The sequence below is a fragment of the Ambystoma mexicanum genome, chromosome 2p (assembly GCF_040938575.1).
Source record: "Ambystoma mexicanum isolate Mex_15411 chromosome 2p, UKY_AmexF1_1, whole genome shotgun sequence".
Lineage (NCBI taxonomy): Eukaryota > Metazoa > Chordata > Amphibia > Caudata > Ambystomatidae > Ambystoma > Ambystoma mexicanum.
In genome coordinates this window covers 506267318-506411496 of record NC_090923.1, presented here as the reverse complement: position 1 = coordinate 506411496, position 144179 = coordinate 506267318, and positions in this window count along the sequence as shown.

The following is a 144179-nucleotide window of genomic DNA, read 5'->3' as shown; positions in this document are numbered from 1 at the left end:
TCAACATTTTCGAATTTTTCTTGACCCTCATATTTAGTAGATGACAAACCAGAGTACTGTGCAATTTGCTCAGTTTCTGTGTTTGTTAGTAAAATCATTAGGTCTGAGGGAGAAAGAAAATCCTTGTTGGATTAAAAACAAAACCTTTTTCTGTTATGCTACAGTTTATTTGTTTGTTTGTTTTGAGTGTTTACTAGTTGTTTCTGGCTAATGCTTTATACATTGGATTGTTCCAGTTTTTGGGAGCAGTAAGATATTAGGTATTTGTTTGGATTTTGTAAAATTTTGGAGCAGTTAGATACCAGTAGCGTATTCTAACTGTTTATTTTTTTATATAATTTCGTGATATTGATTTATCTGTTTGGATATTTCGAAATATTGGGACAGTTGGATACCAATTGGCGTATTCTAACTGTCTGTTTTTTCCTCTATTGGAGTGGTATTAATTTATCTGATTAGTTGTTGTAGCATCTTTGGGCAGTTAGATAGCTTTTGGAATATTGTGAAAGTTTATATTTCTTTACTACAAGTGTACTTAAGGTTTAAGTACAGTTTAGTTATCAAATTTTGGTTTTAAGAACATTAAATACGCATTTGTAAGATTTGCTGGTAATCTCTGCTTTACAGTAATGGTACTATCATTACATTCAAACCATCCATATTTCTTTTTTATATATGCAGTGTAGTGCCCGGAATTGGTTGTGGCTCCTGCGTGGTAGATTATACCTATTTTTGTGAAGGTTTTCCTACCAAGTGATATTTGACCATGTGTGAATCCAGTCAGCTTGCAGTTGTTCTTGGTACCATCTGCATTGTAACGTAGAAGCATTAGTATTACGTATTTACTATGTGTTTGCATTACTAACGTGGAGCTATTATCTGAATTGTAGGTCGAACATAATCTACCATGGTTTGCATTTTGTACAAGTTGCTGAAATGGAACAGATTCACAATTAGGTATTGATATATACACAAAGCGTTCATTGGGGATTTGTTCTTGTGTCACATTGTTGCATAGAGTGCATGTATGTTTCCACATGTACGAAATATGGAAGATTTCATTTATAGGTATGTTTTTGTTTTCCAGTACTAATAGTAAGTACATTAGAAATTCTTGTGGATCTTCCTGTGAGTTTATAGTGAATTTCACCATTCCAGCACAGTAGTCCAATTGTTGTCTTATTCCATGAACACTATACGGGTTGTCAGGATTGTTTGTTGCGTTTCTGTGAAGTACTAACATTTGCAAACACAATGGGACTGTACTGTGTAAGTAAATGTTGTCAACAATTGGTGGTAATTGAAATAGAATATTAATTGCTACATTTGCGTAGCAACTTACACCAACTATATTTGAGAGTTTAAATAGACCAGGTAGTTCTGTATCTGACTGCTTTTTTTGGAGTTTGTCTTCCTTCTTTGAAGAAGTACCTGGTTTACTTTCCCTAATTGATTCTTTTTTGCTTGTGGTACTTGATGAAGTATTACTTTCTTTTACTCTCTTTGGAGGATTTGCAGTGACATCCTGTTGCATTTCTGTTTGATTTATTTTTCTTTTATAACGTTTTACTTTTTGTGGAACAGAATATGTGTTTAGATGGGGGGTGTAGAGTGAGCAAAGTCTATTGTATTCTAAAATGCAAGGAATATCAGCGTTTATTTTACTTGCATCAAAGTTGATTAGAAATAGACCGTCAAATGTACGTAAGCGTGATAGTGCTACATAGCTCATGCCTTCTTTAAAGACTGTGTTACCAATGTCTATCATTGCTTTGTCTAGGGTAAGACCTTGTGATTTATGAATGGTGACTGCGTATGCAAGAGTTAGAGAAAATTGTTCTCTGCGTACATACATGTCTTTGAAGAGAAGGAATCGAGCTGTTGAGCGTCCTATTCTTTTTACTTCTGAAAGTTTATCAAAGAGAATATTGACAAAATGAATTTTGTTGTCACTTGGGTATGTTTGAAAGCCAACAACTGTACCCAGTGCTCCATTAACTAGTCCTTGGTCTACGTCAAGGTTACGTTTCAGCATTACTCTGCAATTTAAGGATAATTTTAATATCTTTTCAAAGCCTGCTGTGTTTGAGATTGATTTTTCTAAACTATTTAGTCTTGTTGTGGCTTGGTCACATATGGGTAGTGTCAATCCACGTACATCTAGTTTGTCTGTGGCGCTAATTTCCATTATTGGTTGCATTTCTTTACTTAACATTATTTCATTGAATTTGAAACAGCTTGCAAGAGTTGGCATTAAGGCCATACAATTGACATTTTTGTGGGATAATTGTTCCATAACATCTGTAGCACATGCATTATCACCATAAAGTGCATGAATATGCCGGGTTTTCAATATTGCTTCTGCTTCTTTAGAAAGTATACCAACTCTGATACTTTTTAAGATATTGGCATAAGTGAGATCTGCAGATTGGTGCATGTTTTCTGTTAATTCTCTGTATTGGAAATGTTGCAAAAGGTTGACATTTCCAATGCTGCCAACAGTTTTACGGCAGAGTTTGTGTCCTAATGTTTTAAAAATAGGCTCACCTTTTACTGGTGTCAATTGAAGAAGATCTCCGAAAACAATAATGTGTTTTCCTGCAAAGAGCTCTTCATAGTTTGTTTTGAGTACTTCTTGTAATCTGAGGTGAATCAAAGCCAACATTAGGTTGGACACCATGTTCACTTCATCTATTAGTAGCATTTTTATTTGTTTCAATACTCTGCGTAGTTCCATTGCAGCTTCTGCAGAAAGTTTGTAATAATCTAATTTGTTTTGGTGTTCTACTGGCAGGAGTAGTAATCGGTGTAAAGTGACACCACCTATGTTGTAGGTAGCTAAACCTGTCGGGGCAGTGATAACAGCTGACAGTTTGTTGTTTGTCAATTTTGAAGGAACTTACTGATGACTTTGATTAGGAATGTTTTGCCAGAACCAGCTTCACCACTGACATACAATAGTATAGGTTTGTAATTTTGACAGGTGCATTCTTTGTTTTCATGTTGTACACCATGTGCAATTTCTTTTGTTACTTCTTGAAACATGCTACGTTGCTCATTGTTTAGCTTTGATTGTAGTATAGTTAAGTCTTCTTTATGTTCATACTGACACATGGTGTTTTCTACTTCTATCATAGCTAATTCTGCCTCATTTGTTATTAGTGGGTCTCCCATGGTTCTTGGCTTCCTGTGACAGAAGGTTGCCTACTGTCAGGAGTGTCCTTATCTAGTTGGGCCTGGAGTTCTTCTTTGTGTTGCTGTTCATTGTGCAACATTGTTTTGTACTGTGCAAAGTTTACATCAGTTATACTGCTTTCATTTGCTTTGAAAGCGTCTTCATATGAGTCATAGTTATCTAGTATTTCTTCTTCTTTTCTCCATGGTTTAAAGAGTTGCAGCAGGGACATGTAATATACTTCTTTATGTTGAGGAGTCTTTAGTGACAATTTGATATGATTAATTAAATTTGTTTCGGTGAGTTTTACTAAGCTGCCTTCACAGTTTGTCACTTTGTATTTACGGTTTTGTTCATCAGGTTTTATATTATTTTTGTATGTGTAGTTTTGGGCTATGTGGTATAGACACATGGTTTCCGAAGTGGTACTCCTGTTTGGGTAGTATGTGTCCAATAAATTGTTTTTTAAAATGTCTTGGCTGTTGGTATCATGTTTGGCTATTGTTTGTATATCTTCGTATGATTTTAGAACTCTTTTTCTAGATTTAGCTGGACCAAGACTTAGCCATACTATATTTGCAGATTCACCAAACAATGCAGTACCAGTTAATCGATCAGCTGCTTCATAGGATCCACATTCTCTATGGGACAGCATTTTTATGCCAAACTGTATAATTTCTGAGACACTGTTTTATCTGGTGACAGGTCATTCCAGAGGTCTTGGAGCTCTGTCTTTTCTGATTTGGTTAAGTATGCTGTGACATATCGTGCAACTGCAGTAGAATTGTCTGCAATGTACGGCACATCTATGTTTGCATTCCATAAGTGGACAATGATTGCATTGTAATCATTTATATATTTTTCTTCTTCTTTTCTTTTATGGAATATTTATTTTTAGGTGACTTACCTTTAACACTATGTCTAACTGAAGACATGAGGTTGTTCACTTGACCTGTATTTGTAACTGGTCTAGGGAAACCAAATCGGCATTTGGTGTAGTATTTCCCTTTGTTTTTGTATTTGCGACAACAATATTTGCCACTTTTGTGTCTTTGGAATTGTAAAATGTTTGCATGAAGATCACTATTTGTGGATTCTGATGGAATTTCACAAGTGACATGTTTTTTCAATAAACTGTAAAACAGTGGCATCACTGTCTTGACCAAATTTAGGAGCATCTTTAATCCATAAAAGCATGTGGACATGTGGTGCTCCTCTGGCTTGGTATTCTTTTCTCCAAAAGAAGTGTTGCACTTCTCCAAGGGGAGGAACAGTTTTATTACAAATAAAATGTAGCATAGAAATGAAGCGATGGTGAAAATATCTTGAAACATTAACAGGATCCTGAGAACAAAGTTCTCCAGGTGTTAGTATATCTATGTTTGTTTTGTTTTCGTTTGATATGCGTAGGAAAGCATGTAAATCTTCCCATGCATATTCTGCACAACTTAATGTAACAAATCAAGTGGGTGGGCCAAGGTTTCTGATCATACAATGTACATCTCCATGACGTCGAAACCAGTACTCTTTAGTACCACGCATATTTGCTAATAGATTTGTAAGATTTGCTTGTAAAACCTCATCTTTTTGTTGAACCTTTTGTAATAATTGTGTAGCTGTCATATTTTGAAAGTGTGATCCTGATTTTAATATGTGTGCAACTCCGTAACATAAAGTTGCTAGTTCACTTTCAAAGAGTAGGTGGAATGTGTATTCCACATTTTGTCGAAATCTGGGATCTTCAGAATACATTCGTAATGAGCGATATTCTGATGCTGATTTTTGAATAGGTCTATCATCGTATCTTCCTCCTTTGCCAGTCAGAAAGAGTAGAGGAAAAGCATGTGCTTCTATACTTTTTTCCCATATGCTGATTGGTGATCCTTTTGTTTGACTCATTTGGTACATTTCCAGTGCATCTTCTATGGTGTCATTAGAGTGCAATGGATGAATTGTATAATGGTCTAAAGTGTTTGATATTGTAGCAGGATCTAAGAGCTCAAATTGACCAGCTTCTTGTGTCTCTTGAATTATTTCAGTTGTATCTTTCAAGTTTTCTTCAATATTAATTTCTTGTAATATTCATTATTCTCTTTAAGATATTGCAGGGCTTCTATACCTTTATGTAAATCTACCAGTGGTTACCAAATTTGTTTGTCTTTTGTAGGTACTCCATTTACCAAGATAATTAAAGATTGTTACATTGGACGTTGCACTCCTAGAGTGTGCACATTTTCTTTTAGATCTAATGGTAAATACACTACTTTTCCATGAATACCTTTCACTAATTCAGAGGGAGGTAATTTTGCAGTTTTTGGTTGAAAGCGTATTATTGCTTGAAATGGGTGCACTGTTTGAATTATGATGCTCTCATATAAATTAAGTTGTTGAAGGGGTTTTGGTAGTGGATATAATTCCAAGTTATTTGTGATAGCACGTGAAGGAGTTTGGTTGTTGTCAGGTTTTGTAGTGCAGTAACTGCAAAGTATTATGGGGTCAGTTATTTCGTGTTTGTTTTCTGCTATAAGGTAGAGAGCTAATTCAAACCATTTAGAATCTTCATTGTCTTCAATTTTGGATTATAGGTCTACAGTTTTTGTGTTACTTTTATAAAAAGTTCTGCGGCAACATACACACACGTGGTTTGGTGTGAAGTACTTTCAAATTTTAGTATTTCTTTTTTGTATGTGTGTAGTGAAAGGTTTCTATGTGCAGAATTGTTACAAAGTTGGTTTACAGCTAATTCAACTTGTAAGTGGGTTTCACTTCCAAAATATTTTGTCTGGATATAGTTGATTTCTTTTAGTAGGTCTTTTGCTGTACCATGTAGAAGAATGTTATTTAAATTGGCTAGTGCTAAAGCAGGACTTTTAGCATAGTACAGTTTATAAACTAGTTTTCTTATACTTGCATGATGTGTTGATATCCTTTTGATATCCTGGAAGGTTGTTTTGCAAGTAGGTCCTGTAATGCAGGCCAATGAATGTCCTTGTAGTCCTTGTAGTCCTGTGTACGTGCGCACTGGACAAGCATCCATATTTTGCAGTAGTTTAATTTTGATTTTGTCTTTGCTTTTCACATATTGATTGAGGATTTGGCGTAAAGACTTGAACATTTTTTTGGGAATGTTAAACATTGACGTGCATGGCCATTTGTACACTAGATGTTCTGATTCAGTTGAATGGAGGGGTAAATCTACGTTTTCAGGGCATATTTTTGTAAGGAGTACTTCTTGTTCCATTATGGTATTATTAACTTTTTCATAACCTCGACCACTGCTATGTATGGCAATTGTATTTGTTTGCTTTTGTTTGTACGCTATTTCATTAAAGTATGGTTCTGTGCTTGTAGTGTGACTCCATTCACCTCCATAGATATTTAAGTTATTTCTGTTGACATTTCGTTTATTGAGAAGTCTTTTTTGTAATTTAGTTATTAGTTTTGTTAGTGGTTTCATTCTGTTTAACACTATAATAAATAACTTTCTTTTGAGAAGAATTGCACAGTCTATCAACGCTTCTAAGATTACTTTTCTATGATAGGTTTGAAGTGTTGAACCTGGTTTCTCTCCTGTTTTCATGAGATTTTGAAGGACTTTGTGACGGAACATTTTGACTAAAATACTTTTCTTGGTATGCTTACTTTGTACTACATCACGATTTATAGAAGCAGTTTTATTTGTAGTGATAGTTGATTTTCTGTTAATTGTTTTTTGGTTTGTTTTACCTTTTGATAGAGGAGGCAAAGTTTTTGTACTAGAAACATCTTCTGTTTCACTACATTACTGTATTAGCTGTTGTGTTTCAACTTTTTTTACAAATTCTGCTATAGATGAATGTTTATGTTGGAGAGTTTTCTTTTCATTTGCTCTACTTCTGCGTTCCTTTCTACGGAGTTGGTTTTTGGTAGGCATTATTTAGGGTCTGTTGAAAAAAATACAGAAGGTATGGGTTGGGGTGTTCTGCAATGCATGTGTGTTGTGTGCATGAGTGTTTGAGTAAGATGATAAAGATGTATGTAATGGTGTGTGATTGTGCATTGGGAAGTACATCTACTAGAGATGGGTATTCTTGAATTAATGTGTTACTAAACTGGGGTTCAGATGACATAAAAAAGTAAGCCAGTGGTTTGGAAGACGTATAAATAGTATATCTAAAGCTATACAATTAAAACAGTTGTTTGTTCTACAACATCTAAATTCTAGCGGCTGAGTTGGGTAATTTGTGTGTCGAGAAATAGGAAGTTGTGGGCCATTCTGCCAGTAAATCACTGTTTAAGACGGGGGGATATTTGGTCAGAATGGTGCAGAATCTCTATTTTTAGGTACAGAAATAGCATGAATTAACCTTACAGTGTGTTCGAGTAATAATTCAAATATTATGGTAACATTCTACTTACTTTTTTTCTAAAATTAGCAGTTTACTTCTTAGTTGTTCTTTGTACTTCAAATTCGGCTGCTTCTTTTCTAGACATTATTATAGACAAAACACAAAGAGACAACACCACATACAAATATGAGTATATACAAGGAAATTGAAGAAAAAAAACAGCATTAGTAGCAAAAAGTGTTCATAACCTAACTGATTACCTTTATGCAGAGAAATGATTGCTCTGTTTCAAAGCTGCTACTTACCCTATGTATATATATCGCATGATATGACTGGACCCTAAGGAAAGTAGATTGAATACCAGATATAAAAATAGGTGCATATACAGGGAAAGTACAGTAATAAAAAAACAACAGAACTATCAGAAAGTGCTGATAACTCTACTGCTAATTTTAATGCACAGAAAGGATTGCTGTCTTTCATGCTTGTGTCTTCCCCTATGTATATGTTTCATATAGTATGACTAGACCCTAAGGGAATTATTGTAAGAACATACTTGAAGGATAAGTCTACAAATATACTACCTTTTCCACTTTTAATTCCTGACTGTTACTGAAGAAAACCATGTGGCATAGATATGTCAGTAAAGGAAAAAAGGTGGAGCCAGACATGTGATGTCATCAGTGATGTCATCAATGACATTTGTGATGTCATCTTTGATGTCCTGGGTGTTAGTCTTAGCAGTGCACAGTGGTGGCGCGAGTTATGGTTGCTTAGCTTACCATAACTGGCGAATTTCAGTGGTTTTTCGGTTTTACTTGGAACCATAATGTCCCTTAAACAAAGTTTTTTTACTGAATCTGATAGGTTTTTAGTAGCGCAACTTAACCATAATGTCCCTTTAACAAAGTTTTTGTTAAAGGGACGTTATGGTTAAGTTGCCCTACTAAAAACCTGTAAAATTCACTAAAAACGTGATCAAGCGCTCGGTATAGCACGAAACACGTTGTTTGCAGGTTGTGCACCATGGTGTCCTGCTTCAATTACATTTGTGATGTCATCTTTGATGTCCTGGGTATTAGTCTTAGCAATGCACATAGGTGGCGTGAGTTATGGTTGCTTAGCTTACCATAACTAGCGAATGGCAGGGGTTTTTCATTTTTACTTTGAACCACAACGTCCCTTTAACAAAGTTTTTTTTACTGAATATACATATATATATATGGCAGTGAACAAAAACAGAGGGGCTACCCATGTGATATCATCAGTGATATCATCAGTGATGTCATCAGTGACATTTGTGATGCCATCTTTCATGTCCTGGGTGTTAGTGTTAGCAGTGCACAGTGGTGCGGGCAGTTATGGTTGCTTAGCCTACCATAACTGGCGAATTTGAAGAGTTTTTCATTTTTACTTTGAACCATAATGTCACGTTTGTAAAGTTGTTTAGTGAATTTCACAGGTTTTTAGTAGCGCAACTTAACCATAACGTCCCCTTAACAAAGTTTTTTTTAGTGAATTTTACGGGTTTTTAGTAGGGCAACCTAACCATAACATCCCTTTAACAAAGTTTTTCTTTTACTGAATTTCACAGGTTTTTAGAAGAGGAACTTAGTCATAACATCCCGTTAACAAAGTTATTTGTAACTGAATATACACTTTCATCATGTGATTTTGGGACATATGTACTATAATTTCCTTACTTTATATACATGTAACATAAAACATACTAAACACCCTCGCTAATAATATTTGAAAGGCACGGACTGAGCGCCTGTCTGCGGACGCGCGGGGACGAGATCACCACTACCCAAACAGTCAGGGGGTATCTGAAATTGTACTATTGTGTTACATGAAAAATGCACAACTTTCAATTAGAACACATAAAGACATAAAGGGCTCAATGGAAATGGGGAAGGCGCTAAGTACGGTGCCGCAAATTGCGGCACCGTACTTAGCACCAAGGTCCCTTTGCGGGTTGGATTTTAACACCTGTAAAAAGCAGGCGTTAAAATCGCCAACCCGCAAAGGGACCTCGTAAACAGGCGTTAAGGGGTTAACAGCGCCGCCACCTTTTACGGGGCCGTTAACCCCTTAACGCCAGGGTTGTAATGAGGGCCATTATACGTACTAATAAATAACCAATTGAACCTAAACGTCTGAAACAATATCCATGCATTTAATGACCATGTAGAATGAAATGGATTATACCATAACAGAAAAAGGTATGCCTCCAACGTAATTACCTCACAGAAACTGTGCAGCCAGGAGCGACAGTAGACGCACAAAGTACAACGAAGACAAATTACAACAAAATAGTAAGTGAACTTCATTTGTCTGATATATGTGTGTACTTTTTTGTATGAGCGGCAGAAAAAATAATGTATTTCTGTTGTTTTGACACAGAAATGTGCAGTACTTTGGAGTGGCTGGAGGAGAACTTTCCGATTGGGGAAATGTCAGACGATAGCGATAATAATGGTACACACTACTCTGCATAAGCAAATTAATGGTCAGTATTTTATGGGCATTTAACATATATATATTTATTTTTAACAGACCAGGTAAAAAAAGAAGAAAGGACAAGAAAGGACACAGAGGAAGACAGTCTGAAAAGGATAGAAGTGAAAATGGACATACTAAATGACAATTTTAACAGTTTAAGGCAATTTGTGGAGGAATATGTGAGAGGAAAAATACGATATCACTGTCCCACCTGTACCTGCCCCCTTCTCCATTTCCCAGTGAACCATCCCCAAACCTTCAAGAAGAAAATAAACGTTTTGATGAAACATCCATCCCTTCATCCCCTCACAATTCATCCCCTCACAACCAGCCCGTGTTAAACCCTAATTCCCCTATATTCGTTTCAGTATCTGCTTCCCCCTGTATTTCTCTTGATTGGTGTGTCTGTGTTTTTTATGTTAGTTGTAGTGGAATGGTTTGAGGTAAAACATTTTTTTTAAAAGAGTTAAAATGTCTGCGGACAGCGTGCCTGTTCGGGCCGGCCATAATCAATATAGTATGGATGTTCTAGGAGCAATACACCTACGCGTAGCAATCGCAACTAATTTGCACCTAATGTTATAACACACCAGGTGTCCAATTTGTCCGCAATTGGACACAATGGGGGCATCCTAGGGACATTAGACCTCTACATACTGGTCACAACCAACATAAAACATGTTCTTAGATCACACTAGGTGTCTGGAATCTCTGTAAATGAACAAAATGGGAGTGTCCTAAGGACAGTATACCTATCCGTACCGTCTGCAGCCAAGATGGAAATGTCCGTAGAACAGGTGCGGTGTCCTACATGTCCGTAGTCAAACAAAATGGAGGTGTTCTAAGGAGACTGCACCTGGTCGTGCAGTCAGCAGAACATCTACGCACATGCGCAGCACACCCATAAGTACTGCGAACATCGCGCCTGTCCCTAACTGTCCATCTCACTTGTGTCACACTTTTAATTCGTTTCAGGACCCGAACACTGTCCATAGAACTCCTGCATGCATGCGCATGTCCGTTACTCTGCATTTGGTGTCCAGAGGGCAGCCATTTCCTTCGTGGATGTGTTCACAACGTCATCATGTGACCGCACCCACGCTGAGCGTGTGGACTAATTTACGCAGTTTGTCTGCTTCCGCAACATTTCAAAAGAATTTATACAAACATGGGAAATTATTTTACAGTATAAAATCACCATTTCACATGTCCCATACAATGGCCCAACCTTTCAAATTATTGTTTAGAATTTTCGCAACACTTTTGAGTGATTGATGTGGTCATGAGCCGCATGTCACGGCTCGGGGAGCCTGGAAGCTCTGGAATAGGTGGAAGCGGCGTACGGATATCCCGATCACGCTTCCTCTACCCAGTGCAGCGGTCTAGTCTTTTCAGCAACGTCTCCCGACACAGGCTATAGCCCGCCCCTTCCTGTGTTCGGGTGCGTTGCAACGCTCCTGTTTTCGGCTGCTGCTTGTCTTTCGTGCTCGTGTCCCCTGCTACCGTTTTTGTTTTCCGTACTCTAACCCCCCCTTCCTTGTTAGTTTTCTTGTACCCTCTCCGGTCACCCCGCTCCGGCTCTAGGTACTCTCCTTCCCAGGTTTCTCTTTCCGGAGCTCGCTCCGATTCTTGATTCCTCCCTCTCCCCCTTTCCTCGCTCCCGTTCTCCATTCCCTTCCCGTCCTACCGCCTAACTAACTTCCCTCTATTACTTCGTTCCCGTTTCCTTACCTCCCCTTCCGCCCGCCTTTGTTTACTATTCTTGCCTTTCCGTCTCTTCAATCCTTCCGCCTTTCTTACTTACCTTCCTCCACTCGCCTTTTCTTGTTTATTGGCTCCTTCTGTTGTACCGTACCCAGGAATACACTTCGGATTTGCCTTGCCTAGCCCTCTTACCTTGTTGCTGATACTTTGGACTTCCGATTTCTTACCTGCCTCTGCTATTCCTCCTTGGAGGCCTGCTGCCCAGTTCTGGAAGGGTGTGTGCCTCTTCTCCAGCAGATACTCAGCTCCTGCAAGTGTCAAGTGCTTCCTACTACAGACAATTCGTCTACAGATCTCTGGGGTTTTTTCAGCCTCTGGCTTTTTTCCCCCCAACTCCGCGGCCGCGGAGGGTCACCACCGCTCACCCTTGGGGTGTCGCGGTGGCGGCCTCCTTCGGCCGCTCTCATCTACAAAAAAAAGGGAAAGCCAAGCCTAAGGAGAACCAGACCCTGAACCTACGCCGGGGAATACGAGGTGAGGAGGAAAGGGAAGTAAGGGAGGCCGAGATCCTACAGGATCAAGAGGAGATTCTCGATACCCTTGACACCGCACCCCTCCACCCTTATAAATGGCCACACCCCCGAGCTTATCTTCATTGTGCTTCTGGCTATAGCAGATTGAGTTGTGCTGCCTTTACTGCTGTAGCGAACATTAGCCGACTAATCTTTATGGCTGCTGTTGCTTCATTAGCCTCAGCACCACCCCCAAACCCTCCACCGCCACCACCTCCCCAAGGGCCTGCAGAGGGAAATACGGGTGAGGATGTATAGAGCGAGGAAGAAGAGGAAGAAGAGGATGAGGTGGAGGAACTCCGCACTACAAGCACTCGCCGGGAGTCGTGGGTATGGCGGTTGCTTACCGTTTTTGGGAACGTACCCAAAGCACGTGCAAGCCAGGTCAGGTGTAACCAGTGCAAGTTGGTGCTGAGTCACGGGAGACCTGGTGCGTACAGCTTTGGTACGACAACCATGAAGCAATACCTAACGTTGTTCCACATTTTGGACATTCGCAAGGTGGTGCCATGTAAAGAACGTAGTAGATTGAGTTCCTCCATAGCATCGTCCGTATACGATCCTCTCACCACAAGAGACACTCCTGTGGGGGAGCGTATCCCTCCAGCTGCCTCACAAGCCATTCGCGATGCTGTTGACCCTTACCTTTCGAGGGCCACAATATTGTGTATGTACTGCGACGCAGTACTCTCTAGGGGGGAGAGTCTTCGAAGTGCTTTTGAGGCTACGGTCACGGAACACCAGAAGAACTGCCCCCTACCTATGTAAAGGCCACCCTACATCTTTCTCTCTCCACCTGCCCTTTCTTATCCCCCTGGTTGGTGTCCCTTCCTTACCCTCCTTTGCCATCCTCTCCTAGTGTGTCGTGTGCTGAAAATCAATAAACTCTAAACAACAAAAATTACAAAAAAGGCTCTTTTCAGAGCAACCTTTCTCAGTTTAACAATAGAACTATGAAGTGACTGGTGTCGGCCACCGTGCATTGTTCAAAAAGTCAGCGGACAGTCATAGGACGCACAAAAATGGAGGGTGCAAGCAGAGCAAAACCAATGCACTTTTCGCTGGGAGTAAGTGGTAGCTCTGAAAAGAGCCTTTCGGTGGTGTTTTGTGTGTTTCAAAAACTGTGGATTTGAAAAAACGGATTGCCAAATAGATGACTATGAATCCAAAAAAGGTTGCAATGCATTTTGTACATTGCGAAGAAAAATCTGATTGCCAGCATATGTGAGATGAACTCCATCTCTGCGAAAAATGAAAGTGCTGCGAAACAAAATGTTTTCATTGTGGAATGAGGACATTCCAACATCTCTTAGAAAGGCACAAAAAGCCTTATTGACATTGTGCCTCTCTTTCTCCATTTGTGGACAATACAGAAGAATGCAGCCATATTTTTCTTTGTGCAATACGGGAAAAAATTATTTGGCAATTTGGAAACATGTCCATGACCTTCGCAAGTCCTTCCTTCATAGCAAATTGCAAAGAAATTCCAGAGACATGGCGTAAACTGTTTCCTCCGCAATGAATGATAATTATATCAGGATGAAGCTCTGTCTGTAAAGTAGCACAGAGAGGTACCAAGTTCAGCCACCTCATTCCATGCACGCCATGCCAGTGCACTTCCTCATGAAGCAATCCAAGATCTGCAGATAGACCGCAACTTTCCGCATGCACCTTCAACCAATGTATCCATGAGTCTATAAAAATCCAGATAATCTGTTTTTGAGCACACAGAGCCATCGCTGTCTGGTCTCCTGTCAGGGAAAAGACGTTGTGACTACATTTCTCCGTTCAGAACACACCAACCTTACTTGTAACATGAAAGCACGCATGCCGCGATTGATGTTACACCTCCCAATACTTTGATCAGGACAGAAAACAGAACTGTTGTCCCATTTTCCTCTAGGGAGTAAGCCATAAAAAAATACTTTTGCACTTGGAAAGCTGTTAATGACTGCTTGCACCAACTGTACCAAGTCTTCCAACAAAGTACGTGAACTCACGTAGCCCAAATGGCAAGCACCGTAGTGCAAAAGTACCACATGGGGACTGGTCATCCTACGCATGTCTCTGCAAACTTGGAGAATTGCTGCAACATTGCGATCAGTCTCAGCGCTCCACACCACCTCCACTCCTCTCACATCGAAATTGTGTGCCACATGCCGACTTTCGGAATAGTGCTGTAAACCATGGACAAAAATATCTCCAAGCACCAAAACCCTGACTCTCTCCACCTCTGCCATTTTCAGTACACGCACCGTCTTTCGACACAAAATAACAATGTGAACATCTGATTGGCTGATGCCATCAGTCCCCTTTCCATGCCAGATTTGCTGTAGAACCCCGTATGTGGCACACCCTGCCCACGGACAAGCGCTGTCTACGTGCGGCACGTAACTCTTACCCAGTCCTTCTACCCTTTCCACATCACTCTTGAGTCCATTCCCTCATTGGACACAGCTAAGCAGTCACACAAGCATCCACCAATCACATTCAACATCTCTACATCTAACTCCGTCATCAAAACTTCGCACTTCAAATGTACTATTGATCACTCTGAATGCAAGTTGCATATCATTGCAAAGCACCTACTTCAAAAACTACTGTGCAAGTGTCGCAGATTTCTATGTACAGCTCCATGCATCCACACATGCATGAGTATAAACTACAGGTATGCATATTTTAATCAGAGAACATGTGCAACCCTTATGATTTCATTTAAACAAATTAATGGCATTAAATCTGAATATCCAATACATACCAATGCTGCCCCTTTAAGTACAAGACTTCCAATTTTTCATTGACAAACCGCACTACTTCTTACTGTCTCCCGCATAACCTATACATACGTAACAACCTTCGCTATTTAGCGCGAAACTCGATTTTCCATTAGAAAGTGTCACCATTTTTTACTGTGTACCGCCTACATTAATTCTACTTCCAATGTGATCGTATGAGAAAAATAAATGCTCCCGATTGCTGTGGTGACATCTCCCTTTGAGCGTCTCCCGATTTTTCGGATTCGTACTTATAATATGAAAGTAGTGAAATGTTTCCCATCTACTATAATGACCTATCACTTACAAACCTCTCTGCTATGGACAACACAGCTTAAAAATACAAGGTATTTTCATAAACTAAAAATTGTACTCATTTGCGAATCACGATCAACTAACATACTACAAATAACATACAAAGGCAGCACATAGTGAAGTGAAATGCACACATGCACTGTGTTGAGATATCAAAAGAGAATACTCCAACGAAAGATGCAAAATTTACGTCTACAGTAACATCACTGCTTTAAACACACACAGTTACTAACTTCTTCTTTTTACAATTGCAGTGAAGACTACTCTCCTGAAAATCAACAGCATCTACACTGCAAATGACATATCCGAAGAAACCTGGTAATTCCGCAAAAAAAGTAAGTACAGTACTACCTTTATATTCTTACTGTTCTTCAAACAGACTGTGTGGGTTATTTATTTAATTTGCACACCAAAACAAACATTGATTTCTGAACATTCTACCCACAAATCCCCATTTACTAAAGAAAGAATCACAGGCAGAATAGCTCACAAATCCCTGTGTTTTTGGAACTCAAATAACATACAGAAGCCTTAGAATGTTAGTACTAGAAAGCAAATAGCTGTTTCAATTTTATACCATTACGTTTACTATTAATGCTTCTGCTCACCACTAGCTCACTTTCTACTCTCATCTGAAGCACAGTGTAGTAGTATACAAACAGAACAATTGCCTTCCCAACTCATTGTAACTGCCCAAAGCACATTCACACACCACCACAAAGAGCTTCCCCATCAAACTCATGCACGCATGCACACAGCACACCTACATTGTACAACAGACCAAACCATGCCTTCTTTTTTTCAAAAGACCCCAAAGAATGCCTACCAAAAAGCAAGTCCGTAGAAAGGAACGCAGAAATAGAGCAAATGAAAATAAAACTGTCCAAAATAAGCATCCACCTGTAGCAGAGTTTGTAGAGAACGTTGTAACAAAATTGCCAATACAGTCGTTTAGCGAAACAAAGGAAGCTTCAACTACCGAAACTGTGGCTCCTCTATCAAAATGTGGCACAAAACAGAAAACGCTTTACAAAAAATCAGCTACCAGTACTGCTAACAATGCTCCTATTAATCCTGATTTTGTGACAAGAACCCATAGTAAAGAAAGTATTTTAGCAAAAATGTTTCGCCACAGAGTTCTTCAGAATCTAATAAGAGGACCGAAATCATCCTCAACCCTTAAAACCTACTGTAGAAAATTAAACCTACAAGCTCTCGTAGACAGTGCAATCCTTCTCAAAAGGAAGTTATTTATTTTAGTGTTAAATAGGATGAAACCACTAACAAAACTAAGTACTAAACTACAAAAGAAACTTGTCAATAATCGGAATGTCAACAAAAATAACTTCTTAAATATTTGTGGATGTGAATGGAGTCACACAACAACCACAGAACCGTATTTTAATGAAGAAGCATACAAATAAAATCAAACAAACACAATTGCCATCCACAGCAGTGGATGAGGGTATGAAAAAAACAATAATACCATCATGGAACAAGAAACAATGCTTACAAAAGTATCCCCTGAAAAGTCAGAATTACCTCTCGATTCGACTGAACCAAACCGTCCAGTATACAAATGGCCAAATCATTAGGTCAGTTCCTCAATCAGTATGTGAAAGATAAAGAAAAAATTAAAATGAAAGTGCTCCAAAATATGGATATCTGTCCAGTGCGCAAATACACAGGACTACAAGGACATTCATTAGCCTGTATTTCAGGACCTATTTGCAAAAGCAACTTCCATGATATCAAAAGGATATCAATACATCATTCAAATGTAAGAAATCTAGTGTATAAAATGTACTATGCTAAAAGTCCAGCTTTAGAATTAGCTAATATAAATAACACTCTTCTGCATGGTACACCCAAATACCTGCAATCAGAAATCTACCGTATCCAGAGAAAAAGTCACTTACAAAATGCAATAGTTTTAGAACAGACTAGCAACAATTCTGCACATAGTAACCTTCTATTACACACATACAAAAAAGAAATACAAAAATGTAAAAGTGCATCGGCTGAAGTACCAAACCTTGTGTGTGTTGCCGCAGAACGTTTTACAAAAGGAACACTAGAAATATAGACATAACATACAAAACAGAAGACAATGAAGATTCAAAATGGTTTGAATTAGCTCTCTACAATTTAGCAGAAAACAAATACCAAATAAGTGAACCCCTAATATGTTGCACTTACTGCACTACAAAACTGGACAACAACCAAACTCCTTCACGTGCTATCACAAATAATTTGGAATTGTTGCCACTACCAAAACCCCTGCAACAACTCAATTTGTATGAGAGCATCATAATTCAAACAGTTCACCCATTTCAGGCAATAATACGCCTTCAACCAAGAACAACAAAATTACCTCCCTCTGAATTGGTGAAAGGCATTCGTGACAAAGTAGTTTATTTGCCATTAGATAGGACAGAAAATGTACACACTCTAGGAGTGCAACGTTCAATAGAGCATTCTTTAATTGTCTTGGTAAATGGTGTACCAACAAAAGACAAACAAATTTGGCAAAAACTGGTGGATTTACATAAAGTTAGACCAGCCTTGCAATATCTGAAAGACAATAACGAATACTACAAAGAAATAAATATTGAAGAAAGCTTAAGGGAAACAACTGAAATAATTCAAGAGTCATCAGAAACTGGTCAATTTGCACTTCTGGATCCTGCTGCAGTATCCACTCTTTTGGACCATTACACAATTCATCCATTGCATTCCAATGAAAGAATAGATGATGCACTAGAAACTTACCAAATGCGACAAACCAAATGGTCACCAATGAGCATATGGGAAAAAAGGATAGAAGCACGTGCTTTTCCACTGCTATTTCCTACTGGCAAAGGCAGAAGATACGATGATAGACCCACTCAGATTACGGCATCAGAATACTGCTCATTACGAATGTATTTGCAAGATCCCAGAATTAGACAAAATGTGGAATACATATTCCACCTACTCTTTGAAAGTGAACTAGCAACCCTATGTTATGGATTTGCACACATTTTGAAATCTGGAACCCACTTTTAAAATATGTCAGATAAGCAATTAATACAAAAAGTACAAGAAAAAGATGAGGTTTTACAATCAAGTATAACAAATCTGTTTGCAAACATGCGTGGTACAAAAGAATACTGGTTCCGACGGCACGGAGACGTTCGTTGTATGATCAGAAACCTTGGACCACTGACTTGGTTTGTTACACTAAGTTGTGCAGAATATTCATGGGAAGATTTACATCAGTTCCTACGCATATCAAACAACAACAAAACCAACATAGATATATTAACACCTGGAAAACCTTGCTCTCTATATCCAGTTAATGTGTCAAGATATTTCCATCATCGTTTCATTGCTATGCTACACTTTATTTGTAATAAAACTGTTCCTCCCCTTGGAGAACTGCAACACTTCTTTTGGAGAAACGAATACCAAGCGAGAGGAGCACCACATATTCACATGCTTTTATGGACAAAGGTGCACCGAAATTTGGTCACGACAGTGATGCCACTGTTTTGCATTTCATCCAAAAATATGTCACTTGTGAAATCCCTTCACAACGGACACATAGTGACCTGCATGGACAGATTTTACAATTTCAAAGACACAAATGTGGCAAATATTGTCATCGCAAATACAAAAGCAAAGGGAAATACTACACCAAATGCTGCTTTGGTTTCCCTAGACCAGTTACAGAAACAGGTGAAGTTAACAACTTCATGTCTTCAGTTCGACATAGTGTTAAAGGTAAATCACCTAAGAAAACGTATTACATAAAAGGAACAGAAGAATCAAAATATATCAATGATTACAATGCAATCATTGCCCTCTTATGGAATGCAAACATAGATGTGCAGTACATTGCAGACAATTCCACTGCAGTTGCACGATCTGTTACAGCCTTCTTAACAAAAGCAGAAAAAACAGAGCTTCAAGACCTCTGGAATGACCTATCATCAGAAAAAACACTATCTCAGAAATTGTACAGCTTAGGCATAAAAATGCTCTCTCGTAGAGAATGGGGCGCCTATGAAGCAGCAGATTGTTTAACCGGTACTGCTTTTTATGGAAAATCAGACAACATAGTATGGCTAAGTCTTGGTCCTGCTAAATCTAGAAAAAGAGTTCTGAAATCATATGAGGACATTGAAACAATTGCCAGAAATTACCCCAACAGCCAAGACATTTTAAAAAACAATTTACTGAACACATACTATCCGAACATGAGTAGCACTTTGGAAAGCATGTGTCTATACCACATAGCTCAAAACTTTGCATACAAAATAATATAAAACCCGATGAAAGCAAAGGTAGATATCGAGTGACAGATTGTGAAGGCAGCCTAGTGAAACTTACCAAATGAAGTTTAATCATGTCAAATTGTCATTAAAAACCCCTCAACTGAAAGAACTATATTACATGTCTCTGCTACAACCTTTTAAACCATGGAGAAAAGAGGAAGAGATACTAGATAACTATGACTGCTATGAAGATGCTTTCAAAGCAAATGAAAGCGCTATCACCGATGTGAACTTTACGCAGTACAAAACAATGAACAGCAACACGAAGAAGAACTTCAGGCCCAACTAGATAAGGACACGTCCAACAGAAGTCAACCTTCTGTAACAGGAAGCCAAGAACCACTAGGAGAGCCACTAATAGCAAATGAGGCAGAATTAGCTATGACAGAAGTGGAAAACACCATGGGGGTAATTCATAGAATTCAGCGCACAAGTGGGTGCGCTAAAATACATTTCCGCGCACAGCGTATTCATGGATTCCAGCCACCAAAACCAGCCGTGGCGCACAGTGGCGCAGCGACCCTGCAGCAGAGCCAGTTACGTCCCCAAGAACGCCTCTCACGCAGGGAAAAGCCATCAATATACCCAATCCAGCCCAAAGGGCTGCGCTAACCCTGTACCAGCACGGCAAGCGGCCTACGTGTATCACTGGGGTGCGCGGGAAGTACCTCACGCGATTGGCCCCGTGCGAGCATGGTACGCGTATTTCAGGGGTGCGCGGGAAGTTCCACACGCGATTTCCGCAGGGTACGTGTATTTCGGTGTGCGGGGGAAGTTTCACACGCGATTTCAGCAGGGTACGTGCATTTCAGGGTTGCGCGGGAATTTCCACACGCGATTGGGCCCATGCGCGCAGGGTACATGTATCTCAGGGGTGCGCGGGAAGTGCCACACGCGATTTCAGCAGGGTATGTGTATTTCAGGGTGCGGGGCAAGTTTCACACGTGTGTAACTTCCCGCGCACCCCCGAAATACACGTACCCCGCTCAATCGCATAAGTAACATCCCATGCACCCCCGAAATACATGTGCCCCGCTCAATCGCGTGTGTATCTTCCCGCGCACCCCCGAAATACACGTGCCCCGCTCGCACAGGCCCAATTGCTGTATGTTGCCACTTTTGTAATGCGCAGGGACTCTACCGCCTGCCTTCGTGTGGCGGGCGTGTTTCGGCTTGTGCGTGTCTTTGGCTGTGCGTGGCTTTGCCCTATTCGATTCCATGAATACGTGTGGTTCGAGTGCGTGTGGGCGTTCCGTCTGCTTCCCTGCAGTACATCCCCATTTACGCCCTTATTTTCACGTGTTGTTCCCCATTCCGCGCGTTACGCCCCGTGTCCCGCCCACTTTCTGGTGTATGCGCCGAGGTTGTGCGCTTTCACTGTGCGCGTCGCACGCATCTTTCGGGATGTTGCAGTGACTTGTGCGCCATGCACGGGTTTGGCGCACATCCCGAGATAAACACGCGCAGGGACTTCCATGAATTGCACGCGTGCGCCTGTTTTTTTGCGCTTGCGCCAAGATTTTCGGCACACGTTTGTTCCATGAATCGGCCCCCATGTGTCACTATGAAGAAGATATAGAAGACGTAACTGTACTACAAGCAAAAATTAACAAAGATCAGCGCACCATTTTTGAAGAAGTAACAAAACAAATTGCACATGGTGTACAACACGAAAATAAATAATGTACCTGCCAAACTTACAAACCTATACTGCTGTACGTCAGTGGTGAAGCTGGGTCAGGAAAAAACATTCTTAATCAAAATCATCAGCAAGTTCCTTCAACAATTGACAAACAACAAACTGTCAGCTGTTGTAACTGCCCCCACAGGTTTTGCTGCCTATAACATAGGCGGTGTCACTTTACACCGATTACTACTCCTTCCAGTAGAACACCAAAACAAATTAAACTATTACAAACTTTCTGCAGAAGCTGCAATGGAACTATGCAGAGTATTAAAACAAATGAAAATGCTACTAATAGATGAAGTGAGCATGGTCTCAAACCTAATGCTGGCTTTGATTCACCTCAGATTGCAAGAAGTACTTAAAACAAACTACGAAGTACTCTTTGCAGGGAAACACATTATCGTTTTAGTAGATCTTCTACAATTGACACCAGTGAAAGGTGAACCTATTTTTAAAACCTTAGGACACAAACTCTGCCGTAAAACTGTTTGCAGCATAGGAAATGTCAACCTTTGGCAACATTTCCAATACAGAGAATTAACAGAAAACATGTGGCAATCTGTAGATCTCACTTACGCCAACATTTTTAGAGTTATTAGAGTTGGTGTACTATCTCAAAAAGCTCAAGCAATATTGAAATACCGGCACATATATGCACTTTATGGTGATAACGCATGTGCTACTGATGTTATGGAACAATTAGCGCACAAAAATGTCAATTGTATGGCCTTAATGCCAACTCTTGCAAGCTGTTTCAAATGCAATGAAACAATGTAAAAAAAAGGAAATGCAACCAGTAACGGAAATTTGCGCCACAGACAAACTAGACGTACATGGTATGACACTACCCATGTGTGAGCAAGCCACAACAAGACTAATACCTTAGAAAATTCAATCTCCAACACAGCTGGGTTGGAAAAAATATTAAAATTATCCTTAAATTGTAGAGTAATGCTTAAACGTAACCTTGACGAGGAGCAAGGGTTAGGTAATGGGGCACTGGGTACAGTTGTTGGCTTTCAAACATACCCACGTGACAACAACATTCAGTTTGTCAATATTCGCCTTGACAAACTTTCAGAAGTGAAAAGGATAGAGCGGTCAATTGCTCGATTCCTTCTCTTCAAAGACATGTATCTACGTAGAGAACAATTTTCTCTAACTCTTGCATATGCAGTCACCATTCATAAATCCCAAGGCCTTATCATTCATAAATCCCAAGGTCTTATCCTAGACAAAGCACCACTATCACGCTTACGTACACTTGACGGTCTATTTCTATTCAACTTTGATGCAAGTAAACTGAACGCTGATATTCCTTGCATTTTAGAATACAATAGACTGCGTTCACTGTACACCCCCCATCTGAAACCATATCCTGTTCCAGAAAAAGTAAAACGTGGTAAAAGAAAAATAATTCAAACAGAAATGCAACAGAATCTGACAGCAAATCCTTCAAAGAAAACAAAAGAAGCTAAAACTTCATCAATTACCACAAGCAAAGAAGAACCTATTAGGGAAAGTAAATCAGGTACTTCTTCAAAGAAGAAACAGAAACTCCTAGAAAACCACTTAGATACAGAACTAGCTGGTCCATTCAAATTGTCAAATGAAACTGGTGTAAGTTGCTATGCAAATGTAGCAATGAATATTCTATTTCAATTGCCACCAATTTTTAACAATATTTACTTACACAGTACAGACCAATTGTGTTTGCAAATGTTAGTCCTTCATAGAAATGCAACAAACAATCCTGACAACACGTACAGTGTTCACGGAATAAGACAAGAATTGGACTACTGTGCTGGAATGGTGAGATTCACTATAAACTCACAAGAAGATCCACAAGAATTTCTAATGTACTTACTGCAAGTACTGGAAAACAAAAACATACCTATAAATGAAATCTTCCAGATTTCATAAATGTGAAAACATACATGCACTCTCTGTAACAATGTGATACAGGAACAAATCCCAAATGAGCGATTTGTGTATGTATCCATACCTAATACCTAATTATGAATCCATTCCATTTCAGCAACTTGTACAGAATGCAAACCATGGCAGATTATATGCTATGTGCAATTCAGATAATCGCTCCACCTTACTGATACAAACACATAGTAACTACATAATACTTAAGCTTCTAGGTTACAATGCAGATGGTACCAAAAACAACTGCAAGCTGACTGGATTCACACACGGTCAAGTGTCACTTGGAAAGAAAACCTTTACAACAGTAGGTATAATCAACCACGCAGGAGTTACAACCAATGCAGATCACTACACTGCATACATTAAAAAGAAATGTGGATGGTTCGAATGTAATGATAGCACCATTACTCTAAAGCAGATTGCCAGCTAATCTTACAAATGCGTATTTAATCTTCTTAAAGCCAAAATGTAATAACTATCGTGTACTTCAACATTAACAAAAATTCAAGTAAAAGACTATAGCGAAGAGTTCCTCGTGGCATCCGGTAATGTTCAGGTGAGGATTTGTATTATCCAACACAGTTCGATAAAATAATGTCAATATGTAACCTGTTGCTTTTTCCTTTATTCAGGCGCTGAGAGAAAGTATGAAGTCTCGGGGAATAATGCCTACAGCGGTAAAATCAGGTAAGTCTATTGTGGTGAGGAGGTTTCCCCTTGTTTGTCCCTTTGTTTCACCTTGCTGTCCTTTTGTTTCCCCTTGGGGGCCAGGGTTCGGCGAGGATGCAGTGGAAGCTGCGCCGACCCGTGAAGAGGAATAGTACCTCTGGTGGTAAAATCAGGTAAGTCTATGGGGGGTAACTAATATTGCCTCTGTGTATTCCCTTGGCTCCCTTTGCTGTTCTTGTCTTCCCTTAGGTGCCGGAGTGCGGCGGGAACATGCAGAAGGATGCGGTGGAATGTGAATATGCTGCGAAGGCCGGTGAGTTCAGCGCGGCGCTGAAATTTTGGTGGAATTTTTTCACCAATCGGGGTGCATGAACATGGTCACCAGGTTCCCATGACCTTTCCTGTGGTCCGTAACCTTTCCAGTCGATTAAATAAAAAAGTTTTGACTTTATCAGCTTGGATTCCAGGATGTTCTTAACTTCAAATTCGGGTTCCCTGTCTACAAGGATGGGGTCTGGTGGCTTGGTTAGTCTTGTCCCTGGTTGCACTGGCTTCAAAAATGACACATGGGGTGAATTTGCATATTAGCAGGTAAGTCCAACTTGACAGCCACCGGGTTGATAATGGCCTTAATAGAGTAAGGTCCCAAATATCTGGGGTTAAAGGTCCGTGTTCCCTTTAGAGGTATATGTTTTGTGGCTAACCATACTTGGTCTCCTATCTGGTTATGTGGAGTATCACCTCTATGCCGATCAGCATCTTTCTTGTATTTTTCTTTCGCCTGTTTTAAATGTGCAGTTGCTTCCTTAAAGGCTTGTGTAATCGTAGTGTGCAGATGGTCCACTGCGGGCATTTCTAAGTGTTGGGTGAGTCAAGGTCTGAGGTTCGAGGATGGTGCCCATATAAGGTATAAAAGGGGCTTTGTCCAGTTACAGAATGTACTGAATTATTGTATACATATTCGGCGATCCAAAGAATGTCTTTCCAATTACTTTAAGGGCCTCATTACCCGGTAGGCGGTGAGCCATGGCGCTATTAGAGCCATGGCTCATGCCGGTAAAATACCGGCACCGCCTTGGCAGAAAGGGGATTTACCGCCCCATTCCAAGGTTGGAGGGGCGGTAAATCCCCCTTCCGCCATTGCCCTTCCCCATTCCCATTTCTGCCCCATAGGGCTCTATGGGAATGGGGAAGGCGCTAATTACGGCACCGCAATTTTGCGGTGTCGTAATTAGCTCCGAGGTCCCTTAGCGGGTTGGATTTTAACGCCTGCAAAAAGCAGGCGTTAAATCCCCCAACCCGCAAAGGGACCTCGTAGTAAGGCGTTAGGGATTTACCGGTACCAGTATTTTACCGGTACCGGTAAATCCCTACCGCCATCCGTGTAATGAGGCTATCAGTCTGATGTAACATACAATATAGGTATTGTTCGAGAGTCTGGTTGGTCCTCTCCGTTTGACCATCGGTTTCGGGGTGGTGACTGGTCGATAACCTCACATCGATTTGCGTCAATTGACAAATTTTTTTCCAAAAATGTGAAATGAATTGACTGCCCCGGTCAGAGACCAATATGGATGGAAATCCGTGTATGCGAACAATGTTTTCGAGGAACTCCTTGGCCAGGATTGAAGCTGAAGGTAATCCCTTTAAAGGAATAATGTGGGCCATCTTGGAAAAAAGATCCACAATAACTAGAATGGTGTTAAATCCATTGCATGGGGGTAGATCAGTAATAAAGTCTAACGATACGATAAGGTGTGCCATGGTGTAGGCGGAATGCCTAAAGGTTGTAAGAGTCCAGCTGGTTTTTTCTTTTGACTTTTGTTTTGGGCGCAAATGCCACAAGACATCACAAATGATTTAATATCCTTTCGCCAGGTGGGCCACCAGAATTGTCTCTTAATTTTAGCTTCAGTTTTTGCAATAACTGGGTGCCCCTCCATTAGAGTATCATGATAATGGGAAATGACTAGCTCTTGTAGTTCCTTGTGTGGCAGAAATAGCCGCCCTTGGTAATAAGGTAGGTTATTGGTGACAGAGTAGTCCGGGCCTTTCTTTACCCAGTCCTGAAGGGCTGTAGGATCAAAGAGTTGCTTGATCTTTACCTGAATATCCTCTAGTGTCTGTAGAGTAGTCATGCCAAGAATCCTTTGTTCGGAAATTATAGGTACTGGTTCTGGGTTCACTTCTGCCTCTCCCATCCCTATTCGGGATAAGACATCTGCTTTACCATTCTTACAACCTGGTCGATAGGTTATCACGAAATCGAACTCGGCAAAGAACAATGCCCATCGGAGTTGGTGTGACGATTGGGCCTTGGCTGTCTTTAAATACTGTAAGTTCCGGTGATCGGTGATCACAGTAATGGTATGCCTGGCACCAAGAAGATAGTGCAGCCAAGCCTTGAAGGCGGATTTAATGGCAAATAACTCCTTGTCGGTAACCGCATAGTTTAACTCGGGTGCCGAGAACTTTCTGGACCAAAATGCTACTGGGTGAAGCTGGCCAGTTTCAGGGTCCTTTTGAGACAGGACAGTTCCCATGGCTAGACTGGATGCATCAGTTTCCACTATGTATGGAAGTTCAGGGCGTGGGTGCTTTAATACAGGTGCAGACGTGAATTTCACTTTCAGCTCTTGGAAGGCATTTTCAGCTTCTTCAGTCCACATAAAGAATTTATTTTTTCGCAAGAGTGCTGTGATGGGATGTACAACATGTGAAAAATCCGGGATGAATCTGCGGTAGAAATTGGCAAAGCCGAGCATGCTTTTTACTCCTTTCACTGAACTTGGTGATGGCCACTTAAGGATTGCGTTCACCTTTCGCGAGTTCATTCGGACTCCTCTTGGGGTCAGGATAAACCCAAGGAATTCAACTTCTGTGGCATGAAAAACACATTTTTCCAGTTTTGCATATAGTTTGTGCTGGCGCAATTTCTCAAGGACTGCTCGAACTTGCTTCACATGGTCAGATTCTGAAGAGGAGTATACTAGAATATCATCGATATATACGACAACACAAACGTCAATGAGTTCACAAAGGACATCGTTCATGAAGTATTGGAAGGCTGCTGGTGCATTGCGCAACCCGAAAGGCATCACCTGGTATTCAAACAACCCATACTTAGTGCGAAAAGCAGTCTTCCATTCGTCGCCCTCTTTTACACGTACCAGATGGTATGCCCCCCGAAGATCTAACTTAGTGCATATGCAAGCGTCCTTCACTTGGTCTAGTAGTTCAGGGATCAGAGACAATGGGTATCGGTTATTAACAGTTATCTGGTTCAATGCGTGGTAGTCTATGTACGTTCTGAGGTCACCTTCCTTTTTGGGAACGAAGAACATAGCTGAAGATGCAGTGGACTTGGATGGGCGAATGAAGCCATTAGCAAGGTACTGGTCTAAGTATTGTCATAGGTGAAGGTTCTCAGGTTCCGTAAGGGCGTAGATCCTGCTACAAGGGGGTTGTGCATGGGGTATGAGATTGATTTGACAATCGTGCGACCTGTGAGGTGGTAAGGTGTTTGCCTGTTCTTTTTGGAAGACATCCTGGAATTCTTCGTATTCTGGAGGTAGTTGCACGACTGCTGTGGTTACTGTGGCCAGGCCTGCGTTCTGATTTTTCTTTGGGTAACAGGCTTGTGCACAATCCGGGAAGGTTATTCTCTTCTCTCGCCAATCAATACAAGGATTATGTGTTTCCAACCAAGGTATCTCCAATATTATTTGGAACTGTGGGGCTTTGATTAGATCAAACACAATAGTCTCTCGATGCTCATCCTGACCCAATAGTGTCATCTCTGCGGTGGAATGAGTTACAGGCCCAGAGGCAATTTCAGTTCCATCGACTTTGGTGATGACATCTGAGGTGGTTTTTCGGCAGAGAGGTAGATTCATCCTGGAAGCCAATTCGTAGTCCACATAGTTTCCTATGGCCCCGCTATCAATGTATGCCCTTACTGTGTGCATACGCGATGGTTGCCGTGGATCTACGAGGACCATTGTATGATGAAATGCGAGGTCTGAGTATCCTTCTTCAAGCTCGGCAAGCGGACCTCTACGCTTGTCGGGCTTGGTCGTTTCCCGAGTCTGACTCCATATGGCTTTTATCAGCAGCTCCTACCACCTTCTTGGGTGGTTTTATAGGGCAATCCCGTAGAAAATGCCCAGAAGTTCCACAATATAGACACAATTGCATTTGCCGTCTCCTTTCTCTTTCCTTCTGGGTTAAGGGTCCTTTATCCCCTCTGATTTGCATGGGTTCTGAAGCATCTGCTCCTTTGGGGTTAGCGTGGGTTTTGACCAACACCCGATTCTCAAACTTGGCTCGATCAGCCTTTCTGTTCTGAAGTCTGTGATCTAACTGGACCACTAAGTCTATATATTCAGCGCAGTCTTGAGGTGGGTTCACGACTTGAGCCAAGACATCCTTGAGTTCTCCTCGAAGCCCTCGATGAAATAACGTGATTTGTTTTACCTCAGGCCATCCAGTTTCCACTATCAACCTATTAAAGGTCGCAAAGTAAGATAGAAGGTCCTGGTTACCCTGTCGTCGGGACAAAAGTTCGTTATGCAGGGCCTGTCTTGGGAGTGCCGGGCAAATAGTCTTTCCATGCTCAATTGAAAGCCCTGAAAATCCCAAAGAATTGGGTCATCCTGAGTAACTAGTGGAATCGACCAATCAGCTCCACTGCCGCTGAGATATGACAATACAAAGGCTACCTTGGCTTGATAGTTTGGGAAGGCTCCAGGTCTGCATAAAAAGTGCAAGTGGCATTGGTTCATAAACACGGCAAACATTTTGGGATCTCCGGCAAAGCGTTTGGGCGGAGCTAATGGAATATTTCCTGGTAGGTTTATTTGCACAGGGTTACTCGATGACACAGTAGCTGGATTTCCCCCGGGACCTGGTAGGGGTGCTTGTCCAGCATGGCTTTGCAGTAGTTGCCTAGCAAGGTCATCAGTTCGCTCCTTTGACAAAATCAGTTCTCTCCTAAGAGCATTGATTTCTTGACGGGTGGAATGCACTTCAGCCCTCAGTTCCCTTAGTAATTGGGCTAATTGGTCAGTTTCTGAGGTATCCATAACGCCCGGGTGGGAATTTGTGGTTAGGCTTGGCGTTCTGTTACGCTCACCTGGCTCCCACAGGGGCGTCGATCTGAACTGGACAGCTGCGGTCTCCACCAATGTGACACGTAGTGCCGAGATGACGGATTGGCCTGGCCCATCTAGCTTTGTTTGCTTGGCCCGTAGGAATATTCTTCTGCAAATGGAGAAAGGGAATTAACCACCGGTGGAGTTGAGCGTTAACCCCCCCTCCCCCCACTCCCGCTGTTCTCCTCACTGATCACCTTTGATATTCCATCTTATAGTCTCACCTGATGGTTTGGAAAGATGAGCTCTCCATCCTGCATTGAGCGCAGGGGCGCGTAGATAACCAGTTACTTCACTGGCTCAAAGGAATTGATGAGTTCCAGAACAATATTGGCTCTGAGATTCCCGGCAAGACGCCATAAGTATGTAGTTCGTAAGAGTTCAAATGTCTGACTTTCACTCTTGTTCGATTCCTTGCAGGTTGCAGCTTGACCCTAGCGAAGAGTTCCTCGTGGCAACCGGTAATGTTCAGGTAAGGATTTGTATTATCCAACACAGTTCGATAAAATAATGTCAATATGTAACCTGTTGCTTTCTCCCTTATTCAGGCGCTGAGAGAAAGTATGAAGTCTCCGGGAATAATGCCTCCGGCGGTAAAATCAGGTAAGTCTATTGTGGTGAGGAGGTTTCCCCTTGTTTGTCCCTTTGTTTCACCTTGCTGTCCTTTTGTTGCCCCTTGGGGGCCGGGGTTCGACGAGGATGCAGTGGAACCTGCGCCGACCCGTGAAGAGGAATAGTACCCACGGTGGTAAAATCAGGTAAGTCTATGGGGGGTAACTAATATTGCCTCTGTGCATTCCCTTGGCTCACCTTGCTGTTCTTGTCTTCCCCTTAGGTGCCGGAGTGTGGCGGGAACATGCAGAAGGATGCGGTGGAATGTGAAGATGCTGCGAAGGCCGGTGAGTTCAGCGCGGCGCTGCAGCAGGCGAGGTGACGCGCATAAAATAACTTCTTTCTTCCAGCTCGAAGGTGCGATGGATCGGGAAGTCGGGTAAGGATCAAAGGAAGCATGTCTTGAGTGCCTCTTCAACCATCACATCCATAAATGGGAACCACACAATATATTAAAGTGTAACAGTAACTGTGTACAAAGACTACACTTAATGGGCCTCATTACGAGGTAGGAGGTAAATAACGGTCCTTACCGGCAGGGAGCAATTAACGGTCCGTGTAGTAACCAGCCCGCTAATTGCATGCCATTACGAGTACGCGGGCACGTGCTTTGTGCCATGCCGGTAAGGACATTACCACCATGCCACTAAAGACCCCAAAATGGCCCTTACCGGCATCAAGGAAAGCGCTGATAGCACTACTGCCATCCATGGATATGGCATTAGCGGTCACCGTAAATAAGCCGAACTGGAAGAAGCCTCATCGCACAGGAATGGGAAAGAGCACGGCGGCCATCTTTAAAAACACAATCCATTGCCATCCTCAGCCCCCAGGACCTGCATCACCACTACAGCAGCCCCAACTTCATCCAACACCAGATCATAATGCCCAAGGCCCTGAAACAAGGTGCTGCATGCCCGCGCAGTTCCGGTTCTCAGTTGAAGAACTAACTATGGCTGTCGACACACTAGCTGCAAATGCGGAGGTTGTGTTTGCGCAAGTCATGCAGCATCCCGCCCAGATAAGAAAGAAGGAGATCTGGGAGGAGGGGCACGAAAAGGCAGTGCGTTGGGCTCCACCCCCGCACTGTAAAGGACGTGCGCAAGCATTGGGATGACCTGCGCTTCCGTGTCCGGAGCATACTTGCAGCCAATAGGAGCCAGGGCATAGGGACAGGAGGCGGAGGAGGCTCCCCAATCAAGATGACACACTGGGAGGAGACATGTGCCAGCACTATTGGCATAGAGACAATCGAGGGAGTTGGGGAAATGGAGCTCAGTGTGCCGTCATCGGCAGATGGCGGTGAGTGTCCACACAAAACACTGCAATGCAAAGCATGACGTAGTTCCCCAAATGTGACACTGAAATTAGGCAATGCATGGGGCATCACACACACATGTACACAGCCCTGCCCATATGCTGTGCACATCCCCATCACATCCCCATGCATGCAGCACCTCATACATGTGTCACCCAGACATATGCCTGTATGACCCACCCATATGGCAAGCAACCTGTATGTCACAACTCAAAGTCCACTTGCACAGAACTGCAGCAATAACAACATATGCATGATGCACGTTGATCCATCACTGATGCTGTCCCTCTCTTGGTCCCCCACAGGATCACAATCTGACAGTGAGGACCAGGACTCTACGGTGCAGGACCCAACACCGATGAAGAAATCCAGGATCATGGAAGGAGGCACCAGGCCTAGCACATCAAGGGGCACTGGCAAACCTGGACTGCCGCAGAGGGCCAAAGCCACTCATGTAGATACATCACCAAGGCGTGAAAGGATGACCGACAATGTAATAGCACCCACAGCAGCCACTCCCACCACACAGGAGCCAGTGGCAGAAGGCTCACTGTCCGCTGCCAACAGCTCGGTTGGAGAAGCAGCTGCCACGGCACCACTGTCGGATGTAGAGGAACCATGCCAAACACCCGTAGGACAGCGCACACCCAGCCCGCAGCTGTCAGCCCACCACAGCCCACACCCCACATCCAATGTCAGCAGCCATGAGCTGTCTGGTGGTGAGTCATTGGCAGGGAGATGGAGTCCCAGGGAGAGCTCACCTGATGGCGGACACATGCCACAAGCTGCGCCAAGATCAAACAAAGGCAGGGACAGAGACCAGGGAATCAGCCTCATTTAACAGGGCCAGGAGGAGCTCAATGCGCTGGTTGTCCAGCACGTGAGCGAGGGTGCCCTGGCGAGGGAGGAGTGTCGGGAATATGGTAAGGGCATAAAACTCACAATAGAAGCCAGCACAACACGCATTTGCGATGAGTTGGCAGCTGTGAGGCAGGTCCTCAGCCGCATCGCGGATGCAATGGAGAGCCAGCGTCCCGCACAGGGACTGGAGCAACCAAGCACCTCATCCTCTGCCAGCTCCAGGCAGACCAGCCCCCTGCGCAGGTCCATGTGGTCCTTGCGGCGGCCAGACTTACAACCACCCAATGCTGGTAGAGGACGTGGGAAGTAGGGGCAGCCTGTTTTTGGTGACTCTTGCACACTAATGCTGCACTGAAGTGCATGCCATGTTTGGGGGAGTTATGGGGGGAGGAGGGAGAGGGTGTTTGGGGGAGTTGTGGGGGGAGGAGGAGAGGGTGTTTGGGCGAGTTGTGGGGGAAGGGGGGAGAGGGTGTATGGGGTGGAGGGTTCATGCACTTCCTAATCACTTAATTGTTAATACACCTGTTGTGTCAAGAACAATCACATGACTGGACATTGGTTATTGTGCAAGTGTGCTTTATTGGTGAACAGTGCACAGTGTTCATGTCTCCCCAACACCCAGTTCCCTGAGTCCCACATCCATTGCACCCTCTTCATCCATGTGTATTAGAAATATTGGTCTATTTGATGCTGGTGCACAGCACATCCCTCCAGTGCATCGTCACCTGCCTGACATGCAGCCCCATCTTCTCCCTCCTCCTCATCCTCACCAGGCAGTTCAATGTCAGGGGGCATAGGCACGTTCCGTCTGATGCACATATTGTGCAACATGACACATGTCATGATGATCTTGGCCACCTTCTCATGCCCGTACAGGAGTGCCCCACCCAACCTGCTGAGGCAGCGAAACCGTGCCTTCAAAAGGCCAGACGTCTGCTCGATCACCACTTGGGTTTGGGCAGAGGCGTTGCTAGGGAGTGGTTTAGGGGGCTATAGCCCCGGGTCTTTTGCTTGTAGCCCAGGATAGAATCTTAGGGGCTACAAGCAAAAGGCTAGCTAGCCCTGAGTCCCGACAGTCCGGACATTATCATAGCCCCGGATCTTTTCCAGACCTAGCAACACCCCTGGGTTTGGGTATGTGCACGATTGTAGTCCTCTTCGTGCCTGTTCTGCGGGTTCCGGACAGGGGTAAGGAGCCACCTCTTCAAGGGATAGCCAGCATCACCTGCATGGGTGTAGCAATGCTTATGTGTAAGTAATTTCATCAAATGGAACCTGTTCCTATCACACACATGCCTGCATTGATTTCTTGATCACATCCACATATCCCTGCATGAATGGAGGTAATCAAAGTAACTGCAATGTGAGAGTTCACATGATCCACAGGTGTGCGTAGCATCGTCTAGTTGATGCAGGGGTGTCCTATTCCTTGCAAGTGTTCATGCATGTGTTTGCCTACGGCAGTGTTACGCTCACCTCTCTCCCACAGGGGCTCCTTACCCCTGAACTGGACAGCTGCGGTCTCCACCAATGTGACGCGTAGTGCCGAGATGACAGACTGGACTGGCCCACCTAGCTTTGTTTGCTTGGCACGTAGGAATATTCTTCTGTAAATGGAGAAAGGGAATTAGCCACCCGTGGAGTTGAGCGTTATCCCCCCCCACTCCCGCTGTTCTCCCCACTGATCACCTTTGATGTTCCCTCTTATAGTCTCACCTGATGGTTTGGAAAGATGAGCTCTCCATCCTGCATTGAGCGCCGGGGCGCGTAGATAACCAGTTACTTCACTGGCTCAAAGGAATTGGTGAGTTCCAGAACAATATTGGTTCTGAGATTCCCGGCAAGACGCCGTAAGTATGTAGTTCGTAAGAGTTCAAATGTCTGACTTTCACTCTTGTCTGATTCCTTGCAGGTTGCAGCTTGACCCTAGCAAAGAGTTCCTTGTGGCATCCGGTAATGTTCAGGTAAGGATTTGTATTATCCAACACAGTTCGATAAAATAATGTCAATATGTAACCTGTTGCTTTTTCCCTTATTCAGGCGCTGAGAGAAAGTATGAAGTCTCGGGGACTAATGCCTACAGCGGTAAAATCAGGTAAGTCTATTGTGGTGAGGAGGTTTCCCCTTGTTTGTCCCTTTGTTTCACCTTGCTGTCCTTATGTTTCCCCTTGGGGGCCGGGGTTCGGCGAGGATGCAGTGGAAGCTGCGCCGACCCGTGAAGAGGAATAGTACCTCTGGTGGTAAAATCAGGTAAGTCTATGGGGGGTAACTAATATTGCCTCTGTGTATTCCCTTGGCTCCCCTTGCTGTTCTTGTCTTCCCTTAGGTGCCGGAGTCCGGCGGGAACATGCAGAAGGATGCGGTGGAATGTGAAGATGCTGCGAAGGCCGGTGAGTTCAGTGCGGCGCTGCAGCAGGCGAGGCGATGCGCATAAAATAACTTCTTTCTTCCAGCTCGAAGGCGCGATGGATTGGGAATTCGGGTAAGGATCAAAGGTATTGCTCATATTCTAACCTTTTGTCCTTCTTTCTCCCTTTTTCTAGGAGCTCCAGACTCGAGGCGGGCGTGGCAGAAGACTGGATGCAGACTTGCAGGCACGGTGAGCGTTACACTGCTGGATGCAGAATAACGTGAAGCGTGTGCTGCTCTTCGGGCGTGGTTTAAATAGCCTCCAAAGTAGTCCCAGGTAAGTATTTCTCCCCAGCCCCACCCGAGTAAAAAATAGTCCCTAAGTAAAGTAGTCCCTTCCAAGCCTCTTTTGGCTTGGAGCTCTTGCAGCATGGTCTGCATCACGTAAGTTTGCAGCATGGTCTGCATCATGTAAGTTTGAATCTATGAGCCTATGGTGCCAGGACTGACTCTCCATATGAGCCTGGCGCCATAGACGCCAGAACTGTACCCAAATAGCCCCTAGCAGTGCTTGTTGGGCTTGCTTGGAATGACTTGATGCCTGCTTCCGGGGTTGCTGGACTTGGTCTGGGTTCCCAGGGGTAGGCATCATGACAGCACTCCCCCCCCCCCAAGGCCCCTCCTAAAGTCATTCTTCCCTGTGGTTTCGGTTTGTCTGGGAAATTTCGGTGGAATTTTTTCACCAATCGGCGTGCATGAACATGGTCACCAGATTCCCATGACCTTTCCTGTGGTCCGTAACCTTTCCAGTCGATTAAATAAAAAAGTTTTGACTTTATCAGCTTGGAGTCCAGGATGTTCTTAACTTCAAATTCGGGTTCCCTGTCTACAAGGATGGGGTCTGGTGGCTTGGTTAGTCTTGTCCCTGGTTGCACTGGCTTCAAAAGTGACATGGGGTGAATTTGCATATTAGCAGGTAAGTCCAAATTGACAGCCACCGGGTTGATAATGGCCTTAATAGAGTAAGGTCCCAAATATCTGGGGTTAAAGGTCCGTGTTCCCTTTAGAGGTATATGTTTTGTGGCTAACCATACTTGGTCTCCTATCTGGTTATGTGGAGTATCACCTCTATGCCGATCAGCATCTTTCTTGTATTTTTATTTCGCCTGTTTTAAATGTGCAGTTGCTTCCTTAAAGGCTTGTGTAATCGTAGTGTGCAGATGGTCCACTGCGGGCATTTCTAAGGGTGAGTCAAGGTCTGAGGTTCGAGGATGGTGCCCATATAAGGTATAAAAGGGGCTTTGTCCAGTTCCTGAATGTACTGAATTATTGTATACATATTCGGCGATCCAAAGAATGTCTTTCCAATTACTCTCAGGGCCTCATTACCCGGTAGGCGGTGAGCCATGGCGCTATTAGCGCCATGGCTCATGCCGGTAAAATACCGGCACCGCCTTGGCGGAAAGGGGATTTACCGCCCCATTCCAAGGTTGGAGGGGCGGTAAATCCCCCTTCCGCCATTGCCCTTCCCCATTCCCATTTCTGCCCCATAGGGCTCTATGGGAATGGGGAAGGCGCTAATTACGGCACCGCAATTTTGCGGTGCCGTAATTAGCTCCGAGGTCCCTTAGCGGGTTGGATTTTAACGCCTGCAAAAAGCAGGCGTTAAATCCCCCAACCCGCAAAGGGACCTCGTAGTAAGGCGGTAGGGATTTACCGGTACCGGTATTTTACCGGTACCGGTAAATCCCTACCGCCATCCGTGTAATGAGGCTATCAGTCTGATGTAACATACAATATAGGTATTGTTCGAGAGTCTGGTTGGTCCTCTCCGTTTGACCATCGGTTTCGGGGTGGTGACTGGTCGATAACCTCACATCGATTTGCGCCAATTGACAAACATTTTTTCCAAAAATGTGAAATGAATTGACTGCCCCGGTCAGAGACCAATACGGATGGAAATCCGTGTATGCGAACAATGTTTTCGAGGAACTCCTTGGCCAGGATTGAAGCTGAAGGTAATCCCTTTAAAGGAATAATGTGGGCCATCTTGGAAAAAAGATCCACAATAACTAGAATGGTGTTAAATCCATTGCATGGGGGTAGATCAGTAATAAAGTCTAACGATACTATAAGGTGTGCCATGGTGTAGGCGGAATGCGTAAAGGTTGTAAGAGTCCAGCTGGTTTTTTCTTTTGACTTTTGTTTTGGGCGCAAATGCCACAAGACATCACAAATGATTTAATATCCTTTCGCCAGGTGGGCCACCAGAATTGTCTCTTAATTTTAGCTTCAGTTTTTGCAATAACTGGGTGCCCCTCCATTAGGGTATCATGATAATGGGAAATGACTAGCTCTTGTAGTTCCTTGTGTGGCAGAAATAGCCGCCCTTGGTAATAAGGTAGGTTATTGGTGACAGAGTAGTCTGGGCCTTTCTTTACCCAGTCCTGCAGGGCTGTAGGATCAAAGAGTTGCTGGATCTTTACCTGAATATCCTCTAGTGTCTGTAGAGTAGTCATGCCAAGAATCCTTTGTTCGGAAATTATAGGTACTGGTTCTGGGTTCACTTCTGCCTCTCCCATCCCTATTCGGGATAAGGCATCTGCTTTACCATTCTTACAACCTGGTCGATAGGTTATCACGAAATCGAACTCGGCAAAGAACAATGCCCATCGGAGTTTGTGTGACGATTGGGCCTTGGCTATCTTTAAATACTGTAAGTTCCGGTGATCGGTGATCACAGTAATGGTATGCCTGGCACCGAGAAGATAGTGCAGCCAAGCCTTGAAGGCGGATTTAATGGCTAATAACCCCTTGTCGGTAACCGCATACTTTAACTCGGGTGCCGAGAACTTTCTGGACCAAAATGCTACTGGGTGAAGCTGGCCAGTTTCAGGGTCCTTTTGAGACAGGACAGTTCCCATGGCTAGACTGGATGCATCAGTTTCCACTATGTATGGAAGTTCAGGGCGTGGGTGCTTTAATACAGGTGCAGACGTGAATTTCACTTTCAGCTCTTGGAAGGCATTTTCAGCTTCTTCAGTCCACATAAAGAATTTATTTTTTCGCAAGAGTGCTGTGATGGGATGTACAACATGTGAAAAATCCGGGATGAATCTGCGGTAGAAATTGGCAAAGCCGAGCATGCTATTTACTCCTTTCACTGAACTTGGTGATGGCCACTTAAGGATTGCGTTCACCTTTCACAAGTCCATTCGGACTCCTCTTGGGGTCAGGATAAGCCCAAGGAATTCAACTTCTGTGGCATGAAAAACACATTTTTCCAGTTTTGCATATAGTTTGTGCTGGCGCAATTTCTCAAGGACTGCTCGAACGTGCTTCACATGGTCAGATTCTGAAGAGGAGTATACTAGAATATCATCGATATATACGACAACACAAATGTCAATGAGTTCACAAAGGACATCGATCATGAAGTATTGGAAGGCTGCTGGTGCATTGCGCAACCCGAAAGGCATCACCTGGTATTCAAATAACCCATACTTAGTGCGAAAAGCAGTCTTCCATTCGTCGCCCTCTTTTACACGTACCAGATGGTATGCCCCCGGAGATCTAACTTAGTGTGTATGCAAGCGTCCTTCACTTGGTCTAGTAGTTCAGGGATCAGAGACAATGGGTATCGGTTATTAACAGTTATCTGGTTCAATGCGTGGTAGCCTATGTACGTTCTGAGGTCGCCTTCCTTTTTGGGAACGAAGAACAAAGCTGAAGATGCAGTGGACTTGGATGGGCGAATGAAGCCATTAGCAAGGTACTGGTCTAAGTATTGTCGTAGGTGAAGGTTCTCAGGTTCCGTAAGGGCGTAGATCCTGCTACAAGGGGGTTGTGCATGGGGTATGAGATTGATTTGACAATCGTGCGACCTGTGAGGTGGTAAGGTGTTTGCCTGTTCTTTTTGGAAGACATCCTGGAATTCTTTGTATTCTGGAGGTAGTTGCACGACAGCTGTGGTTACTGTGGCCAGGCCTGCGTTCTGATTTTTCTTTGGGTAACAGGCTTGTGCACAATCCGGGAAGGTTATTCTCTTCTCTCGCCAATCAATACAAGGATTATGTGTTTCCAACCAAGGTATCCCCAATATTATTTGGAACTGTGGGGCTTTGATTAGATCAAACACAATAGTGTCATCTCTTCGGTGGAATGAGTTACAGGCCCAGAGGCAATTTCAGTTCCATCGACTGTGGTGATGACATCTGAGGTGGTTTTTCGGCAGAGAGGTAGATTCATCCTGGAAGCCAATTCGTAGTCCACATAGTTTCCTATGGCCCCGCTATCAATGTATGCCCTTACTGCGTGCATACCCGATGGCTGCCGTGGATCTAAGAGGACCATTGGTATGATGAAATGCGAGGTGTGAGTATCCTTCTTCAAGCTCGGCAAGTGGACCTCTACGCTTGTCGGGCATGGTCGTTTCCCGAGTCTGACTCCATATGGCTTTTATCAGCAGCTCCTACCACCTTCTTGGGTGGTTTTATAGGGCAATCCCGTAGAAAATGCCCAGAAGTTCCACAATATAGACACAATTGCATTTGCCGTCTCCTTTCTCTTTCCTTCTGGGTTAAGGGTCCTTTAACTCCTCTGATTTGCATGGGTTCTGAAGCATCTGCTCCTTTGGGGTTAGCGTGGGTTTTGACCAACACCCGATTCTCAAACTTGGCTCGATCAGCCTTTCTGTTCTGAAGTCTGTGATCTAACTGGACCACTAAGTCTATATATTCAGCGTAGTCTTGAGGTGGGTTCACGACTTGAGCCAAGACATCCTTGAGTTCTCCTCGAAGCCCTCGATGAAATAACGTGATTTGTTTTACCTCAGGCCATCCAGTTTCCACTATCAACCTATTAAAGGTCGCAAAGTAAGATAGAAGGTCCTGGTTACCCTGTCGTCGGGACAAAAGTTCGTTATCCAGGGCCTGTCCTTGGGAGTGCCGGGCAAATAGTCTTCCCATGCTTAATTGAAAGCCCTGAAAATCCCGAAGAATTGGGTCATCCTGAGTAACTAGTGGAATCGACCAATCAGCTGCACTGCCGCTGAGATATGACAATACAAAGGCTACCTTGGCTTGATCGTTTGGGAAGGCTCCAGGTCTGCATAAAAAGTGCAAGCGGCATTGGTTCATAAACACAGCAAACCTTTTGGGATCTCCGGCAAAGCGTTCGGGCGGAGCTAATGGAATATTTCCTGGTAGGTTTATTTGCACAGGGTTACTCGATGACACAGGAGCTGGATTTCCCCCGGGATCTGGTAGGGGTGCTTGTCCAGCATGGCTTTGCAGTAGTTGCCTAGCAAGGTCATCAGTTCGCTCCTTTGACAAAATCAGTTCTCTCCTAAGAGCATTGGTTTCTTGACGGGCGGAATGCACTTCAGCCCTCAGTTCCCTTAGTAATTGGGCCAATTGGTCAGTTTCTGAGGTATCCATAATGCCCGGGTGGGAATTTGTGGTTAGGCTTGGCGTTCTGTTACGCTCACCTGGCTCCCACAGGGGCGTCGATCTGAACTGGACAGCTGCGGTCTCCACCAATGTGACACGTAGTGCCGAGATGACGGACTGGCCTGGCCCACCTAGCTTCGTTTGCTTGGCCCGGAGGAATATTCTTTTGCAAATGGAGAAAGGGAATTAACCACCCGTGGAGTTGAGCGTTAACCTTCCCTTCCCCCTCTCCCGCTGTTCTCCCCACTGATCACCTTTGTTGTTCCCTCTTATAGTCTCACCTGATGGTTTGGAAAGATGAGCTCTCCATCCTGCATTGAGCGCAGGGGCGCGTAGATAACCAGTTACTTCACTGGCTCAAAGGAATTGATGAGTTCCAGAACAATATTGGCTCTGAGATTCCCGGCAAGACGCCATAAGTATGTAGTTCGTAAGAGTTCAAATGTCTGACTTTCACTCTTGTTCGATTCCTTGCAGGTTGCAGCTTGACCCTAGCGAAGAGTTCCTCGTGGCAACAGGTAATGTTCAGGTAAGGATTTGTATTATCCAACACAGTTCGATAAAATAATGTCAATATGTAACCTGTTGCTTTCTCCCTTATTCAGGCGCTGAGAGAAAGTATGAAGTCTCCGGGAATAATGCCTCCGGCGGTAAAATCAGGTAAGTCTATTGTGGTGAGGAGGTTTCCCCTTGTTTGTCCCTTTGTTTCACCTTGCTGTCCTTTTGTTGCCCCTTGGGGGCCGGGGTTCGACGAGGATGCAGTGGAAGCTGCGCCGACCCGTGAAGAGGAATAGTACCCCCGGTGGTAAAATCAGGTAAGTCATTCCCTTGGCTCCCTTGCTGTTCTTGTCTTCCCCTTAGGTGCCGGAGTGCGGCGGGAACATGCAGAAGGATGCGGTGGAATGTGAAGATGCTGCGAAGGCTGGTGAGTTCAGCTCGGCGCTGCAGCAGGCGAGGTGACACGCATAAAATAACTTCTTTCTTCCAGCTCGAAGGTGCGATGGATCGGGAATTCGGGTAAGGATCAAAGGTATTGCTCATGTTCTAACCTTTTCTCCTTCTTTCTCCCTTTTTCTAGGAGCTCCAGACTCGAGGCGGGCGTGGCAGAAGACTGGATGCAAACTTGCAGGCACGGTGAGCGTTACGCTGCTGGATGCAGAATAACGCAAAGCGTGTGCTGCTCTTCGGGCGTGGTTTAAATAGCCTCCAAAGTAGTCCCAGGTAAGTATTCCTCCCCAGCCCCACCCGAGTAAAAAATAGTCCCTAAGTAAAGTAGTCCCTTCCAAGCCTCCCTTGGCTTGGAGCGCCTGCAGCATGGTCTGCATCAGGTAAGTTTGCAGCATGGTCTGCATCAGGTAAGTTTTAATCTATGAGCCTCTCTCCATATGAGCCTGGCGCCATAGACGCCAGGACTGCATCCAATTAGCCCCTAGCAGGGGTTGTTGGGCTTGCTTGGAATGACTTGATGCCTGCTTCCGGGGTTGCTGGACTTAGTCTGGGTCCCCGGTGGTAGGCATCATGACAGGCAGTTGTTGCCATGATCTAGGTGATGTGTAGTTATTCGTATCCTTTGATCCTGTCACCTTTGGAACCAGACTCTTAATGATCTGCCATTCCACACTTGATGTCCCCATGCTGCCATGCTACACTTCTGTGGTGGTGTACGAGTGAAATTCTGTATATTGGCTTCATGTGATTCCTTTGTACGCACTCATGGACGCATGTCTGTTGTGATGCTGTTCAGCGGTCTTTTGCATTGGCCATACTAACAGCATGTCACTGCATTGTGTTGCAGAGGGTATGGTCTGATGATGTGCAGTGTACATGTGGATGGATGTGGTATGGTTGCAGTACTGGTTTGTTGTCATTGTTGTGCAGCTTACGTCTTGCATATTGGTTTCCGGTGTCAGGTTCAGTCTGAGCTGCTTTGGGGCACAGTGTATTGCAGTATGGGCATTGTTCAGTCTCTCAACTAATCTCACCCAGGTGAAGTATGCATCTCTCCCTCCCCCATCTCACCCAGGTGAAGTATGCATCTCTCCCGCCAATCTCACCCAGGTGAAGTTTGCACCCCCCCCCAATCTCACCCAGGTGAAGTATGCATCTCCCCCCCAATCATCTCCCCACATCACACTGCCATGTGCTTGCCATGCAACTCACCGAGTAGCCTGGAACGTTGTCCAGCATGTCGCTCCATGTAGCATGGTATCGTAGAGTTCTGCAGAACCATTGAATCATGGGTTGATCCGGGAAATCGGGCACAGCAATGTGTGATGATCTTGTTTTAATCACATACCATTTGCACGTTAATGGAGTGGTATAGCTTATGGTTGCGGTACACTACCCCCATGGCATGTGGGACCACCAATTCCACATGGGTGCAGTCGAGGGCACCAGTGCAACTTGGGATGCCTGCCAGTGAATGAAAGCCAACTTTGGTGTTGGAGATCTCCTCGGCAGTCCGTGTAGGGATATGTGGTCACTTGTGTGCTTCATGAGGGCATCGAGCACTTGGTTCAGCGTGCGTGAGAATAATGGTTGTGATATGCCATGCATCTTCCCTACCGGGTGGTGGTAGGTGCCTGTGGCCAGGAAGTGGAGCACAGACACCACCTTAAGTAGAGGGGGGATGGCGGTACTGATGTCTATGAGGCTGACGATGTTGTTGTGTATCATGTCCACAATGGTGGTGATGGTGTCCCGGTCTAGATGGTACAGGGTGTGGATCTGCTCACGGGTTAGGTTGAATGGACTGGCTCTGATTCGAGGGATTGGGGCTGCCTCTGTGGTACAACAGCCTGCACTGGTGGGGCATGCTGTGCCTGTCTCACCCTCCTTCTCCTCCTGCGTCTCCTCTGTGCTGCCTGTTGTTGTTGTTGCTGGTATAGCAATGCAAGCATGTCCTCCAGCCCCAGTATTGCTACTGGTATTGGAATCATTTTGGTGTGTGAATGGGTGTGGGTAGGGGTGTGGTGTGCTCCTTTTGTGCTGGCCCAGTCTACATTGCCTCCACCTGTGCTGATTGTGTGCATCTGTGGCAGTTGAGAACACTGTACATGGCCGTTTACGGGTGGTTCGCGATGCCGGTATGGCCGCCATGCCGGTATCCACTTTTAGCGCCTTCTTCATGCCGCTATTTGCATGTCCGCCTGACTTGTGATGTGCTCCTGTTTATGTCATGCCGCTATTGCCGGCATGACGTGTCGCGTGCCCGTGCCCATGCCACTATTAGAGGCACTGTTATTTACGGTGGGGCTAATAGCGGTTGGCGGGTCGTAATAGCCCGGAGCAGTAAGCGATGCCGGTAATCCTTTACCGGCATCGTTTTTCCCTTACCTCGTAATGAGGCCCAATGTATCTTAAAATAAATCTTTACAAGACTACTGCCCACATTTTAAAATGGATTTATTGCCACGGCTACAAAAGACGTATGCGCGGTTCAACACGGCAACGACTGGGGGGTTTTACCCGCGGCTTCCACAGGGGATAACGGTGGCTATAATTAAATACATAAGGATGTGTTGTTTTTTTTAACATACATTGGGCCTCATTACGAGGCTTGCGCTGACGGAATGAAGTTGGCCGGTACGGGACCGTCACCCTTCATTCCGTCAGGGCTGATTACGAGGTTCCCTTTGCGGGACCAGGATCAGACGCCTGGTAAAACCAGACGCCTTTTCTGGGTCCCGTGAGGGGAAGAGTGAGGTAACAACGGGACACTTGTAATGTGCCCGTTGCTACCACCCTCCCCATTCCCATTTGAGCCCTATGGGGGCTCAAATGGGAAAGGGGAATGGTTCCTGCAAGGAGGTTTTACCGGCTCCTCCTACGTCGGAATGACCCGGAAAGTCCCCATTGCAGAAACCCGGTAATGGAGCCCGGTTTGGAGGCAGCCATGGAGCTAATCGCTCCATGGCTGCCTCCAAACTCGTAATGAGGCCCATTGTATTGAAAGGATCAATTAAAGGTCTTTGATCCATATATACAGTATGTGTCATGCGGAAAAGTTTCCTTTGGTCATTATGGCACCGTTGGAGACGCATTGCTTCTGCCTGGTTACAGCCTCCCAAGATGGCGCCTTCTGGTGATTGCAGCGCTACAGTCATTCAGGAACCACATGGTCGCTTGGCTCCGCCCCTGTCCAGGAGAAGGCTTTTCTGGCTGCAGAATACGGAATGTACTGCATTGCTACTGCTATTAGTGAACGCTCTGTAAGTTCGAAGCTGTCTTATGAATCCTCTATCCTTACCTATTGCTTGTGCCCTATCCCTCTTTTTCTTCCTTAGATGCACTCCATTTGCATTGCCTCTATTTGCTTCCCAGATAGCGAGTTCGATCGTTCGTCCTCCTTCAGGTAAGGAGCCCTTGTTTGGTTGCCATAGCAACATTGTGGTTACTCTCGCGTTCTGAAGACTTCTCGCTTCTATCATGTAGCAACATACAGGGAACAGCGAGGAGCCGTATCGCATGACCCCCAGGTTTCATTACGATACTGACGTGAATCTCTCCCTCCTTGGCAGAACGCCTGATACACGGCAAGCCAATCTCTCCCTCCTCTGTGAAGCGCTTGACACACAGCAAGATTTTCGACCCCGCCTTGATCATTACCATAAAGCACAGATAACGCCACCACAGGGTAGGTAGTGTTACGGTATTCTACCATTCTCTCTCTCTCTCTGCTATCAAGGTCTTCATTCTCATTTCTTGCATCAACAGAGGTTTTGGCAGAATTCCATCCAACCTTAGTCCGGAATACATATTCATTCTTCTCTCTGGTATTCGAATATAGAGGTACTAATTATTCCCTTCAGGCAGGTCCTTCCTGTCGTCTGCTCATTTTGGGTACTCATTCTATCCTGCTCTTTTCATCCTATTGCAGCACCCTCTCACTCGTGACTTCCATTGAGGCTGCCTACACTCGTCAAGAGGATGGACCTGCTGCCAGCAAAGGAACCTGAGCTTCCAGGGATCACGCACAGGGTTTTCTTCCCCAGAGGGTTTCCCTTGGAGTCCAATCCCTCATAGCAGAAGTTAAGGCATTAAAACAAGAAAACGCAGCACAACATGCAACACATGACCGTTCCCCACAAAGCTCTGAAATCCCTCCAGGACCACTTCCGTGTGGTCGATTCAATGGTAATCCTCACAGGCTGAAGGAATTTATTGAGTCCTGCATGATACAGTTTACGTTTAAGTCAGTCTTTTTTCCTAAGGATCGTGATAGGGTAGTTCATATGATCTCCCATTTGACAGGGCTAGTATTGGCCTGGGCCACCTCTCTAGTAACCTCTAACAACCCCATATTGGATGCTTACCCTGCCTTTGTGAACAGTCTAAAGTCTGTGTTCGGTCGACAAGAGGTCACTGTAGACTCACAGGAATGATTGCTAGACTTTAAACAGGGTAGACAAGACCTACTTTCCTATATTACGTCCTTTAAACAGATGGCCACTGACACCTCTTGGGCAGACGAGGGGTTAATTACTTTCTTCCACAGAGGACTTACTGAGGAATTGAAGGACAAGGTTTTGCGTGTACCTCGTCCCCCTAATCTTGCTGAGATGATTGCTTTAACTATGCAGTTGGATTATCGCATACGTGAACGCCAGACAGAAAGAAGGAGACACTATAGCCCTCGTCTCCCCTTCAAAACTACCCATCCAATCAGTAAACCCTCCACTTCTGGGAGAACAATATCCCTCGAGGAACCCATGCAATTGGGTTTGGCTCGAGGTCCCTTGATTCCAGAAGAACATGCTCAGAGGATGTTGATAGGACTAAGTATGTACTGTGGTGACAACACCCATATCCTATGCGATTGTCCAATGGCCCCTCCCAGGAGATCAGGAACCGCAAGCATCCGACCATAATGGGAACCACGGTTCAGAGATATTTAGGGGACAGGGACGTCATTTAGGGGCAGCCAGGGGCTGTAACTGAGAATATTGAATAAGAATATTGTCTAGCTGAATGGCTCACCCATGGGGCCATCGGATTCCCTCCACCCTATCTCACGGTTCGGGAGTCCGCGACACCCACTGTCCTCAACCAAATTCAGGAAATCCCTGAGGTCTCCATTGCTACCCCTACAAAAAAAATTAGAGAAACATTTTTTTTTAATTATTAAATCCAAGCTCCTGGGCTATGGCCAGCACCATGTGGCTCTTTGCTTCTGTAGTGTCTGGCTTTTTTGTTCAGGCCTCTTAAAAAAATAACAGACCAAAAAGAACAGGGTTTCCACAAGTCTAACACTTTCAGCAGTGCCTCTAAATAAGAAGGAATAGGAATGCCAAATAATTTGTCTTTCTGGAATTCTATACAATAATTGCTAGACTCATGAAAGGTTTATTTCTGGCACACTTCAGGGGGTGAGTCACTGATTTGGTCTGTTCTTAAACACCTCATCTCAGCCTTTCATCCTTCTGAGGTCGATAAATGAGTACTAACACAGGTTGCGTGATATTGTATGTATATTTGTTCTATGTAAAGAGCTCAAGTGTAAGTGCTATATAATAAAACATCATTAACATTTGGCCATGGACGTTTGCTTTGCATTCACAGTAATTTGGTAATATGGGCCTATACACACTGATCTTAATGATACATATGGCGATCCATTCTTGTATGAAATGTATATCACATTATACTGATGTGATATAACCCTATTTTTCGTACTGTACTTAGGAACAATGCTATGTGATACCACTTCCTGTTTTGTCAAGGGGTGAAAGGTCGTGTTCCATCACTTCCTGTGATATCACTTGGGCACGGGGTCAAATGACATCACTTCCTGTGATATCATCAGACATCAAGGGTCGTCGCTGTCACTTCCGTGGCCCCTCACATTTTGGTGAAATGACGTCCCTGTTAGAGGGTTCCCCAGTCCATCACATTCCTGTTCCTCCCTCCAACCATCCTGATCCTGTTATGCTAGTTATACTTGTCTCTTTTTCTTGGGGTAACACAGAAGTCACACATGTGGCAGCTTTGATTGACAGTGGGGCTGCGGGCAGTTTTATGGACGATAAGTGGGCTGTCCTGCATGGTGTTCCCCGTTCCCCCAAGACAATTGCTATTCCAGTCGAAAGTGTCGACGGTAGCCCCTTGACTTCGGGACCCATCGTGGAACATACACAAGTTCTGGAGATGTTGATGTCCTCTCACAAGGAGCATATTGTATTAGACTTAATCAAGACTTCTGGGGTTGCCGTGATTGTGGATTCATAATTCTTATATTAATTGGACAGCAGGCACCTTCTTTTTAGGGTAAGAATATTGTCTAGCTGTATGGCTCACCCATGGGGCCATCGGATTCCCTCCACCCTATCTCACGGTTCGGGAGTCCGCGACACCCACTGTCCTCAACCAAATTCAGGAAATCCCAGTACCCTACCTTCCTTACCAGGATGTATATTCTGTCTCAGAATACTCTGAGCTACCTCCCCATCGCAGGGACAACTGCATAATAGAACTTGTACCGGATCAGCCGTTGCCTTTTGAGAGGATGTACATTCTATCGACCACAGAGAAGGAGGTACTGCGTGACCATCTACAGACCAATCTCCGTAACGGTCTCATGCTAGAATCTACATCACCAGCTGGGGCATCTCTCTTTTTTATTCCGAAGAAGAACACCAGTGAACTTTTCCCCTGCATTGATTACTGTGGGCTCTACAAAATCACTATCTCTGACAGATATCCAATGCCTCTTATACCGGACATTCTTGAGGCTGTTAAACATTTTGCTATCTACACTAAGGTGGACCTGCGAGGAGCATACCATCTTATCAGGATAAGGCTGGTGGATGAGTGGAAGACCGCCTTTCGAACCCCGTTCGGAAATTTCGAAACATGCTCAGCACAGAGAGGAAAAAGCAATGAAAGAAAGTCATGAAGATGTGCATCGGTATGCTTAATCTTCGCCTTAACTCCATGGAAGAACCAGTGTGCCCAGAAAGCTGTCATTGACAGCAAAGACGTTCAGTGCGTTTCTATTGAAAGCTGTTGCAGATGGAAGCTTCCAATAAACCACCCCAAACTTTTGCAACCTCTAATTTTATTTCACACCACATCCGATTCCATTACAACAATGTGGAGGAATCCTATAGGAAGGGTAATGGCCATCAAAATGTACAAACCTATGGCCTATAATCTGCGCACAGTTATCTATTGTAGAAAAGCACGTCTGCGTCCCACTCTTCCACTTCTATTACTTCTTCTGTTCCAGCCACCTCCACCCAACCTCCTCACATACTTCCGATAGCCAATATGCACAACTGCAAAGTAATGTGTTTGAAATATGAAAACTGCATCATGGTGTGAGATCACACCCTACATGGTTACAGAGAAGAGCTATTTTAGAACACTAAGGCAATTGCTGCCACTACAAAAAAATATATATTTTTTTCAGTGGAAATTTCTTTTATTCCCTTATTTTACAATCCTAAAAACAGAAAAAAGCTAATGAAAAGAGTAACCACAACAAACCCATACTTCAAATATTAATTGTGTATTGAAATTCCATTGCTGAAGCCCAGTGCTTCTGTATTTATTGGGGCAATTTGCACCAGAAAAACCATTCTATTTCTTATTTACATTATAGAAGTTTGCACAACTAATACCATTCCTATATTCTTTATGAGGTATCTTTAAAAATAGAACCAAACAAACATATTTTTCATCAAATTAAACACTAGGTTTCACAAAATAACAAACAACACATGAAAACAATATATTTTCTCTTATTACCACACAGTAATACACTTCAGCATAAAACATCTTTTTAAAGCATAAAGTAGACATTTTCAAATCATCCTAAAAAAACTTTGTAATAAACACCAGAAGAGATTATAAAAACATTGTAAATAAAATCATATTTTTACTGCTACGAGATCATTCTTTTTTTTAGTGCAGGAAGTATACTTAGTGAGTCTACATCATGCACCTCACTAAAATACATTTTCTTATCTAATAAACAACGTCCAACAATTGTTCCCACCCTTTTTCTACATATACAGCAGTGCCACTTCATTGGTAAGAAATACAGTAAGATACAAAAAAATCACAAAGCCCCATTATCAACATATTATCTAATAAAACTTTCAACAAAACAATGACAAACAACTGATAAATGGCAATAATATTTTATCACAGGTAACATGAACTGCAAAGTGTGAGAAATGTAGACAACATGGTGGGTTTTATACTTTCCAAAATCAAAAGCAGAAAAAGAGTACTATATTATAAGAAAACTAATAAAATGGCTGACACATATTCACTGCAACCTATCACAAAGAAATACATATTTACAACATTAACACTAGCCAATTACAAACACTGAAACACAAACAAAAACATGCCAAGCATCTCTAGTAGCCGTGGCTTTTCAACACAGCTACAAATCTTGCCTTGTAGCTGTGGCTACAAGTACATTTTCTACAAACTGAAAATCAAACTAAGCCAACTTTCAAAACTTCAAATAAGACAAGGGAATACCTAAGCACATAAAATTCAAAAACACAGATACAATTCTGACCTGTATCATCCACATAAAATTATGATTATTGCACAGAAAATATATGGTCCAATAGAAGCGGCTATAACAAAAGCCGCGTCTACCACAACAACCAATGAAAAATCAAAAAGCATTGACGTGCCCTGCATGTGCTCATTATAGCCGCGGTTATAGAGAACCTCACTGGTTTGGCTTTTATTAATTACATGCCACTAAGACACGTCCACAAACACTCAATGTGCAATTTGCTGGTGTGTAGCCTTGGCTGCACAGGGTACCACTTTTAGCCACTTGTAGCAACACCACGCACCAGGTGGGAGCAGGGTAGCCATGGTTAAACATGCAAGCTGTTGCTGTAACTAGGCATGATCCTCAAAACACGAATCACTCCCTTTTTGTATAGCCATGGTTGTAAGATTCTTTTATATAAAACCCTCTCGTAGCCACAAGTATCACACGTCCACAAACACTCGACGTACCATTTGCTGGTATATAGCTGCAGCTGCACAGGGTACCACTTTTATCCACGGGTAGCAACGCAGCGCAATAGGTGTGTGTTGGGTAGCCGTGGTTATTAGATTTTTATAAAAAATGTGAGTATGAAATCGAAATGCTGAAAGAGTAAGTAGTGATACAATTGTAGTTCAAATATGTCATTACAGAATATGATGGCTCATGAAGTTATTTAAAGTGGATGATGAAAAGAAAAGCACAGAATGCATAGTAGTTAGGGTACAGAACATGGGGTTAACTTGGCTGCATGCAAACAAGTTCATATACATTAGTATCCTTCTATCTGTAAAAAATAAGAAAATGCAATTAGTTAAAGAACAATTCAACACATTTCTGACCCTCATATATAGTGCAATAAATACACAAAATAAGATACAACAGTGGTGCACAGTACACTGTTGTTCATATTAATCATTGGGTGAAGAAAAACAACTTGGATTAAAAAAAAAATACTTCCTTTTTTTACTTACATGTGGTCTTTCCTCTTCACTGGTGCTGTGAGTGGTGGTTGTGCAGAATCAATCAGCACACATTAAAGGTGCTGCCACCAACAGCCACAATCGCACAACAAGACACACTAGTGCTTTAAAAACAAATCTTTTCCCAATGTTTCAGTTATGAGAAAATGTGCGGTCTCTGCCACAATTGGCTTCTTCCAGGAGATGCCACACTAGCCCAATGAGAAATGACTCTCTCCAAACATAATATACATTGCCATTACTAATTCACTAACACAATAGGGGTACAATAAAAATATAAAAACAGTTACTATAATCAATAAACATACTATATAAACTGAATGAGAACAAACAAGGGATGTGTCATGGCCACTGGACAAAGGCCCCTGTTTGTACCATTTTTTCTGTGCAAAAATGGACCCAGTCCTGGCGCCTCTGGCACCAGGCTCATTCAAAAGTGTGTTTGGCACACTTTATTCCTAAGGCACATGCATCCAGGCCAGGCGTGGCCATAGGAGAACATTGGGGAGCATGTGCAAGAACCTCTGGGAGCGGCAAGGTGGAGCCACAAGGCGGGGCCAAAGGGAGGGGCTGAGGTCAGCCTATTTAAGGCCAACCCGCCTGCATCCTAGCGCCTCGCGTTAGTTTGTTTTCTGCAGCGTAACACTTACCACCGCCTGCAGAGTCCTTACCTGTTTTCCAGCTCATCACCTCGAAGCGTGTCTTACCCGGATCCAGCTACACCATCGCTGAAAGCGCATCTTACCTGGCTCCAGCTACACCATCGCTGAAAGCACATTTTACCTCGGTCCGGCTACACCATCGTTGAAAGCGAATTACCTGGCTCAAGCTACACCATCGCTGAAAGCGCATCTTGCCTGGGTCCGGCTGCACCATCGCTGAAAGCGCATTACCTGGCTCCAGCTACACCATCACCTGCAGCGCATCGCATTTTACCTGGTTCCATAGTCATCGGAGTTGGAGCGCATCCTTACCTGTTTCATACATCCAGCTACGCGGGAGCTTCTTCCATCCATCCTCTTCACGGAGTCTTCCATCCTGCAACCGCGGACAGGCCTTTGGACACCTGCTTCCCGTTTGACCTCACCAGGCCATCCCTGCAAGAGAAAAGAACACACAAGGTTAGGAACTGCATAAATAACTTACGCTTGGCCGCGCAACACCTGAGTCTTGCGTGCTACCCTGAAAGCCAATTTACCACCTACGTGGGATCTTCGCCATTCTCTTGGGCTTCATTGGGGCTCGCTCTAAACACAGCGACTCTGTGCAGTCATCTTCACACCTATAGGGGAGAGAAAAGACATTGCAAGAATTACGAACTATAATCACGGCAAAAGACATTGCAATAATTACAAACTATTATAATGGCAAAAACGCATTAGAACATGAACAATAATCATTGTTAAAAGACTCTTACCTTCCAAGTGGTTGGTTGCAGACGGCCTGGGCCGCCACATCCACGGACCAGTGAAGCAACTAGGTCCATCCAAGGTGCCCCTGCTAATGAAAAGCAGGACGGAGAGCTCATCCTTACAACAAAATCAGGTGAGCGTACATGAGCAAACGATTGCTCATCTCGTTTTGGAATGAAGGGTTCGGGGGGAATTGTGATACCACCACACCATTCTCATTGCCTCTCGTATTCCCTCAGAGGCAGTACCAGCAACCGGAGCAGGCAACATTGCAGCAGCTGGGGGAGAGACCCGATCCAGGGGAGCCAAGTCCAGGGAGGGCTCCAACCGTGCCCGAACTTCCCCGCAGAGACCAGGTGAGCGTAACAGAAAATGAAGCCTCTCTGAATCTCTGCCTGGGTGTTATTGAGACCTCGGAAACTGACCAGTTGGCCCAACTAATGGGGGAGCTGCGGGCTGAAGTGCATGCCTCTAGGCAAGAGACCAACGACTTGAGGGGAGACCTTATTGTAGCCCGTGAACGGACAGATGATTTGGCAAGACAAATGCTTCAGGCACACGCAGGGCAGGTTACATTACCCAAGATTGCACCAACTCCTTTGCCGCAGCCATCACCACCAGCGCAAGTGGTGCTTCCAGGGGCAGTTCCACTGGCCCCGCCAGAGCGTTTCACCGGCGACCCCAACAAATATGCCATATTCATGAACCAGTGCCGTCTTCATTTTTTTTGTCGTCCTGGGGCCTTCCCTAACGATAGCGCCAGAGTTGCATTTGTACTTTCATATATGGGAGGCAGCACAGCTTACTGTTCCATACCATTAGTAAATCAGGATGATCCAATACTTTGAGATTTTGGGGAATTCCAACGGGAATTGGAAAAATTGTTTGCCAGACACACCCAAGGACAAGCCTTAGATAACAAATTGTTGTCTCTCAGACAAGGAAGCCACGATTTGTTGACTTATATTGCCACCTTCAATCAACTCGTAGCACAGACTAATTGGCCTGAGGAGAAAAGGACCACACTGTTTTACCGGGGGCTACGTGGTGAGCTAAAAGATGTGTTAGCTCAAGTAGTCAATCTTCCCGAGTGTTGTGCAAAGTTTATCAATCTGACGGTACAATTGGACTATAGGTTACAGGACCGAAAAATGGACCGCACGAGAACCGAAGGGAGGTCGGTTTACATGTGACCCCGAGATCACCAAACCAAGGCTCATGAACCCACTGAGCCCATGCAGATTGGGGGATTATGAGCCCCTATTTCCAAGGCTGAAAGTGAAAAAAGGAGGCAGCAACAACTGTGTTTATATTGCTGAAAAGCTGGACATTTCCTCTGTGATTGCCAGACAAACCCCCTAAGAAAATAGTAGGCGCCACAGACAACGACAACGACGAGAAGGAACTGAATCTGGAAAACTCTGATGTCCAGCAAGTGTAGGGGTCCACTTGTCGAGCGGAATAAAGAAAGTTGTACAGACCTCACACCTGGTCATCCCGGTACTATTGATCCACCACCAACAACCATCAAAGGTGCATGCTCTAGAAGCCTACATTGATAGTGAAGTGGTGGGAAACTACATCAATCAGAATCTGGCCACCAGGATAGGCCTTCCTTTCCAACAAAAACTATAATCGGAAAACGTCACTGCAGTGGATGGCTCTCAGTTATCCTACAGCCCAGTAATGCGACATACCGACAAAGTGATGCTAATGTTTCAGGATGGTCATCAGGAACACATCTCTTTCAATCTTATTGGGGCCCCCCAGTTCCAAATGATCCTAGGAATGCGTGGCTAGAAGCCCATAACCCTAGTATTGACTGGCAAACAAAGGAGCTGACCTTTCCTCAAGAATGTGCAAAGAGTTGCTACCACAGAGACGTGAGGAATCTACAACTCAAGGCGAAACCAATCCTAGGAATCTCTGGTTCATTACCCCCCCGAATATCAGGACTATCTGGATGTGTTCCAAAAGGAACAAGCAAGCACCCTGCCTCTACACAGACCTTACGACTGTCAAATCGACCTGGTTCCTGGAGCGCAAATCCCTTGCAGTCGAATTCATGCTCTGACTGAGCAAGAAAATCAGCACCTGAGGACGTACCTAGACCAGTAACTAGCCAACGGATTCATCCGCCCATCCAAGTCTCCCGCCTCCTCAGCTCTCTTCTTCGTACCAAAGAAGGAAGGGGACCTCAGAACTTGTATAGATTATAGGGCATTGAACCAGATCACCGTCTAGAATAGATACCCTCTGCTGCTCATTCTCAAGCTACTAGATCAGGTGAAGAATACTCAAATCTATACAAAATTGGACCTACGAGGAGCTTACCATTTGGTAAGGGTAAAACAAATGGAAAACCGCATTCCAAACCAAATACGGGCTCTTCGAATATATCAAGTTATGCCCCTAGGGTTATGCAACACTCCAGCAGCATTCCAGTTCTTCATGAACAATGTACTTCACAAATTGTTGAATGTTTGCGTTCTTGTGTACATCGACGACATTCTTATCTACTCAGCGTCCAAGGAAGATCATGTTGGCTATGTAAGGGCACTTCTGGAAAAAGCTTTGTAAGCATCGGCTGTTTGCCAAACTAGAAAAGTGCTTCTTCCATGTCACGGAAGTTGCATTTTTGGGCTTCATGCTTACCCCACGATGGGTTCACATGGACACTCGCAAAATGGATGCTATTCTTCAGTGGCCATCTCCAACATCGACCAGGGGATTTGCCAACTTTACAGGGGGTTTATTCTGGGGCTTTTCTCAGATCGTTCATCCAATCACTTCTTTATTAAAGAGAAATAAAAAGTGTTCCTGGTCCCCTGAAGCTGAAAAGGCCTTCCAGGAATTAGAACTGGCCTTCACCTCAGCACCAGTTCTCCGGCACCCCCGATCTGACCTGCCCTATGTAGTTGAGACAGACGCCTCCAGCAGGGCCATGGGGCAGTGTTATCACAAAAGTACCTAGACACGGGGCAATTCTCCTTGCCGCTCCTTTTCACCACTTAGAAAGCCCCGCCCACCTGGTGCCTTCCTGCTTGCCGCTCTTTTCCCTACTTAAGGAGCCCTCCATCCTCTTTTCCTTTGCAGCTGGGGAGCAGGTGTAAGTGGATCTAGGTCACCTGGTCTAAGCACCTCCCACCTTCTTAGCCCTGCCTCTTCCTTCCTGCTCTTAACTCTTAGATCAAGGGCTTGTCTCGCCCGGGCGTCCAAAGCGAAGGGCAGTCAAAGAAAAGGGCAATTCCTGTTTGGACCTGTTTCGACAAGGAGGATCCAGGGTCCAACCCCTTGCTAAAACAGCAGGTAAGCATGCACCAACATGTGCTTACACCCTCTGTCCCCACAGGCCATCCCCACCCTCTCTGGCCCTCCCGTGTTGCTCTCTTGTGCCCTCCTTCCTGCACACAGGAGTCTGTCCTGATACATTCTGGTTTCACCATCACCGTCTTGTGGCCAATGCTGGATTTTACTTTTATGGACTTCATTGATTCATGGTGCGTCACCCTTTCTCAACTCTCATGCTGGACTTACTTTGCATCTTGTACTCGTGGTGGCCCTGAATCATGCTGTTCCCATCTTCATCTTGTATCCAGACCTGCAACATTATGTGTTACTACTGATTTCTGCAATGGTATTCGCTCTCCCCTCTTGCTTCTCCACTCTTTTTGACTGCTTACTCTCTGTTCTGTCCTCCCCTCTCCCTTTTCCTATCTCCTCCCCTCCTCCACTTATTTTCTTCTATGCACTTACTCTATCAGAAAATTCCCTGGACCTAGTATAATAGCAACCTAGTCTGTCGCTCCCCCATCACCTTACTGTTCCCCTCCCCCCTCCATCCAGCACTACATGAAACAATGTCAGGCCTAGTACGATTGTCGCTTGTTTTGTTCCTCTCCTCCCTTTCTGCACCCCTCTCCCTCACCTTTTGTTTTCCTCCGGCTCTACCAGAAATGTCGTCAGGCCTAGTACGGTAGTCGCCTGTCTGTTTCGGTGTCTTTCCCACTCTCCCACTCCCTTCCTTATCTATGTCTTAGCACTTGCACTAGCTGAAATGTCGTCAGGCCGAGTACGATAGTTAATTTCACATCCTTACTGTTCATGGCCTGTAAGAATGTCGTTGTATTTTCCCTTGTTCCCTCCCTTGCCTTGAAGCGCTTTGAAACACATTGGGCCTCATTACACGGATGGCGGTAGGGATTTAACGTTACCGGTAATGTATTACCGGTAACGTTAAATCCCCATGTGGATCACGACCCGGCACACCGCTATTAGCGGCACCGCTAATTACGGTGCCACTAATAGCGGGCAGGCCGCATGCGCGTGACCCTCCATCCCGTTAATTACGCCATGCCGCTATTAGCACAGCATCACAAGGCCAGTGCACATGCTAATAGCGGCATGGTAAATCCCCCCAAACCCCTTACCGCCATGGTGCAAATACCGGCATCGCGGACCACCCGTTAAGGGAAATGAGCAGTGTTTCCACCTGCCACAGGTGGACCAAATCAGCACAGGTGAAGGCAATGGAGACTGTGGCAGCTCAAAAGGAGCACACCACACCCCTTCCCACACCCCTCCCCACACCAAGATGGTTCCGATACTGGCAGCATTACATGGCCTGGAGGACCTCATTGCAGCGCAGCTGCTACAACAACAGGCAGCACAAAGGAGACGCAGGAGGAGGAGGAGGAGGAGGAGGGCAAGACAGGCACAGCAGGCACCACAACGGCACCTAATCATACCACAGAGGCACCCACCAATACCCAGGATCAGAGCCAGTCCATTCAACCTGACCCCTGAGCAGATACACACCCTGTACCGTCTGGACAGGGCTCCCATCACCAGCATCGTGGACATGATCCACGACAACATTGCGAGCCTCATAGACATCAGAACTGCCATCCCCCCGCTACTGAAGGTGGTGAGTGTGCTCCACTTCCTGGACACAGGCACCTATCAGCATACAGTGGGACAGATGCATGGCATCTCACAACCAGTATCCTCACGCACGCTGAACCAGGTACTCGATGCACTCCTGAAGCATGCACCTGAACACATATCCATGCCACAGACTGCCCAGGAGATTGCAAACACAAAAGTTGGCTTCTATTCACTGGCAGGCATTCCAAGTTGCATCGGGGCCATCGACTGTACCCATGCGGAATTGGTGGTCCCACATCACAATGAAGTAGTGTACCGAAACAGGAAGCAATTCCACTCTATCAATGTCCAAATGGTATGTGACGCCAACAAGACAATCACACATTGCTGTGCCAGATTCCCAGGATCAACACATGATTCCATGGTTCTGCGGAACTCAAGTATCCCACGCTACATGGAGCGACACACCGGACAACGTTCGTGGCTACTTGGTGAGTAGCAGGGCAAGCACATGGCAGCGTGATTTGGGGGGGGAGAGATACATACTCCAACTGGGTGTGAATGGGGGGGGAGAGATACATACTCCATCTGGGTGTGAATGGGGGGGAGAGATACATACTCCAACTGGGTGTGAATGGGGGGGGAGAGATACATACTCCAACTGGGTGTTGACTGGCATCCGTAGGGAAAATGGACATACAGATGTACGCCAATGTCCTTCAGGGAAGGCCACGATGTACCTGAGAAGAACCCACATGCAATTTGAAGGTGCACGACTATGAGAACAATGCAGGCTGCAAAATATTACACATCCATCCCCATTGCACATCATGCCACGCCACGTATTACACAAATCAGCAACATGGCGTCAAGATGGTAATACAGAATCAGCGCATCACAGCATCAATCCAGCAATGTACCCTTGAATGCATGCAAAGGGAACACCCCTAGACATAGCACTGAACCACACACCTATAGCACCACGGAAGTGATGCTTCACAGCATGGCAACATTGCTGTCAGAATGTCAGCACACAAGCAGTGTGCTACAAAATGTGCCTGGGCCAGGGACACCTAAAACCTGGCCACACCCAGGACATGTCAAAATTACTGTTGTAGGCATTATTGTGCCATTTCTACTTGCAGGGTCGGCCACACACTTGCACGTTGCTGTCACACAGACCATCTGCATGTATGCTCTCATTTTAGCACTTGCATCACAATGCCATGTCAATTTGTGTGATGTGAACAGGCCGCCCTTGAGGCCCATACAGGTGATGCAGCCTATCCCCTGAAAACCTGGCTCCTCACACCTGTACGGAGTCCACAGAACAGGCACGAGGAGGTAATCAATCGTGCACATACCCGTACCCGCATCGTGACCGAGCAGGCCTTTGGACTTTTGAAGTCACGTTGAATGTGCATTACCAGGTCTGGTGCTGCTCTCCTGTATGGACATGAGAATGTGGCCAAGATCACCATGGCATGTGTCATGCTGCACAATATGTGTGACAGACGGAATGGCCCACTGCCCCCTGACGTTGGAATAGAAGAACATGATGAGGATGATGATGTTGATGAGGGCGGAGGTGAAGGGGATGCAGGTGTTGCAAGAGGGGATGGCCAGGAGGCACGTGCTGTGTGACAGCATCTGATCAGCCAATCAATCTGCGGAACATGTTTTCGTACTGTCACATGGATATGAGGAGGAATGCACTGGTGTATGTCTCAGAGCACGCAATGGACCCTGTCGCCAATGAAGTACACACACACACAATGAAGATGTCCAAGGCTGTGTTTTCATCAGAAACCAGTGTATTGACTAACATAAAGGTGAAGAAGTGCAAGCCCCACAACATCCCACCACCCATCCCACCCCCCCAACAGACCCATAATACCCTTCCCACCCCCCCAACAGACCCATAACACCCTTCCCACCCCCCCAACAGACCCATAACACCCTTCCCACCACCCCCACAACAGACCCATAACACCCTTCCCACCACCCCCCACAACAGTCCCTCATGTCTCTGCCATTTTTGCCATGGCCAATGCACACCGAGGTATCCCCATCAACCCCCTAATTTCAATTGTCCTTGGAAGGATCTTAAGGGTTGCCAGACGCGCGCCTGGTGGTTCGCATCGAGCGCCTGAGGGGGCTTGTTTGTGTCGACCCGGAAGACGTGGATGGGGCAGACTGGCCTTGTTGGTGAAAGTGGCGGTCCATTGTGTCTGCCATGCGGACAAGCACCTCCCTAAGCCTTGCAATTTCATTGCATATCCTGTCCGTGTTGGCGTCCATGCGCTCAGTGGAGTGCCTCACCGTCTGGACAATGTTCTCACTGAGATTGGCAGCCTCAGCGACATGCTGGCCAACCAGCACGGTCAGCTCCTGTTGGCGCTGCAGGATGGTGGAAATTTGGAGGTCAGTGCCGGGTGACTGTGCACTGGATGCCGTGCCCTCAGATGGCTCCAATGCAACAGGTGATGGTAGCATGGGTGACATGATTGCAGGGTTGGTGTCCTCGAAAGTCCCATCAGAACCAGGGGTCTGGGATGCCACTGCCTCTGGGCTTCCTGGGGGGTTTGGGGTGTGCATCTCCATGTGCTGGAGTAGGGTGTCCTCTGGATCGGACAAGGGGCCAGTGGCGGCTGCCTCACCATCGGAGCTTGCCGCAGCTGATAGTGGGCCCTGGGTGTCTGGCATTGTTGACAGTGGGTTTTCCTCTGGTGGTGGGGCCACAGTTGGTGGTGCAGCTACTGATGCCCTGGCAGTGGCACTATGACGTAGGCTGCCACTCTTCAGGTGTGGCCTTCCCCCCCTTCCCCTGGATGTTGCAGGGGTATCCCCCAGCTCCTGTGCCCTTGGCCTCTTGGATGTAGGTGGTGCCTTTGATGCATCAGCGCATCCTCCCCATCTGTATGTGAGCCTGTCAGGGACGAGAAGGGGGATGGCATTGGTTGCGTTTCAATATACTCAATGTAAATTACAGGAATGATGCAGTTGTGGCCATTGGGACTTAGCAGTTGTGGATGCAGGTGATGTGCCAGTTCAGTGCCTCATCCATGCATGGTTGAGTTTGGGACTTGTCTCTGGTGATGTCTGCATGTGTGTGTGTTTGGGTCTGACACTGACATGGTGATGGATGGATGCATGTGTGGATGTGTGTCCATGCATGAGTGGGGTCTGTGCTCACATATGGGGGTGACTGTACATTCACACCGCATCCTGTCATGTGTACACTCACCTCCATCGGAAGTGGTAGCCACGCCGACCTCCATGCTGCCCACTCCCTCGATGCTTTCGGTGGCAATCATGCTGGCGCATGTCTCCTCCCATTCCTTCAGGCGTATTGGGGAGCCATCTCCACCGGCACTGGCAATGCGGTGGTTCTCCCCCAGGATGCCCCTCACCCGCAGCCTGAGGTCGTCCCACCTCTTCCTGCATTCGCGCACAGTGCGCGTGCTGCTGCCCACGGCACTGACTTTGACAGCCACCTCCTCCCAGATGGCTTTCTTCTTCAGCAAGGTAGCGCGGCGCATGTCATTGGCAAAGACTACCTCTGCATGCTCTGCAAGGGTCTGTGTCAACATGACCAGTTCCTCGTTAGTATACTTTTCCTTCCGCTGCCTGTCACAGGTTTTCTTCAAGGCCTTGGGCATGATGCAGGTGTCACGGATGATTTAACACAGCTCCCAACTCCAAAATGGTCCAGGGGGCAGAGGGTGGCAATGGATTGTGTTTTTAAAGATGGCTGCCGTGCTCTTTCCCGTTCCGGTGCGATGACGCTATTTCCGGTTCCGCAATTTAACGGTCGATGCTAATAGCGGTGACCGCTAATCGCGGTGACCGCTAATAGCATGTAGAGTGAGGGCAGAGGTGCTATCAGCACTTTGGGCGGCCCCGGTAAGGTGCTTTGGCGGCATGGCGGTAGGGTCATTTACCGGCATGGCCCTATGCGCGTGTCCGCTTACTCGTAATGGTACGCTATTGGCGGTCTCCTGTGAGGGCGGACACGCTAATAGCGCCATGCCGGTAAATCCCGTTTTTTACCGCCTACCGTGTAATGAGGCCCGTTGTGTATAGGCGCTATATAAATAAACTTTCATATCATATCATATCATAATTACATCGTATAGCCTTTTGGTCCCGTAAGTTTACTGCACCAGAAATGAACTATGCCTTCACCGACAAAGAGCTACTGGCAATTACAGGAGCTCTTAAAACCTGGAGACACTACCTGCTAGGAGCAAGACATACAGTCACAGTTATCACAGACCATCGTAATCTGCAGTATTTGAAGACTGCTAAGGCCCAATCTTCGCGTCAGCCTCGCTGGGCTCTTTTCTTCACAGAATACAACTTTGTTATCACTTACAGACCAGGAGTGCATAACGGAAAAGCTGACGCCCTGTCACGCATGGGAGAGGACAAAGGCGCGTTTATACCATCTGAGCCAATACCCATCATTCCCGAAGAGCGGATTCAAAACCAGATCGCAGTAACCGCCTGCTGGGAAGACTTGAAGGTCGATCTCCAATCTCACATGGACCAAACAGCCCAACGAGAATGGTTAGCTAAAGGGGACCATTACTCCATTAAGGACAATTTACCTTATTTTCAGGGAAGACTGTATGTTTAAGACAAGAAATAAAAAACAAAATTATAGTAAACTACCACGAGTCATTAGTGGGAGGGACATCCTGGAATTACCAAGACTCGGATCAAAATTTGGAAAAACTGTTGGTGACCAACCTAGAGAAAGGACATGGCCCAGTTTATTGCAACCTGTCGTGTTTGCGCACAACAAAAATCTCAAATGTTAAGTCCTGCAGGGTTACTGCGTCCATTGGCTGTACCACCAGCACCATGGCATACGTTGTCCATGGGATTCATTACCGATCTGCCACCCTGCAACGGCTTCAACACAATTCTAGTCAGAGTAGACTTATTCTCTAAAATGGCACATTTTATTCCACTAAAGGGGCTTCCCACTGCTGCAACCCTGGACACTGTATTCTTGGAACAAATAATTAAACTACATGGCTTTCCTTTGGTACTGGTTTCGGATCGTGGAACTCAATTTGTTTCAGATTTCTGGAGGAGATGTTGTAAATCGATCTTCGCCTATCGACAAGTCACCATCCCCAAACTGATGGTCAGACTGAAAGAACCAATCAGATGCTAGAAAAATACCTGAGATGTATGTTACAGCAGACAAAAGGGTCTTGGAAAAGCATTCTCTGGTTGACTGAATTTGCTTACAATAACTCCATTCACACCAGTACTGGACAAACCCCATTCTATACCATGAATGGTTGGCACACTCGGACATCCTCCCTTGATCCACTTGATGAACTAGAAATGCCAGCGATCACCTCCTTACATAGACCATTACTCAAACTCTTAAGGAAGCAACCAAGAACCTGATCAAGGCCAAGGAACAACAAAACAGGTTTGCAGACAGGCATAGGAGGGAAGCCCCGCATTACCAAGTTGGTGATAAAGTATGGTGGCGTCCAAGAATATTCCATTGAAGGGACCGCGGGTCTTCCATCCAAGATACCTCGGACCTTACCCCATCAAGGCCATCATTAATCCTGCTGCCATAAAATTAGATCTACCAGCCAATATGCAGATCCATCCAGTATTTCACGTTTCCCTCCTAAAATCTGTGAAACCAGAGACTAGGATTAAAAAACCAACTGAGCCTGAAATCATAGAGAGAGAGAGAACCCGAGTACGAGATTAAAGACATCCTGGACTCTAATATAGTACGATCAAAACTGTACTACTTGATCGACTGGGAGGGTTACGGACCTCAGGATCGCACATGGGAACCTGTTGAATTTGTCCATGCGCCTCGACTAATCAGACTGTTTCACTGTAATAACCCCGCCAAACCAGGACCGGGGAGAAGAACGCCCATGAGAGGGGCATTGGGGGGGTGCGGTCATGGCCACTGGAAAAAAGCCCATGTTTCTACCACCTACAGGGTCCAAATGGACCCAGTGTGGCGCCTCTGGCACCAGGCTCATGCAAAAGTGTGCTTGGCACACTTTATTCCTAAGGCACATGCATCCAGGCCAGGCGTGGCCATAGGAGAACATTGGGGAGCACGTGCAAGAACCTCTGGGAGAGGCAAGGTGGAGCCACAAGGTGGGGCCAAAGCGAGGGGCTGGGGCCAGCCTATTTAAGGCCAATCCGCCCGCATCCTGGCGCTTCGCAGTAATCTGCTTTCTGCAGCATAACGCTTACCGCTGCCTGCAGAGTCCTTACCTGTTTTCCAGCTTATCACCTCGAAGCGTGTCTTACTCGGCTCCAGCTACACCATCGCTGTAAGCACATCTTACCTGGCTCCGGCTATACCATCACTGAAAGCGCATTACCTGGCTCCAGCTACACCATCGCCTGCAGCGCATCGCATCTTAGTTGGTTCCATAGTCATCAGAGTTGGAGTGCATCCTTACCTGTTGCAGACATCCAGCTACGTGGGAGCTTCTTCCATCCATCCTCTTCACGGAATCTTCCATCCGGCAACCATGGACAGGCCTTTGGACAGCCGCTTCCCGTTTGACATAGCCAGGCCATCCCTGTAAGAGAAAAGAACACACAAAGTTAGAAACTGCATAAATAACTTGTGCTTGGCCGTGCCACACCTGAGTCTTGCGTTCTACCCTGAAAGCCAACTTACCACCTACTTGGGTACTTCGCCATTCTCTTGGGTTCATTGGGGCTTGCTCTAAACTCTGCGACTCCGTGAAGTCATCTTCACACCTATAGGGGAGAGAAAAGACATTGCAAGAATTACGAACTATAATCACGACAGAAGACATTGCAATAATTACGATCTATAATCATGGCAAAAACGACATTGCATTAGAACACGGACAATAATCATTGTTAAAAGACTCTTACCTTCCAAGTGGTCGGTTGCAGATGGTCTGGGCCGCCACATCCACAGACAGTGAAGCAACTAGGTTCATCCAAGGCGCACCTGCTAATGAGAAGCAGGACTGAGAGCTCATCCTTACAAGAAATCAGGTGAGCGTACATGGGCAAACACTTGCTCATCTCGTTTTGGAATAAAGGGTTTGGGGGGAATCGCGATACCACCACACTATTCTCATTGCCTCTCGTATTCCCTCAGAGGCAGTACCAGCAACCGGAGCAGTCAACATTGCAGCAGCTGGGGGAGAGAAACGATCCAGGGGAGCCAAGTCCAGGGAGGGCTCCAACCGTGCCCCAACGTCCCCGCAGAGACCAGGTGAGCGTAACAGGATGCTAAGGAATTACAATACAGTGAATGGGGTAGGTTAATTAAACTTGGAAAACAAGAGATAATGGGGTAGATTAAGTAAACCTGGAGAACATGGGAAACAAAACAGTCACACATCTAGAAACAGTACCCATGACCAATCACTTGGGGTTCACAGGAACAGAGCACAGGCCTCATATACTCAGAATAGCTCTAGCACAGATCACCAGTGGATGCGAACAGCAGCCGCCAACCCCCATCCACAACCTCAGCCTCCCGCACTTATGCTGGGATTACAGGTGCGCGCCACCACACCCAAAAAAATAACTTTATATTGATCATTACAAACAGTCTTTTTTAGTGAACCATCTTCCATCCTAAAACTTAGGAACATCAGTACTGATCAACCACCTGTTACTTTTACACTGGAACAATGAATGTAGAAAAGCAATACCTCCTCCACAACCACCTCCATCCACTCTTATGTTTTGAATATGGGTTGGCCTTTCACTGGAGTTGACTCTACAAAATCTGGTTCAAGTCCATTGGTATGATGAGAACGATGCAGCTACAAGAAAATAAAAAAATAAAAAAAGACTAAAATAAACTTGCAAAACACCATCAATTGTACTACTTCACAGAAAACTGAAAACCGCTAAAAGTACTGCATAGTGAAAGTGTATTACAACAAATACAATCAAATTGCAAATTGATGTTCATCCTTACTAACATGAATACAAAAATTTAACAGCTGCATATAAATGCCATTGATTGATAAATTTAATTGTGTAGGTCCATGTTAGTGAAAGTTAAACTATACATTTAAAAATACTTGCCATAGAATCAGAGCAGATAAAAAAATGGTAATGAAAACCATCTGTTAGCAATGGTTTATATAACTGACACACACAATACTGCAAATAAACGTTCTAATATGTTAATATTTATTAACATTCACTTTCACATTAGCCACCCTCTTGGCATGTGCACTGTGAGTTCTGGAATCAAAAGGAGAACATTGCAGAAAATGGTGGCTTTTATACTTTCAAAAATGAATACCACAAAAGAGGACTATATACTAATAAAATAAACAAACTCACTGAAATCCTTTTCATCCCTGCCCAGCATCTCTCATAGCCATGGCTACCACACGTCCACAAACACACCATGTGCCATTTGCCAGTATATAGTCATGGCTGCACAGGCTGCCACTTTAACCCACTGGTAGTTAAGTCGTACACTGGGTGGGTGCTGTATAGCTGCAGGTTAACAGACCCAAACCATTGCTGTTGCTAGGCACAATCCTCAATACGCCAATCACTCCCCTTTTTTCTATAGCGGCAGCTATACAAATTCTTTTTTTTAAAGAAATCTGAGCATGGAATATAAATGACACGAGAGACAGTAGTGATACAATGGTACTTCAGGCATCAACACAATAAATGACTGCTCGTGGAGTTATTTAAAGTGGATGATAATAAAGTACAAATAGTAGTTAGGATATACAAGATTTGGTTTAGGTAGGGTGGATAGTATAGTGCATAGAGAGTTCTACAATCAGAAAGAAAAGCTTGCATAAAATGATAGCTTTTATACTTTCTAAATCAAAACTACAAAAAGAGGACTATATTTGCTAACCAAAATGGCAGACACATTTTGAGTGTAAACTATCACAGACAAACAAAGAATTACAACAGTAACATTAACCAATTACAAACACCAAAACACACATTCGTACAAATTACTAGAAATTCAAACTAGGAATAATTTTCCTGGAAACTGAGAAAGACTGCAGATATGGCTGGTTTGAAAACTGTGTGGGTGACCAGAGACAGCTGGCTGTTTTGGTTACTGGCTTTTTGTGAGAAACTAAATATTAACATGGACTTAGTTTTGAGAGATTTTACAATTAAATGGTTTGGATTGGTGGAATGCGTTGGTTAATAGTTTTTCCAAAATTGTTCAGTCTGTCAAGTACAGGGCAGCCATACGTCATGCTAATTCATTGTGAAGGCAATGATTTGGGGAATGTACAAGGTGTGGCCCTTACTTTAATGATGAAACAAGACATGGGAAATCTAATGGCCTTTTTCCTCACACAATCTTCATCTTTTCCAATCGGACTGAGAGGCAAAAATGGAGATGGACCACTCAGCATTCATTAGAGACCACAACCAATTATGTATTTTAAACAGCAACATACACTTCCACATGGCTAATATCTATAGACATGATGGAGTACACCTAACTGATGAAGGAAATGCAGTGTTTGTTCATAACATCAAAAGAGTACTCCAAATGCGCTAAAATACTATACCGCAAAACTGTTATTTTAAGGACTACTTAAGTACTTAAGGACTACAGCCATCAGCCATGCACCCAAGACTCTAGGCCCTGGCCACAACCACCGCAGCATAACACACCCATGCAAGCAAACACCTGCCCACTAACCACAACCCAAAAACATAACACAACCACCTCAAGACCTATCCACTTCAATTAACATCCTAAAACAATAATTACAGCAAATGCACAAACTCTTAAATACATACCCTCTTCATCCAATACTCTAACTAACTACCCAAAACCAATACATCAAGCATAGTAAAATAGCCAGTAGTGTGGCCAGTGTTTAGTATGTCTGCTGACAACCGCAGTGATCGCGGACACCGCAACCACATCACATCCTTCTTCCACCTAAACAAATACAGCAATTGACCCATCTCTCATTTCCCCACCCTATCTACCCACTCTTCCACACCAACACACTCTCCAAATTAGATTTCTGCTCTGTTCCACGCCGCGCTGTCCGTGGATATCCGCGAATCCAACATGGCGGGTGCATCGGGAAAATGTGATACACTGCACGCTTCACTCCAACCAATCAGTGAACACATTGCTTGTCCTCAGACATGACATAGACCCACAAGCCAATCGGTGTCCTGTCCGCGGTGTGAACAGGGAAGTGTGTCAACGGAGCGGACCCAGATATCAAAAATTCTTTTGGACCTACTTTTTGGATGTTTTAAAAATAACTACTGGACAGATTTCCACCAAATTTACAAAAGCACGCTTTTGAGACCAAGCTGCTGCTCCTGTCGGAAATTTGGTGAAAATCCGTCCAGCGGTTTCGGCTGTAGGCATGAGCAAAGTTTTTTCCATTCAGTCTATGGGCCTCATCACGAGTTGGGCGGTATTACCGCCGGCGGTATTAGCCCTACCGCCAAATCCCCCAGCGCTATTAGCGCCGGATCACGGGTTTGGCGGTAATGGAATTCCCCATTCCCCACTGAGCCCATTCGGGAATGCCCCATTCCCCATTGGGCTCAATGGGGAATTTTCACGCTCTTACCACCAGTGGATTTCCCGCCGGCGGTAATAGCGCAAATTTTCGGCGGATTTCCCCCCAGCTCAGAGCTGGGGAGAAATCCGCCGAAGCCCTGATTTGGCGGACCCTTAAATCCGGCGGTAATAGCGCGACCGCCGGATTTAAGGGTTACTGCCAAACTCGTGATGAGGCCCTATGATACAGTATCTCACTTTCTACAATTACAAGTATACGATCATAACTTTATTCGGCCATCAGGCCATCAAAGTTCATCCTATCACAATATATACAAAACAATCCAGACCTTGATAAGCACACCAAAGAAAATGCGGGGAAAAGAGGCAATGCAAAGAAACCAGCCCAGTTCAGGATATTTCCAACTCCATAGGCCCAGCCGCATTAGGTCGCAATATGCATCGGCCCAGGGGTATTAGGTTTGCACCAGTTAAAGGAGTGTTCAATAAAGTTGATCCAGATGGGCCGTCAAGTCCTCGGTAAGGGTGCAGACTGATTACGAGCCCACCGTTAGCATTCTAGCTCACCCCCTACTATTTCCCAGGACCCCTTTCGCCACTCTCCAGTCCCAAAAAAACAGTTTTACGGTGTGATGGGAATTCTTCTCCATGCTTGACATTTTACAAAATCCTGTCATGGCTTACTGGTGACGAAAGCACAACCTCAGACAGTCCACAGCCAGTGTAAGCTTTTGTTTAGAAGGGCATCCCTTGGTTCTGGATTGTTTGTTACCAGTTTGGGAACCCCATGGAGGTATACAGTAGCACATCTAGGCCCTACATTGCCTTGATACTTAAACAAACTCTCCGTGTGTCACAGGCTGAAAACTCTTGCACCCCCTGAGCTAGGACGTCGTACACCTGCGGAGCTTGGAACATGATCTGCCACAAGAGCCTAATTTGCCTTAGGGTGGGGCGCCCCCTTGATCTCCCTGATCTTAACATTACTTTCACAGGGGACATTAACAGAGAGTAATCTCCCAGGTACCAAATTGGGATAGGATGCAATTGTTTCAGAGGTTGAAGGACTCAGATGGGCCTGTTCAATAGGGCATTCCAAGTGTGGATTTTTAGGCCCCTTGCAGGCAATTGGGGTAGTACAGGATTCCCCCTGCAACCCTGTTCCACTCCCCTGAGACTCTATCAAGATTAATAGCATTTTTCTAATTGCTGCCAACTCAGTGAGCACTTGGTTGCACTTACACCCCTTAGCTGTGCAATCATCCTCGACAGGTTGATCAATAACCATTTCAGTACCAGTATCAGATACACATCATGGGGGCTTGGGAGCCCAAAGTGGGGTTAAGCAGAGAAAAAGGCTGGCCCCTGAGCTCGTGGATGACATGAACTCACTCCAGGCACTACTAGTGGAGCACATGGGGAGGTTGGATGGGGATGTATCATTAATCGCTCTACTCAATTTGTCCAGGGGGAAAAGAAGAGTGGTGGGTGAGGAAATGTCAGTGCAGGGAGCAAAAATGGCAGGTGCATAGGCAGACCCCAGGGTGAAAGTTGCAGCTGTAGAGCCTGGTGATATACGACCACTTGCAGGTACAGCCTGGATAGCCCCCTCCTTTGGAGGAATTACTTGCTTCTCCAACCCTGCAGACTCCTCAGGGAAGGATCGTCCTGTGTTCGCCTCCCCCCGCTGCGCCGAACACCTGCAGTGCCAAATACCACGCAATTGCCCCGTCGTGGGCTTCACTCCTGTGGGACTACGGCTGTGAGAATATGTCCAGAGGGGCATGGCCAATAATTGCAGGAAGCAGTGGAGGATACGGGGCTGTCACAAACCGCGTCCTTGCCCAGCCACGGATTCACCGCTGCAGGGCTACAGCTGCAAGAATATTTTCAGGGGGGCATGGCCAATAGTTGCAGGAAGCAGTGGAGGATTTCCAGGCTGCCACACACCACGCACTTGCCCCGCCGCAGGCCTCAACGCTGCGGGGATCTGGCTGCGAGAATATGTCCCGGGGGGCATGGCCAATAATTGCAGGAAGCAGTGAAGGATTTCCGGGACACCACACACCGCGCCCTCACCCTGCATATGCATGTCATATATATCTATATTCAGTAAAAAAACTTTGTTAAAGGGACGTTATGGTTCCAAGTAAAACCGAAAAACTCCTGAAATTCGCTAGTTGTGCCACCACCGTGCATTGCTAAGACTAACACCCAGGACATCAAAGATGACATCACAAATGTCATTGATGACATCACACGTGCATTTACTTTTCATGAAAAGTCTGTACAAGGGATTCTTATTATAATGTTGACAAAAAAGTGTCAAGGATCAATGGAATAAATATCATGAGCTATGTAGTGCATTAAGCAATGCATTGATATAAATAGCATTCTATTATGAAGTTCTTTACAGTATAGTAACCTACTCATGTATACACATAAGTATTGTGTGCATCATACATGATGGAGGTGCAATATTCATAATCTTCCCATGTTGAATAGTGAAATGATAAATGCTTTCTTATTAGAGTTTTGCGTACTGTGCAACATGTAATAAATAAGTAGCTAATAAAACCCACTTACTACATAATTTCATTATTACATACAAAACACAAAGACAGAACAACACATACAAATATGAGTATATAAAGGGAAAGTGAAGTACACAAAAAAGCAGAAGTAGAACCAGAAAGTGTTCATAACATAACTGATTATCTTTATGCACAGAAATTATTGCTCTGCTTCAAACCTACTACTTCCCTATGTACAACTATCACATGATGTGACTGCACCCTAAAGAAAGTAATGAGAATACAAATATGACCATATCCAGAGAAAGCACAGTAATAAAAAAAACAGCAGAACAATAAGAAAGTGTTGATAACCTTACTGATTGTTTCATATGCTGTGAGTGGACCCTAAGTGAATTACTGTAAGAACATATTTGAAGTATAAGTCTACAAATATAGTACTTTTTGAATTTTTTGTTCCTAACTATTACTGCCCAAGATATATCACTAAAGGAAAAAAGAGCGAGTCAGACATGTGATGTCATCAGTGTTGTCATCAATGACATTTGTGATGTCATCTTTGATGTCCTGGGTGTTAGTCTTAGCAATGCACAGCGGTGGCGCGAGTTATGGTTGCTTAGCTTACCATAACTAGCGAATTTCAGGGGTTTTTCAGGTTTACTTGGAACCATAACGCCCCTTTAACAAAGTTCTTTTACTGAATTTCATAGGTTTTTAGTAGCACAACTTAACCATAACGTCCCTTTAACACATTTTTTTTACTGAATATACATATACATAGTGTGAATTTGATAGATGTTTACTAGGATTTCCTTACTTTATATACATGTAACATAGAATATACTGAATCCCTCGCTAGTGATTTTGATGTCCGCGGACTGTGCGTATGCGGACAACATCAACACTACCCAAAAACTCAAAGGGTATCTTAGATTGTTCTATCATGCCATTTAAACACTGAACAAGTTAAAAAAGCAGCACATAAACACATTATATGTAATAATAAATAAGAAGTGGAACCTATATATGTAACACATCAAACGTCCATTTAAATAGCACATGTACTAAAATGGAATATACCAAAACAAAAAAGATATGCCTCCAACATAATTACCTCACAGAAACTGCACAGCAAGAAGCAACAGTAGACCTACACAACAGTAACAACACAACTTACCTGAAACTAGTAAGTAAATTTCATTTTTCTTATATATTTCTAAACTTTCTGTATTAGGTACACATAGAGGGTAATTCATGGAATAAATGTGTGCCTGAATCAGTGGCACAAGCTGGCGCAAGCGTGAAAAAACTGGGGCATGCGTGCGAATCGCATGCGTGCAATTCACGGAAGGCCCTGCGTGTGCATTTTCTGGGATGTGTGCCAAATCCACATGTGGCGCACACCGGCGCACACGTCACTTCCACATCCCGAACGCGCACAGCGAAAGCGCACAACATCAGCGCCCACATCAAAAAGGGGCTGGAACAAGGCGTAAAACACGTGGAATGGGGAACAGCGCATGAAAATAAGGGCGTAACTGGGGAAGTACCACTGGGAAGTACACAGAACGCCCACACGCACGCAAACTACACGTATTCATGGAATCGAAAAGGGAAAACCTGCGCACGTCAAAACACACGCACAATTGTGTTTGCCACACGAAAGCAGGTGGAAGCGCCCCTGCGCAGCATAAAAGTGCACGCAAACAACAAACAAGCATATACAGCTACGATGAATGTCGCGTTCCTCGCAGCAGTGATCGTGGGACACCGCAGGAGGAGGAGAATAGCCATGCCTGCATTCTTTTGCCCAGGACCAGCCTTTTTGGGATGCCTGATGACCAGGTCCATGGCAGGTATAGATTTCCACCTCATATTTTATTTAACATTTATAAAGCGCTCACACAGCCCACAGGCATCGAGGCGCTGTTACAGGAATTGTTTGTTTTTCTTAGTTGCGTAATTGTGTTTTTTTTGTCTTAGTTACGTATTTATAACGCGCTTAAACACCCAGAGGTTTCTAAGCGCGGACCCGGGGATCAAACCTGTTGTTGCTTCGTGTCGTCTTGCTTCCAAGACGCGCACGCTGCCGCTGAGCTATCCTCCCGGGAGAGCTGGTCAGGGAGTGGGAGGATGAACTCACATCACCCACCCTGTGCTCCCAAGCATTGAGCCCCTTGGAGAAGGTGCTCAATGTACTGCATTTTTTGGCCACTGGGTCATTTCAGCGGACAACTGCCATAGTTGGGGGTGTCTCACAGGCCACGCAGTCACGTTGCCTACACCAGGTGTTAGCAATCCTCACTGCGTGCCCCTCACTCCGCAGGCACATATACATGCCCAGAACACCTGCAGAAAGGCAGGCCGTGGTCCTGGACTTCTACAGGGTGGCACACTTCCCCAAAGTGCTTGGTACCATAGATTGCACCCATGTGGCCCTACGTCCACCTAGGGCCACTGAGCACATCTATCGAAACCGCAAGCACTGACATTCATCAACGTGCAGGTGGTATGTGATGCCAAGGGAATCATCACCTCTGTCTATGCAAACTAGCCCGGGTCCATCCATGATAGTTTCATATTCAGAATGTCTGCCCTGAGCCGGGCCCTGGAAGCTGGGAAGCATGGCGACACATGGCTCCTAGGTGAGTACAAAGGCCTGTGCACATGCATATATGTCACACACAGACAAATATACAAGCCCATCTAATGACAACCATTATCACCTTACCAGGGGACAGTGCCTACCCTCTGAGCACCTACATGATGACGCCCATATGGAACCCCACCACACCACTCCAGGTAAGATACTACGCAGCCCATATTTCAACCAGGGCCATAGTGGAGCGCACATTCAGAGTGCTCAAGTCACACTTCCACTCCCTTGACCGCCCTGGTGGGCAGCTACTATATGCACCCCCAGTAGTGTGCAGGATCATTGTGGCAGCATGTGTCCTGCACAACATTGCAACACGCTATGGTGTACTGGTGGACATGATGGTGCCCCACATCCCCAACCACATGCACGTCCGCTGCGCATGGGAGGGGAAAGGGCATGTGGCGAGGCAGCCCGTACCCAGCTTGTGGCCACATTTTTCACCTAAACTCCAACCCCTACAGAGTGCACACCAGCTTGGCACATACCAGGTCACAATCGATGATGAGAAAGGGACAGTTAACTGTCACTACCTTACCACCCTGAGAATGTGTACACAGAAGTGCCACATTGTGTACATCCCTAGCTAATTAAACACAACCAATCCCATGTGACCAAAGGGAACACTTGCAAGGTATCCCCCCCCCTTGCTAAACAGGGCATGAAAGGTCTGGTATGCCACCCAAACCCTCCCAACACTCCTGAACCCCAACTGCCACACCATACCATGGTATGCAATGGTAAAACATTCAACCATATGCAGAACACATGACACAATAGTCATGAAGTGCCACATGAGAAATGTAAATAGGCACCAGACAATTATACCTGACATGGAATCGAAAGAAATGACTGACCAAAACCTCACACCATGAAAATTTGTGGCACCATGAAAATGGTGCCACAAATGCATGCCACCAGTGGTGCAACCAACAAAAGTCAGAATACCTGTTGCCATGCACATTGGACAATTGCAAATTGCCATATCAAACACCGCACACTGGACAGCACAGTGAGTGTGCATTGCATTGGTGAAAACCCTTCTGCATCATTTTAAAAAATGGCATTCAACCAAATAGTACCCTGTCATGCATGCACACGATCAATGACTCAGAAGTGAACATGGATTGTCGTAACACAGCATGCTTGAGAAGGCAATCTGGGTGCATGCGTTTGCATGGTGTCAATGTAGTTGTGGGGGCGTTGCCTAAGTGTATTTGTCCGTAGGGACATGCCAGAATACATGCATGTGAAATGAAGTGAGTGCCAGTGTCCCGTACACAGCACATGTGAACATAGCACCAAGGACCCCCGTGTGTGTCAAACCACACCCATCCCCTGACACCTCAAAATAAAGCACAACATTGCATCAGCCATTGACCAGCAGAACATATTATGTACAGAGTACCCCACATCGGCAATGGCAGACAGTGACCCATTACTGAATCATAGAAATCCATAATACAACCTACACACAAAGTTCATCAAAGCGCATCAATGAGGGAGGGAACAAAGGAGAAGGACAGTACATTCCTACTAGTGCTTCAAACAGTCCACAGTGTGATAATGAACTAGAAAAGCAAAGTACATATTACAAGTGCCTGGAACAATGAGGGACAGTCTAGGGAGGGAATGTTGGATGACATAACTAGCATCAACATTCCCAATGCCTGACGGCAATAATCGCAGTGCAGGAGTCACATAAGGAGGTGAGTGAGGGAAGAGGAGGGAAGAGGTCAGGAGAGTAACAAAACAAGTGACAAACTGTGGTAGGTCCACAAAGAATCAAGATAGTGCTGGGGAGGGGGAGAAGAAAGACAGAAGGGAAAGGGGGAAGAGACGACCTGTAATCAGTGGTGGAGGGACTTATGATGAAAGTAACTGGCAAGATTATACTTAAAATGTTGACTTAAAATGTTGAAGGTGGGGTGTGGAAGGATGGAGGCAGAAGGGCAAATGTCTGCAAAGAACAAGCGCCTACGTATCACCATGGCCGATGGCAATTGGGGAAGTGGTTGAAAATGACAGCCAGAGTACAAATGGAGGGTGAAGGGTGGTGGAGAGGGAGAGGGAGGAGAGAAGGGAGGAGGGGCCCAAGCTCAAAATGACTAAGGGGAAGATGGTAAAATAAAGCACACACAAGGGGCAGAGGGAAACCTGATGGTGCAGGAGAGTAGGGGATGTGATGATGAAGGGGGGAGACAGAGGGACACTAACAGGGGCAGGGGATACAGGGGGGCATTCAAGTGACTGAGAAGGCATGTGGACAGGTCTACACAGGGCCACCTTTGTGGGCTTTCGGTAGTGCTGGCAGGCTCAAGCATCCTGGTTGGCCGGATTGTCACAAGGTCCAAGTGCAAACAGTGGGGGGGGCAGCAGGTCTAGGACACAAACAGGAAATTCAAATCACGAACAATGCAGTCATAACTCAGATGGCACATCCAAACACCAGCCAGGGATGGAAAATGGCCAAAATGGTGCTAGCAAGGAATGGGTGGTTGTTGAAATGCGTGGTGACAGGGGTAACTCAGCGTGCAGCCTTCATGTGGCATATCACAATCACTGGTGGGAAACTGTCCCAATTCAACATTCTCAGCACATGGACCCCTCCCACCATCATTGTGTTGTACACAGCCAAAGGGTGCATGGTACCAGCTACAGCAGGAAGCACATTAACATAGACAGTCAATACATAAAAAACATCTCAAGCAACATGATAAAATGCATAGTCAGTATAATACTCACCAAAGTGAAGTGCAGACATGCATTGGAGAAACCATCTGGAAGACCCACTAGGGGTGTACACACAAGTATAACGGCAGGCTGGCCACAGATATGACGGAAGCCCAATGCCCATGTGTGATATGCTGTTACACCGAACCATCCTTTCGAGCCCATGGAAAAGGGAAACAGGAGTAGCATATGTGTCATAACCCCAAGCAAAACACATGCACAAGACAAGCCTGAATGGGCCCAGCTGGAAAACACAGTGGATGCCTTCCGATGCCACAAAGCACCACACTATCACATGTATGCACAATCGACAAAATAAAATTAAAAAAAAAGAATTCTAAAGAAAATACAAATTAAATCAAATAATCAATTGAAATAAAAAATGAAAAGAGTAATGTAAGAAAGAAAAAGAAAATCAATAAAATTTAAGAAAACAATTTAACAAATCATAAAAAGTTAAAAGCAAACAAAGTGAAATCATTGTAAAAGAACAACAAAATAAAGGAATACAAATAAAATGAAAAATGAAAATAAAAAGATAACATACTTACCAAAAACCATACAATTTGGATGAAAAATCCAAAATATTTGTATAAAAAAACTGCTGGAAAAAAAAATGTGCAGGAAAAATAAATTATCAAAAATGCCCATATATGGCACCCAGGAGGGGGGAGGTACAGGGTGCACCTCAACACCCACATGTGTAGATGTTGAGATTAAAAAAAAACCTCACTGGGCTCAGCGCCTGCACGGCCCGACCTATGTGGGAGATGGGTTGTCATCGTCACCCTCTGGATGGAAATCAGAAGGTGGACGTGGCCCAGTTGACTCACCATGCCTAGCCGCGCCTTGCCCCTCAATGGCAGCAAGCATGCAGGTCTGGTAAGCCAGGTCCTGGCTGGCAATAAGACTGAGGTCAGCACCCCACCACTCTGAAGTGAATACCCTGGTTCTTTTCATCAGAAGATGTCCTTTTCTAAAATAAATGCACTTACAAGTAAACATGCAAAAACGTTAGCATTCACAGAAGAGGAAGCTGTACGGATATTGGGCTTAATAAAAAGTACAGGGAAACCAACGACAACTCAGGACAAACCTGATAGAATCATCAATAACCTAGAAAAACTCATTAGGAGAGAAATAGCACAGAAACTACATGCTACAACCCTCACTGAATATTATAAGTCACAAAAAATACTGAGAGGACTACAAATTTATCTTAAGCCAACACTCTGCAAGGACAACAGCGGTTTTGTGGCTAGATAGGAATGCATTTTAAATAAATGCTCACTGGACCTAATTCTTCTTACAATTGAAGAACTACCATCATCATTATCTAAACTGGATACAGAAATAGCAGAATTGAAAGATCAACTAGTTTTGTTAACTTCTGTAGATGAATTGAAGAATGTTTTGGCCTTTACGAATGAGAAATTAGATTCATATAAGAAAGACATAGAACAGAGGAAGATACGAAAATACAGCAGAGATACATTGGATTATTAAAGGGACATAGTATACACGTGGCAAGAATATTACCATCAGCAGAATCAGCAATTTCAAAATTCAAAACTAAGAACACCTCCATACAAAACACCAAGAAGAGGAAGTAAAAGCACAGATCCATTAAGTGACGTATCAAGTGTGGGAAGAGAACCAATATCTACACAACCATTACCATCAACATCAGGAGTCACCCCGACGGGAACAACTCCAACACCCCAAATTGAAGAAGTCCAACCAGACACTCCTAATTTTTTAGAAGACGGCGAGCGCGAAGAGGAAGGAAGAAAGCTAAGGAGCAAAAAGAAAACCCCAACCTGATCATAAATATTTTGACCAAAGTTTTCAATAAACAACAACTGGACCGGCTCAGTTTAGGTTTATCCTTTGTACCAACAAATCAAACAAATCTTTTTAATGAGGAAGTGAACTTATTTACACTAATAAGGAAAATTAAATTGAAATTATTTTTTGATTCTATACCACCAATGCAAGAGAGATCAACATCATTTGACACATTAGAAATGAAGCCCAAAAGTAATTTCATCTCAAATGTTAGAAATCCAACCCTAGATTTGTTTGAGATAAAAATGAAGAAAGATCTGAGGTCCATGAAATTTGCAGAAGTTAGACAACAAAATCTTCGGAAACATCAACAGAGAATACTTCAAGAATTAGCAAATGACAGGACGATCGAGATTAAACCAGCTGACAAGGGGGGCGCAATAGTTGTAATGGATGCTGACTTATATAAACAAGCTGCCTGTCCTTACTCGAAGATACTAATACCAACATGATTCTTGAGCATGATCCAACAAAAGAGATCAAACGTATGATTGAAGAAGTGGTGAATGAAGCAGCCGAAGAAAAGTGGATCACATAGAAAACCAAGGATTTTCTATTGAATAAAAATCCAATTCTTCCGGTATTCTACGGATTACCTAAAGTTCACAAAAAACTAACAAATCCTCCATTTAGGCCAATTGTGGCAGCGACCGAAAGTGTTTTTGATCCACTGTCTAGGTACCTGGATAAGTTACTTCAACCAATTGTTCAAGCAACATCAACTTATCTAAGAGATACCACTCACGTATTGAATATTTTAAACACATTATATCAATTTGAAGAGAACTGGATACTGTTCACACTGGATGTAAAATCTTTGTACACATCAATCCCGCATGAAGAAGGACTGGAAGCTCTAGAATGGCTGTTACTTCAACAAGAATTTTTTCCATCCATTAAAACTTTTGCTTTCAACTTGCCAAGATGATTCTTTACAACAATTACTTTAGATTTCAAGGTCAATATTATTTACAGATATCAGGAACTTCAATGGGGGCAGCCATGGCCCCGGCATATGCAAATACATTTATGTTTTATTTTGAAACTCAGCATGTTCTAGAAAATCCAAGATGGTCAGACAATCTGATAATGTGGCAACGTTATATTGATGACGTTTTTGCAATATAGAGAGGCACAACAGAAGAATTGAGAAGTTTCATTGTATACCTGAATTCATGTAACAGCCGTATTAAGTTTACCCTTGAAATTGGAACACCGGCAGTACATTTCCTAGATACAAAGATCTACCCAGAAAATGGGAAATTGCAAACAACGGTTTACAGGAAACCCACCAATGTGAATAACAGTTTATTCTTCACGAGTCATCACCCTCAAAAGCTGCAAAACAATTTACCTCTAAGCCAATTGCAAAGAATCAAACAGATTGTCTCAAATGAAAATACATATGCAGAAGCAGAGAGAGAATTGATTCTACGATTTGAAGAGAGAGGATTCCCAGAAAAAATTCTAACAGAAGCTAAAGAGAAGTGCCAATTAAAAAAACAGATCAGATCTTCTGATTCAAAAAACTAAACAAGACAAGGATAATCCTCCACTGATCTACCTGTCACAAAGTACACAAATTAAAAGGATATTGCATAAAAATTGGAAAATTACTAGATTGGATCCACAACTCTGTACTTTGTTCCCAAAACCACTGCTAATGGCCTACACAAGAGGAAGAAATTTACGGGACTCATTGGTAAAGGCAGAGAAAATAAGTACAACACAACAACGGTTATTGTTGAAACGAAAAAAAGGAACATTTCCATGTTTAAACTGTAGCCGGTGTAACAATGTCCAAAAAAGTCCAATAATCAGACATCCATACACAGGTCAGAAGATCAATTTACAACATTTTGCCACCTGCGAGAACAAAATGTGTAATATATGGACTAATTTGCCCATGTGGCAAATATTACATTGGCCAGATGCTGAGACGGGTGAAAGACCGCATCTCGGAACATAAGTCTAACATAAGAACAGGAAATTTGAAGTCACCGGTTACAAGACATTTTAGAGATCACAAACATACAATTTCACAACTCAAATTTTTTGTTCTTGAAATCATTACACGACCACCCAGAGGAGGGAACCTACAACAAATCCTATCCCGTAGAGAAATGTTCTGGGTACACAAATTAGATGCCTTAGAACCTAGAGGCATGAACGGAGAGTATTCTCTGACTGTATTCTTATGAAAAACAACAATGAAATAGTGAGATGACTAGCACATATTGCTGTGGAAAACGTTGATTGATGTTCCCTTGAATTTTCCCTTGTTATCAATATTTGTTTTCTATACCTGCCTTTATATTAATTTTCATATTGTTGTATAAGTAATAATCAAGGTGAAATGATGCGGAATAATGGAAAGACAGCTTATTAAACTGCACATTGGTGAAACAAAATGAACAATTAATATGTGTTGAGATACCATTCAGTATAAAATACTAAAATTCCCAGAATTCCACACCATTAGATATAGATACCTCTTGACTACAAATAAACTCATGCCCGCAAGTGCTTGTAGACATATCCACTCGTTGAACATTATTATTCCCAACAGCTAGATGTCTTTAACCACACGAGTTTAATGTGAGACAAAGTGTGCGACAAAGTGAGACATTGAAATGTCTTTGTAGGTCCGTGGGCACTACAACTTCCAGAAGTCTAGGACATCACGTAACAGAGATCATATGTCACATGACAGTAAATAATCATAGATAGCGAGTGAACCATGTTACCCATGAGAAATCTGTAGGACAAATCTTTTGAGGTGAGGAAATCATTGATATGTCTTTTGAGGCGAGGAAATCACCGACATAGGTAAGAATGCGGATGGACCAGCATCTAAAAATGAGTAATACGTAGTTGATCATTCAAAACATTTACACTCGTTATTCTTCGTGTAGATTTTTCGAGAACCAACGGGAATTGACTTCTGTGCTGGGATTGCTAACATCGCTATAACCCGATACTGCAGCAACACACAGGTAACACACTGACTTTTGAATCTAAATTTGTAGAATTGGAAAAGCGTTTTTATAGCCTGACGCATGTAATTATACCTTATATAGAATATAAGCTGACTAGGCATTACGGTGGATAAACACGTCGACACACGGTGTATTACAGAATCTGGAAACACACAGGACTAGACAACAATACTCGGGTAGGAACAAGGATACTTATCCTCCTAACACCATAGTGACAATTTGATCTATCCATTATCTAATACACATATCACTATTATTATTTTCAGAACATATGAGAACTGTTTCATAAGATGACGTTTCCATCATTCCACATAGAAATGAACAATTGAAGTCCTAAAGAAAAGAAAACACTGTTGTTTTGTGTTTGGAAGAGAAATTATTTGTTGAAATTTATATTTATTTAGAGGATTGCTGAATTATCATTATTAGGATATACTTTGTTTAATGAAATAGTTATTGCTCCTGAAGAAGAGAGGTATACTCTCGAAACGCGTAGAGCTCCTTATCAAGATTGTTTTGTATTGTATATTATGTAACCATGAGTGAACTGAACTCTGATGTTTGTTGAAAATAAGCACTAAAAATATCATGTGGATAAAATAATAATTTTTGTATAATAATGTGTCTATTGAAACTTGCTTTCTAATTAAGAATTACAAAACACAATGATTTACGAATTTAGCTGTTCCAAAAACATAAACTAGTGAAAATCATGACATTTATTTAAATTTTGGTTGGATCTTGTTTCCAATATCAAGAGGTGTGCAGGGGACGGGAGTACCTATTATTAATAGGAATTCCATGTTTTTTCATTATATTACTGACCTTGGATACCGAGGTTGTTGGTTTTCTCCCCTGCACGCCTAAAGAGTATTTAATGACTGAACAAGCCATTGGAGCTTTGAATTTCTTTAACAGAGTCTAACAACTTATTTATAATATAGGGTGTGCAATTTCTTTTTTGCATTTTCCAGCATGCATTACCTCACGTGTCACACGTGCTTCCTCCTGCAGGGACTGATGTGTGAGACGGAGTTCTGCCTGCATGGCCTCACATGACAAACAGAGTGACTCCCGGCTTGAATGGAGTTCAGCCGAGATGGTCCTTTCAAGCTGTACCATCCTGTCTTCCGTCTCCCTACTCTCATCCATCATGAGGTCAGCTAGAGTAGATCGGAGTGCTTGTTGTTCCACCCTCAGGGCCTCAGGGTGTGCTTCTGCTTGAGCATTAAGTGTTTCATGCAGAGCCACCATTTCAGCCCGGCGTGCCCTGTCAGACGCCGCCATGCCCAGCCTGAGTGAGCGGCACGTGGAATGCGTAGCCCGCTGCTGGAGCACCATTTGCCTTACAGAGGGGAGGATGGAATGGGCCACACTTTCCATACCTTGAGCAATCATCTCAACTACTCCCCCCTTTGCTGTGCTATGGCAATCATGGAATGCTCCCACTCAGTTGACCCCGGTGGCACACAGCCACCGCGTTGCCAGACACCAGACCTGCTGGGCCCAAGTAGCCATGGTCCCTGCTGGGTTGGTGCCGCCCGTGGCTGCAGGACTGCATACCTCTGTCAACCTGATGCCCCAAGAACATGGCCAACTGGTGTCGAGTGTGACCGTGCACCCGCAACCACCACAGGCGGACATTCCAACCCTGCCTGGCCCCCTACTGCAGGTGTCGCAGACAGAAGATCATCCAACACAGGATCACTTACCGGCGACGACACATCATGATGCAGATCCGGCACAACGTAGTGGTCAGAGGATACATCAGAGCCTGACTCAGAGTCAGCTCTGGACACGATGGCCTGGAGCAGCTGTGGGTTCTCGTGGGCTGCCACCCCACGACCACCACTGGTGATGGTTGGTCATGTGAACTGACCACTGTGTCTGGGATGACATCTTCATCCTCTACCGCCAGTGCGTCATCACCTGCAACATAAAGAAAAGAAACAAGGACATGCATGTCAGTAGCACATACCACACACCTACAGGTCACAACATTGACAGCCAAATAATAAAACAGCCATGTCACGGGCAACTCAAACCCCAACATGCATCCAGTGGCATTGCAATGCAAGGCCATCCCAAAAGCAGAAAAGGATGTGTGCAAAATGTGAAGGCAACCCATGTGTTGGATGTTGCACATCACCTGCATCACACACAACCTCTAGCAGGCATATATCCAATGCCAAAATGAGAGATGGGAACACATAGTTGGCACCTAGCACAAGCATGTGTGAACACACAAATAGACACAGCTAGAAATCTAACCTAACACACGATACATGCATGTTCATGTGCAGCACTCAACTACCATCAACTATGCACAGTACATGTGTCATAGGAGGCACCTACGCTAGTGCCTTTCCCTACTGTAAAAGGAGGGACATGGGTACATACATGTCAGGCCAACATCACACAGCACCATCATGATTGCATGTTGAAGGGCTTAATGTGGCACAGGAGTGGGTGTGTGCGGTGCAGTGCATGTGTAGCCCCTCAATTTACAACATCAACACGTACGTAGTGATGACAATATTCAAACATTATGGCAGTGTAATAGCAATTGCAGCCATCATGTGCAAATGGCATGCACCAGGTAGCATGGTTTCCGTGAAACACCCACCCTCTGGCCAATAGCAGGGAGGCACTGCATGGCAATGACATGTTCCATGCAGAACTGTGCATTGCCAGACAGTGTAGGCGTGCGTCTATTGAATTTTGTCATTCAAATGTCACTACAGCTGATGAGAAGTGGACCTGATGGAGGCGAGGTGAGGAACCATCCATAGTACACCCATGCATGTAGAAGACAACACCAGTTGAAAAGTGGTAGTGGGCCTGTAACAGGGGGAGCCATGTGCATGATACAGATGTGCACAGCCTAAAGTCGTGCGTGATGACACACAGACCTACAGTGAGCATGACATGGCTGTCCAAATGAGATGACACTCGGATCATCCTGGACAAATACAACAATTAGCAGGTGGTCAAGGACACCTAGGGGCATAAATGGAATGCACATGGAACATGATCGTGCACATATGTGCATGGGTAGCCACTGCCATCAGCACACTCAGAGTGAGCCACACTCCACCAAGGACTAAGGATGTGTATGACATGATGTGACATCTCATCAAGATTGCACCCATACACAAGTGGCTCAGAGCGCAAACAAGCAAAGGGAAGGGAACAAGGGAGAAAAGGAATTCAAAACAACTATCATACTGGGTACAGTGACATTGAGAACATGCAAGTGCAAGGAAAAGGGATAAAGGGTTGAAGACCCAGGATGGGGTAGAAGGGGAACGTGCCAAACAGAGGAGACCAAATAAGGAAAATGAAGTACAATGATAGAATGTCCATTCAAAAAGTGGTAGTGCAGCCAGCAAGTGGCAAGTGCAAGATGATTTGGACAGGGCAAATCTGATGAGTGCAGACGAAGAGTGCTGGACTGTATGGGTACACGCACTGGACCCATTGATATGGGAGGCCTGTAGGCAGTGCAGCAGGGAGGCATGGTGAGCAGGTACCTAATCCGATGGACAGAGTGTGTGCAGGGGCACAGTGCCAACAGAGGAAACTGTTCAGCTGGGTAGAAGAGGGGCTAATGCAGGAGCAAGTTGGAAGGTGTTGAGTTGCTTCCAGAAGCAAATATATTTCTCCTCAAGTTTCAACGTGGCCAGTTGGCTGTTCAAAAGTGAGCTCCGAGCTGTACACACAGATCTGCTCCTACCTTATTTATTCAATTAACGACTGACCTTGAAGGAGTATGGGATAGAGGAGCAAAGGACTCAAGAGGGGAAAAATTGGTAGAGGGATTGTTGAAGGTATTTTGTACCCAGTCCCAAAAAATCCTTGTGCACAATGCAGAGGGTCTGAAGGATCATCCCTGTATCCACTGGTAGCCAATGAAGGGGTTACAGAGCTGGAAAGATAGGATCCCAGGGCTTGAGGCCAAGGACAAGTCTTGCAGTCCTGTACTAGATTAGGGGTGGAGGGTGGAGTGTGGAGGCAGGTCGAATATTGAATTAGACTGTCACAGTACCCCAACCTTGAGTAAACCAGAGCTTGGCAGACTGTGAGCATGTATGAGAATGTTAGGAAAGGCACAGTACCCTTGAGGAGGTGAAGCAAGAAGTTAATCCATCTCAAGATACGTCACAAATGTGTGTGTAAAAGGAATGTGTTTAGTCAAAGGTGACCCTGAGGTTCTTGGCCTTGCAGGTGGAGGCAGGAGGAGGGCCAAGTGGGGTTGGCCAGAGATTGAGGGCAAAGGATGGTGAAGGTGTATCGATGAGGAGGATGTCAGTCTTGCTGGTAGTACACCAAAAGCAAATGGCAATGAGGCTATCGGAAATAAGGGAGGGACAAGAGGTGGCCAAGGGCAGCCAGGAAATGAGTTGGTTGTCATCAGCATAGCACCGGAACTCGTACAAAAAACTGATAATGCAGTAGTCAAGAGCTGCCAGGTGCTCTTTGTGAATTGAGGCCGAGAGGTCAGACCACTGGTGAACAACACAGGTGGAGAGGGAGATTGAAGATAGGAAAGAGCCAACTTGTAGCTTGGCGGGTCGCACATGCCAAACACACATGTCATTGAGTTACACACATCAATATTCACCAGATGATACATCATAATCCATCCTCTCTCCCACTCCACAGATTTGTTCTTCTGGGATGAACTCTGAAGCGATCTCCTCATGCTGAGTGAGTTCATCCTCCTCTGGTGGTGGCCCACCACCAGTCACCAGAGACATGGTGTAATTGGAGGCACGCTTTTGCTTAGCACTGCGTCTGATGTCATTCCAGCGCATGTAGCAGTCCTGAGCTATGCGCACCTGGAATCCCATGGATGTCACACCATCCGCAACATGCTGCCAGTGGATCCAATGCTGGTGATGCGTTGTATGGCACTGTGGGCCCACAAGCATATCGCGTTGGTGTTCCGACGCGTAGTCCACAAGGAAGTCCAGTTCCTGCTGGCAGATAGGCTTCTCCCTTGACGTGCCCGTGGTCGGAGCTGTGTCTGGGGTCCCAGCCTCTTGTGCAGGAGCACGCTTCCTCCTTTTGGCCGGTGGGTCTGATCCTGAGTGGGCAATGTGGCCCTGATCAGTGGGGCCAATGGTGCTTGTGGACTGGACCAAGGTAGTGGTATGAGGACAGAAGGTCTGGCTTGGGTCTGAGTCACTGCCGGGGTGGTGTTGGCTGCATCTGCACATGCAGTTACCATCACCCGGCTGCTTGGGGAAGCAGATGTCATAAACTGCCCCAGACACATGTGCCACAGTCACAGCCACAGTGGACACACATGACCCCAACCTCCAGACAAGATGGAAATCATCCTGGGAGTCCTCGTTACACAACGCAACATGCACTGCCTGACCCAGAGCCCGGGTGGAGGTGCCCACAGCTGCACCTGCAGCTACCCCCACCGGTGGGCCCGTGACAGCAGATGTAAATAGCTGTTGGGTGATATGGGCGTCAGGTTGTGATGCAACAGCTCCATCACAAGGAGCCACAGGGGTTGGTGGCATGTCTGCACCAGCACTTGGCTGGGCATCCCATTCCAGAGTGGCACCCCTGCCTCTTCCCCTCCTGTAACCACCCTAGCCACCCTGGACTCCCTGTCCTCACTGGTCTCCGCGCCCACATGCCCGACCATGCCCAGCCCTGGGAGGACACCCAACTTTGCCACCCTTAGCCTTTGGTGGCCTCCCAACCATGGCACAGATGGAAAATAGGCTATGGGAGGTTCACTCAACAATTGTCCTGGGCAATTGGCTAGAAGGGGGTAGGGTACTTGATGGAATAGGAACCTGAGTGCCCCTGCAAGGCTGTCTGTGACCCCTGGGGAAAAATGACGGGTCAGGCAATGCTCAGGCACCCCCCCCAAAAAAAATATCAAAAAATCTAAAAATATAGGAACAGGAAATTGGAAAGAAAAAAAAAATTTGCATGCGACCCCGGTAGCCCACGTGCGTGAATTATACCTCCAGCAGTACAGTGTGGCACCCAGGAAAACAAAAAACACATACGCATGGAACACGCGGGCTACTATGACCTCGAAAAAAGTACGCATGCACAGGGGGAACGACAGTGGGAAAAATAGCGTATGTGACTCACCGCCTGCCTTGCATGTAAAAAAGAAACAAAAACACACATGCTTGTGCGCGTAGGCGACACCCCACCAAAAGAAGAGGTACAGACTTCAGACACTGTGAAGTATTCGCGTGTGATTCCAGCAGTGTAAACACACGCATCGGTCTTCACGAACAGCACGTACAGTGGTCTGCTGGCCCGCGCTCACCTTTAACCCGTGTTGAAGGCAACACCCGCGCATGTACCGTCACTTACGCGCTAAGGCCCTTTCCTCGAATTACATGCATCCACACACCAGACATGATTTCTTTGCACGTGTGGATGCACCCGTGCTGAGGGAAACGCCCGCGTGTGTTACGTCACATACGCGCTTACGCGCTAAGGGCCTTTCCTCGAATTACACACTGACATGCTGTTTTTTCACATGCCAAATCACTCTGTATCAAGGTGGCCACGCGAAAAAACCCGGAAGACCACACTCCTGCCCAGAAGGCCATTATCCTGCCCCCAGAGCCCCGAGCAGACTCCCACCTGACATCTGCTGCTGCCTGCCTGCCTGCTGGCCACGTGCCCTGCCATTTGGTGCCTGCAAGTCAGCCATCTGCAGGGGTCCAGTTGATGTGACCACCGCTGCTGGAACAGAAAACTCCTGACTGCTGTACCATCGCTCCACAGCCCAGCACCAGGACCCAGTTGCCCACCCACACCTGCCTTGGGGGTTGCCATGTTGGGGGAAACACCATCAGACACCACTGACAACCCCCAGCCAGAGAGGCAGCGGGTTGCCAGCTTCACAGCAGGAGAGGTTGGCATCCTGGTGGAGAAGTCCTGGGGCATTATGATGCCCTCTACGGAAGAAGACGCGCCAACAAGGATGGATGGGAGAGGGTCTGGCTGGACATCGTGGTTGCCATCAACGTGGAGGGGGTGGCAACCCGCGACATACAACACGTCCGTAAGTGCTGGGAGGACTTCAGGTCCAGGGCCCTCCGGAAGGCCTGGCGCCTCTTGGCAGCAGCGGATGCAGCGAGGCGCCGGGTCCACCTTACCACCAACGACATGAGGGTTCTGGAACGTATTAACTCAGTGCTTCACCGTCAGGTCCTCGAGAGGGAGAGCGGTCCAGAGTCGAGCGGTAAGTGTCCATGCGTACTTATTGGACGCAGTGCATGTTGAGGTGTGCAAGGAGTGTGCAGCTTGGACATATGTCTGAAAGGGTCCATGTATGGATGTGTATGTGCAGGGACATGACTGCTGCATTGGAGTCCTGTCATGAGTGATGCACATCAATGGTATATGTGTTCCAAAGCATGATGCACAACTGCATGTGGCTATGCACACATGTTGGTATTTCTGTGTATGTACTATGGCATGGTTGGGGTGTGACACATGGATGCTGGTTACACCTTCATGTATGTGCACGGCATACATGTGCATGTGTGGGTTGCACGTGTGCGACAGTGATACAACATGGATGCATGTGACACGGACATGCATGAACCTGATTGGCAGATGTGACATAGTTGCCGATGATTGCACTGTGACAGGTAGTGGAGATGTACAGATGCATGTCTGTCTGTTGGCATGTGTGCATGTGTTCGGCACTCCCCATGTTGCTTGTGACGTCATGGCAACCTTCAGACGTTCATGCTGGTGCATGAGTATGGATGCTGCTGCCTGCTGCACAATTCCTGTCAATTTATGCATGTGTGTGGGTTCAAATGATATGAGTGTTGGGGAGTGTGATGGCATTTGTGAAGTTTGACACTGCCACTCATGTGCAACTGTCACATGTGTATGCAACCATTGTACAGTGCCCTGATGCCTGTGTTCTTTCTCTCCCTGTCTGCAGCGTCGACTGATGAAGAGGGCAGAGACGGTGCTGTGGAGCACTGAGGCAGGGATCCCACCGCCAACCGGAGAGGCAAGGCCCAGCTCTCCTCCCAAGTTGTCATCTCTTCCGGGAGTGAGGAGTCTGGTGCCGCGTCGATGGCCGCAGCTGCCGAGGGAAGGTCCAAGAGGCAGAGGCTGGAGGTGGTCTCCTCGGCAGCAGTAGGGGCAGCTGAGCCCCCACAGGGGCCTATGGTGGAAGATGGCACAGAGTCATCCAGGTTGGTGGGGGTTTGGTTGAGGAGGAGGCCGTGGAAGGCCCATGCACAGGGCCTGGAGGGGGGAATTCCACTGGTGCTAGTGGTGCAGTCCAGGGGCAGGGACAGGAGGCAGCACAGGCCACCGCAGAGATGCCTGTGTGTAATCCTGTCCCGATCCTGTGACTGCATCATCCCGCACCGGCAGGGATGCCTTTGTCCAGACCCGTTTTCAGGGAGGGGATGCGCGAACAACAACTGGCCTTCCTCTCCCTGCAGACGTGTCAATCTGCGACCGGGTTGAGCCTGTCCTAGCTGGGGTGGTGTTGCGTCAATGTGGTATTCGGGATAACGTGGAGGGTTCTCGTGAGGACTACTAGGACAGGTCACCAAGGCTGGGTTCCTCCATGTGTTGGATCTTCTAGCAACCCCCTCCTCAACTGAACCCCCTATGCGCCTGTCGCCCTCCGTGTCATCTTCCTACCCAAGTATCACCTGGGCAACCTGTGGAGCTGCCCCTGACCCAGCGGCCAGGCTGGTGGAGGACACATCCCTGCCACAGTCGGGAGTCGGAGGTCCAGCAGGGGTGGCCACCCCAACAGCTGGACCCCAGAAAAAGAAGGACGTGCAGGCATCGACAAGCAGGGCACATGCACGGCAGCAGCAGGCTCAGGGTGGGAGCGATGATGGCTCGGGGCCTTCAACATCACAGGGGCAGGAATCAGCCAGAGGGCAGGAGGACCCTGGATTGGGGGTGTCTTCCGCGTGGCAGGGGTTGGGCCAGCGGATAGATGCAGAGCGGCGGCGGGCGGAGGAGGCACGGCTCATTGTGGTCAGGGTGGAGAACTCCATGCGCAGGGCATTGAGGCGGGCTGAGTGCCTCGAGGCAACTCGCAGGGAGTTGGAGGACACCATGACTGCAGGCATGCAAGACCTCGAGGCCAGGGAAGAGGCCCGCCTCCGGGACATCAACATGGAGTTCGATGATGCTTGGCCTGGAACATCAACAAGTGAGCCATTGGACTTGCCCGCCGCCTTTGTACATAGTTCTTTAGTGTTAGGTTTCCTTTGTTTTTTCTTTTATTTTGGAGTTAATGGACTTTGCTCCACTTCATGTATATAGTTTTTGATTCATAGGACTTCTTTGTAGGTTTCATTTGTTTTTGGGATCATGGACCCTTTGGACTTGGATTGTAAATAGTTGAAGACTTGTACATCCTTTCTTTTTAAAATTTCCCATGGATCAATGGTTTTCTTTTTTTTTTGGATTATTTATTTCTGATTGACATTGGCGATGGACCATTTTAGTTTTACATGACGTTGCTTTTTTTCCATTGGATTACCCTTTTTATTGGTTATATCTGTTGTTGTTTATTGATTTTCAAGTTTGATTTTCTTTATGTTATTTCATGATGTTTTTAATACATTCATTCTAACTTCATGATTGGTGTTGTGTACTATCATTGGTTTTGTGCATGTCTCAATGAACATTGCCTCAGTCATGTGTTGCCACTGTGTGGCTCTGTTGTGCATTTATGCATGGGCATGGTGGTTCTTTTAAGACTGTTGTGGAATGTGTAGTTTGGGAGTGGGTGCTGTGGATGGTTGCATGCTTGTACTGTGGGGCAAGGGGTATTTTGGTTGGCATTAGGGCCATGGGTCTCTTTTGTTAGGACATGTTGTTTGGTGGGCCATGTGTCGGGGCCTGCTGGCAGGTGCCCGTCAATGGGGGTGGGTGAGGGTGTGGGGAGACATAAACCAGGGCCTGCTGGCAGGTGCCTGTAAATGGGTGTGGGTGGGGGAGTGGGGGGATAAGTCGGGGCCTGCTGGCAGGTGCCCATCAATGGGGGTGGGTAGGGGTGTGGGGGGACATAAGTCGGGGCCTGCTGGCAGGTGCCCGTCAATGGGGGTGGGTGGGGAATTGGGGGGACATGAGTCGGGGCCTGCTGGCAGGTGCCAGTCAATGGGGGTGGGTGGGGGTGTAGGGGGACATGAGTTGGGCCTGCTGGCTGGTGCCCGTCAATGGGGGTGGGTGGGGGTGTGGGGGAAAATGAGTCGGGGCTTGCTGGCAGGTGCCCGTCAATGGGGGTGGGTGGGGGACATGTGTCGGTGCTCCTGAGTGCATGGTGCCATGTGGGCTGCCTGTGGGGCATGGTGTGGGGTGATGGGCTGCTTGTGGGGCATGGTGTGGGGTGAGGGGCTGCCTGTAGGACATGGTCTGGGTGATGGGCTGCCTGAGGGGCATGGGGAGGAGGGGCACACCAAGGAGGGCACACACTGCCAAATCGCGTGTGAAAGTCCATGTGCACCCCCGGAATACACGTACTCCGTCCGCACTAGTGAAACGCGTGTAAAAGTCCATGCGCACCCCCAGAATACAAGTACCCCGCACGCGCTAGCAAAAATGCGTGTGAAAGTCCACGCGCACCCCCTGAATACACGTACCCGACCCGTGCTAGCGAAATTGCATGTGAAAGTCCACACGCACCCACGGAATACATGTACCCCACCCACGCTAGCGAAAACACATGTGAAAGTCCACGCGCACCCCGGAATACGCGTACTCCACCCGCGCTAGCGAAAACATGTGTAAAATTCCACGCGCACCCCTCGGAATACGCGTACCCCTCTCGCGCTAGCGCAAACACGTGTAAAAGTCCACACTCACCCCTGGAATACACGTACCCCACTCGCGCTAGTGAAAACACGTGTAAAAGTACAAGCGCACCCCCGGAATACACGTACCCCGCTCGGACTAGCGAACACGCATGTAACAGTCCATGCACACCCCTGGAATATGCGCAGGCAGCCCAGCCACCCTCCCCATGGCCCACTGGCAGCCCATCCACCCTCCCCATGCCCCACAGGCAGCCCACACCACATGGGGGACTTTTTCCACGCATTTTACCTGATGCGAGCGAGGTATAGGTATCCCGGGGGTTGTGCATGGACTTTTACACGCGTGTTCGCTAGCGCGAGCGGGGTACGCATCTTCCGAGGGGTGTACAGGGAATTTCCATGCGTTTCCGTGTTTGGGGGGCTGTATGCTGGTCCACTGGCCTTTGCACCATGTAGGGGATTTGTGCAATGTTTTTGGTGCATGGGGCGGGGTTGGGGGTGTAACTGGCACTGCTGCAGGGTCGCTGCGCCGCTCTGCGCCACGGATGGTTATGGATGTTGAAATCCATGAATACGCTGTGCGCTGAAATAGGTTTTGGTGCACGCTGCTGGCGCAGACTGCTGCACGCGCACTCTGTACGCCAGCCAATTGCGCCACTTGTGCGCCGAATTCTATGAATTACCCTCTAAAAGTCATATTTTGTTTACACAGAAATGTCCAGTACTTTGGAATGATTTCAGGAAAATTTCCCACGTAAGGAAATGACTGAAGACAGTGATACTAAAGGTAGACACTTCTCTATATAAGCAAATTAATAATCATTACTTTATTTTTTTTAACAGACCACACTAACAGTGAAAATAATATAGCAAAAGAGACATTAGAAAATGCTCTGCAGCGCCTGAAAAAAAATGGATATGCTTATGGAAAATTTCAATCTTTTAAAACATTTTCTGGAGGATCACATAAAAGAAAAAATTTAATATTATTGTCCCACGTGCACCTGTTCCCACTCTCCATGTCCCAGTCGACTATCCCCAAACCCTCAGTACCTAGAAAAATGTTATGATGAGACTTCCATCCCTTCATTCCCTCTCATCCATCCTCTCCAAGCCCCTAATTCCACTGTATTTGTGTCAATTTCTGCTTCCCCTCTCTTTCAGAAATTTTATATTTGTATATAATGAAAAATTATGTGTGTTTTAATTCAGTCCTTTGTGTCTTATTTTTTTTAAAAAGGCAGTTAGGGTGTCTGCGGACAGCGCGGGTGTCCGGAACGTCTGGAATGGGGGTGTCCTCAGGAAACTATACCTGTCCGTACTGTCCGCAAGCAAAATGGAACTGTACTTAGAACACTATCGGTGTCCGGAATGTCAGCAATTAACCAAAATTGAGGTGTCCTAAGGACACTATACCTGTCCGTACTGTCCGCAAGCAAGATCGAACTGTTCTTAGAACAGGATCAGTGTCCGGAATGTCAGCAATTAACCAGAATGGAGGTGTCCTAAGGACACTATACCTGTCTGTACTGTCCGCAAACAAAAGTAAACTGTTCTGTTCTTAGAACACAATCGGTGTCCGGAATGTCCGCAATTAATCAAAATGGAGGTGTCGTAAGGACACTATACCTGTCGCTACTGTCCGCAAGCAAGATGGAACTGTTCTTAGAACACGGTCAGTGTCCGGAATGTCCGCAATTAACCAAAATGGAGATGTCCTACGGACACTATACCTGTCCGTACTGTCCGCAATCAAGATGGAACTGTTCTTAGAACACATTCGGTTTCCGGGATGTGTGTAATTAACCAGAATGGAGGTGTCCTAAGGACACAATACCTATTCGTACTGTTCGTGATTATAATGGGAGTGTCCGTACTGTCCGTAGAACATCTACGCACATGCGCACTACACCCATAGGTCCTACGAACATCGCGCCTGTCCGTAACTGTCTGTCGCACATGTGTCACACTTTTAATTAGGTTGAGGACCCGAACACTTTCCGTAGAACACCCGCGCGCATGCACACAACCGTCCCTGCACATTTGGTGTCCTGCGGACAGCCGTCCCATTCGCGAACGTGTCTGCGATGTCATCATGTGACCACACCCACGCTGAGTTTGTGTCCAGATTTGCGGACACTGTCCGGGTCCCCGAACATTTTAAAAGTACCTTTTGGGACAATCCAAAGTATTTTACAGTAAAGGCAATGTCCCTGGCGTTCTACATACTTTTTGGAACTTTTTGAGCCTTTTTTGGGTGTTCGATTTGTCCGCCGACATCGCGGCTGTCTGCGGAGCGTGCACCTGCACCCCTATCAAAGGCCACACCCAAGAGCTCATCTTCATTCTGTCTTTCTACTATTGAAGATTGACCTGCTTTTGCTGCCTTTGCTGCTCTTGCTGCGATTGCATCATCAAACCTGATGGTATCCATGGCTGCTGCTGCTCCTGTTGGTGCTACTTCTGCCTAAACACCACCCCCAACCCTACACCACCACCACCTCCCCAAGGGCCTGCAGAGGGGAACAGGCAGGAGGATGTAGAGGAGACGGATGAAGAGGATGAGGTAGTGGAAGTCCCTACTACCAGCGCTCGCCATGAGTCTTGGGTGTGGCGGTTGTTTACTGCTCTTGGTGGAGTGCCAAAAGCACGTGCAAATAAGGTCACCTGCAATCAGTGCCACATGGTGCTGAGTCGTGGGAGGCCTGGTTTGTACAGCTTTGGTATGACATCAATGAAGCAACACCGAAATTCGTTCCACGGTGGGGCTATTCACAAGGTTGTACCTTCTGATAAACGTAGTAGGTTGAGTTCCTCTACAACATCCTCTGTTTCCGCTCCTGTCACCACAAGAGAAACTCCTGTGGGACAGTGTATCCCTCCAGCTGGCTCACAGGCCATTCATGATGCTGTTGACCCTTACCTTTGAGGGTCACAATATTGTGTATGTACTGCGACGCAGTACTCTTCAGGGGGGAGAATCTTCGGAGTGCTTTCGAGACTGTGGTCAAGGGGCACGAGAAGGTCTGCCCATTACCTGAATAAGGCCCACGCTACATCTTCCTCTCTCCACCTGCCCTTTCTTATACCCGTGGTTGGTGTCCCTTCCTTAACCTCCTTTCCCCTCGTTTACTTGTGTGTCGTGTGTAAAAAAAAACAAATAATATAAAACAAAAACCAAAAAAGAAAAAGGCTCTTTTCAGAGCTGCCTTTCACAGTTTAAAAATAGAAGTGACAAATAAATAGTGCAAGGCCCTGTGCATTTTTTAGAAGTCTGCGGACAGTTTGCTGACATTTATTTTTTGGGGTGCTGCCCTATCATAAGCATTCCACTTTTCTATGGGAGGAAGTGGTGGCTCTGAAAAGAGCCTTTTGGTGGTGTTTTTTTGTGTTTGAAAAACTTCAAATGGTCAACACCTACTGAAAAAAGGATGGCTGTCATTCCAAAAAAGGTTGCAATGCATTTTGTACATTTCTCAGAAAAATTTGATTTCCAGCATAAGCAAGATGGACTCCATCTCTGCGAAAAATGTATGTGCTACGAAACATAATATTTTCATTGTGAAAAGAGGACATGCCAACATCTCTTAAAAAGGCACAAATAGCCTTATTGACATTTGTGTACCAAATGAAGAAGAACGCAGCCACATTTTCTCTGCGCAATAGGAGAAAAAATTACTTGGGAATTTGGAAATATGTCCATGACCTTCCCAAGTCCTTCTTTCATTGCAAATTGCAAAGAAATTCCAGACACATGTCCTAAACTGTTCCCTCCACAATGATTTATAATTATGTCTGTATGATGCTGTGTCTCCAAAGTAGCATAGAGAGGTACCAAGTCCAGCCACTTCATTCCACGGACTCCATGCCAGTGCACTTCCACATGAGGGAATCCAAGATCTACAGCTACTCCACAACGTTCTGCATGCACCTCCAACCAATGTATCCATGAGTCTCCCAAAATCCAGATAATCTGTTTTCTAAAACACACAGCCATCCATAGCTATCTGTTCTTTTCTCAGGAAAAAGACTTTCTGACAAACTCTCTCCTTACACAACACACCCAGTAAACTGTATGGACAATCCCTTGCTCTACTCTTTCTCATTTGCATGCCTCTCCACCCCAAAATCCCTGTATGTAATACGTGCTGTCTGCGGACAACCGCCATGTCCGCGGACATATCGGAAATCTGAGCATGATGAATTTAAATTTAAATAGTGTGCCCCATTTCTCCTTTGAGGTTGGTTCTGAAAAGAGACGTTCTTTTGGGGTGTTTTTGCAGATGCTTGACAAACACCTGTTATTTTGTATTTTCTTTCTTTTTTTTCTTTTTCTTTTCTTACTTTACTCCTAAAATCTTCACATAAGCTTCTCCAAAGCAACCCTTACATTCCAAAATTCCCAAACAGCATGCCATTTCCCATAAAAGCCAACTTCTTTAAAATAAACAGCATTACTGGAATCAATATTCTCATTATTACAGAAGTACATACCAGCTCTAAGCATGAAAGCAAACATGCCTCAGTTGATTGCACACCTAGCAATCTTTTGTGAGGACAAAAAACAGAACTATTGTCCCATATTTCCATAAGTACTAATACAGAAAAAATAACTTTGGCATTTGGAAGGACGTTCATTACTGCTTGAACCAAGTGTTCCAAATCTGCCAACAAAGTAGGGGCACTGACAAGTGCAAAGCAACACAGTGCAAAACTACCATATGTGGACTGTTCATCCTGTTCATATCTGCACAAACTTGTACAATTTCCTGTACATTACAATCAGGCACAGTGGTCCACACCACCTCAACTCCTTTAACATCAAAATCGTTTGCCACATGCCTGCATTGAGCATACTGCTGTAAACCATGCACAAATATATCTCCAACCACCAACACCCTGACTTTCTCCACCTCTGCCATCTTCACTACACACAGCCTCTTTCAAAACAAATCCACAACCTCAACACCTGATTGGCTAATCCCTACAGACCCCTTTCCATGCTGGATTTGCTGGAAAACCCAGGATGTGGGACGCCCTATCCGCAGACAGCGCAGCTGTCCGCGGAGCGCATAACTCTTAGACAGCCCTTCTACCCTTTCCACTTCACTCTCTGTGCCATTCCCTCATTGGATACAGCTGAGCAGTCACACAACCATCCACCAGTCACATCCAAGAACTCTACATCTAACTCCATCGTCATAGTTCAGCACTTCAAATATACTGTTGATCACTCTGAGTACAAGTCTCATATCATTGGAAAGCACCTACTACAAAAACTACTGTACAAATCTACAAGATTTCTACTTGCAGCTGCATGCATATCCACATCCATGAATACAAACTACAGGTATGCATGTTTTATGCACAGTACATGTACAACCCTTATAAATGCATATAAACAGAGTAACTGCCACTTAACTTGTATAACCTTTAAAATGAATTTACTATTATTTTTCCCATCTGCTATAATCAACTGTCACTTCCAAACCTGTCTACTATCTAAATTCTTTTTTTACACACACAGCTATCTAAAACATTATAATATTAAAAGTTTGGAGAAATAACAGTATAATTGTAGAAACACACTTAGTAGTGTATTATAAAATTACACACAGCCAGGATAAGTTCATGCATCTTTATACACTCACACAGATAGACACTATCATTGAAAAGCTCCCAGATGAAATAACACCACTGCCTGTACATCACATCCTTCTGCTTTATTATCCACACCTTCACAAATGCATACATTCTATGCTTTTCTATACAGTTTCTGCCATTTACCTTATAAAAATTGCAAAATAAGTATATCATTATTTTTTCTATCTCCTAACGTCCAATAACACAGCCTTAAGAAACCAAGTGAGTTTCAAACACTTAGTATTATACTCATTTGCAAAGCATGTTGAACTAACAGATTGTATGTAAAATATAAAAGCTGTACATAGTCAAAGGAAACTGCAAGCACACACTATGTTCAGATATCAAACAACAATACTACTACAAAAACATAAAAATTATTGTCGAAATTAACATCAGTGCTATAAACACACAAAATTACTGACTTCTTTTGTTTACAATTGCAGTGAAGACCACTCTCCTGAAAAGCAGCAGCATCTGAAAGACAAACAACTCAGAAGAAACCTACTCATTCCAAACAAAAAAAGTAAGTACAATACTACCATAATATTCTAACTGTAACTCAAACACACTGTGGGTTGATTCATGGAATTTGTGCGCCGGAAAACAGGGATTTGTGCGCCATTCTGCCCACAAATCCCCATTTGTTAAACAGGGATTTGCAGACAGAATGGCACACAAATCCCCATTTTTCGGGGTACAAATTCCATAAATCATTCCCTAGAATGTTAGTATTGCAGAACAAAGAACTGTTTTAATTCTATACCATTAGATTTAGTATTAGTGCTTCTCCTCAACACTAGTTTACTTTCTAATGTCATCTGAACCCTGGTATAGTAACACACAAATACAAGAATAGCCTTCCCAACTAGTTGTAGCTGCCCAATGCACAATCACACACCTCCACATACATCCTTACCATCATACTCAGACACTCATGCACACAGCACACAAACATTGCAGAACAGCCCAACCCATACCTTCTTTTTTTCAACAGACCCCAAAGAATGCCTACCAAAAAGCAAGTCCGTAGAAAGCAACGCAGAAGTAGAGCAAATGAAAATAAAAGTGTCCAAAATAAGCGTCCATCTCTAGCAGAATTTGTATAAAAAGTTCAAACAAAAGATCTAATAGAGTCATTAAGTGAAACAAAACAAGCTTCCAGTACAAAAACGTTGCCCCCTCTTTCAAAATGTATAATGAAACAGAAAGTGATTAGCAAGAATTCAGCTACCACTACTGCTAACACTGCTCCTATAAATCTTCATGTAGTGGCAAGTAACCATACCAAAAAAAGTATTTTACAAAAAATGTTCCACCACAGAGTCCTTCAGAATCTTATCAAAACAGGAGAGAAATCATGCACAACCCTTAAAACCTACCGTATAAAATTAATCTTAGAAGCTCTCATAGACAGTGCAATCCTTCTCAAAAGGAAGTTATTTATTTTAATGTTAAACAGAATGAAACCACTAACAAAATGAACTACTAAACTACAAAAAGACTTCTCAATAAATGGAATGTCAACAAAAATAACTTCTTAAATATCTGTGGAGGTGAATGGAGTTACACCACAAGCACAGAACCATATTTCAATGAAGAAGCATACAAACAAAAGCAAACAAACATAATTGCCATACATAGCAGTGGACAGGGGGTATAAAAAATAATACCATAATGAAACGAGAAATGCTGCTTACAAAAATATCCCCAGAAAACTCAGTATCACCTCTCCATCCAATTGAACCAAAACGCCCAGTGTACAAATGGCCGTGCACGTCAATGTGTAACATTGACAAAAAGACTTTCAAATCTTTAAGCCAGTTCCTCAATCAGTATGTGAAAGGCAAAGACAAATTAAAAATGAAAGTACTACAAAATATGGATACCTGTCCAGTCCGCAAATACACAGGACTACAAGGACATTCCTTAGCCTGCATTTCAGGACCTAACTGCAAAAGCACCTTCCATCATATCAAAATGATATCAACACATCATTCAAATATAAGAAATCTAGTCCATAAACTGTACTATGCTAAAGTCCAGCTTTAGCATTAGGACATTTAAATAACAATATTCTACATGGTACAGTCAAAGACCTACTCGAAGAAATAGAGCATATCCAAAGAAAATATTTTGGAAGTGAAAGCCACTTACAAAATGCAATAGCTTTACAACAGACTAGGAACACTTTTACAAATGGCAACCTTCTACTACACACATACAAAAAAGAAATACTAAAATTTAAAAGTACATCCGCTGAAGTACCAAACCATGTGTGTGTGTGTTGCCGCAGAACTTTTTATAAAAGTGGCACCAAAACTGTAGACATAACATTCAAAATAGAATACAATGAAGATTCCAAATGGTTTGAATGAGCTCTCTACCTTATAGCAGAAACAAATATGAAATAAATGACCCCTTAATATTTTGCAGTTACTGCACTGCAAATCTTGACAACAACCAAACTCCTTCACGTGCTCTCACAAATAACATGGAATTATTTCCACTACCAAAACCCTTGCAACAAATCAATTTATATGAGATCATCATAATTCAAACAGTGCATCCATTTCAAGCAATAATACACCTTCAACTAAAAGCAGAAAAAAAGTGCAAGAAAAAGATGGTGTTCTATAATCAAGCATTATAAAATCTGTTAGCCAACATGCGTGGTACTAAAGAATACTGGCTCTGACTTCACAGAGATGTACGTTGTATGATAAGAAACCTTGGCCCACCCACTTGGTTTGTTACATTAAGTTGTGCAGAATATGCATGGGAAGAGTTACATGATTTCCTACACATATCAAACAAAAACAAAACAAACATAGATATACTAACACCTGGAGAACTTTGTTCTCTAGATCCTGTTAATGTTTCAAGATATTTCCATCATTGCTTCATTGCTATGCTACAATTTAATTGTAATAAAACTGTTCCTCCCCTCAGAGAAGTGCAACACTTCTTTTGGAGAAAAGAATACCAAGCCAAAGGAGCACCATATATCCACATGCTTTTATGGATTAAAGATGCTCCTAAATTTGGTCAAGACAGTGATGCCACTGTTTTACAGTTTATTGAAAAATATGTCACTTGTGAAATTCCTTCACAAACAACAAATAGTGATCTTCATGCACACATTTTACACTTTCAAAGACACAAATATGGGAAATATTGTTGTCGCAAATACAAAAACAAAGGGAAATACTACACCAAATGCCACTTTGGTTTCCCTAGACCAGTTACAGCAACAGGTCAAGTAAACAATTTCATGTTTTCAGTTAGTGTTAAAGGTAAATCACCTAAGAACACATATTACATAAAAAGAACAGAAGAATCAAAATATATCAATGATTACAATGCAATCATTGCCCTCTTATGGAATGCAAACATAGATGTGCAGTCTATTGCAGACAATTCCACTGCAGTTGCACGATATGTTACAGCCTACTTAACCAAAGCAGAAAGAACAGAGCTTCAAGACCTCTGGGATGACTATCATTGGACAAAACACTGTCTCAGAAATTGTACAGCTTAGGCATAAATATGCTCTCTCATAGAGAATGTGGCTGCTATGAAGCTGCAGACCGTTTAACCGGTATTGCTTTGTATGGAAAATCAGAAAATATAGTATGGCTAAGGGCCTCATTACACGGTAGGCGGTAAGGGTTTACCGGTACCAGTATTTTACCGGTACCGGTAAACCCTTACCGCCTTACTACGAGGTCCCTTTGCGGGTTGGAGAATTTAACGCCTGCTTTTTGCAGGCGTTAAAAACCAACCCGCAAAGGGACCAGGGAGCTTATTACAGTACCGCAATTTGCGGTGCCGTAATTAGCACCTTCCCCATTCCCATTATGCCCTATGGTGCAAAAATGGGAATGGGGAAGGTCAATGGGGGAAGGGGGAATTACCGCCCCACCAACCTTGGAATAGGGCGGTAATTCCCCTTTCCACCAAGGCGGTGCCGGTATTTTACCGGCATGGACCAAGGTGCTAATAGCACCTTGGTCCACCGCCGTCCGTGTAATGAGGCCCTAAATCTTGGTCCTGCTAAATCTAGAAAAAGAGTTATTAAATCATACGACAATATAGAAACAAACAGCCAATAATGATCCCAACAGCCAAGACATTTTGAAAAACAATTTACCAGACACATACTACCCAAACAGGAGTACCACTTTGGAAACCATGTGTCTATACCACATAGCCCAAAACTTCACATACAAAAATAATATAAAACCAGATGAAAAAAAAGGTAGGTACAGAGTGACAAATTGTGAAGGCGGCTTAGTGAAACTTACCAAACAAAGCTTAGTTAATCATATCAAATTTTCATTAAAAACTCCTCAACATAAAGGACTATATTACATGTCCCTGCGACAACTTTTTAAACCATGGAGAAAAGAAGAAGAGTTATTAGATATCTATGACTCCTATGAAGATGCTTTCAAAGCAAATGAAAGCACTATAACCGATCTAAACTTTACACAGTACAAAACAATGTTGCACAATGAACAGCAACACGAAGAAGAACTCCAGGCCCAACTAGATAAGGACACTCCTGACAGTAGTCAACCTTCTGTAACAGGAAGCCAAGAACCACTGGGACAGCCATTAATAGCAAATGAGACAGAATTAGCTATGACAGAAGTAGAAAACACCAGGTGTCACTATGAAGAAAATACAGAAGATTTAACTGTACTGCAAACAAAACTGAACAATGAGCAGCATAGCATTTCTCAAGAAGTAACAAAAGAAATTGTTCATGGTGTACAACATGAAAATAAAGAATGTACCTGCCAAAATTACAAACATATACTACTATACATCAGTGGTCAAGCTGGTTCAGGCAAAACATTCTTAATCAAAATCATCAGCAAGTTCCTTCAACAATTGACAAACAACAAACTGTCAGCTGTTGTAACTGCCCCCACAGGTTTAGCTGTCTACAACATAGGTGGTGTCACTTTACACCGATTACTACTCCTTCCAGTAGAACACCAAAACAAATTAGAATATTACAAACTTTCTACAGAAGCTGCAATGAAACTATGCAGAGTTTTAAAACAAATGAAAATGCTACTAATAGATGAAGTGAGCATGGTCTCCAACCCAATGTTGGCTTTGATTTACCTCAGATAACAAGATGTACTCAAAACAAACTACGAAGAGCTCTTGGGAGGAAAACACATTATTGTTTTCGGAGATCTTCAATTGACACTAGTGAAAGGTGAACCTATTTTTAAAACCTTAGGACACAAACTCTGCCGTAAAACTGTTGGCAGCATAGGAAATGTCAACCTTTGGCAACATTTCCAATACAGAGAATTAACAGAAAACATGCCCCAGTCTGCAGACCTCACATACACCAACATTTTAAAAAGCATTAGAGTTGGTGTACTACCTCAAGAAGCACAATCAATATTAAAAACCCGGCACAGAGCGGTTGGCCACCAGGGGGCACACGGATGAGTCCTAACTCTGTGTGAGCTCCGTGGCAATGGGTCCTTGGGAGAATTGAGCCCCCCCTTGTGACCCACTCAGAACCAGAATCAAGGGAAAGCTAGTGAAAGATCCCCCCCCCACTGGTAGAAAACCCGACTGAAATCGGACCCCGGAGAGTGGAGAAACCCAACGCCGAAGAGGAGCTGACACGCGACCGTTCTGATGAGAACCTGAGCCCGGGGAACCCACGCAGTCCTCAGAAGCGGGTCCTTGACGGTGTGGCTGAGGTGAGGTCCAGTCCGACTCTCCCCCAGTGCGGTCGGAGTCCCCCCATTGGGATTGAGGAGGAAACTAATCCTGCCCCCTGTGCCATGCTTTGCGTGTCCGTGCTGCGGGACGTGCCACCCAGTGCAACCGGCAGTAACGGAGAAACGCTTGCCAAGTAGACAAGGTAAGCAGCCCCCCCATTGCCCACGGAGTAGCGCAGTGTAAACAGCCACCGCACACTGCTGCTAAACCCCCGGCGGGGAGCCACTCTAACCCTGCAAACAGGTTGTAAATCAATGCGGCAATGCCCTCCTCCCCCTGCCGGGGGCTGTGGGCTGTGAAGAAAGTCTTGCCAGCACGGGCCCTGTGGCCCGTGTCCTCCAGTGCAAGTCAGGAGGGAGAGGAGGGGCAAGTACACCTACCGGACCCTTGAGCCCTCCAGTACAGGAATAGATGCAACGTGAAGATGGTCCTCCAGTAAACAGAGCAGGGGAGGAAAAGAAAAAATCAAAAAAATCAAAATAATATATAAATAATAAAAAAAAGGGAAAATAAACCCCCAGAGATTTTCAATGTGCAAATAATACGCCTGCTGAACACAGCACACTCTGGCCAATCCCAGGAGGAGCCGAGCCTGAGAGCCACCCTATCACAAACTCTCCTACAACACAGGGTGTTAAAGGTTGTGTACAGCCTTTGAACTGTGCAGCAAATCCAACTTCCCTCAGTTCAGCAACGAGATGCACTAGGTGCAAATACCGGACATTGGCCCACTGCCTTTCCCCTTCCTCATTGGGTACCCTGTCAAACATAACAGAGCCTGTAGACCCCACTCACAAGCCTCAGGGCACACCCCATTGCATAGTTGGCTAAGATAACAGGGTGTACAGGCCCATCTAACTGCAAACGCCCCACGAAGGCCCAGACGCCCGACCCTTTGTTCAGAAGCACCGTCAGCTGGAGCTGAGGCACGCCCAGTAGCCTGAAGCAGACCCAAGTGATCTACGCATCCGAAAGAAGAACGAGGAGTCATCCTCCCCACCATCCACACGTTCTGGCACTGGATCGCACCAAAGAGCTCATATCACCAGCAGAATATAGCACACCACCCTACCTCGTTACTTCCATCTGAAAAGGAACATCGACCCTAAATAAAACAGCAACCAACAAGGAATATATAAGACTGAGAACCAGCCCCCCTCAACTAAGAGAATCGTTAGTGACCGCACTACACCAACGTGCCCTACGCATCTCCCCTCCACCACCAGTGGGCAAGGAGACCCTGGACCCCACCCCTCTTCTTGAATCATTCTGAAGACATCTGCGAGCACTGCAGTGTAGAGGGTTTAGGCCCCCCGGCTCAGGGGCGTGCGCCTCCTCTGCTGTAGTGACCACCTCATGGACACCAGGGCGAAGCTGGCCAAATTTGCCTACTCTTCAACCCCACCTATCCCTGACACCAGGAACATTGAGACAATGGAATCCGCAGAAACAGGTACAGCTGCCACCAAAGGCGACATTGCAGCCTTGCTCCATGAGATAAAAAATATGGGAGCTAATCTAGGTGGCAGAATAGATAAAATAACACACAGAATGGACAACATCGAAAAAAGGCTGGAAGGGGTCGAGAATAATCAAGCCTCCATAGACACTCTCGAGACCCAAATGGACCTTAGAATACGAGAGATTGCGAAGAGAGAGGAGGAATTTCGACTCAAAATGGATTACTTAGAAAATCGTGAGAGGAGAAACAATCTACGCTTTTTCAGTATTCCAGAACACAAAGGTGAAACGGAGGAGGACCTCAAAAACACCATTCATGATATTGTCAAAATTCTGACGGCAGATGAGGATATCGACAAGCGCAAAACAGAGAGAATACACAGAGCCGGTGGGCCGCCAGGTGGACCAAGATCAGTACTTGCAAGATTCCATCGATATCAAGACAGCCAGAATACTGGAAAAGGCTAGATCTGGAGGTCCCCCTCACCCTTGGGGGTGCCCAGATAACAATCTCTCAGGACCTATCCTCACTCACTCTGGTGCTGAGACTTCTATGCAGCCCTCTCACAAAATGGCTCAAAGATCAGGGCACCCGATATAGGTGGGGATACCCTTTCTCCCTCACCTTCGAACATGGAAGCAGAAGAATCCAGCTGCGATCCGAAGAGGAAATCTGTGACTGCATCGCTGACCTCCTCGGCACGGGTCTAAGGGAAGGAGAACGTTAAGCGCCCGAACGGAACAGTAAGTGCTGGGAACTCCAGGGAACAAGGAGAAAAAGAGTGAAAGGCTCAAGGAAGTACAGAAGGGGCAACAACACTCCAGAAAGCGACAAATTACCCCATCCTCCCGTGGTCCGCACCTGGAAGGCCCAGGACCCAGTGTGTAACATGGACAATCCGATACGATCTAGGCGAACCATAAGGGTCCAGAGTGGATCGAGACTTGCAGATGAGACCTTTCGTAAGGGGAGGAATGACAAAGCTGCCTGATGATGGACCTTGAAAACTGCATGTATCAAAATATCTATTTTTGTTCGGATAACATTTTTTGTAGAGTTATAAAAGTTGGGAAGGGGGAGCGAAGGGGGGGCAGAGGGGGATTTCAGTTTCCATCCAGTCCGAATTGGACGCCACCAAGTCAACATGCAAGCTCTCAATGATAGGGGGAAAGAAGAACAAAACGAACAGAGGGCAGGGGATACCGCGTTGTATTCTCCTAAGGGGAGGGGAGGGGAAATAAAGACGGCAAAGATTAAGACTGTCTGGCACACTCAGCGGAACACTCCAATCCCGGTGGCACCCAGTAACAAAAGATGGGACTCAGCAGATAAACCTAGAACACACCACAATGGCAAATAACATCAAGGTAAGCGACAGGCCAGCCACAATCAAAATAGGGACATTGAACATCAAGGGACTTAACTCCCCCACCAAACGGTCACTCGTGATGAGGGAATTCAAAAGAGCAAATCTTGACATACTCTTCTTGCAAGAAACCAAATACATTAAAGGGAAAGAAAGGAAGATCTTAAACGCCCGTACAGGCACCGATCACTGGGGCACGAGCTTGCTTAGAAAAGCTGACGTTGGTATCCTGAACGCAAAAAGGATACAATTCGAAGTACAGAAAACCTGGGCAGATGTGAGTGGCAGAGTACTGGTGCTCGTCGGTAGGATACAGGGCACCGCCATCACACTCCCCTCTATATACGCACCTAACTTCGGCCAATCCAGGTTCCTACAACACATGGTCCCTAAAGTAATGCTTGAAGCACAAGGCAAAGTAATCATGGTAGGCGACATCAACATGTAGGCCGACCCAACCCTGGACAGACAAGCCGGAAACCCACTGGCGAATACCCCACCAGAAGCTGGCCGTTCAAGGATAGTCAATATGGATACCTACAAACTAACAGATGCCTGGCGCTACATGAACCCGCAAGGAACGACGTTCACATTTTACTCAGCGCCACACGCCACATACACCAGAATCGATTATCTCTACCTCACACCAGAGCTAACAGAGGCGATGTCTGCATCCGATATATCCCCTATAACATGGTTGGATCATGATATGGTCACGGTCACCCTCGATCGTGTGCACTCCCCCACAGAACCTCGAAGTGGCGTTGCAACGAGACGCTCTGGAAAGACCCAGTATTTTGTGAACATCTTCAGAAGGAGAGTGACCAATACTTCGAGCTCAATAATACAGGTGAAGTCTCGATAAACACAGTATGGGAGGCGGGGAAAGCTACTTGGAGAGGAGCCCTAATCCAAGAAGGAGCAGCACGTAAAAGAGAGCTCCAACTCATAGAAAACAGGTTAAAGAACGAAATAATGCAATTAGACCGCAGCACTCAATCCCCCAGTTCCGACAGAGACAGAAAAATAGAGGAGGCCGCCAGCAAGAGAGAGGAACTGCGGCAGCTGGAAATAGACCAGACCATCTGAAAACTCCAATATTTAAAACAGAAACAATACGAGAAAGGGGACAAAGCCAACGCGCTCCTTGCCGCTAGACTTCGTGGCCAACGCAAAGAGAGATGAGTGTCAGCCATAAACGAAGAAATGGAACCCCACATGGACCACCCTTGCGACATTCCTGAAGCCTTCGCTAACTTTTATGAGAATTTGTACACCTCGGACACCCCGACAGACGAGAGTGCAATCATAGAATACATGAATACGATTAACATTCCTAGCCTACTTCGCGACACAGCGCAAGCTCTTGACGCCCCTATCACGGGCGAAGAAATAGCAGATGCAATCAAAAGACTCCCAACGGGGAAGGTCCCCGGCAATGATGGTTACACAGCAGGATTCTACAAAACTTTTAGTGACACCCTGCTCCCAGTAATGGTTGAGCTCTTTAATTATATCCTCCAAACTGGCACCGCCCCCGCATCCTTCTCCGAAGCCCTGATCACGGTCATCCCGAAAGAAGGAAAAGACCCCACCCAATGCACCTCTTACCGTCCCATCTCCCTCCTAAACACGGATGCCAAAATCTACACAAGGGTCCTCACGGGACGACTGGAGACGCACATGCTCGCTACAATGCACAATGACCAGGTGGGATTCATACTTGGAAGACAGGGTGCAGACTCAACCCGCAAGACCCTTCACCTCATACACAAAGCCAAGAAGATGCCAAACTCACCGGCACTATTCTCAATTGATGTAGAAAAAGCGTTCAATAAGGTCGAATGGTGTTTCCTGGAAGCTACATTACAGAAAATTGGTTTGGGCCCTACTATCTGACGTGGAATCAAAGCTGTATACACCTCACCCCGAGCTGCTGTAGCCGTAAACTCCCAATACTCATGCCAATTTAACTTAAGCAGAGGAACGTGACAAGGGTGCCAACTCTCCGCAATACTATTTGCGCTATCATTGGAACCACTAGCGCAAATGCTGAGAGCCAACAAAGGCGTTGAAGGGCTTCACGTGTGCGGCAAAGAATATAAGTTGGCCTTGTATGCGGACGATATCCTGCTCCACGTGCAGAACCCGATGACATCAATTCCAGAAGCAAACTGCCTCATTGAACAATATGGCGCCCTGTCAGGCTTCAAAATCAACAAAGCTAAATCAATCCTCTTCCCGTTACAGGAACCCACCACCAACCAAAGAGCAGAACTCGAGCAACTCAGCCTCATCATAGGGGGCCCCACACTCTGATACCTAGGCGTCAATTTGACGAGAGACATTGCCGATGTATACGAGGCCAATTTCCCCCCAAATCCTCGCCGCCTTCAAAGCAGACCTCGCAAAATGGCAACCCCTCACGATCTCATGGATGCGACGCCTGAACGCCATTAAGATGGTGAGTCTACCACGCTTACTGTACCCTTTTCAAGTACTTCCCGTCACAGTCCCAGAAGAATTTTGCAAACAGGTGAAAAGGGCAATAACGGGATTCTTGTGGCAAGGAAAGAAGCCTAGAATACCCTATGAAACTCTCATATTAACAAAGGATCAAGGTGGGGTAGGCCTCCCCGACATTGAACGATATTATCAGGCAGCACAGTTGAGAGTCCTTATCCCCCACCTCAGAGACAGGAAAGATCTGCAGTGGGTCCAGCTGGACAACGATAACCTGACCCCTGCGACGTTATCTGAATGGTTATGGTTCCCAGACCACAACTCACACGAACATTGCGAAACCACCCTATACTGGGAAGCATATGGAATATATGGAAAGAAGGGAAAGGGATGGTGGGAGTGACCACATGGCCATCCCCCTTGAGCCACCTATGGGCCCCTGGGGTCAGAGAGGAAATCCCGGAACATCCAAGATATCAAACCTGGTTTGATGCAGGACTCGAAAGGGTTGGACAACTATGGAGAGATGGCAAATTTATATCAATCACAGACCTGGAAGACGCCCTCCAACTGCATCCTATTCCGATTTTCCTTTATCTCCAATTGAAGGGAGTTCTAACCAGATGGGAGTGGAAGACCAAGATACAGAGAGAACTCACTCCCTTCAAGAGAATCCTTAATACAACCTCTATGAACAAAGGCCTGATCGCACGCATGTACAGTACCCTGATCACCAAAGACCAAAACCCAAACCATCACCTCAAGGAGAAATGGGAAAAGGACTTCAACAGAGAATTTGATCAACAGGCATGGGACACAATCTTCAAAACTCCGTCCCGAATATCCATCGCTGAACAATACAAACTACATGCCATAAACCGACTTCATAGATGGCAGTACGACCCCTACAAACTATCGAAAATGTACCAGACCAACAGCCGCAAATGCTGGAGACAATGTGGTGTGGAAGCCAGCTATTGGCACATTTGGTGGGACTGTCCCAAAGTCTGTATATACTGGAACGAAGTGCTCGGATGGATCAAAGAAATAGACGGCATTGAGCGGGAACCATCCCCCCTTCCGACTTTATTTGGCCTGGAAGAGGAGGAGGATGAACTATGTAGAATAAAGGGTCTTGCTTCCCCACTCCTACTTGCTGCAAGAGCCAGTCTGGTTATCAAATGGAAATCTCCACGCCTTCCAACCAAAAAAGAATAGACTGCCATTGCAACAAACATATACACGATGGAAAAAATAACAGCAGCCCTCCATGAAAAGGCAGCCCACCATGAAGAAACCTGGTGTGAATTCGCCAATGTACACATCCCAAGCCAAAGACAATACGCCGGAAGATCCAGAACCGTCATAATCAAATATGAGTACGAGACCCGGCCACCATCCTACAGCATAGAAACAACCAGGCCTGTCGCACCGAACAAACACCTGCAAGCCAACCGAGATTGACATCCCATCTCGCGCTAACCACAGATTAAACTGTCACTGACAAAATGGACAAACTTGTCAGACCGTCTTGGTGGGGGGGAGGGAACAAGAACACTTTACCTATAAGGGAGAGGGTGTTCACCTTTGTTAGTAACAATACCCTTGTTTAATTTCAATAACATATTGATGTACCTATGTGATTGCAACAAGAGTGTATTTATGCATATAACGCTTGTGTTTCAAAACCAATAACATTTAAATTTAAACAAAAAAAACAAACCTGGCACATCCATGCACTGTATGGCCATAATTCATGTGCTACTGATGTCATGGAAAAATTAGCACACAAAAATGTCAATTGTGTCCTTGATGCCAACTCTTGCAAGCTGTTCAAAATTCAATGAAACAATGTTGAAAAAAGAAATGCAACCAATAATTGAAATTTGCTCCACAGACAAACTGGACAAACATGGTATGACACTACCCATGTGTCAACAAGCCACAACAAGAATAAATATCTTAGAAAACTCAGCTGGTTTGGAGAAAATATCAAAATTAACTTTAAACTGTAGAGTAATGCTTAAACGTAACCTTGACGTGGAGCAAGGACTAGTTAATGGAGGACTTGGTACAGTTGTTGGCTTTCAAACATACGCACGTGACAACAACATTCAGTTTGTCAATATTCTCTTTGAGAAACTATCAGAACTTAAAAGGATAGGATGCTCAACAGCTCGATTCCTTCTTTTTAAAGACATGTATTTACGCAGAGAGCAATTTTCTCTAGCTCTAGCTGTCACGACCGCGAGTTCCTGGCGTTTGTGGAAGAGGTGGAAACATGGCGGACGTCAGACTGTGCCGCCACGCTGTGTTCCCAAACGTCATTAGCGGTGTAGTCTTTTCCATCATGGCCGCCGCCAGGTGTATTTACCTGTTTACGCTCGGCGGTTTGGCGCGTTGCAACTTCTGATTCCTCTTTGTTGCTAGCGCTCCGTTGTTCACTCGCTTGGCGGTGTTCCGCCTCTGTCCATTTTTCCCCTTTTGCCTCTCTCGTCCCGTAGTTCCCTCTCCTCTCTCGCTGCGCCCCTTTCTTCCTGGGGTGCTTGGTTGGCTCGTTCTCCCTTCTCTTCTCTCCTGCCTTTGCCCTTCTTGTGTATCTCTCTTTCGCCCTGGCTCACCCCCCCATTGCTTTCCATCTGTTCCATTCTCTTAACATACCTTGCGGAGCCCATACCTGCCAGGTTCGCCGGTCTCCATATCCAGCTGATTCGGATCCTCATCTTGTTTCCGTTTCATCGGTTTCCTACGCTCCGAAGGGGTTTTTGTGCCGCAAGGCTTTTCCCCTTGCCCGCTTGTCTGTCGCTGGGGGGACTCACCGTTGATTCGTTCCCAAAGGGTCACGGTGGCTTCCTCCCGAGGCCGACCATATCTACACAAGCAGAGGAGGACTCCTACTCATCGGTCCCGCGGGAAGAAGTTGGATTTCTCATCATCATCAGGTGAGGAGGAAGGGGAGCTCGAAGACTCTCAGGGTTCGAGTGGGTTGGACAATATAACAGATAACCCTGTTGATACGCCCCTAGCGTCAAGCATTGTTGATACTAGCACACGCAGTCACCATTCACAAATCACAAGGTCTTACCCTAGATAAAGCATTGATAGATATTGGGAACACAGTCTTTAAAGAAGGCATGAGCTACGTAGCACTATCACGCTTATGTACACTTGACGGTCTATTTCTAATCAACTTTGATGCAAGTAAAGTAAACGCTGATATTCCTTGCATTTTAGAATGCAATAGACTATGTTCACTGTACACCCCCATCTAAAAATCTATCCTGTTGCACAAAAAGCAAAATGTTGTAAAAGAAAACTACTTCAAACAGAAATGCAACAGGATCTCACTGCAAATCCTCCAAAAATAGTAAAAGAAGCTAATACTTCATCAATTACTACAGCCAAAGAAGAATATACCACTCAAAGTAACTCAAAGAAGCAACACACACTCCGAGAAAATGACTTGGACACAGAACTATCTGGTCCATTCAAATTTTCAAATATAACTGGTGTAAATTGCAATGCAAATGTAGCAATACATATTCTATTCCAATTGCCACCAATTGTTGACAACATTTACTTACACAATACAGACCAATTGTGTTGGCACATGATAGTCCTTCATAGAAATGCAAGCATCAATCCTGACAACACATACAGTGTTCATGGAATAAGACAAGAATTGGACTACTGTGCTGGAATGGTGAAATACACTATAAACTCACAAGAAGATCCACAAGAATTTCTAATGTTCTTACTACAAGTACTGGAAAACAAAAACATACCTATAAATGAAATCTTCCAGAGTTCATACATGTGGAAACAAACATGCACTCTCTACAACAATGTGGCACAGGAACAAATCCCTAATGAATGCTTTGTGTATGTATCCATACCTAACTGTGAATCCATTCCATTTCAGCAACGTGTACAACATGCAAACCATGGCAGATTATGTACTACCTGCAATTCAGATAATCACTCCACCTTACAAATACAAACACATAGTAAAATGTAATACTAATGCTTCTACGTTACAATGCAGATGGTACCAAAAACAACTGCAAGCTGACTGGATTCACACATGGTCAAGTATCACTTGGTAAGAAAACCTTCACAGCAATAGGTATATTCTACCACACAGGAGCCACAACCAATGCAGGTCACTATACTGCATATATAAAAAAGAATTGGGATGGTTCGAATGTAATGATAGTACCATTACTGTAAAGCAGAGATTACCAGCAAATCTTATAAACGCTTATTTAATATTCTTAAAGCCAAAATTGAATAACTAATCTGTGCATAAACATTAATGAAACTTCAATTAGAAAACTGTAAACAGAATACGCCTACAGGTATAACTGCCCCAAGATTCTGCAACAACCAAACAGATAAATCAATACCACTAAATTATAAGAAGAAATAAACAGTTAGAATACACCAACAGGTATCTAACTGCCCCAAAATTTTGCAACAACCAAACAGATAAATCAATACCACTAAAATATAAGAGGAAATAAACAGTTAGAATACGCCAACAGGTATCTAACTGCCCCAAAAATCTGGCACTTCTGGGGAACACTTGTACATATTACAATACACACTGTTTTACACAAAAAAACAGAAATAGACCATTGCAGAATGCTGTTTTCTCGTCAAATGTTTGTAATCTTCAGAATATTACCTCTACATTTATTTCATACTGATTTTTAAATACATCCTAGTAACATCCTAGTAACAATCCATCTTCTACTTTACATAAAACACTTAAATATTCTTCCATTTCAAACTTGTATTTTACATGTTTATATTAACAAAGAATATAAAACATATATTTTAAAACTTTGGTTCTACCAAAATTAAGTAAGCATTCTTTAAACCCTTTAGCAAACTAGCTTGGTGTGTGACTACATAGTAATTACAAACAAGCCACTCTACTTCTGTATGCACCCATGTTGTGAAATGTCCACAGTGAATGGATGCATCCTCATGAAAAATAATTGCACACTCTGTACATTTTTCTTACTAACATTGATATTGATATTGATATTTTATTTATATCACACTCGTACACAAGTATTTCAGAGCGCGACAAGGCAAGGGAGGGGAACGGGAGAACAAAACAACCATCTTACTAGGCCCAGTGACATTGAGAACGTGCAAGTGCATGGGAGAGGGGGGGAAGTGTATGAAAGGGGGTATATGAATAGTAATTGCATATGCAGAGCACAATGGAAATTGTGTTCTTTTCACAAAGGTATCCTTAAAAAGCATGAAACGTGCAGAGGTCCGAGAAATCAAATGAGTTTCTTCTACACGATCAAACTTTACTTCAACATGTTCAATATTTGTATTTTGAGGAAAAGTGTTAAATGAAATCACTCGTCCAGCGCTCCATTGACTAGACCAATTCATACATTAAAGTTCCTAATTAACTTCACTAGTGCATTGATGCATAGCTTTAAAACTGCTTCTAGACCTGCTGTTTTAGAAATTGAATTCTCTAGTTGAACTAATCAAACTTTTGCTCTTTTATCCAACTCTAATGGCATAACATGAGCATCTAAAACATCGCATGATTTTATCACCACAATATTTTGCTTCTCTGACCATAGCATTGTAGATTTAAACTTGTTACCCCCTTGCAAGGGTATACATTAAAGCAACACAAGAAATGTTTCTTCCCTGAAGAGTCAGCATGACATCAGACAGACTTCAATCTGCAGGAAACATCAGTCTTCTCTTTAAAACTGCTTTCCCATTCGCCTTAAGAACACCTATACAAATCTTATTAAGCATTTATGCATACTCTAAGTCTGCAGATTGCCTCATATTAATGGTAAGTTCCAGGAATTCAAAACGATTCCAAAGGTTAAAATGACCAATACTTCCTATAGTTTTTTGACTATCCTTAGATTGCAGCATTTTCAAAAACCGGTTGACCTTTCACAGAAGTTAATTGTAACAAGTCACCACTAACAAGCACATGTCTACCTCCAAATAAAATATTGTACTCAGTCTTCAAAACCTCTTGCGTTCGCAAGTGAATGAAAGCTAGCATCAAGTAAGACACAATGCTTACTTCATCTATTATTGAGGTATTTCATTTTCTAAGACCTTTTCCTTCTTCTTGTGCAGCACTTGATACACACTTTTGATACTTGAGTTTGTTGTCATGCTCCACTGGTAGCATCGATAGTCAATGTAAAATAACACCTCCTACATTGAATGCTGCTAAACCTGTTGGAGCAGTTACAATACATGACAAAGAGCAATACGTTACATTTTGAATCATAGCTCTTATTGCATGAATTAAAAAGATGTATCTGTTCCTGCTTGTCCACTAACATACAATACAGGTTTGTATTGGACACAATAATATTAATGCTTGTCATGCTGTAAACCATGTGAGAACTGATCTTTGATTTTATAATAAACTTATTTTTGTTCTATATTAAGTTTACTAACGATTTCATCCTAATTTGCATCTGCAGGTTTAGTTTTTTGCATTGCACTTTCTACTTCTTCTAGGGCAAGCTCAACATCAGTTTGAATAATTGGCTCACCAAGCACATTTTGACTTCCTGCTACAGAATCTGGACTTCCATCAGGAGTCTCTATTGCCAATTCAGCTGCCAAAATGTCTTCTTGAGGTAATTCTTTCACCAGTAACTCCAAGTACTACTCACATTTTGGATATGTAAAGAAGCTTTTTATTAGCAAAACATTATTCTTCACATGTTTCAAAACTTCCAAGAAAATCACTCTCTGCACGCCATGGGAAGAACAACTGCACAAGACAAAAATTAAATAATTCATTTTTCTATGCAGTTTGGCAAGGCAGATTCATGTGGTTGTAGAGACTTGACTTCTCATGTCTCACTAGACAACCAGTACATCCATGTACTTTAAACTGCCCCTGTCACTGTTTGCTTCAATATTTCAATATGACGAGTGTTCTGCTACTTCATATAAACAAAGATCCTCCAACTCTACAGATCGATTTGGATAATATGTATCAAGCAAGTTGGTTTTCAGAATCTCTGTACTGTTCAACCCGATTTCTAGTATAGCTGGGCCAAGACTTAACCTAAGTACATGAATGCTATATCCATACAGAGGCAGAGGAGTTAGCTGACCTGCAGCTTCATAGCTACCATACTCTCTATGTGAGAGCAATTTCAGACCAAAGCTTAGATGTTTCTGACTAAGACTTTTATCTGTTGATAAGTCTGCCGATACCTCAGCTGCATTGCTGTTTTCAGGTTTTGTCATGTATGCTGTAACATAACGAGCAACAGCTGTTGTATCATCAGCAATATACTGTATATCAGTATTTGCATTCCAAAGCTGAGCAGTGATAGGATTGTAATCCTTGATTAATTGGCATTCCTTATCTCTTTTTCAATTATAGGTATTTCTTGGTGGCCTACCAGTAACATGATATCGAACAGATGACATCAAACTGTTCACTCGACCAACTGGTGTCACAGGCTTTGGAAAGCCAAATCTGCACTAAGTATAGTACTTTTCTTTTGTATTTTCTCTGAGAGTACTTACCACATGAGTGCCTTTGAAATCTTTCCACCTTGTTCCAAAAATCTCTTTAAGACATTAGAAGAAAACGTATCACTAGTGCACAAAAAATTGCATGTCCATACCACACTTTGCTTTTTAAGTTTTATTCTAGACAGACCTAAACTTTCAATTTCAGCATTATCAGACCTTAGAATACCTTCTTTATTAGAAATCCCACAATTTTGAACTTCATAGCTATACCCACCCTCATCAATGGCAACGGGCACATTCTTTTCTTGAATGTAACTCTCCTCATTGAACTATCTTTCTGTATGAGAAGTGTGTTTCCACTCTCCGCCAAACATGTCACAAAGTTGTTGCGTGTAGGTACATGAACTGCTTCTATATTTCTATGGAATTGTGCAATCAGCTTAAGTAAGTTTAGTCAACACAAAAATTAACAATTTTCTTTTTATATGAAAAGATTTTTTAATTATTACATATGCTTTTTTCTTTTGTAAAAAACGCTTTACAACATATCTAGATTTTGGTTTCACACTTGTCCAAAAATGTGTAAAAACTTGAGAGTGGTACATTTTCCTATATGAATCTTTATTCCTCTGTTTCAAATTCATGGCTCAATTGATACCAATTATTCTAAGAGATTTTGTTTTTTTACTAACTACTTACAGATTTGATACATTCTTTCTTTTATTACTTTCACTAAAAACATTATGGGTTCCATTAATTTGTTCAATTCACACATCTCCTATTTGAAATTGCAGATTTGAAAAAGTATTATCGATAACAGGTATTGTTGTATTATCTACAGTATTTGTATGTACAGATTTGAGAACACTACTTTAAAAAATATATTGTAAAAGTTTACTTCCCTGGACACGATTCTTCCTTCTAGCATGTTGTTTTTGCTTGCTTAGTGGCATCTTAGAAAAAAGCTGTAAACAAAAAAATCTGGGATGGTGAAGGTCAGTGAGTGTGTTTTTTTATATTTTCAATATAAAATATGAATTGTTTATATAACATGTATTCAGTATATTTAGGTTTGTAATTTAGTACAGTTTATAGGTATTACTTGGAAAGTAGGGTTTTCCATATTTTATTTCAGTGTTTTCTGAAGAGTGTTCAGGCAGTAGTACATGTTATGCTATGGTTATCTTTGAGAACAATATATTTCCCATATCAAATCTCCTTCCTTCTTTTTATATAAGTATGGCCTGTCAAATCCCATAGATGGTGCGTATCTTTCACTTCATATGCCTTATTGTGAATTCTTAGGCTATGAAACAAATGGTCAGTATGATCTATACAATTAGCTCAGGTTTCATTCAGGCGCAGCATCTTGAAAATGTACTATGCCAACCACAAATGCATCACAAACTGAGAAACTCTGTTTTATTTGTGCTACATGCTATCCTTCACATATTTTCTCCAATCATATGAGGCTAATCTACAAGAGGTATGTCTGTCTATTGGGCAAAAGACATTCTTCCTTTACCAGAAATTTGAATGAAGGGCACATGGTCTTCTCCCTCTACATTCATTGATCACTATAAACTGAAGGTACAAAGTGGGCATCTTAGCCCTTAGCACAGTAAACATTGCATAAATTAGCATAACTTTTTAATTCACATACATAAAGGTGTTGCAAGATAATCTGTTACACATCTTTGGTTTGATGTAGCAACCTGGCATTCATGAATCTCAGGTGTGTCCTCAATTTATGAGGAAGGTAATGAGGGAGGAGAGCTGGAAAGTAATGCACTGCCATGCAGTTGCTCCACCCAGCTCCAGTTTTCATACCTTACAAACCTCTACTTAAGGACTGGAGGCCAGCTCAAGGGAGACAGCATTGAGAAGGCTGCTGGTCACATGACCAGGCCCTGCCACTCATTTGCTCCTCCCACCACCTATTTCATCAGTTCTCCTTAGGTGTCCTAATTATAATAATTATAATTATAATATAATCAAAGGACATGCAAATACAAGGGCCTCACCTGTTTGTAGCTGTTCAGGCCTGTTAGGGCCAATGGCCTGACCAGCGATCCTGCATGTCACCAACAAACTAATCACTACTACTGCTACTCAACAAAAGACATCACCATGTGTGTCCTCCCTCCACTACTCATCCCCACTCTCACGAGGGTTTGAATGCCAAGTGCCCTGGGCATCCCCAGAAAGCTACCCTGGCGAACCTAACCAATATTGCCCTGGCCCCATCCCAGTTAACATTTCTTTTGTAATACCTGGCATACTCTAGCCATAACATCAGAGTACAATTCCCAAACCACTTCTCAAGAGAAGAAATGTTCACTGGAAACTTACAAAATGAACTTTCCCTGTAAAATGGCAGAATACATGAATTACCAAAGAAGATTTGCAAACGTCATAAGCAAGTTAGCATTGATCAGCTGCACTCCACCATAAGGCCTGTCATATGTAAGGCCACATTCAAACACTTCCACAAGTCTGACACAAAAGGAGTTACTAATATGGGGTCATAGAGAAGAGCTTGATTTCCAACTTTGAAGCACAAACACAGCTGCAATATTTTTCAAGGGTAGAGGTATGCTGCTTGTTTGATGATAGGAATTACTATGCACCCCCATTCATTTTACATCTTCCTATCTCTGTGCATTGTGTAACAACATATGTGATCACATAGCATGGAACCCAAGAAAGTTCCTGCCCCTCCAAAGCACACTATTTTCAAGCAAATTGTGAAAGTGCAAGATATGGTTGCTGTTTATTATTTATAAATGACTACCGACATGTTGTTTTGTCTACCACACAAGTTAGACTAATGTACATGCTCTGCTGATGAACATCGTAGTGCCCATACTCTTCTACAAACATGCAGTGGTGGAATCTATTTTTAAATCTATTTTCAAATCTGTGATTGAAATGTTAGATTCAATTTCACATATATTATTGGTGAGGAAACTGTACATAGCTGAGTTACATAATGCAACAATTAGATTAGAGTAGAAATGCTCCAGTATAAAACAAAATGGCCCACTGTGTAATATAGGGCCACTTTGGAAAACATTTCCTGGGCTCCTTTGGTTTCCAGTCCATTCCTGGGTGGTCTGCAGGCACGTGTTGGGGCAAAGAGATTACACATCCCAGAAGGCGAAGCATCCAGTGGGCGGCCAAGCTCTGACTATTGGGGACAGCTCTGTATAAAAGAGTTCCAAGTCCTGGCCCAGGGACCCCAGATTAAAGTTCTTCACTGCACAAAGACTTCTTTAGATGCTCCTCTTTCAAGCAGGGGTTTTTGATCTTTTAGAGGCTCTTGGCACAGCAACAGATACGATTGGCAGCTGGGAAATGTAGCCTGAGGCCACAATGAGCACATAGTGAAAACAAGGAAATTAGCATTTTAAGGAGTACTTTATGTGCTAGTAGCCCATTGCCTAGTGTGACTCGCCCAGTGGGCCCCAGGTTAAAAGTGTCTAAATCAGCTTTTGTGTGAAACGCAAGAAGAGTGCTGAATGATTGAGTGAACACTTGACGCATGCCTAAACAGACTGACTGGTGATGTAAACCATAGTCTTTGTAGCCCAGGAAAGACTGAAAAACTATGTTAGCATATGATGTTAAGTTGAGATTTAAGAAAACGTGCACATTAATCTTGATGACAACAGCATTCTCAAGCTTAGCCTGATAACCTCATATCCTTATTAGATTCATAACCTCCTAAATCTGAAACCTATGCAAGTGCCCTAAAACCTGTGGAGTATGCTATGGGTACTTCCCACTTTTTTGATACGAGGGGGCCTATTTCAAAGGGGTAGAAACCATATAACATGAAACAAGGAAAAAGGCTACTCCTGCAATCTATATGCTTGTCAATGGCCTACAATTTAATTAGTGATACGGTTGAAAAAGTCCAATGCGAATTTGTCAGAGATGTGTTAAAAAATCTGTTAAATATTCCATAATTCATAGTTAAAACAGTTCATACATAGAAAACTATATGTGACTGTACAACAATCACAGAATTCCATCACTTTTCCCCAAAATACTTTCACATCCCGTCCACATATTTAAAAACACCTTATTGTAACGTGGGGTTAGTGTATGGTCGTGACTCAATTATCACAGCGAGAACTCAATTTTCTGAATACCGTCTAGATTCTAATGAACATGCCACCTAGGTACTCATCCACGTGTGATACTTTGGCTGTACACCCAGGACAATATTTTTCATCAAGCAAGGTTTTTTCTTTCTTTTTGTTTCCTAATACTCTTCAAAACCACAGAGCAAGAAAATTCCGTCTGAATTTTTGTGTAGATGTATTGAAAATTTAAAATGACTGCTGTGTATAGACAAAATATAATGCATACTGGAAAATACACAGCCAAATCGGTTAGAGACTGACATACATAATTAGTCAGGCTGTGGGTCGACACATTATGTTTCTGGCCCCTACGAAGGGACCTGCCTATCCTAGACAATCCCAACTATTCGTAGGAGGGGCCTTGATCAGGACATGGAGAGACTTGTTTCAGATGCAATATATTCTGTACTCTCAAAAAAGGTTCTCAAAGGTTCCCACCAGGTCACCATCCATGTTTTAGCTTACACTTAACTGACACACATGGAACACTTATCCATTGCACATGCTGCATCTACCCATATTGCTTATTTAATTTATTTTGGGTATTTATTAAGCAGAAATCTAGCTTTCGGAAAGCAACATCGTGTTGTACCTAAGTGGGGGTTACAGGCAAACATAAGATGATTTCAGGGCGGATCAGTTCTGCAGTGTAGCAGGGAATCATTGAAATTCAGTTTTTGGGAGCAGGTAGCAGTGCTTGGAAAGGGTGATGGGTGAAGCAGCCATGGGCTGTAAAGGGTGGTCATCAGGGGGAAAACTGTGCAGTGTAAATAAGGTGTTCCTTGAAGGGGGCGTGAGTCTGATGTTAATGGGTACGAGGTTCCTCAATGTTGGAGATTCATTCCTGGTTCTTTCTTTTTTACATTTCTCCTGCTCTAGACTAGAAAAAACTATATGTTTTTTCGTTGACTGACACAGATGGCAACTTTGTTTGTCATGTAGCAAGGAGCATTTAAGGTGACAGCTTTGCATATTTTGAAAGTGGCATTGAAGGTGATGCAAGTTTGTAAGAATAGCCAGACAACTCGATAATGCACTCATATCAATGTGGCTTCATCACCACAAGGACCAGACATGATAACTTTCCTAGAAACATAGATCTAATGGAAATGGGGTCCAGAAACAAGATACTAACCTTAAACACCATCAAAGCGTTTGGTAGGGTGATTGGGGTTTTGTCCCCAAATTCAGCACTTATCAGCAACATTAGCCTACCCGTTCAATAAAATAACAATGAATGACTACTTTATCAGCCCCATATCACTCGCCAGGAGGACGTGCAAAGTATGTCCCTTATCACCTTTCGTTTTTGCTTTTGGCACTTTTTGGTGGCGTAAACCACCAAATATCACCAAAACAATTGCTACAAGAAGAAAGGGGTTCCAAGAAGCAGTCTTTGTGTTTGTCATGACTACTGGAAATGCTGTGGCATACAATTCCCAACACACAAAGCGTTCAGTCATGTTGTACTACACGGATGTAATTCAATAGTGGCTTGTTTAACGTATTTTCTCCCAACCAGGAGTAGTGTCATATGTCACGTGTCTGTGTGACTTAAAGCCATGGAGTGGTCTGAGATGGAGACATACACAGACTCGCTCTTTCTCCTCTCCACCAGCCATGCTGCAGGTCAAGCTTTGTCCTGTGTTTTTCGTGCCATTTTTCCCGTCTGCAGCCTCGTGTGGCTAAAGATTAACTTCTGTGGGAAGAAGTCTGCAGGCTTTTCCCGCAAGTTCGCAAAGGTGAAAGTGCTGGGTTGCATTGGGCCTAATAGAGAGAAGTGATCTTGCTACCTTCTTTCAGCATTAAAATAAAGGCTAATACATCATGCGAACTTTGAATAAGCATTTAGTAGAGTTTCAAAACCTGAAAGTGAGGGCTCTTAAAATGTGCAATCAAGTTCCTAGAAATTCTAAGGCTCGGGATAGTAGGCAATAATTCTGTAAAATGTCAGGAATTGCATATAAAAAGAAATACAATCCCATATTTCACTATCCTCCTGCTTTTATTTGTTTATTTCTTTTTTGCTTGTCTACTTTTAGCCACCCTTCTTTCCTTTCTTTCACTTTGTCCTTCCCTAATTGTTATCTTTTTAATTATTAAAGAGCATGTGGGTCGGCTGTTGCTTCACGGTCAGAAAGCCCAGTTATTCGGTGGTGCTTTATAAGTGCGCACATACCCAAATAACATTGCAACACGCACATTAATGAGAACATTGCTCTCCCTCTCTCTTTCCCTCCACGCGCTGTTGCTCTTGCTATCCACGTGCACGCTGTTGCTCTCTCTCTCTCTCTCTCTCTCTCTATCTCCCCGTGCACTGTCACTCCTCACCCCCGCACTCTTGAAGATACCCCCTTATTTCGTCTTCTCCAACTCTCACCTTCCTCTGCACTCACTTTTTCTCTTACTCTCTCACCCGTTCTCGCTCATCACCGGCACCCACTATCAATGGCTTCCTCCATTGCTCTAGTACCCTTCTCATTTCACCACAGCAACCGTTATTGCATCCTCCTTTAAAACTTTGCACTCTCCTCCTTGCACCCGGTTGCCTAAAAATGCAAAAAACAGTGAACGCAAAACTATTGGCATTGCCAATGCTTGTTGCCCTTGCTATGGTACTGCTGCGGCTATACTAACCCATTGCCCTTTGTTATGAAAAACCTGACAGAACTTGAGAGTGGGTCTGGGTTCTTTATTAATTATGACAAGCGACAGGGCTAAATATTTCCAAATCTGCCTCTATCATGGAAACCCTGAAAAAGAAATATGCCTTTTGATGGATGAACACCTAATTTGAATAAATGGGTAGTAATCTCACTCCAACGGGCAATATCTCACCCTTATTTAGGGTAATATTGCAGGATTTAGACAAAGAGATGGATCAGCCAGGATATGTCTTGGTTTGAAAGAATCCACGGAGTTTTCTTAGGTCTTTAGCAGTATCTCCATTTTAATACCATATAAACACCTGCACAAATTACAATAGAAACAGATTATTCTATCAGTGGTCTCTGGGCAGTTTGGGATCACCCTCAGGCTGTTACATGCACGGCATCCCACTTATGTTTGAGGAATTAAAGAATACATTCATTGTGCCTGAGGAGGAATTGTTCAGAAACACTAGAACACCACTGGATCTCTCATACTTTGACTTCAGCTGCAGGAACAAGCCAAGCAACTAATCTAGAGATAACTTTAAAACAAAAGGTAGGCAGGAGTAAAACCTCAAGAATGTACCACCTCCTCGAAGGGGTTAACCCTGAAATAAATTGCAATATATGGCCAAATGGGATAGGGATTTAGCAACAGAGAGACCACTGGACTCCTTAGGTGAATCTATACCCTCAATGCCTCAACAGCTTCATTCTTTCTCACTCACTGCTGTACTGGAGGGGATGTGGGGAGACAGGCACATTGGCGTATATGTGGCGGCCGTGCCCACAAGTGCAATTCTACTGGAAGGAGATAGACTCTAAGATTAGGGAGTTTACTGGCCTGCAGCTTCCGATGGACTGCAGCTTCCGATGGAGCCATTGGTGTTGGTACTTGGAGACACATATAATGACGGACGGGATGTTCGGATTGGTCACTCTTCTGCCTTCATTATTCTCGTCCTTAGTGCAGCCAGGAAAACTCTGACTCACTCCTGGATAAAACCCGAGGGGGTCACAACAATCTCTATGGTGGGGCAGAACCTGGGAGACATGGGCTGTAGTGAAACGTACTGTCATTTTGGATGAAACATTATCAAAGTTTTTACTGTATGGGCTCTTCTCCCCGACTACTGTCAAGATTCACTTATAAATACACATCGACCCTCTTTACTGAAACGTGTTTCCTCTTCCTTAATGTGTAGGAAGTCACATAAACTTGAAACCTTTCCTGCTTATGACCACCATTTTTACCTGCATTCATCTGACTGTGCCGCATCTGTGTTTTATAAGTTATCTTGTTGAATTGTTTTAATAAAGTTGAGCAAAAAGGCATAGCAAATGGAGTTTGTTGGAGTTATGTGGTCGCATTTGTGGAGATCTGTGATTAGATGGTTAGGGGTGTGGAGGATTCTTCGCATAGGTACTAAGCTGGTGGGGAGTAGGCTGAGAGGGATTTGTTTCTCCTTCCGGGTGCGATAATGCCAGGCCCTGAATAGTACCTCTGATGCTGGTGTCTGGTAGAAAGGCCTTGTAATGCACATGACATGCATATAGCACCATTTATAGAAGGCAGAACCAAACATTCCAGAACCTCTCTTTAACGCTGGGAGGGCAAGGTTGCATCTCTTCTATCTCCTCTTGTCTTGCAAGCAGCCTCCTTGTTACCTGTACATGAGACTAGGGAGGTACGCTACCACAAAACCTCAACCTGTAGGCTTAGCCAATGCTTGCTTTTTGCAAATGCATTAATGTTGCTTAATCGAAGATGTGGACCACTGTTCCATAATTACGAACTCTCTACCAAAAACGTTGCGCCACTGTCAATGGTTGTATTACATCTAGGAACTGTCAATTTTTTCTCTATTGAGGGCAGCAATCTTGCTGTTTATTTCAGAGGCATTTTCTTGTTGAGGCATAAAAATGTTGTTCTACAAACTGTCTCCTGCGCCGGGGTAGGCTTCACGTTATCAGTCAGTGAAGTTGTTCAAGCATAGGTATTTGTTTCAGTCTCCAAATCTGTAGGTACGACAGAACTAGAAATATTTCCATAGTTGTATGCCTGCTAGTAAAAGAACAGTGACATAGCTATATATACAGTTTAGGCATGTTTCAGTAGTAGAAGATGCTCTTATTACTTCTCGGTAGAATTAATGTGCCATTTAATGTGTGCACGTAGACTTTCTGAGGATATTACTGTGTGTGTGAATGTGTGCTTAACTACTAATGTTTTCGTTCTGTTTGTTGTCAGTGCTTCGTATGATATGTTGGAATTTCTTCACAATATTTAATTTGTTCCCCTTCACTTTGCGCCTGTACCTCCACTTCCTCTATATCCCTGCCCTGGAATGGCCCACCTGCGTTCCAGAAGGGTGGGAGAGTGAGTTGCTGGAGAAGAAGCCATGAATAGCCCCGGTACGCTCCTAGTGAATTGACCGCAAATTGTAGGGGGAATCGAATCACTTGCGAAAAGGGTTCTATTGATAGGCATAACAGTTTTGTGGGGACATTGGTTAATAACTCCACCTTAGAGTGGAAGATGAATGCATTTTGGGGTCGATTCATGGAAATAATGTGCGCCGAAAATTCCTGCGCAGAGGTGCCAAAACGTGCGAATCGCAGTAAAAGTGCAAAAATCGCAGTGCAAGTGCAAAAATCGCAGGGAAACCAGCGCACATCGATTCATGGAAGTCCGTGCGCGAGAAAAACATTGGATGTGCGTTAAAAATGTGCGCCGCGCACGCCGGCGCACAGGTCATCCAACAGCGTGCGCCACGGCCACTGCGAAATCGCACATAGCGCGGCGCACATCACAAAAGTAGGCGGAACACGGGGCGTAACACTCGGAATGGGGAACAACGCGTGAAAATATGGGCGTCACGGGGGAAGTACAGGAGGCAAGTGCGCGGAACGCCCACACGCTCGCCTACAACCCGTATTCATGGAATCGAATAGGGCAAACCAGCGCACAGTCAAAGACGCGCACAGGGCCAAACAAGTACGCCACAAGAAAGCAGGCGGTAGCGCCCCTGCGACTGATAAAAATGTGCGCCAAAATGTGCGCTAACAAAAAGCACCCATATACAGCCATGATGAATGGGCCATACAGTGGCCCCCTAGGACAAATGAGGTGCAAAGGGGCACCTACAAACACGGACACCCGCTGTGTGAAAAATAGCGTGTGCGTGTGTTCCTGGGTGCGCGGGAAGTTCCACACGTGATTGGCCTGGGTATGTGTATTTCGGGGTGCGCGGGAAGTTCCACACGCGATTAGCCTGGGTACGTGTACTACGGGGTGCGCAGGAAGTTCCACACGCGATTGGCCTGGGTAGGTGTACTTCGGGGTGCGCGGGAAGTTCCACACGCGATTGGCCTGGGTACGTGTACTTCGGGGTGCGCGGGAAGTTCCACACGCGATTGGCCTGGGTACATGTATTCCGAGGTGCGCGGGAAGATTCACACGCGATTTCAGCAGGGTAGGTGTATTTCGGTGGTGCCGGGGAATGCTACACGTGATTTGGCCATGTGGGTCCTCCCAGGTGTTCCCTCTACACCCTCCACGGCCCCTGCAGGCAGCCCACACCACAGGGTACTACCCTGCACCCCTGCTCATGTCCCACAGGCAACCCATCCACCATGGCCATGCCCACCAGCCAACCCACATGTCACCTTGCACTACTGATCACCAACACATGTCTCCCATCACCCCCACCCCCCAGCAGTGCAGGGGCAGCCTCCACCAGGCCCTCACTCATGTCTCCCATCACCCCCACCCTCCAGCAGTGCAGGGACAGCCTCCACCAGGCTCCCACCCATGTCCCCTTGCACCCCCACCCCCCAGCAGTGCAGGGGCAGCCTCCACCAGGCCCCCACTCATGTCTCCCATCACCCCCACCCCCCAGCAGTGCAGGGGAAGCCTCCACCAGGCTCCCACACATGTCCCCCTGCACCCCCACCCCCCAGCAGTGCAGGGGCAGCCTCCACCAGGCCCCCACCCATGTCTACCACCACCCCCACCCCCAGCCACCAGGGGCAGCCTCCACCAGGCCCCCACTCATGTCTCCCATCACCCCCACCCCCCAGCCACCAGGGGCAGCCTCCACCAGGCTCCCACACATGTCCCCCTGCACCCCCACCCCCCAGCCACCAGGGGCAGCCTCCACCAGGCCCCCACTCATGTCTCCCATCACTCCCACCCCCCAGCAGTGCAGGGGCAGCCTCCACCAGGCCCCCACTCATGTCTCCCATCACCCCCACCCCCCAGCCAGCAGGGGCAGCCTCCACCAGGCCCCCACTCATGTCTCCCATCACCCCCACCCCCCAGCCACCAGGGGCAGCCTCCACCAGGCCCCACCCATGTCTACCACCACCCCCACCCCCAGCCACCAGGGGCAGCCTCCACCAGGCCCACATTCATGTCTCCCATCACCCCCACCCCCCAGCAGTGCAGGGGCAGCCTCCACCAGGCTCCCACACATGTCCCCCTGCACCCAAACCCCCCAGCAGTGCAGGGGCAGCCTCCCATGTCTACCACCACCCCCACCCCCCAGCCACCAGGGGCAGCCTCCACCAGGCCCCCACTCATGTCTCCTATCACCCTCACCCCCCAGCAGTGCAGGGGCAGCCTCCACCAGGCTCCCACACATGTCCCCCATCACCCCCACCCCCCAGCCACCAGGGGCAGCCTCCACCAGGCCCCCACTCATGTCTCCCATCACACACACCCCCAGCAGGGCAGGGGCAGCCTCCACCAGACCACCACTCATGTCTCCCATCACCCCCACCCCCCAGCCACCAGGGGCAGCCTCCACCAGGCTCCCACACATGTCCCCCTGCACCCCCACCCCCCAGCCACCAGGGGCAGCCTCCACCAGGCCCTCACTCATGTCTCCCATCACCCCACCCCCCAGCAATGCAGGGGCAGCCTCCACCAGGCCCCCACCCATGTCTACCACCACCCCCACCCCCAGCCACCAGGGGCAGCCTCCACCAGGCCCCCACTCATGTCTCCCATCACCCCCACGCCACAGCAGTGCAGGGGCAGCCTCCACCAGGCCCCCACTCATGTCTCCCATCACCCCCACCCCCCAGCAGTGCAGGGGCAGCCTCCATCAGGCCCCCACCCATGTCTACCACCACCCCCACCCCCCCAGCCACCAGGGGCAGCCTCCACCAGGCCCCCACTCATGTCTCCCATCACCCCCACCCCCCAGCAGTGCAGGGGCAGCATCCACCAGGCCCCCACCCATGTCTACCACCACCCCCACCCCCCAGCAGTACAGGGGCAGCCTCCATCAGGCCCCCACCCATGTCTACCACCACCCCCACCCCCCAGCCACCAGGGGCAGCCTCCACCAGGCCCCCACTCATGTCTCCCATCACCCCCACCCCCCAGCAGTGCAGGGGCAGCCTCCACCAGGCCCCCACCCATGTCTACCACCATCCCCACCGCCCAGCCACCAAGGGCAGCCTCCACCAGGCCCCCACTCATGTCTCCCATCACCCCCACCCCCCAGCAGTGCAGGGGGAACCTCCACCAGGCCCCACCCATGTCTACCACCACCCCCACCTCCCAGCAGTACAGGGGCAGCCTCCACCAGGCCCCCACTCATGTCTCCAATCACCCCCACCCCCCAGCAGTGCAGGGGCAGCCTCCACCAGGCCCCCACCCATGCCTCCCATCACCCCCACCCCCCAGCAGTGCAGGGGCAGCCTCCACCAGGCCCCCACTCATGTCTCCCATCAACCCCACCTCCCAGCCACCAGGGGCAGCCTCCACCAGGCTCCCACACATGTCTACCACCACCACCACCCCCCAGCCACCAGGGGCAGCCTCCACCAGGCCCCCACCCATGTCTACCACCACCCCCACCCCCCAGCCACCAGGGGCAGCCTCCACCAGGCCCCCACTCATGACTCCCATCACCCCCACCCCCCAGCAGTGCAGGGGCAGCCTCCACCAGGCTCCCACACATGTCCCCCTGCACCCCCACCCCCAGCCACCAGGGGCAGCCTCCACCAAGCCCCCACCCATGTCTACCACCAACCCCACCCCCCAGCCACCAGGGGCAGCCTCCACCAGGCCCCCACTCATGTCTCCCATCACCCCCACCCCCCAGGGGCAGCCTCCACCAGGCTCCCACACATGTCCCCCAGCACCCCCACCCCCCAGCCACCAGGGGCAGCCTCCACCAGGCCCCCACTCATTTCTCCCATCACCCCCACCCCCCAGCCACCAGGGGCAGCCTCCACCAGGCCCCCACTCATGTCTCCCATCACCCCCACCCCCAGCAGTGCAGGGGCAGCCTCCACCAGGCCCCCACTCATGTCTCCCATCACCCCCACCCCCCAGGGGCAGCCTCTACCAGGCCCCCACTCATGTCTCCCATCACCCCCACCCCCCCAGCAGTGCAGGGGCAGCCTCCACCAGGCCCCCACCCATGTCTACCACCACCCCCACCCCCCAGCCACCAGGGGCAGCCTCCACCAGGCCCCCACTCATGTCTCCCATCACCCCCACCCCCCAGCCACCAGGGGCAGCCTCCACCAGGCCCCCACCCATGTCTACCACCACCCCCACCCCCCAGCCACCAGGGGCAGCCTCCACCAGGCCCCCACTCATGACTCCCATCACCCCCACCCCCCAGCAGTGCAGGGGCAGCCTCCACCAGGCTCCCACACATGTCCCCCTGCACCCCCACCCCCAGCCACCAGGGGCAGCCTCCACCAAGCCCCCACCCATGTCTACCACCAACCCCACCCCCCAGCCACCAGGGGCAGCCTCCACCAGGCCCCCACTCATGTCTCCCATCACCCCCACCCCCCAGGGGCAGCCTCCACCAGGCTCCCACACATGTCCCCCAGCACCCCCACCCCCCAGCCACCAGGGGCAGCCTCCACCAGGCCCCCACTCATTTCTCCCATCACCCCCACCCCCCAGCCACCAGGGGCAGCCTCCACCAGGCCCCCACTCATGTCTCCCATCACCCCCACCCCCAGCAGTGCAGGGGCAGCCTCCACCAGGCCCCCACTCATGTCTCCCATCACCCCCACCCCCCAGCCACCAGGGGCAGCCTCCACCAGGCCCCCACTCATGTCTCCCATCACCTCCACCCCCCAGGGGCAGCCTCCATCAGGCTCCCACACATGTCCCCCAGCACCCCCACCCCCCAGCCACCAGGGGCAGCCTCCACCAGGCCCCCACTCATTTCTCCCATCACCCCCACCCCCCAGCCACCAGGGGCAGCCTCCACCAGGCCCCCACTCATGTCTCCCATCACCCCCACCCCCAGCAGTGCAGGGGCAGCCTCCACCAGGCCCCCACTCATGTCTCCCATCACCTCCACCCCCCAGCCACCAGGGGCAGCCTCTACCAGGCCCCCACTCATGTCTCCCATCACCCCCACCCCCCCAGCAGTGCAGGGGCAGCCTCCACCAGGCCCCCACCCATGTCTACCACCACCCCCACCCCCCAGCCACCAGGGGCAGCCTCCACCAGGCCCCCACTCATGTCTCCCATCACCCCCACCCCCCAGCCACCAGGGGCAGCCTCCACCAGGCCCCCACCCATGTCTACCACCACCCCCACCCCCCAGCCACCAGGGGCAGCCTCCACCAGGCCCCCACTCATGACTCCCATCACCCCCACCCCCCAGCAGTGCAGGGGCAGCCTCCACCAGGCTCCCACACATGTCCCCCTGCACCCCCACCCCCAGCCACCAGGGGCAGCCTCCACCAAGCCCCCACCCATGTCTACCACCAACCCCACCCCCCAGCCACCAGGGGAAGCCTCCACCAGGCCCCCACTCATGTCTCCCATCACCCCCACCCCCCAGGGGCAGCCTCCACCAGGCTCCCACACATGTCCCCCAGCACCCCCACCCCCCAGTCACCAGGGGCAGCCTCCACCAGGCCCCCACTCATTTCTCCCATCACCCCCACCCCCCAGCCACCAGGGGCAGCCTCCACCAGGCCCCCACTCATGTCTCCCATCACCCCCACCCCCAGCAGTGCAGGGGCAGCCTCCACCAGGCCCCCACTCATGTCTCCCATCACCCCCACCCCCCAGCCACCAGGGGCAGCCTCTACCAGGCCCCCACTCATGTCTCCCATCACCCCCACCCCCCAGCAGTGCAGGGGCAGCCTCCACCAGGCCCCCACCCATGTCTACCACCACCCCCACCCCCCAGCCACCAGGGGCAGCCTCCACCAGGCCCCCACTCATGTCTCCCATCACCCCACCCCCCAGCCAGCAGGGGCAGCCTCCACCAGGCCCCCACTCATGTCTCCCATCACCCCCACCCCCCAGCAGTGCAGGGGCAGCCTCCACCAGGCCCCCACTCATGTCTCCCATCGCCCCCACCCCCCAGCCACCAGGGGCAGCCTCCACCAGGCCCCCACTCATGTCTCCCATCACCCCCACCCCCCAGCAGTGCAGGGGCAGCCTCCACCAGGCCCCCACCCATGTCTACCACCACCCCCACCCCCCAGCCACCAGGGGCAGCCTCCACCAGGCTCCCACACATGTCCCCCTGCACCCCCACCCCCCAACCACCAGGGGCAGCCTCCACCAGGCCCCCACTCATGTCTCCCATCACCCCCACCCCCCAGCCGTGCTATTTGCCTGGGTACGTGTACTACGGGGTGCGCGGGAAGTTCCACACGTGATTGGCCTGGGTACGTGTACTTCGGGGTGCGCGGGAAGTTCCACACGCGATTGGCCTGGGTACGTGTACTACGGGGTGCGCGGGAAGTTCCACACGCGATTGGCCTAGGTATGTGTACTTCGTGGTGCGCGGGAAGTTCCACATGCGATTGGCCTGGGTACGTGTACTTTGCGGTTCGTGTGAACTTCCACACGCGACTGGGCCTGTGAGAGTGGGGTACGTGTATTCCAGCGGTGGGCGGGAATATTTACTGCGACTGGGCCTGGGAGAGCGTGCTACGTGTATTCCTGGGGTGGGCGGGAAGATTCACACGTTCGCCTACGACGTGCCGAAAAATAAATGGTCCAATCCTGAAACACATACGCCAGCATGAAGCAGGCGTACGTCGACCCGCGCAGCATAAAAGTGCGCGCAAACAACAAACAAGCTCATAGGCCAGGATGAATATACCGTTCCTAGCAGCAGTGGCCGTGGGTTACCAAAGGAGGAGGAGGAGGATAGTGAGGGCCAGAATTTTCACTCCCAGAACCAGCTTTTTTGGGATGCCTGATGACCAGGTGTATGGGAGGCACAGGTTTCCAACACACATAATACTGGACCTGGTCAGTGAGTGGGAGGATGACCTCACATCACCCACCCTGTGCTCCCAAGCACTCAGCCCCCTGGAGAAGGTCCTCAATGTACTGCTCTTCTTGGCCACAGGATCATTTCAGCGGACAAGTGCCATAGTGGGTGGGGTGTCACAGGCCACGCAGTCACGCTGCCTACACCAGGTCTTGAATATCATCACTGCACGCCCATCAGTCCGTAGGCACATATACCTGCCCAGGACACCTGCAGAAAGGCAGGCTGCCACCCTCGATTTCTATGGTATGGCACAATTCCCAAAAGTGCTAGGTGCCATTGACCCATGTGGCACTACGTCCCCCCAGGGCATCTGAGCACATCTATAGAAACCGCAAGCACTGGCATTCCATCAACGTGCAGGTAGTATGTAATGCTAAGGGAATCATCACCTCAGTATATGCCAACTATCCAGGTTCCACCCACGACAGCTTCATTTACCGAATGTCTACCCTAAGCCGGGACCTAGAAGCTGGGCGGCATGGCGATACATGGCTGCTTGGTGAGTATGAATGCCACTGCACATGCATGCATGTCAGATGCAGAGTTATGTCACTACCCCACTAATGATACCCATCACCTCCTCACCAAGGGACAGTGCCTACCCTCTGAGCACCCACATGATGACGCCAATTCGGAACCCCATCACGCCTCCAGAGGTAAGATACAACACAGCCCATATTGCAACCCGGGGCATAGTGGAGCGCATATTCGGAGTGCTCAAGTCACGCTTTCGCTCCCTGGACCGTTCTGGCGGGCAGCTGTTATATGCGCCCCCAGTAGTGTGCAGGATCATAGTGGCAGCATGTGTCCTGCACAATTTTGCAACACGCCGGGGCCTGGCTGTGGACATGGTGGTGCCCCCACATCCCCAACCACATGCACGCCCGCTGCGCATGGGAGGGGAGAGGGCACAGGGTGAGGCAGCCCGTACGCAGCTGGTGGCTAATTACTTCACATAGAAATCACACCCCAGTGGAGTGCACACAGCCCTGGCACATACCATCTGATAAGCAATGATGACTCGACCTGACAATTAAGACGAACAAAGGGACAGTCAACTGTCAGAACCATAGCAGCCTGAGATTGTTCATGTGGAAGTGTCACAATGTGTGCATCCCTACCTACACAAACACCACCAATGCAGTGTCATCAAAAGACACTTCCATGCTGCAGAAATGAATACCCACTCGCAAAATACTACATGAAAACAGTGCCATGTCACCCAACCCCTCCCCGGCACGGCCACACAACACACCATGGCATGTCATGCAATGTGAGAGGAAAGAAATTAATCCCCACAACATGCCCCAAGTGTCACCGGCTACAGTGTCCCTAATGGAAACATGTCCACACATGAAATGCTCACAGTAATGCAGGACCTACAACACACATTAACAAATACTTACCAAGAATACCAATCACCTACACAACCTCCAACCTACCTTAAACATGACATTACAGACTTAATAATTTGGTAGCCTCACTACCTGATGATGCCAGCCCTCCGAACACTTCCAAGTATACAGTGTTAGCACCACGCAAGAGTGTAGGTGCACTGCTCACAACATGGACTCCAGTTCCAAGGTGGACCGCATTGTGAAGACATGAGGAATGGACCTGCAAATTAGGAGGATGAGATGGATGCAGAGGCACATATCAATACACCATGCAGTGTACAATACAACAACAATATGCACTATGAATGTATACACAGTATTGACTACAGACTGCCCACACATCAAATGGGAGTCCAACGTCACCGTGTACGTCAATGTCACTTGGGCACACCCTTTGCAAGCCCATGGAAACGGGAAGCAGGAGGGGTGTGTGTCACAAAAACCCAAGCATCTGAACCAAATTCATGACAAGCCTGCATGTGCCCAGCCACAATGCAGCGTATGCCCACGGGAGCCACACAAGGCAACACACTGTCCCAAAAAAAAAAAAAACAACAAATAAAAAAAAAAAAATCAAAAATGGCCATTAATGGGCCCGGGGGGGGGGGGGTGTGGGGGAGGCCACCCAGGAGGTCCGAGGACAGGGTGCACACCAAAACCAACCTGTGTGGATCTTGCGAAAAAAAAAACACCTCCATGGGCTCATGGCTTACACGGCTACCCTATTGTGGGAGTATCACTGCTGTCGCTCTCCTCACCCTCTGCAGCTGCATCAGGAGGTGGTGGCACTATGGGAGGCAGCCCACGCAAAGCCCTAGTCTGTTCCTCCATGGCTGCAAGCATGCGGGTGTGGTAGGTCTCGTTCTGGAGGATAATTGTGCGGAGGTCCCCATGCAACAACTCACGGGATGCCTGGACCTCCGCCCTAGTTGCCTGCATCTCAGCTGAGAGTGTACATGTGAGACGCTCCAGCTGCTGTTCTGTCCTTCTGTTTGTTGAAGCCTCAAGCTCAACAAGAGTCGTCCTGAGGTGAAGGAGTTCCACCCTCAGGGCTTCCCTGTGGCCCTGGGACTCTATGGAAATGGCTTCCTGCAGAGTCGCCAGTGCCGCCCGCCTGTCCCTGTCGGACGCCAACATGTCCTCCCTGTGTGACTGGCAGATGGAGTCGGTTGCCTGCTGTAGTCGCTCGATCAGCCTTTCGGGGGGACAATGGAAGTGGCCACCCTATCCATGGCCTGAGCCATCATCTCTGATGATGCTGCCTGTTGGGTTGCCATACCGTATATGGATTGCTCCCATGCGGTATTGCCAGGTGGCTGACGACCACCACGTCGGCGGGCACCACACCTGTCTGGGGCAAGGCGAACTGCGCCTTGCTGTGCCGGCACTGCCTGAGGCTGCAGGACTGCATTCCACCTCTGATCTGCTGGCCCAGGAACAGGATCAGATGTCGCGGAGTGTGACCCTGCATCCGTAACCACCAAAGGCGTACCTGCCAACACTGACATCCCCATTGAGGGTTCTAACCCTGGTGCAGGTGGGTCAGACAGAACAGAATCCCTCCCAGGAACACTCACCTGCGACGGAACATAGGTCTCATCATCCGAATCGACACCTGAATACAGCTTGGGGGAGGTGCAGCCAAAGACACCCCTTGAGAGCAAGACCTGCAGCAGTTGGTGGTTCTCACCCACCACCACACCACGTCCCTCACTGGTGGTCGGTCGGCCCTCAGACCCCTCCTGGGTCTGCACCATCTCCACAACCCCAGCAGTATCAAGTGCGTCATCCCCTGCAAAGACATAAAAGAAAACAAATGGAAACAGGCATTAGCACTATGACACACAATTAGGGCTGAGAGGCTACAGAAACAGTACTTGATTGACACATGTCCCACATGAGTAGAACCCTCCCATGCATGCACCGTCACTGTGTGTGATGGGGAGGCAGATGGCACACATTGATGACACCAAGATGGAAGATGAACACATTTGCTGCATGCTGCCTAGCAGTGGCATCACACATTGGCCAGTGATTGGCAGGTCAAATACACGTGCCATCACACAGATGGCATGTACCCTAGCCATGAAGTGAAGAGAAAGAGGAGGTCACCAATTGTTCATTCAGTCCAGTTTGCTCATGTCATTGATTTTTTCATTGAAATGGTTCAAATGTTTAACCTGCAGCTGCCAGTCCAAAATGGTCCTATAGCACAGGGACATGTCTAAACTAATCATGTCCAGGAAACTAAGCCAGTCCACTGTACCATAGCCATGTCAGACATGTGACAATAGGACTGAGAAATCCCGAGTAAAAGTGGTGGTATGCAAACAATCTGCCTGAATAAACAGAGGTAAATAAGCAACAATGTTGTGGCAAGATGACACTCCAAGGGCAACTGGCATGGTGTTGGGCTGGATGTCTAATGTTGGCAGAAGGGATGCTGCTATACCCAAATGCTGGTGCCAAGAATGTATAGGAAGAGGCACATGGGTGACCCAAACCACTCAGGCACACACACCCTCACCTGGCACCCAAACAGAAGCCCTCCCACACACACCATGCACATGGATGACACACACATGCATGTGCACTCACCGGACAATGCCTCGTAATCTACCAGTTCTCCCACGCCTTGGATCTGTTCCTCCGTGACGTAGGTCCCAGCAACCTGCTCATGTGGAGTGAGTTCTATGTCGTCTGCTGGAGATCCACCTCCAGTCACTAGAGTTGCGGCATGACTTGAGGCCAGCTTATTCTTTGCCCTGCGCTTCAGGTCATTCCAGCGCTTGTAGCATTCATTAGCTGTGCGCCTCACGATTCCAAGGGCACTTATGATGTCCGCAATGGTCTGCCAGTGTGCCTGAAGTTGTGCAGGTGTGGTCTTGGATCCTGCAACAATCACAATTTCGCGGTCATGTGCGGACACATACTCTACAAGTGCATTCAGTTCGGCCTCATTGAAGCTGGGCTTCCTTGACGGGCCAGACTGTGTAACCATGTCTGGGGCATCAGCCTCTACTGGATGAGCACTCTTCCTCTTCTGCTTGGAAGGTGGTGGGGATCCTGAGTGTCCTATGCCGCTCTGGACACTAGGGGCAGGAGCGTGGGATTGCACACTCAGCATGGGAGTTGGTGCAGGCATTAGCTCAAGTGTGATGGTGTCAGGGGGAATGTCAGCATAATGGACTTGGACCGACACTGTCCTGGCTGGGTGTGTGAGAGGTGGGGTGGATGGAGCCGCAGCTGCCCCTGCAGCCTCCCCAGCCTGCCTATGCGGGGCAGCAGATGACCTAGCTGCCCCTGATCCACGTGGCCTGATGACACCAACGTTCACCGGCGCACGTGGCCTAGACCTGCTGACCTGGAAGTCAGCCATGGAGTCACCCTGTGCCAGGTCTGGTTCCACAGTGGGCTGGTCCAACAAGGGCTGAGCATGGATGGTGTCAGCCACGTTACCCTCAACCAGGGGGGGGGCATGGTTGTCCCTGACTGCTCCTCCACACATGGGGGGCTAGGGGCACCCTGAAAGTCACGGCCATGTCCCCTACCGGATCCACCAATGGCCACCACTTGGGGCTCGGCCAACTTTGCCACCCTTACAGCTTGGTCGCCTCCCAGCCATGGCACAGATGTTATTGTGCGTATGGGAGTCGATGTGAACTATTGTCCTGGGCAAATGGGGGTAAAAGGGGTTGGGTACCAGATGGTAATCGTACCCTAGTGCTCTAGCAAGGCTGTATGTCACCCCTGGGGAAAGATGACGGGTCACGCAATGCACAGGCACCCCAAAAAAGGGAAGTAAGGTGCACGCAACCCCTCCTAGACCACGTGCGTGGAAAAATAAACCTGCACTACGCTGTGGCACCCAGAAACACAAGAATGAACGTATGCGTGTCACACGCAGCCTAGAATGACCTCTGAAGGGGTACGCGACACACGGGGCAAGCACAGATGTTAAATACGTGCGCGACTCACTGTCTGCCAGGAACAAAAGCGTGAAAAATATGCACGTGTGCGCGTTGGCAACACCCCCGCCGAAAGAAGAATTGTACGCTGTCTGAGGAGACAGGACAACAGTAGAAGGGAACGCTGTTTCAGGAAACAGGCCCAGGAAAAAGAGGAAAAGAGAAAAATCTGTCAGAGGTAACAGGGAGTACGGACTGGAAACGCTGTGAAGTAAATCACGTGTGAACCGACAAGAAGTACAGATTTCACCCACTCGCTCTCCACGAAAAGCACGTACAAGGAAATAGCGTTCTACACGTACCTTTTATACACACGTCACAGACGCGCATACGCGATGAGGCCATTTCCACCAATTACGCGCTTTGACACTCGGACGTGTATCTCTTTTTTTTACACGCGCCATTCTCTATGGCCATGCGCGTGACATCACAGCTCCGCATGGTGGCCTTTGGGCCAATGAAATCGCATATGCAAGCACACGTGGTAAAACGGCACGTCCGAGTGTCATCGCGTGTAATCGGAGGGAAGTGAGCGTACACGCGATTGGCCTGGGTACGTGTATTTCTGGGGTGCGCAGGAAGTTTCACACGCGATTGGTGGAAATCCACGTGTGCTCTGTCATCACGTGTAATGAGGGAAACACCCGCGGGCATCACGTCACAGACGCGCTTACGCGCTAAGGGCCTTTGGTCCAATGAAATCGCATATGCGTGCTGACGTGCATACGCGCTAAGGTCCTTTCCTCGATTTACACGCAGACGTGCAGGATTTTCACATGCCAAATCACTCCGTATCAAGCTGGCCACGCGTAAGCACACGGAAGACCACGCTCCTGCCCATAAGGCCGAATTACTGCCCCCCAGAGCCCCGAGCACGCTCCCACCTGCCATCTGCTGCTGCCTGACTGCCTGCTGCCCACGTGCCCTGCCATTTGCTGCCTGCACATCAGCCAGGGGTGCTGTTGCTGTGACCATCCCTGCTGGAACCGAAGACTCCCGACTGGGATTCCATCGCTCCACAGCCCAGCCCCAGGACCCAGTTGCCCACCCACTCCTGCCTCTGGGGTTGTCATGTCGGGCACTGCAACATCTGGCACTACTGACAACCCCCGGCCAGAGAGGCAGAGGGGCACCAGCTTCAGTGCCAGGGAAGTTGGTGTCCTGGTGGAGCAAGTCCTGGGGCAGTATGATGCCCTCTACGGAAGTGTGCGCGCCGACAAGGAAGGACGTACTCGGATCTGGGCGGACATCGTGACTGCCATCAACGCGGAGGGGGTGGCAGTCCGCGACTTCCAACATGTCAAGAAGCGCTGGGAGGACTTCAGGTCCAGGACCCTGAACAAGGCTCGGCGCCTCTTGAAGGCAGCGGATGCTAAGGGACGCCGGGGCCACTTGTCGGAAGATCAGATGAGGGTCCTGGAACGCATATCCCCAGCGCTCCACGTCCAGGTCCTTGAGAGGCAGACCCGTCTGGAGTCGAGCGGTAAGTGTACATGCATCATGATTGTAAGCTGGGTGTGTGGTGATGTGCCAGTAGTGTGCCGGTTGCACATCTGTTTGTATGGGGCTGAGTATGGGTGGGGGTGTACAGGACCGTGAGGCTAACACATGCGAGGGCTGTCATGTGTGAGACATGGATGGTGCTTGTGTGTGTAGGCTTGCATGCCAAATGCAGTTGTGTGGGCACACATGTTTGGATGAATGTGTATGTAAGTGGGCATGTTCGTGATGTCACACATGTATGTTGTTTTCAGCTGCATGTATCAGCACTGTGTACATGTGCATGTGTGTGTATTTGACAAGGGTGCAACAGTGAGGCAACATGTATGCATGTGACAGCGGGATGTGGAAGCCTGATTGGCAGATGTGACATGGATGCCCATCGGAACACTGCGACAGTTGGCTGAGGTGTACACATGCATGCAAGTGTGGTGGTGTGCGTGCATGTGTGGTGCACTCCCTGTGTTGCATGTGATGTCTGGCTCACCTTTGCCTGCTCATGCTGTTGTATGTGTATGGATGGTGCTGGCAGTTGCGATGTGGCTGTGGTATGGCTCATGTGTGCAAGTTGAAATGACATGTGTGTTGCCGATTGTGATGCCATGTCTGAGGTTTGCCAATGCCACTCATGTGCAACTGTCATGTGTGTATGTGTCCATTGTACAGTGCCCTGATGCCTGTGTTTTATTTCTCCCTGTCTGCAGCGTCAACTGATGAAGAGGGCGGAGAAGGTGCTGTGGAGCACAGCGGCGGGGATCGCACCGCCAGCCGGAGACGCAAGGCCCGGCTCCCTTCCCAGGTTGTGATCTCGTCGGGGAGTGAGGAGTCCGGTGCCGCGTCCCAGGCCGCAGCTGCCGGGGGGAGGTCCAAGAGGCGGAGGTCGGAGTTGGACTCCTCGGCAGCAGAAGGGGCAGCTGGGACCCCACATGGCACAACGGGGGAAGATGGCACGGAGTCATCCAGGTTGGTGGGGGGTTTGGTGGAGGAGGAGGCCGTGCAAGCAACAGAGATGGGGTCTGGAGGTGGGGATTCCACTGGTGCTAGTGGTGCAGTGCAGGACCAGGGACAGGAGGCAGCACAGGTCGCTGCGGAGGTGCCTGTGTGCAATCCTGTCTCTGATCCTGTCACTGCATCATCTTGCACCAGCAGGGATGCCTACGTCCAGACCCGTTTTCAGGCAGGGGATGAGCTCACGACATCTGGCCTTCCTCTGCCTGCGGACGTGGCTATCCGGGTCCGGGTTGAGCCTGTCCTGACTGGTGTGGCATTGCTTCAACGGGCCATGCGAGGTGACCTGCAGTCTTTTCATGATGAGACTGCACGTCATCTCGAATGGCTCGTTGACCGTGTCGGCCTACTGGGACAAGGCACCCAGGCTGGATTCCTCCGTTTGATGGGGCTTGCTACGACCCCCTCCTCAACTGAACCCCCTATGCGCCAGTCGTCCTCTGTGCCATCTTCCCACCCATCAGTCACCTGGGTGCCCTGTGGAGCTGCCTCTGACGGTGCGGCCAGGCTGGTGGAGGAGGCATCCCTGCCACAGTCGGGAGTCGGACGTCCAGCAGGGGTGGCCACATCAACGACTGCACCACAGCCAGCGGAGGATGTGCAGGCAGCAGGAGGCAGTGCACGGGCAGAGGTGCAGCAGCAGCAGCAGCAACGTGGTGGGAGCCATGATGGCTCAGGGCCTTCCACATCGGAGGGGCAGGCATCGGCCGGAGGGCAGGAGGACCCAGGACGGGAAGTGTCTTCCGTGTGGCAGCGGCTGGGCCACGCCATAGATGCGGAGCGCCAGCGGGTGGAAGAGGCACGGCTCACGATGGTCAGGGCGGAGAACTCCATGCGGAGTGCCCTGTGGCGTACCGAGTGCCTTGAGGCAATCCGCAGGGAGTTTGGGGGGAACATGTGGACGGCCCTGCGGACCCTCGGGGCCATGGAGGAGGAGCGTCTCCGGGACATTGAGCAAGAGTTCGATGATGCCCTGGCCCGGAACATCCCGAAGTGAGCCGTCGGACTAGCCCGCTGCCCTTGTAAATAGTTACATAGTTAGTGTTAGGTTTCCTTTGGTTTAGCATTTTTTTTGGATCTTTTGGACAATGGGCCACATTTTTGTATATAGTTATTTTTTTTAGGTAGTGTTATTAGATAGGTTTCATTTCTTCAGTTGGGATCATGGACCCTGGATTGTTTATCTGTACATAGTTGATTTTTGTATTTTCAATTTTTATTATGATTTTGCCATGGAGCAATGGTTTTCGATATTAATTTTCCATTGGATTTACTTTTGTGGACTGTGACTTTGGACACCTTTCCTTTGCATTATGATTTGTGGTTTTGCATTATTTCACGGACCTGCTGTTTTTTTTTTTTAATTTCCATTAGTGTTTGTTTATTTTTGATTCAATTTATGTTGCTTTTAATACATATTTTTTCTTCAAAGTTCAATGTGTAGTATCATCTCATTGGTTTGATGCATATCATGATATGGGTTTTGACCTTCACTGACACCCATTGGGTGTATGTGAGGGACATGTGTTCATTTCCAAACTTGCAATTGGGCTTCTATCATGTTTTTGCCATTTGTAAGTGGGTGGATGCAATACTCGGGTGGGTGTTTGGCATTTGGAGGCTGACCATAAGGGCCAGGGATCTACATTGTGGTGACATGTTGGCTGGGGGACATGAGTGGGGGCCTGGTGGAGGCTGCCCCTGCACTGCTGGGGGGTGGGGGAGGTGGTAGACATGAGTGGGGGCCTGGTGGAGGCTGCCCCTGGTGGCTGGGGGGTGTGGGTGATAGGGGACATGAGTGGGGGCCTGGTGGAGGCTGCCCCTGGTGGCTGGGGGGTGGGGGTGGTGGGAGACATGAGTGGGGACCTGGTGGAGGCTGCCCCTGCACTGCTGGGGGGTGGGGGTGATAGGGGACATGAGTGGGGGCCTGGTGGAGGCTGCCCCTGGTGGCTGGGGGGTGGGGGTGATAGGGGACATGAGTGGGGGCCTGGTGGAGGCTGCCCCTGCACTGCTGGGGCGTGGGTGTGGGGGTAGACATGGGTGGGGGCCTGGTGGAGGCTGCCCCTGGTAGAGGCTGCCCCTGGTGGCTGCGGCATGGGGGTGCAGGGAGACATGAGTGGGGGCCTGGTGGAGGCTGCCCCTGCACTGCTGGAGGTGGGGGTGGTGGGAGACATGAGTGGGGGCCTGGTGGAGGCTGCCCCTGCACTGCTGGGGGGTGGGTGTGGTGGTAGACATGAGTGGGGGCCTGGTGGAGGCTGCCCCTGATGGCTGGGGGGTGGGGGTGGTGGTTGACATGGGTGGGGGCCTGGTGGAGGCTGCCCCTGCACTTCTGGGGGGTGGGGGTGATGGGAGACACGAGTGGGGGCCTGGTGGAGGCTGCCCCTGGTGGCTGGGGGGTTGGGGTGAAGGGGGACATGTGTGGGAGCCTGGTGGAGGCTGCCCCTGCACTGCTGGGGGGTGGGGTGGCGGTAGACATGGGTGGGGGCCTGGTGGAGGCTGCCCCTGGTGGCTGGGGGGTGGGGGTGGTGGTAGACATGGGTGGGGGCCTGGTGGAGGCTGCCACTGCACTGCTGGGGGGTGGAGGTGATGGGAGACATGAGTGGGGGCCTGGTGGAGGCTGCCCCTGGTGGCTGGGGGGTGGGGGTGCAGGGCGACATGTGTGGGAGCCTGGTGGAGGCTGCCCCTGGTGGCTGGGGGGTGGGGGTGATGGGAGACATGAGTGGGGGCCTGGTGGAGGCTGCCCCTGGTGGCTGGGGGGTGGGGGTGGTGGTAGACATGGGTGGGGGCCTTGTGGAGGCTGCCCCTGGTGGCTGGGGGGTGGGGGTGCAGGGGGACACGTGTGGGAGCCTGGTGGAGGCTGCCCCTGCACTGCTGGGGGGTGGGGGTGATGGGAGACATGAGTGGGGGCCTGGTGGAGGCTGCCCCTGGTGGCTGGGGGGTGGGGGGGTGGTGGTAGACATGGGTGGGGGCCTGGTGGAGGCTGCCCCTGCACTGCTGGGGTGTGGGGGTGATGGGAGACATGAGTGGGGGCCTGGTGGAGGCTGTCCCTGGTGGCTGGGGGGTGGGGGTGATGGGAGACATGAGTGGGGGCCTGGTGGAGGCTGCCCCTGGTGGCTGGGGGTGGGGGTGGTGGTAGACATGGGTGGGGGCCTGGTGGAGGCTGCCCCTGCACTGCTGGGGGGTGGGGGTGCAGGGGGACATGTGTGGGAGCCTGGTGGAGGCTGCCCCTGCACTGCTGGGGTGTGGGGGCGATGGGAGACATGAGTGGGGGCCTGGTGGAGGCTGCCCCTGCACTGCTGGGGGGTGGGGGTGCAGGGGGAAATGGGTGGGAGCCTGGTGGAGGCTGCCCCTGCACTGCTGGGGGGTGGGGGTGGTGGGAGACATGGGTGGGGGCCTGGTGGAGGCTGCCCCTGGTGGCTGGGGGATGGGGTGGTGGGAGACATGAGTGGGGGCCTGGTGGAGGCTGCCCCTGCACTGCTGGGGGGTGGGGGTGGTGGGAGACATGATTGGGGGCCTGGTGGAGGCTGCCCCTGCACTGCTGGGGGGTGGGGGTGGTGGTAGACATGGGTGGGGGCCTGGTGGATGCTGCCCCTGGTGGCTGGGGGGTGGGGGTGCAGGGAGACATGAGTGGGGGCCTGGTGGAGGCTGCTCCTGGTGGCTGGGGGGTGGGGGTGATAGGGGACATGAGTGGGGGCCTGGTGGAGGCTGCCCCTGGTGGCTGGGGGTGGTGGGAGACATGAGTGGGGGCCTGGTGGAGGCTGCCCCTGCACTGCTGGGGGGTGGGGTGGTGGTAGACATGGGTGGGGGCCTGGTGGAGGCTGCCCCTGGTGGCTGGGGGTGCAGGGGGACATGTGTTGGTGGGCAGTAGTGCAAGGTGACATGTGGGTTGGCTGGGGGGCATGGCCATGGTGGATGGGTTGCCTGCAGGACATGTGCAGGGTAGGCCCCTGTGGTGTGGGCCACCTGCAGGGGCCGTGGAGGGTGTAGAGGGAACACCTGGGAGGACCCACACGTGCAATTCACGTGTGGTGCTCCCCGCGCACCCCTGGAATACACGTACCCTGATGGAATCGCATGTGATACTTCCCGCGCACCCCTGAAATACACGTACCCTGCTGATTTTGCGTGTGATACTTCCCGCGCACCCCTGAAATACACGTACCCTACTGCTTTTGCGTGTGATACTTCCCGTGCACCCCTGGAATACACGTACCCTGCTGTTTTTGCGTGTGATACTTCCTGCGCACCCCTGGAATACACGTACCCTGCTGCTTTTGCGTGTGATACTTCTCGTGCACCCCTGGAATACACGTACCCTGATGGAATTGCGTGTGATACTTCCCGCGTACCCCTGAAATACACATACCCTGCTGATTTTGCATGTGATACTTCCCGCGCACCCCTGGAATACACGTACCCTGCTGCTTTTGCGTGTGATACTTCCTGTGCACCCCTGGAATACACGTACCCTGATGGAATCACGTGTGATACTTCCCGCACACCCCTGAGATACACGTACCCTGCTGATTTTGCGTGTGATACTTCCCGCGCACCCCTGAAATACACGTACCCTGCTGCTTTTGCGTGTGATACTTCACGTGCACCCCTGGAATACACGTACCCTGCTGTTTTTGCGTGTGATACTTCCCGCGCACCCCTGGAATACACGTACCCTGCTGTTTTTGCGTGTGATACTTCCCGCGCACCCCTGGAATACACGTACCCTGATGGAATCACGTGTGATACTTCCCGCGCACCCCTGAGATACACGTACCCTGCTGATTTTGCATGTGATACTTCCCGCGCACCCCTGAAATACACGTACCCTGCTGCTTTTGCGTGTGATACTTCCCGTGCACCCCTGGAATACATGTACCCTGCTGTTTTTGCGTGTGATACTTCCCGCGCACCCCTGAAATACACGTACCCTGCTGCTTTTGCGTGTGATAATTCCCGCGCACCCCTGAAATACACGTACCCTGCTGCTTTTGCGTGTGTTACTTCCCACGCACCCCTGATGCACACGTACACAGGACAATCGCGTGTGGAACTTCCCACGAACCACTGAAATACACGTTCCCCGCTTGGCGTTTGCTGTTTGCCAGCACTGTGAACTGGTCCAGGGTTAGCGCAGCCCTTTGCGATTATTTGGGGATTTTGAAGGCTTTTCCTTGCGCGAGGGCGTTCTTGGGGGCGTAACTGGCGCTGCTGCAGGGTCGCTGTGCCACGCTGCGCCACGGCTGGTTTTGGATGCGAAAATCCATGAATACACTGTGCGCGGAAATCGATTTTAGCGCACGCGGCTGACGCAGACATTCGCACGGGCACGCTGTGC